This window comes from Amia ocellicauda, chromosome 23 (assembly GCF_036373705.1).
Source record: "Amia ocellicauda isolate fAmiCal2 chromosome 23, fAmiCal2.hap1, whole genome shotgun sequence".
Classification (NCBI taxonomy): Eukaryota; Metazoa; Chordata; class Actinopteri; order Amiiformes; family Amiidae; genus Amia; species Amia ocellicauda.
Window position 1 is genome coordinate 452,788 of NC_089872.1, and position 144,179 is coordinate 596,966.

Genomic DNA, 144,179 nt, shown 5'->3' on the forward strand with positions numbered 1-144,179 from the left:
AGTTCTGGGTAGCACATTTCCGGGTCTCTTCGGGTTCAGGCACACATTTTTGGACCCGTGAAGACCTCTAGGTCATACAATAGGTGATGACACTGGGTCTATCAGTTCACACAGAAAAGAGCTCTCTCGAACCCACGGAATCAGTGGTGTTCTTGGGAATGTGGCTTGCCTACCTGTCAGAAGACAAAATCCAGTCACTGGAGACTTGCATCATTCAATGCAGAAGAGGCGCAACTCTTCAACCCTCGGACATATGTGGATGCGTCCTCTACAATGCCTGGTAAATGCCCAAGCTCTACAAGGGGATGGGTCACGTCATAAGCTCTCTTTCATTATGCTTCTATGGAGGACCTGTGTAATACTCCAACCTGAGTAGTCAACAAACTTTCTCAAGGTTCTACCACCTGAATGTTGCAGACAGGATGTACCCTACACTGGGAACCCAGGTACTGCAGGTGGCTTGTGAGGTGGCCCTCAGGTGTTGTGAGGCTCTGCTGTACTTGCAATAGATGGGACTGGGCTTGAATCAGGTGTCTGGACATCATGGCAGTTCTGGCATAGCCTTCCCATTCGGTAATGTCTGTCTTTTGACTTGACAGGAAATGTTAGGTTATTATCATGAAGTGCCTAGAGAGAGATATATATTTCCAATCAAAATTTTTTATTACAAGCAGCTGCAAGGAAAAGGTTCAAGAGGCAATCTTGAGAACAGTCTTAGAGAAGTTACAAACTGCACTTTTATGCAGACCAGACAGGAGAGAAAGATAACAGGACCCACATGTCTGTCCCGTGATGAGTGTAAGTTCGGTTTCTGCCTGACAACTCGTTAGGAAAACCCATATATGGTTCAACCGGGGAAAATTAAAGCATATGTAATGTTTAATATAAGGGGGGTTTGTACGATGTATCAAGCCCAAATTGCTGGAGAAAACTGGTTCTTATCAGATTCTGTTCTTCTAGATATCATGGTTGCACTAAGGCTGACAGACAGTGACCTTGTTTACACAGAAACATTGGGAAAGAAATGCAGTTCATCAATCATAATCATGGTTCCCTGAAAATGAAAGACAGCCATTACCTTTTTGGGGTCACTCGGCCAGATGACCCTCTGGACCAGAGTTGTAACAAAGTCACTAAAACTGCAACTTGAGTCGAGTTGAGACATTTAGGACTAAATACTTGAGTCAAATCAAGTCTGTGCCATGCCAAGCTCAAATCGAGCTGAGTCACTGAATTTGTCGAATTGAGTCGAGTCACCTATCTAAATCACCTATGACATCTTGATTTAATCTGATTATTTTATTACAGGAAATCTATTAGAACATTTACAAACGAGAGGAGGTCATTCGACCCATTGTGCTCGTTTGGTGTCCATTAATAACTGAGTGATCAAAGGATCCTATCCAGTCTATTTGTAAATGTTCTCAAATTTTCAGCATCTACCACATTGCTGGGGAGTTTGTTCCAGATTGTGACGACTCGCTGTGTAAAGAAGCGTCTCCTGTTTTCTGTTTTGAATGCCTTGAAGCCCAATTTCCATTTGTGTCCCCGGGTCCGTGTGTCCCTGCAGATCTGGAAAAGCTTCTCCGGTTTGATGTGGTCAATGCCCTTCATGATTTTGAAGACTTGGATCAAGCCCCCTCGTAGTCTCCTCTGTTCCAGGGTGAAAAGGGTTAGGTCCCTCAGTCTCTCTGAGTAGGAAATTCCATTCAGACCTGGAATAAGTCTGGTTGCTCTCCTCTGAACTGCCTCTAGAGCAGCGATATCTTTCTTGAAGTGTGGAGCCCGGAACTGTACACAGTATCCAGATGAGGTCTAACTAGTGCTTTGTACAGTCTTAACATTACTGCCCTTGTTTAAATTCTACACTTTTGACAATATACTCTAACATCCTGTTTGCCCTTTTAATTGCTTCCCCACATTGTTTGGATGGAGAAAGTGAGGAGTCCACGTAGACTCCTAGGTCTTTCTCATTCGTTACTTCATCTAGTTCTATTCCTCCCATAGTGTAATTATAGTGGACATTTTTGTTACCTGCGTGAAATACCTTGCACTTGTCTACAATGAATTTCATCTTACAGGTGTCGGCTGCTCAATTGCGGTGATCAGTGCTCAATTGGGTTGGATTTACAGTAATAATAATAATAATAATAATAATAATAATAATAATAACAATAATACAAATATTTTCTGTGACACTACCCTATAATTGTTTCAGACACCACATTAAAGGAATTTTGGTGGGATTTAATTTCATATGGAGACTAAAAACTGAAGCCAAGAGAAAATGTATACGTACATGTAATTAACATAGAATGCATTTTTTCATTTTTCTCTCAGGCTTCGCCCCCATCATTAACTTTTATATGTACAAGACTGTCAGTATGTGTGTGTGTGTTTGTTACTGTGTGTGTGTACCAGTATGTGTGTGTAATTATTATTATTATTCCTTGGCCTTTCCTTCATTATCCAGGGTGACTTACAGTGTACAAGAGCAAAACAAAAGTGCAATAATACAGTACAAAACTATTTTTACTCCAGCTGAGTCATGTATTTTGAGCACTGACTCAAGTCGAATCTTTTCTTGCAGGAACTTGATATCAATGACTTGAGTTGAGTCTTTACAACTCTGCTCTGAGGGGTGTACTAGGAAGCGAGGTAACGGGTTTTCCAGGTAGCTTCAGGAGTAACTTTCCCGATTAACCCGTACTACGAAAGGTGGATAAGTTTTACCCGAGGTATGCTGTCATGCCATTTTGCAGTGTATCTAAACTGCTCCGAGGAGATTATCTTCATGGTTAACTCGATGTTACCCAATATAAACACCGCCCCTCCACCCACAATCTTGTCGGGAAAAATGCTGCCACATTTGGAAGACAAAATTGACATTGGCGCATGGATTGTGAGAGGCTCACTCCACAGGGCGAGGGTGTTTAGAGACCGTGCAACTCCTCTAGCTGACCCTGATGATGTTCTGTATGAAAGATATTGATTCTCATCTGAGGGAATTCAGTATCTTTGCCGGCTTCTAGGGCCAGATGTCTCCAATGCCACTTGCCGGAGTGATGCCCTCACTGTTGAACAGACAGTGTGCCTTGATTTGCGATATTTTGCCCGCGAACACTTCATGTATTGGTGATGCTGAACATGTGTACAAGAATACTGTATGCCGTCCAGTTTGCAAGGTGGGACTTGCTCTCACTAAACTGCTTGATGCATTTGTTGTGTTTCCTGGCCATTTTAGAGTTCTAAAGATCAAAGAGGCTTTTTGTGCGATCGCAGGTAATCCGCAATATAAAAATACTTGGTCTATTATTAATATGCATAGGCTGGGCCTATATACAGAACACATTTTTTTCATAGGAATCCCAAGGGTGATTGGTGCGATTGACTGTACGCATATCTCCATTAGAGCGCCCCTGGGAGAACATGAGGGGGATTATGTGAATAGGAAGTCATTTCACGGCATCAGTGTTCACATATTTGATCATATTGTATTTGATCTGACATGTAGGCTAGCCTGCATTATTTTGTCCTTAAAACTTCTACTTATATTCAAGACAATTAAAGATACATTAGGTGGTGAACCATGACCAAGAGTGGATTCCTGAAATATGAGTGAATCATGCCCTCCTCCAGTTTTCATTATCTCTGCTTTTTTTCTGCTTGCTGTGAACACATGAATAGGCTATTATAAGTGTAGGCTACACACCACAACAGTAATGTGTATTAATGATGAGTATTATTAATACACACCATTTGATAGAATATTTTTATATTTCATCCGGACTTGTTGCAGGTGCGCTTTCCACTGGGGCTGCAGCTGAAATGATTGTTTGAATGAAGTTATTCTAAATGCAATAGCATTACATTCATACAGACAGCCCTACAGCCTGGGTGCTTTAGGGAGTAGATCTTAATTCATTAACAGTGAGTAACGGATCAATTTCAGAGATGTAGCCCATGTGTAGGCTATAATTGAATTATCCTAATTGTTTTAACATATTTAGATAGATTATTTTACGTGTCCTTACATCTCAATCATATTACAAATAAAAGAAGAATCTGTAATACAAAATATAGAACATATGACAAGAACACTGTTCTTACTAATTTATTCTGTCGGCAACGCGCTGCCAACAAGCCTCCCTGGCTTTGTTGGCCTCCACGGTGTTAGATTAAGCCGTTAACCTTTCTTTAAACTCCTCATATCCTGACATTATCAACATGCATTCTTCCGGGGACAAATACGGAGCACAGGCATTATTCACAAGCTCTACCTGTGCTGCTGAACGTGCCCTTTTACGAACACAAACTCCAGTTAAGTTACACCGAATCAACTAACCGACATCTTAATCACCGTTGTAGTACCATTTAACACCAATTTAGGCAATCAGATTTTGTCAACCCTGACTTCCCTTGATAATCCCGAGTTAAATCTGAGTAGGTTAAACTCGCTTCATAGTACACCCCTCTGGATAAATAAATTGAAGGGTTGCTACTGGGAGGAGGTCCCTTTTCACAGACACTGGGGCAGGACTTCTTCCTCCCAGCAGGGCCCCTAAAGGGCAGCTGTGGTACAAGTTTTCACGTGATTGGCTGTCTTTCTTTTTCAGTGAACCATGGTTATGATAATAACATTAATAAGCTATACTTTTTCTTCTCCAGGTAGGAAGTAGATACGGCTCAGATGGCGAGACACCAGGGAACATAGAATACAGGGAATTAAATTCTGAAAACTATCAAGTAATTAATGATAATCAATGGGATACACCAATACACACTGATTAAAACAATAATGAACTTTTGTCAAAGTGATTTTGTATGTTGTAATTTCTTTATTAAAAAGGAATGGAATACAGTGGTACATATTAGTCACAGGAAATCTTCTCATCTTTCCACAAGGATTTAGTCTTTTAATGAGCTTTCAGTTGCTATTCAGCTTTATTTGTTGAGAGTAATCTGTAATAACAAAAGTTTTGTATGTAATACACATTTGTCTGTGTTTTCTTGGTGCATTTCCTTCAAAGACTAATTGTGATTAAATGAGGTGAGTAATGTAATCCTAATCTATAACATATTGTACCTGACACACATTCACAGTTAGCCTTGAGGGCCATAGTCCTGCAGGTTTTGTAATCAGTTTAATTATCAATGTGTCTGAAAAGGCTTCAGAAGGACTCTTTGATAATAGCTTTATTTCATTAAGAGCAGAATATAGCAAGTACCTACACCAGAACATACCTGAATCCCACTGGAAACCATAGCCTGAGACTGTGCTTGAAATGTATTTTACAAAATGGGGTTCGAGAAGTTCTGGATAGACTGTCTCTAAATACAAGGGATTGTGTTAAATATACATCTTTATTACCCTCTTAGGCACTGGGTCAGACCTGTGGAGTGTTATATCTCTAGTTTATCACCACACGGGCAATGTGTGATGTTTTTCTAGTGTCTCCTATATTCAGATTCTTTCACTGGTCATCTTTCACCACTATAGCCAGGATAAAAGAGTTTCCTGATGGAAATTAGCTTCAGGGTAACTCTCTGTTTCCATTTCAAGTGCTTTACTTTTTCTGTACTGCCATCATTCTGTCAATCTTTTCCAGGAGTTCCTTCGCCTGTCTGTGATTCTTGGTGTCTCTGTTGTTGAAGAGGTGGTACCTGCCCCCACACTGCTTTATCAGTGCCTGATACACCTGGGTTTTCTGAAGGAACTGCTGAATGCTCTGGTTAGTCAACTCGTCTCCATGGGTGAACAGGACTAGCATGTGCTCTGTGGCTTCCTGACCAAAAACCTCCTGTATATACCGTATTGTCGTATTCTTTCCCTGAGCGAAATAACCTAATTTAATCACCAGCAGGAAAGCATGGGGTTCATGGACAGACAGAGACATACAGTTTTTAATCTGAGTCTCTGGATCAGGACAGTCTTGATCAAAGAAATCTGGAGTGTCAATCACAGCAACATGTCTCCCATCAATCACTGCCTCCTTCCTCTCACATTTGGTTGTTACTGGTTGGGAGCTGAGAGCGGATTTAAACTCTGTTCTCCGCAGGATGGTGTTTCCAGCTGCACTCTTCCCTGTGCCAGTCTGACCCAGAAGCACTATGCTCAGACCTGAGTCATGACTAGAGGATTTACCTGAGAGGAGAGGAGGAATTACAGTGCATTGAAAGCTGGACATAATAGATAACATTCACAATCACAGCATGCACTGTTATGTTTTTTTTAATTTGATAAATATTCATATTTGTGTCAGTTTAATAGGGCTGATCATTTATTATTTTTCTTCCCACAAATATGTCATTCTATCTTTTGATATATAGCTTGTTTACCTTCCCTGATGTCTTTCAGGGCACTGTTCTCCAGGCTGGTCCAGTTGACATATTTCTCCAGACTCTCTGAGGGGCCCACAGTCAGAGAGTCAGAGATCAGTGGCACCACATGACTATAACATAAAAGTCTGATCAGTACACACAAAGGCAGATACATACATTTAATTCTTATTTAATTTAAGTCTTCAAATTACTTAAGAGAACTGCACAGTCAATTCTCAAATTCTACTGCACAGCCACCAGACCCACAGCCCAGGACAAGAGGAGAGGGGGTAATTAAGGGATGTATTTTTGGAGATTTAGAGGTCCTTCTTTACTTAAAGTCTCATCTATGTCTCTACCTTTCTACCTTATGTACAGTGCAGGCAGCTACTGGTGCAAAAGAGCTATAGTGCATCACCAAGGCAGCAGCTAAAGCTCTGTGGAATGTTATGAAATCTTTTGATGACAGACCCTATATAAATATTATTATTATTAATAATAATACATTATTTGAATCAACAATTATGAAAAAAAAGACTCCATAAACTACCTCTCATCTAGAATGTTTCTTATGCTAATATTATTTGATAGAATACTGAATTAATAATGATAACACACACACACAGAATGACAAGTACAGTGTTACCTCTTTAAAGGAAGTGAAATTTTCTTTTGCAGAGCAGTGAATCCTGTCTTAATCCACCACTGTGAAAACACACCATGTGACACAGTCAGAGGCCCCATTGGAACATTATCACTGACTTGAAGTGTTTTTGCATTGTGCACTTAATCTCTGAAACGCATTGGTGAAAGTATTGTATGTGAACAATTATCCTTGTGTAAAACAAATATGTGCTTTTTCATAATTGCATTACCTGTAGAAAGGCATCTGGCTCCGAGATCTTCAGTCCAATTTTCATCATGCTGGCCCTCTCACTGCCTTCTTTCATTTCTCTCTCTATCATTGCCAGGTTTCTCTCCATGGGGTTCAGATCACTTCTCTCTGCTCCCTGCACCTCTCTTTTGAGCGCCTCCTCTCCTTGCCTCAGGAGCTCCTGCAACTTCTGAAACTGAGCGCTGATCTGGGTCTCCAGCTGAACAGACTTCTCCTGCAGTTGGAAACATTCACAGGTTACAGATTTAGTCATCTTATCTGCATTCAGTAAAATGGCAAATTGAACTGAAAGTTGAAGTTCATGTAGAGGTTTGTTTGTTGTGTTTGGAAAAATTATATTTGAATTTTTGGAATTTGTGTGAAAACAAGCAACACATTAGTTTTGCTTACTATATCAAGGGTTTAGGTGTTACTGTTTTGAAAACATGGACCTTGGTTTGGAGAGTTTTGTGTGTAGTGTTTGAGGAAAATTGAATATGTAGTTTGTAATTAGTGTGAAATTAATGAAAATGTACAAAGAGTTTTGAAAAATTATCAAGGGTTCAGTTGGCTGTGTTAATAGTTTTGAGAGTTTGTGTCCTATAAAATAAGTAAATCTGTAATACGGTAGCCAGACCAGTAGTACTAGGCCCTTGGTTATAGTTAATTATTTTTAATTTTTAATTTTTAATTTTTTGAATTTTGCTCTGTGGTTATTTTGATTTGATAGAATTATTTATTTAGCTTTGCACTTCAACTAGTTTATTTTTCCATATATAATAATTGATTTGTGTTGCACATATGATTTTTATTTGCTTTGTTTGCAAAAGTGCTGGCACTTCTTTTAAACTACTGGTATTAACTATGTTGCTATATTGGAATATGTGTTGTACTTTATTGCTGTTTGCACTAAAACTTTTACATTTTATTTTAATTGGTCTTTGGTTGTGTACTTGGGGAAGGGTACTGGTCTAATAACAGTTTTCCTCATGTCCCCACAACATCTTTTTTGGTGTGGAGGTGTACTTCATAATAGGGTAAAGTACCTGTTACCACAGGCGTAGGTTTAGTTTCAGAAGTGGGGGGTACACTTTTAATATTGCAGGGGATGTGTCCCCTCTGTACCCCTCTTAACCTACGCCTATGCTTGTTACAATGTTTTAAGCAACATATTTTACTGTATTAAAAGCAGCCTAATTTGCTATTGAACCCCTTCCATGACAAGTTCATAACAATATAGGATATGAAAAGGAAAATAATGTAGTCTGAAACTGAGTACCTACTTTTCGAGAGATGATTTGCTCTTCCTGCATTGCCTTCAAACACTCTTTGTCCTTCAGTTCCGCCATCATATCTCTTTGATTTGCTCGCAAAGCATTCTGAAAATGGAAAGAGTTGTTAAAGCACCCCCCTACCTCGCATCGTGTATCATCTTTTTACTTTATACTCCAACTCTCTGCCCTTTGGGTTTCAGCCAAGACTGGGATCCTGATATGTTGCTGCTGTGCAATAATACAATGTTCATAAATAATTCTATTTTATATGACTATTGGTACTTCTATTTCAAATTCAGCATCACCTGATATTCCTGTGCTGCCTCCTCCACAAGTGTAAAAGAGTGTCCCTGGTGCTTTTTCCCTTCTCTGCAGACCCAGCACATCAGTTGTCTATCTGTCTTGCAGTACAGCTTAATTCTCTCATTGTGCTCAGGGCAATTTGAATACTCTCTCTCGCCAGTCCTGCTGCTTGCCTCTGACACCAAGGGCTTTTTCCTCTCCTGTTCTCTGGCCTTGCGGAGCATGTTTCTGAGCAGTTTGTTGGTGTGAAAGTTCATCTCCCCGACTGGGTTTCTGCACTCTGGGCAGACCTGCACAGCTTCATGTGGCTTCATATATCTCTCCAAGCAACCTTGACAGAAGGAGTGGGAGCAAGAGAGAGTCACCAGGTCTGTGAACAGTTCCAGACAGATCGGGCACTCAGCATTTCTCACATCTATGCTGGTGGCCATCTTCAAAGAGGCAGGGTTGCAATGCAGTATTTGCAGGGGTATTTTCAAATATGAATTCAGGCTGCTCTGACTGCTTCTGCACACAGTCAGCTTCAAGTGGTAAGCTAAGCTACCTCATCTTTCTGCTTTCACTGCATTCCTTGGGTGTGGCAAAAATACTATCACTCCCATCAAGTATGATAAGAATAATAAGAGGATAAGAGGATGATGACATAAATGCAAATCTTCACATGTCATTGAGATTAGTATTTGGAATTTGAAACCATCATTGTTTTGACTTTGTAAATATATTTGTTACAATAATATAAATCATGTTTGAACACTCAATTTTAATCACACCCTAACCAGTCAATCTTCTATTAAAATAATCAATTATTGCAGTTATTCAGAGTTATTCCATGGCAAATCAAATCATTACTTGGCAACATTTTTTAAACTTTGTTGTATAAACATAATCCCTTAATCAATGTTAGTTCTCTGACAATGATATGCAACATCCATTCAAGGTTTTTCAGAAAACAGTCAATATTTCAGAAAGATAATTGCTGCCCCCTTGTGTTGTTCTGCACCTTTTTTCCCCACTGTACACTTGATTGTGTGATATAGTGCAACATATTTACCCTATGAAAAGAATGACTGCAGTGCACTGACCTCTATTGGCACATCATGCACATTGCATACAGCCCAATTATACATGTTCAATTTGAGTTTTGCAAAAAGTTATGCTTACTAAAAATACACATTTTCTTACAAATTCAGGCATGAATAAAAGTAATTATCATTTTAATTTTGCCATCTCAATCTGGTATACTTATTATGACTTCATCACCCAGTCATTACAAATAGGGCCTTATGATGAATAGTCTATATAAGGGCAATGCCAACAGTGTGTCTCCAGTCTCTATCGGTAGACTATATTATTAAGAAAATGGGCTAACAGTCCATATACACATTTAATGCATTTAATCTGTAATGAATCTGTGTCCACTGAGCAGACTGGTGAACTGACATGTTAAACGAGAGCATCACAGATTCATTGGTGTATATATATATATATATATATATATATATATATATATATATATATATGCAGTTGCAACAAAAAAAGTATGCGAACACTTTGGAATTACCTGGATTTCTGCATAAATTTGTCATAAAGTTTGATCTGATCTTCAAATTAGCCACAACAATAGACAAACACAGTCTGCGTGAAGTAATAACACAAGTCATTGTATTTTTCTTGTCTATATTAAATACATAATTTAAACATTCACAGTGCAGGGTGGAATAAGTATGTGAACCCCTAGGCTAATGACTTCTTCAAAAACTAATTGGAGTCAGGAGTCCGCTAACCTGGAGTCCAATCAATGAGATGAGATTGAAGGTGTTGGTTAGAGCTGCCCTGCCCTATAAGAAAACTGTTGAGTTTGCTATTCTCAAGAAGCATTGCCTGATGTGAACCATGCCTCAAACAGAATATCTCAGAAGATTAAGATTTGTTGACTTGCATAAAGCTGGAAAAGGTTACAAAAGTATATCTAAAAGCCTTGATGTTCATCAGTCCACAGTAAGACAAATTGTCTATAAATGGAGAAAGTTCAGCACTATTGCTACTCTCCCTAGGAGTGGCCGTCCTGCAATGATGACTGCAAGAGCACAGTGCAGAATGCTCAATGAGGTTAAGAAGAATTGTAGTGTGTCAACTAAAAACTTCCAGAAATCTCTGAAACATGCTAACATCTCTGTTGACGAGTTTATGATACACCTAGACCCATAAGTCACAATCCAGGTCAAAGAGCCAGCAAACCGCAATGGAGATAAGGCAAGAGGCATAGTTGGGTTAACAAGCGAAGGGTCAATTGATTGGGCATACAAGAGTCGGAGCAGAAGAACAACTACCAATGGTCAGGAACACAGGCCACTAGACAGCAGGTATAACACTTAGAAATGCTGTTGGAAACAAACAAGACTGAGCATTGATTTGCAGTAACAGAGGGTTTAAATGCAGAGTAGAGGGAAGCAGGGGACATGGATGTGTAGTGTAAGTCCAATGGGAGCAGACTTTTGAAGGTGCAAGTGCACATAGTACTGAGGAATGTAAAGTGGATGATTGCTGGGGAATGTGAGGGTTTAGTATTTGGGTGATGATGACCTCTGCTGGTGAACAGGGGACATGTGGTGCACAAATGTAACAGAGGGCATTTAGAATTAGTAGTGACTGCTAGTGAGATAAATGTTTGACCTGATTCTGGGAGGGACCAATGAAAGGCAAGAGGCTTACTCTTTAATATTGTGCAGAACTCCAGCTGTTTTTATCTTGTCTATTGCACATAAAGGTATCAGGTGACAAGGGAGAGTATTTCCAGAGAGAAGTTCGATTTGTGGAGGGGACAGGGCAAAGCTACGTCAAGACAATAGAAACTCTGATGGAATACTACAAGCTTCTGTTGAGTGAACCTTACCTGTTCACACACACATGTGCACACACGCACACACACATGCACATACTTTACTATTCGGTCCACTAATGGCTAAGAATATCAGTACCAGCATCCTTCCATGTCCAGTTACAGAATGCATATGCCCTAAATTTCAGATGCATTTGTATTTCAATGCACAGTAAACAATGCCAAATGAAGTCTGAGAAGTGACTGGAGTGTTTAAAATTGTAAAACTGGGTATATATATATAAATACCTACTCAAAGAAGGAAAATGAAAAGCAATATAGACATTTTCTTCATGCTATCGTTTATTATTATTCTTTCAAACAGGTTGAAAGGGCAGAGGAGTCATTTTAGATCATTTCTGAGAAGGAAGAAAAGGTCTGACCAGTTTCTAGGGCAACTTCATTATAAAAATCTAATAATTTTCAGGTTTTTATCTCCACCCCTTTTTATAGTTTTAAGGAACATTACAGATTTGAGAAAACAGCTCCTCCTACAAGTAAGCAGAGTGTTTAGGAAACGCACCTTTTGAATAACAGGACAAAAACATTCTCCTTCATATATAAATAAGGTACTGTAGTAACTATTGTTAGCCTGTAATTCATTATATTTTTATTATAGATTAAAATGCTGTCATGGATCATGAAGTCTGCCATGGATCTCAATATCTGTCTTTGTTACAGGAGCTGGAGAAGAAGCAGTTGCTACTTAATTGCCTGGAGGACCACCGAATGAGTCATGAGGTGAGAACTGGAAATCTTGTCTCTACAGGGGACATACTGTTAACTGACACGGCCCTTTATGATGCCAATAATGGAGCTCTGCAGTTTGAAGGGTGTGGGTTTTTGCTCATGCTCTTTGGAGAAGGTGCTGTAGCTTACAATGCAGTCCCCCGAAAATAGTAGCGACAGTTCTAGGTGGTTAAAAAACGTTTTTTGGACTACAAACCAATGGTTGTTTCAGAAAAATAGTATGATGGGACACTGAAATGTGCATGCAATTTTATCCTTTAATGATTTGAATGACATTTCTGATGTCCCGTATTGACTTCCAGCAAAGCAGCTCCAGAGTTATAAATGTATGACAGGCCTGGCCTAAACAATCTGTGGGATAAAAACTCTTCAGGACTGATGGTGGAAACCTCAGGAATAAACTGTATACTTTAGTTTGTGTTCATAGTGTGCATACATTCTGCGTACATTAAATTCTCCAAAAATAAATGGCCCCAGTGTTGTTTAGTTGGGTCTAGTCTTGGAAGTCTTCAACTAGTTTTCGTATGTGATGCACCCACATATCTGGTGAAACTTTAAAGGTCAGCACAATAATGGTTTCGCTTCCTTATCTATGTGCAAAGTGGTTAAATTCAGCTGTGTCACAATGAACAAAATGCTCTGGGAGACAACTGGATTGACATTTCCTTTTAATAACTCCAAAACATCTTTAATGATATTATATTGACTCTTCTAAATGGCAGTAATATTGTTCTCATGAATGCCAGTCAAAACATGTTTACTTTAGATTTTTAGTGAAAGTATTGTAGACTGAAATGTACTGTTTAGAAATATTAACATTATTTTTATGCTATAATGTTTAATTTTACACTTTCTATTATTCTGAATAGTGCACCACCAGCCTCTGAGTCACCATTGGAGATACTACTGAATTTACTGTCTGGTAAGAAAGAATACTGTTGGGGGAAAATACCATTCTATACACCAAGACACAATAATAGATAATATTTGCTCATTTAACTGGTTTGAGTATATTTTGAGCTCTGATGGCATTGTTTGTTTGTTTGTATGCTTTCACACTTTCCCCATTATTACATTTTATTAAAACTTGCCTATTTGATAACATAAGCCATTAAGCTGCCTATGCTTTGCAAGAAGTGCACATAAGGTTTCTTAATTATGCAACATTCAAAGCAGATTACTATCCATCTTGAACATTAAACCTTTGTTAAATTGAAAGGATTGCACCTATGGCCAACCTAATAATTCATTAGATTTTAATGTAATTGTATTACTTTAAATTTAACTTTTTTTTAATTCAACATTTTAATATGCAATTCACACTTAAATTTACTAGCCTAATTTATCATATCCATCAATGCAGTGCAATTCCTCTTGCAGCCAATTTGATGACGTATTATTACTTTGAACAAGGACAGTTCCCAAATTGAGGCAATACATTAAAATTAAAAAAATGCAGTAATTGATCATCTTGATTCATAAAGGCTGTATCTCTAGTTTTTACTTTCATTACATGCAGTTAAAGTTTAGAGCCAATGCTAAAAGCCTGCCTTGTCTCACAGCAGACTGGTGACAATCGCTAAGGGCACAGGACACAATTCTGTATGCAGTGGGAGGCTGTGAATCCACAATGATGGATTCGCTTCCAGGATTTGCACGCCAGTTTACACAGCCCCACACACTTGCATTGCCTTCAGCGTAGAGGCGCTGTCTGTCCCAGAGAGAGGAAGGAGGCGGCGGGGTCGGATTACAGCTACTGACAGGACACTCCTTACAGGACAGCTCGACACATAACGGGACACAGCGCTGCGGGCTACATCTAATGTACAGATCGCCTCAATTGAGCGTCCAAACACTGTTCACGGTACAGGCGTTTTCAACGATATTGTTGGCACACTGCGTTCAGATGCTTTTTGCTTTGGGACAGATAAGTTGGTTTCTTTGCAGAGTGACGGAATGCATTCAGTGACAGAGTAATGGACAGTGGACAGAGCATCAAAGTTCAAGATGTGCAGGAGACAGTAATGCTGTGTGTGGCAGTGCACTGAGGCACCGCGGCTCCCGACACGGACAGGGGCGGCAGGCGCGTCTTGGGAGGCATTTTCTTGCAGGGGAAACACTTTCCCGAGCGGAAATGACTTCAGCGGTATTTGCCCAGCTCTGCCGTTTGTGAGTGAAAGGATTTCCAAAGATGTCCGTTTTCAACCCTTCGTCCCTTTAGCAGGCATAAAAAGGTTCCCCTCAAAATGTTCACCGGGATGGTGAAACTGGAAGGCCAGAGCCCATCCTCAGTCAACACTGACCGCATGCCCGCCGGGACCTGGGAAGGTAATCCGTTTCATTCTGTACGACGTGATACAGCCAGTACACGTACCGGAGAGTTGAGTTTGAAATGTTGTGTACATTTCTCTGATTTGAAAATCAAATCTCTGTTGATTTAACAATGATCATGTGCGGTAAAATCCATTGTTTTATTGATGCAAACGAAGCCAGGGATTAAAATGACACCTCGTTGACTGTAGCTGCAGTGGCATAAACTGTCGGGTACTGTTTCCAGAAATAATCAATAGTACATTACAGCCTGGGATAGTGTTGTGTATCTGAATAAAGCGGTTTCAGTGTTATTTTCAGTCTGGAAGTAAATCCGTTATGTAGACCTACATCTGTGCCAGATTAATTTATTGCAGCTGTGCTGTTGCCAAGTTTTAAACAGTCCCACTGATAACGTTTATCCCGCAGGATTTTAGACGTGAGTGATTTACGCCAAAGAACTGGTCAAAATTAATGTAACTTACTGATACTAGCGATTCATATATATATATATAAACTGGGCATACGTCAATGTTTGCTACCATATTGGGAGGTGGTGTGGTGGGGGAATACCCTTCATAAATGCATAAGTGACATTTCTGACAATATTTAATTAAAACTTGCTTCATAAAGTTCAGATGAAGACTTAATGGTGTCAAACAAATACCTATGTAATTTAATTGAATGCAGTGTAACTGTGTTGGTGTGCAGCCTCCTTAATTTGAGATGTTCCGGGACAACAGAGCTTCATAGCATTATATGATACGCTTTGTTCCGCATACAAAAGAAAGTCAATGCCATCAACTTTTTCCCAAGGCTACATTTCTATACATTTCACAAGGTCCTTCAGGGCTGTACGTTGATGTGGACAGACGTATAGAAGTTGTATGACAGCTCACATCCAGTTAAGGATTGATATGTTTTCAGTGGCTTCACAAGTGCATAATAGAAGGCTGTGCATCTGAATGGATACATTAATATGAATCAAAGCCTGTGTGGAAAGACAGCATCAAAAGTGAGTACATCTGGATTTAGTTTGTAACATCTAAGTGCCCTATCTGTTATCCCACATAGGCAGAAACGAGCAGCACTAGAAATCACGTACTTAAATAAGTTACTTAAATAACATGCTGTGAATAGTACCCTGTCATTTTCTGAAGTTATTAAGTTTGGATTGAATAATAACCACATTGAAAGACATTGTGGTTGGGGTGAAGATAAGTAGTATACCAAGTTTTTTTTAATGTTTGGATTTTTATTTGGTAGATTATTTTAAATTAGTTTATAAATTATATACATTTATCATTTTTGGGATGAAAAAAAAACATAAATCATATTCAGTATTTGAAGGTTGAAGGCTTTTCTCCAACTTGAATGGTGGATTTTAATAATCACTGAACATTAATGATATTTTCAAGTTGTGCTGTAAAAAGGATTTTTTTTTGTTTGAACATGGTTTTATGCAATTTGTGTAATGTATACATTTTTAAATGCTATATTATTTTGTGGGATGTCTTAAGTATGACTTCATAAATGACTTCCTACTTCCTTTGGACTGGAAGTGCCTGCTATGTGTTTCTTTAACATGTATTTATAACAACTAGCTTTCGTTCTCATCCACTTTGTTTCTGTGTGAGCTGACCGGAAATGAGGTTTGTTTTGGGAGGGGGATGGTTAGTTAATTTGAATAGGTGGAAATAAAAGACCGGGTTGAATCTGAAAGTGTAGTGTATGTAGGGTACATTTATTTTTAAACTTGCTTAACAACCAGAAAAGGAGATGGATTTGAGGAAAGGACATCTACACATCCAAAATGCATTGATAATAGTGACTGCTAACCATCTTCACCCAAATGTTGTCCTTCAACAACTAAGAGAATGGTGCTGCACAAAACGGTGACTGCATTGCATTTTCTATGAGGAGCATAGAACAACTCTGACTGAGATCGCCACTTCAAATTGAAGAGCAGCTGCAAGATGTTGAATTTATGTGGGAAGAAATGAGGGGAAACCGATCAGCTGACCAGAGAGGAGAGGAATCCCTCACTTTTAGGGTTAATACCCTTTGGATGTTTTTCAAACAAAATGAGCATTTTGTTAGGCTGCTAGGCCGACCTCTTGTTTAACTTGTTCTTCCTTGGAATTTATTCTCCATGTACTATTAATTGCAATTACCTTTTTATACCTCTCAATCAGTTTACAATGCCCAAGTAACCAATTGTTCAATTAATAATAAATATAGCAATTTGAGAAGCTTCTAATAAGATTTGAATATAAAAATAAATGAAAGGTAGAATTAAGAATGTCCATGAGGCATAAACCTGTTAAACCCTTTAACCTCAGAGGATCCCTTGGGTAGATTTGAGGCTAATGGAATTTACCTACATTTATCTTTTGCCAGGTGAGTCCTCCTCACTTCCGCCTACTTCTGATTATTCAGCACAAGCTCTTCAACTGTTCTTCAGTGTTAAGTGTCAGTCCATGTTCTATTCCCGTGCAAGAAGAAACTCTGGTGTTATCTTGTTCAATCATTTTGTACAGTGCCATAAGAGATGCTTTTAGGTAGCGTGGATATGTCTACACTAAGGTCTTTTTTTGGTTTCAGCTGTGTGTGAAACCACATGCTTGGGCCTTTAAATGGGTTGACCCAGGTTTACGGGGCTGAACATAAGCCAACCTTATCCCCGGCCCAATCCGATGAAAGGCATAATTGGCCCTTGGGTTGTTTCCAGTTTGAGTTATTAGTCCAAGTAGGTTAGATCGTTATAGCTGTGGCCAGGCTTAATAACATCGGGGCTGGAGATTCAGGATGAAGAATCCTAATGAAACCTTTTGCAAATGAATTTTTTTCCTGATCCTTTTCACATTGGAACAGAGGAGACTACATGGGGACTTGATTCAAGTCTTCATAATCATGAAAGGCATTGACCACATCAAACCAGAGGAGCTTTTCCAGATCAGCAGGGACACACGGACCCGGGGACACAAATGGAAATTGGGCTTCAAGGCATTCAAAACAGAAAACAGGAGACACTTCTTCACACAGAGAGTTGTCACAATCTTGAACAAACTCCCCAATGATGTGGCTGAAGCTGACAATTTGGGAACATTCAAAAACAGACTGGATAGGATCCTTGGATCACTTAGTTATTAATGGACACCAAATGAGCACGATGGGTTGAATTGGCTCCTCTCATTTGTAAACTTATGTATTTGTTTTGTAAAGAGCAAATGTTGATACATGAAAAAGTTCCTTCTTTCAGCGACCTCTTCAAAGAATTAAGTCTGCTTTATTTGAACATGGATTTCATTGAACCTACTCCATTTTTTTTTCCTGAAATAGAATATTAAAAATGCGAGTTCAGTGATTTAATAATTTAGCAAGCACTGAATGCAAGTGTTCTTATAATAGGAGTATTAACCATATTGTTCTCAGTTCTACAGATCTGTATTTGTTTAGCACTGAACAACCTCAGCATAATGTAACTGCAGAATATTCATTGTTGAATGGGAATGACCTTGGTGAAGGTTGTCATTGAATTTATCAGCAGGTGCAAGTGTGCTTGAGTGAGTATTGCTTCTTCATGTGTATTGCGTTTGTGTATTTGTAACTCATTTTTCTGATGCTGGCTGCAACCTGGTGGTTCAAGGAGCAGAGTGAAAACATGGACCTGACCTGCTTGACACCGGGCCCCAACATGAGTTAATTACAACCTGTTTGTCCAGAGGTTAGGCTAAATCTCCTCTCTACAGCCCAAACCCTGTGATTCACAGTTTCTCTTTTGACAGGACACAGAAGAGAGGAAGGCAGTTGCGCGTCTGTAGTTTCAGTTCTTTTAATTTGTGCCCTTTCTGCATTTGCCTATGTGGCAGCAGTCTAGTTGCTAGTTTTTAAGTGTGCACAGATGTGGGCAGTTTCTCATTTGTGAACAGGCGGTCCCTAAAGTCATCTGAATCCCAGCACACTCTTGTAAGGGGTGGTTGTGCAAATCTGTAGGGGTCCTGCCATTCTCTTTAATTAGTCAATTAAATATGAAGTTCTGTTTGACACAAAATATGCCACTTTATTTAATTGGAAACTGTTTTCAACTCAGGATGTTTTTGCCTTAGTAAGGTACAGTAGTTTTTAAGCAGTTATTATAAATAGACATTTAAACTTAATCAGCTTGAAGGGCTCATATCGAATTTTAAGTGTCGGTGTCATTGGATTTTATTTACTATGTATAACCTCTCAAACTGGAATGCCGATTAGAATGAGGTTTTGTGTGTGTTTTCTATTCTTTATCCCGGGAAATTTAATTTTGATACACCCCAGGTTGAAATGTAAATGCCATCTGAGTGATGTGTTTCATCTGCCTCACAATAGGCTCTTAACAGCTTCCTTCCTGTTCTGAAAGTAAAAAATGGCTCTTGTGTAACTCTGGTCAGACGCTGTGTCTGCAGAACAAAGCAGCATCTGACATATGGGAGATCTGCTACTGGATACTGTTTTGGGACCTTTATCTTCTGACGTTGGCCTTCTCTTGTCTTGCATGTCATTTCGGGTTAATGTATTCTAGACTGAGAGAGTTACTTTAATGGAGGGCTAGGAAACCTGAGCTTTGAGTACCCTCTCCAGAGAAAAGGCCTTCTGCCAGCATTGCATTGACAGGCTAGAATTACATCTGTACAGACACTATAGTGTTACACTAACGCCAGATTTGTTGTACCCAATCAAATTTAAACTAAAATAAAACCGATCTTTATTTTTCATATCTTAACTTTTTATCTTTGTAAAAAATTACAAAGAGATGGCAATGAAAGAATCTGAAGTAAAATGTTTTATTTAAGTTTATTGAGTTTCTCCCCCCCCCCATTGTTTAAGTCACAACATTCTGGTTAAAAATTCACACACATGGCTTATTGTAGAACAGTGGCCCTTGATATGGTCTTGGTTAGGGCTCTTAGCACTCTGAATACAATGATGACATCATTTTTTTTTTCTGTATTTGGTATGAACCAGAACAGTGTCTGCGTGACAGGAGTGGGGGCATCCCCTATGTCACGAGAGGAATTGGAGCATTTGGAAGGATGAGGGTATGTAGACAAAGAGGTCATTGATGGCTTTAGAACTAGCCCTAGGAAACCCATTCTGCAGCCTCACAATTAGACAGACATGTGACTTACAGTATTGTAAATCAGGGACAGTGTTGTGATTCTAATGTCAGCAAAGCCCCAATGGTCTGCCTGGGCCTTAATAAGAGTCTTCCTGTGCCCATACGCAAATGAACCTGACCTGAAACGGTCCTATAGAGATTCAGTGTGAAGAAAAGAACAGCCCTCCCTTGTAATAATGCCACAGCAGTGCATTTACATTTTGAATCTGTTAATCATGTTCTAAATCCTATGTATGTGGTTAAAGTTCTCCATGTTTTGTTGTTGATCACTTGATTTCCCTTAAACTGTTGTTTGAGCTGATTCACCAACTTAACTCTTAAACTCTTAAAAGCAGTAAACAAACCATCGTGTCTTGATCGAGCTCAACACATTCCAGTTAATCAATGACTTCAGTGTCTTCCTCCTCCATTCTCTATTCTCCTATTTTAAGTGTTAACTTGCACGCAGTCCAATTTGGCTTCCAAGGAATCAAATTTCTCGTTGCGAGTTGTCGACATTGAAGTAAACAGTTTCCTGTAACTGGGATGCAGATATGTTTTTATGATATTGTAACTTAGAGACAAGTATCAATGAGGGCCTGAAGTAAGCAACTATACTACACTGCCCACTGAAGCCATGCTCTTATGCTCTGTATGGTTCTGGAAAAGTAATGTGTAACAGCTGTATTCCCTCTTAGAGCGCTGGGAACCCAGAACATCCTGCAGAGTTTAATCAAATCTGGCACAGTTTGCTGTGTTCTATCCGTGTGCGGTATCGGGTATAAAACATTGTCAAATTTGGGTATGTTGCCATGGCTGAAATGTAAGATAAACAAAACAAGTGTGAGAATTGCAAAGTTATCATTCAAGTTTTTGTTGCGGTATGTTTAATTGTATATTTGGATACAATGTATACTGTATTAATAAACTGCAGGTTTGATATATAATTAAATACATCCCATCCAATCGTTAACTTATGATCTAGAGAATTTATGAAGGGAAATCCTTAATGCCTTTTCATTTCAGGTCTAGAGCTCAATAAATGACAATAAAACATGTTTTTCTGATGTTTCCTTCTCTTCCTTAAGCTTTTTCATTGCACCTTTCAGAGTTTAATTTCAATACAGTATAAATTATGGGCTTTACTAAGGCTTACATAGGCACACACAGAAAGATTTGACTACTTTAAGTATTTAAGCCAATTACTGAGCTATATATATAATATTGTATTTTCATTTTTTGTTTTATTCCTATTACTTTTAAAGTTTGCCTTATGACTGTACCTTCTTTTTCCAGTTGAATCGGTGCTGCCGCCAGCAGGAAGTCGTACTCGGCGAAAGAAGCTGCACAGGAGGCCGGGGTATATGAGAGGGGGGCTGCAGAAACAGCTGGAGTTCTCCCAGGGTGTCAGCAAAAGGCCTTGTCAGCGGCCTGCGCAAAATGGAGAGGTCTACGATGGGAAAGGTTGTCAGATGAACTCGATGAAGACCCCAGCTTCTGACTCCAACTCTGTCCCGCAGCACCTTTCCCTGTCGGGGGCAGACAGTGCCAGCAGCCTGGACTCCTATTTCAATGAATCACACAGTCGCCTGTCGGTGGGAAGCAGGGAGAAGCCAATGAGTCCGTGTGCACTTGTTCCCCAGGAGGATTGCTGGCCAAGTGAAGGTGCATCAACTCCCTGGAAGGATGCACAGAGACCTGAATGTGACTGCAGCAGCCTCAGTTTGGATCTTGAATTGCAAGCAGTACCCACTCCCCACAAAGGAGGGGAGCGACCTCTGGCCTCCCCTGGAGATCCCTTTAACTCTAGCTTCAGTTTCATCCAGATGTCCTTGAACTCGAGCTATGGGTCCACATGTGAGCTCTCCCAGCAGAGCCCATCTTTGCCTTGCACCCTGGCAGCAACGCAGGACCATACCAAGGCTGGGCTTGAGTCCCCCCAGCCAGGCAAAGGGCATCTCTTTGCCGTGCAGCTGTCCTGGGAAAGTGGAGAGGGTGAGGGGTATAGTCTGGAGTCGGGCCTGAAAGAGAGCCTGCCAGACTCGGACTCATTCTCCCTCGACGCGGAGGCCACCTTCTCCCTGTCCGTGGACTCCTCTGACGCCGCCTCTGCCGGCTCCTCTGTCACTTCCGGCTACGAGAGCAGCACCCCTTGCTCAGACCAAGGCTGGGAGGCCCTGATGAAGAAATACGAAGCCATCCTGCAAGACTGCCTGCAGAACAACCGGACCAACATAAAGGTTAGAAATTGCAGCTTTCCAGATTAGTTCGGGCTATTATGCCACTTACGTCCCCTGAAATTAAAAACCATTGTGTTCCTGGTGCTCAAGTCAAGTCTTAATTTTCACATTTTATTTTTCATTTTTCATTTTTTTCAAGCAGAATGTCTCCATTTATAGAAGTGTATTGATTGTCCCCATTTTAAATGATTTACAAAAGCTGTTATATCAGTAGATTGAAGTGTTCTCTTAGCAGTTTTGATCAGATAGGATGATGTAACCGTTCAGACAAATTGACTCGCAATTAGGTAAAAATCATTAAATACTGAAGAAACTGGTGTTGGGTAACATGCCAGAGCCTACAGCTTACAAAACCCGACTCAAGCTGTTGTGTCGTATTTCCATCCTGCTGTAGGAATAATTTTTATCACTTCCATCTGAATGAATGCAGCTTCAATGTGCTATAAGAGCAAAGTTCAGACGTTAGATATTATTCCGTCAGCTTTAAATACTCTCGTATTTGTGTAACAGTTCATTTATTTCATTTTCAGATTGAGTCTATGATGTTAAAGCTGCAGAGACTTCAACAAAAAGCAATACTAGAGGACGACTATGACAAAGGTAAAGTCACCACCTGACAGAGGATTTAAAGGCCAGTAAAAACTGGTTTGGATTTTGAATGAAAAACATTTCTCCCACCAGCCCAGTCTCCGCTATCCATTGGTGTTTTGCACGAGGTATACAGTGCATCCGGAAAGTATTCACAGCTCTTCACTTTTTCCACATTTTGTTATGTTACGGCCTTATTCCAAAATTGATTAAATTCATAATTTTCCTCAAAATTCTACAAACAATACCCCATAATGACAATGAAAGAAGTTTGTTTGAAATCTTTGCAAATGTATTAAAAATAAAAAACAAAAAAGCACATGTACATAAGTATTCACTACCTTCACTACCATCACACTCAAAATTGAGCTCATGCGCATCCTGTTTCCACTGGTCATCCTTGAGATATTTCTACAACTTGATTGGAGTCCACCTGGGGTAAATTCAGTTGATTGGACATGATTTGGAAAGGCACACACCTGTCTATATAAGGTCCCACAGTTAACAGTGCATGTCAGAGCACAAACCAGTCCAAGGAATTGTCTGTAGACCTCCGAGACAGGATTGTATCGAGGCACAGATCTAGGGAAGGGTACAGAAACATTTCTGCAGCATTGAAGGTCCCAATGAGCACAGTGGCCTCCATCATCCGTAAATGGAAGAAGTTTGGAACCACCAGGACTCTTCCTAGAAGCTGGCCGCCTGGCCAAACTGAGCGATCGGGGGAGAAGGGCCTTAGTCAGGGAGGTGACCAAGAACCCGATGGTCACTCTGACAGAGCTCCAGCGTGTCTCTGTGGAGAGAGGAGAACCTTCCAGAAGAACAACCATCTCTGCAGCACTCCACCAATCAGGCCTGTATGGTAGAGTGGCCAGATGGAAGCCACTCCTCAGTAAAAGGCACATGACAGCCCGCCTGGAGTTTGTCAAAAGGCACCTGAAGGACTCTCAGACCATGAAAAACTAAATTCTCTGGTCTGATGAAACAAAGATTGAACTCTTTGGCCTGAATGGCAAGCGTCATGTCTGGAGGAAACCAGGCACCACTCATCACCTGGCCAATAACATCCCTACACAGAAGCATGGTGGTGGCAGCATCATGCTGTGGGGATGTTTTTCAGCGGCAGGAACTGGGAGACTAGTCAGGATCGAGGGAAAGATGAATGCAGCAATGTACAGAGACATCCTTGATGAAAATCTGCTCCAGAGCGCTCTGGACCTCAGTCTGGGGCGAAGGTTCATCTTCTAACAGGACAACGACCCTAAGCACACAGCCAAGATAACAAAGGAGTGGCTATAGGACAACTCTGTGAATGTCCTTGAGTGGCTCAGCCAGAGCCCAGACTTGAACCCGATTGAACATCTATGGAGAGATCTGAAAATGGCTGTGCACCGACGCTCCCCATCCAACCTGATGGAACTTGAGAGGTCCTGCAAAGAAGAATGGGAGAAACTGCCCAAAATAGGTGTATCAAGCTTGTAGCATCATACTCAAAAAGACTTGAGGCTGTAATTGGTGCCAAAGGTGCTTCAACAAAGTATTGAGCAAAGGCTGTGAATACTTATGTACATGAGCTTTTTATATTTTTTATTTTTAATACATTTGCAAATATTTCAAATAAACTTTTCATGTTGTCATTATGGGTTATTGTTTGTAGAATTTTGAGGATAATAATAAAATTTAATCCATTTTGGAATAAGGCTGTAACACAACAAAATGTGGAAAAAGTGAAGAGCTGTGAATACTTTCTGGATGCACTGTATGTATATGTGTGTGTGTTTTAGGTTTACATTTTTGGGGAAATGCTCTGTTGCCAGGTGAATTGGTTTCCTTTCCCCCCCACCCATGATGCAGATAAATCAACGCAGACTCCTGCAGACGTTCTTCAGTTGCCAATGCCAATATCTTCAGTCAGTGTCGTTCTATACTCCTCCCAGAAAATATGTAAATAGTTTAACAGCACTAAACAATTAGTTTTAAGACATTCACTGATTACAGTATGCTTTAAGATCTCTTGCCTCTTGCTTATTTAAAACAGTTTGAGAATTATTTCTGGTTTGACAGAATGGATCAATACTCTATTTTGCTGGTTGTCAGTAGTTTAAGAATCCTGGAACTCTGTTTAAACTCTTGATTTAACATCCACCTAATGATGTGGCAGTTTGTTCCACATGCTTACAACTTTGTTTAAAGAAGCGCCCCTAGTTTTACAGCAGTTCCATTCATGTCCTCAGTGCCTGGGTCTCTTTGAGTCTGAGATTTGGGTAAAGTTTGTTTTGTTGAGAAGCTCAATTGCTTTAGAGTTTAAGGAAGCTGAGCTTAAGTTCAGTGGAAAATGTCTTGGAAAATGTCACAAAAATGTTGTTCTCCCAGTTTTTATGGGTCACTTGATTGCTTTCCATACGAAATATCTTAAGAGCAAGCTTTTGTCTTTTGGATGAGGATTTTTAGTCAGTTCGATAGTTGGATTTAGAATAGTGCTTCATACACTGGGAACTTTTTTTGAAACTTCCAATAGAATTTTGTAAATGTTACACTTGAATTTGTTATTTATTGTACATGACATAGATCATACAACACGTAGACATATATTAAATGTTACAGTGTATGGTGTGACATGTAACAACTTTAAATCCAACCACATGCGATTTAGCTGATTACCGAACTGCATGTTTACATCCCAGAGAAGACAACCTAAAATTATACTCTTTTAAGATCTTCTCACATTCTAAAGGCTGCTGTAAACTGCACTGATGTTTATTGCACACCACAACTATGACGGACAAGCCAATGTTTTTGAAAGCCATTAAGTATTCTGCTGATTTGTGTTTTGCCACCAGGGGTCACCGTTGTCCACAAGTGGAGGAGTTGTAGTGTACTGTAGTCGAATTGCAGTGGCTCTTGCACTGCATGCAGAGCTCTGAGATAAATAGGGCTGAAGTGATGCTTTTTACTCAGATAATCAGTGTGAAACATACATATTAATATAATAGTTTCAGAGGTGGATGAAATCTTGACCTGAAGGGAAAACTATCATGCTTTAACACCTTGCTTTCTAAAGGCCTGGGGAATTTGGAAATAAGGCCCTGTTATGTATATTTACAGTTGGTGGGCAACTGTGCATGATTACAACCCTTTTCTCTATGTAGCTGGATTAAAAAAAAGAATGTAATGAAATAAAACATACTAGGTGAAGTCCTATATATACTTTTTTAAAGAATATTTTAATTTTTAAAACAATTGTAGAGCAGAAATAGTCACGTTTACTTTTAACAGTTTTAAAACCTTTCTTTTGATCTGCATTTGTTGTTCAAAGTTGATTTACATTGAGACATTGTGGTTGTTGATATGCTACCAGACTATACTGAGCAACTGAAGTGTGCTTGTAGTTGATCAAGCTGTATGGGGAATCAGTGCAGTCTGTTTTCTGTAGCTGTTGATTGAAAACCTGCTGTGCAACAAAATCATTACAGAAAATATAAAAAGACAGATATATTACAATTGACTAAACTTGGGTAAAATTGTAGGCTACAGTAAAAAGTAGCTTCACAAAAGTGATCCTGCATTTTTGATGCTATGTGACTGCAGCTCAACTTGAAATTGCATCCTTTCTGTTTTGTTCATTTTTCCATGTGAGTTAACTGCATACCTGGAGGTCAAACAGATGGGTGGGTGGCATTCGTTACTTTAATATGAGTCACTTGTCTTTTTATAGCTGCCTAGTGATAAAGCTAATTCGGAAGGTTTAGGGTGGTTAAGAGTAGGGTGCCGCTGAAACTTTATAAAAGCTAGAAGTGAGTTCCCTCATACTTCGTTTTTTGTTGCCTCGTGGGCTCTGAAGAGTGGGAATCATGTGAATGGGGGCTATTGTCTCCCAGAAACAATACTGCCAGAGCTCCCACAAGCTGCTGTCATTAGGAAGATGTGCAGGCTCCTGTCTCTGAGCTCTGGGATTGATGAACACTGATTCAGCAGTTGATTTTTTAATACATAAACCAGGTAAACATGTAATGCAAAAAATGCTGCAGGAAATGTCTGTTACAGATATATGGAAGCAATACTTCAAACATTTTCCTAACAGTGTGTCCTGACTCATACAGTGCTGTACTGTTCTTTATGATTGTATTTGTTTACCAGTTACTGCCCTCCAAAGGCATTTTGTGGTAAGGCAGCCCTGACATGGCAGGGGATTATTTTAACTGCAACTGGATTTTTACAAGATTTAGAGAGTTAGTTACAGCAGTAACTAACTCTCTAAATCTTGTGTTGTATGTCCATTTTATATTAACAATTTAGCAAGCATGTCGTGACTTGAACCATGGTGGAAGGTGGGTAACAAATATAAATTAATTAATGTTTTTACTTACTTTTTTAAGAGGTAGAGTACACAGATTACTTGATCTGTTGTAGTCGGTGTCCTTGTGTAACCTGTTCCAGCTTTCCTGGCTGAACTATTGGGTGCTTACTGTTGTTTGCTTTGACCTTTTCATACAGTTGGAGTCTTTTTAGCCACTGGGCTTGTTCCTTAATGCTAGGACCTACAATAAACTGCTCTTCAGTGATACAGTGCCTTGAAAAAAGTATTTAGCCTCCAACACTTTTTCCACATTTAAGATTCTCACAGCCTGGGATTTTGATGCATTAGGTTGGACATTTTTATTTGTGATTCTCCACTGAAAAGAAAGAAAATAGTTAACAATAAAAAAATGTAACTGAAATGTCATCATTTTTTCAATATTCATCCCCCTGGGTCACTACTTGGTTGAACTACCTCTCGCAGCTATTACAGCCAGTAGTCTTCTCAGTTAAGTCTCTGTGATAGAGCAATATTTGCCCATTCCTCCTGGCAAAAATGCTCAAGCTGTGTGAAGTTAGTTGGGGGCCAGTGATGGACAGCAGTTTTGAGGTCTTGCCACAGATTTGTGATGGGATTAAGGTCAGGACTCTGACCTCACAGTAGCTTTCTTTAGAAGTGTTTTGTACCCTTCCCCAGACTTGTGCCTCTATAATCACATCCCTGACATGTTTAGAATGCTCTTTCATCTTCATTTTGTTTAAGTCTTTTGAAAGTCTCTACCATGAAGTGTAACCCTACAGAGAGACCTGTATTCATCCTCACAGATTAATTTAAAGCAGGTTTCTTGTATTTCTTCTACCGGTGGAGTCCAAAAAATTGTGTGACTTGTTGAGGTAATATATTGCACCTGAGCAAATTTAGGCATGCAGTTACAAAGGGTATGAATAGTTTTTTAATCTGATAATTTCAGTTTAAAATTTTTTAGTGTTGGGGCCTAGATCACTGTCAAATAATTAGAATTCAAACTTATTATTATTTTTTTTAAGATTAGTTTCGGTTTTTGTGTACTGCACTTGCAATGGGCAAGAATGCTTTTGGTTTCACATCACTTTTCCAAACACACTCAGTTCTCTGTTTACTTGAGTGGAAGTTCTGTCTAAAGAAAAGTTATAAAAAGTGAATATTTTACCTAGTATGGTCTGTTCTGACTTTCATTAATTCGGTGCTTTTATTGTATTACCGCAGAAGAAATGAAACAGAGTATGGCACATTTCAGCTGAAAACACTTTCTTTTTTGATGGTTAGTGAATATTAGTTTTCAATTATGGCTGTCAGCTACTACAGAGTAAAGGCATGTGCCTTTTACCTGTAGCATTATGTTGGGTGTATTTTGATAAGAGCATTTTAGCTCTGAGCTGAAGCACTGATCTAAAGAAGACATCTCCCCCCCAAAGTTATCAGATTTCCTTAACTCATCAGCTGGGAACTGGTTTGCATCAAAATGACAATCTGGGAGGATGGCACCGAGAATAGGCCAAATAGTTTGGAATCCTGCTGTGAAATGTCTGGGGAAGGGGGCCTGTAGGTAATAAAAACTCTTTGAAATGGACGAGAGCCGAAATCCAGACACAGAGCTACGAACCCGGGCCAACCGGCATTTCCAAAAGATGGCATGGATTGACATCAGTCATAAATCAAGCCCCCCTCCAATAGGACACTGGGGGCTGAAACTGAAATCCAATCTCAAAAACTCAAGAACCAATCACCTATTGATCTGACAGACGTATAAAGAACAGCGCACGACCTCTTTTTCTCTCTGTCTCACCTGAACCAGTAACTCGCTGCCACAGCTCAACCTGTAGCTCTGTTGCCCGAACCGGAACCAGAAACCAACCAAGTCTTTGCCGGCAAAAGAAGAGTTAAACTGGGAGAAGGAGATTGAGCCGTACGAAGAATTCTTTTAAAGGACTTTATTAAATAAAGAACTTTACAGACTGCGCATGCCCGCCTGTGCCCACCTGATCAGTGGAGTTTTACAGCTGGACAATTGACTAAGTCGACTGTATACGAAAGTGTCAGTCATTTAAATAGCTATTTGAGTCTTAAGAAACTTGACCCTTGGAACAAACAGGGCCCTGATTTCCTCAAAGACTTTGTCTTCAAGTAACTACGGTGGAACCCTGCTTACAAAGAAGATTTTGTGCACAACCTTGGAGCCTTCAAACCAGTGGAAAATCTGTTTGGAAAAGACTCTACATTCGCGAAACCCCAACTTCCAGGTGCATCGACTGAGTGGAAGTTCTTGGACAAAGCCGAACCGGACTGCCTTTGTTTCCAAAACACACGGACCTCGTGCCGTGTGCTGTTATCTGAGCCCGAAGCCAGAGAGGCCTCTCTGGGACGAAGTTCAGATAAGTTTAACAGTTTGGAGTTCATGATTCATGACATTTGAGAAATCAATTAGAAATGTTAATCTGTGATTCATAACTCTAGAATGTGTAATATCATTTAGTTTTCTTAAATATAAATGTGTGTTGCATTCAACTGTTTTGTTGATGATTTTAGAAATCAAAAACGGCGAGAAATATCTTCTCATTCCTGTTTAACTGTTTAGTCTGAAATTGACATAAGTTAATAGACACCAGATTATAGGTGGCCCTGCCTATCCTTAATCATTGAATAATAATCAGTTAAGGGAAATTGTGGTAACAAGTAATGATAGGATCTTTCTCAGCACCTAAACGTAAATGAGACTGATATACACTCACCTAAAGGATTATTAGGAACACCATACTAATACTGTGTTTGACCCCCTTTCGCCTTCAGAACTGCCTTAATTCTACGTGGCATTGATTCAACAAGGTGCTGAAAGCATTCTTTAGAAATGTTGGCCCATATTGATAGGATAGCATCTTGCAGTTGATGGAGATTTGTGGGATGCACATCCAGGGCACGAAGCTCCCGTTCCACCACATCCCAAAGATGCTCTATTGGGTTGAGATCTGGTGACTGTGGGGGCCAGTTTAGTACAGTGAACTCATTGTCATGTTCAAGAAACCAATTTGAAATGATTCGACCTTTGTGACATGGTGCATTATCCTGCTGGAAGTAGCCATCAGAGGATGGGTACATGGTGGTCATAAAGGGATGGACATGGTCAGAAACAATGCTCAGGTAGGCCGTGGCATTTAAACGGTGCCCAATTGGCACCAAGGGGCCTAAAGTGTGCCAAGAAAACATCCCCCACACCATTACACCACCACCACCAGCCTGCACAGTGGTAACAAGGCATGATGGATCCATGTTCTCATTCTGTTTATGCCAAATTCTGACTCTACCATCTGAATGTCTCAACAGAAATCGAGACTCATCAGACCAGGCAACATTTTTCCAGTCTTCAACTGTCCAATTTTGGTGAGCTTGTGCAAATTGTAGCCTCTTTTTCCTATTTGTAGTGGAGATGAGTGGTACCCGGTGGGGTCTTCTGCTGTTGTAGCCCATCCGCCTCAAGGTTGTACGTGTTGTGGCTTCACAAATGCTTTGCTGCATACCTCGGTTGTAACGAGTGGTTATTTCAGTCAAAGTTGCTCTTCTATCAGCTTGAATCAGTCGGCCCATTCTCCTCTGACCTCTAGCATCAACAAGGCATTTTCGCCCACAGGACTGCCGCAAACTGGATGTTTTTCCCTTTTCACACCATTCTTTGTAAACCCTAGAAATGGTTGTGCGTGAAAATCCCAGTAACTGAGCAGATTGTGAAATACTCAGACAGGCCCGTCTGGCACCAACAACCATGCCACGCTCAAAATTGCTTAAATCACCTTTCTTTCCCATTCAGACATTCAGTTTAGAGTTCAGGACATTGTCTTGACCAGGACCACACCCCTAAATGCATTGAAGCAACTGCCCTGTGATTGGTTGATTAGATAATTGCATTAATGAGAAATTGAACAGGTGTTCCTAATAATCCTTTAGGTGAGTGTATATATAACGAGAAGTTACCTGACATAAATACTAACCTGCGTAGTTATTTAATGTCTGACTAACAATACTAATGAGAGACTCACCTTCGTCTTACTAACCGGTATTGTAGTCAATGTGTTTATAACCTTTTTTGTTTAACGATTTGTGTGTTATCATATGCGATCCCATGGTCTTTGATTTGGTCACGGAAGTGATTTGTCTTTGATTTGTTGATCTAGAGTTGAATTTTAATTAGTTTTTCCCTTTTGTATAATTAGTGTAGTGCTACATTTAGTCTTTGTTTTTGAATACATTTCACAATTTATATCTTTGGAATTGGTATCTGCGTCCAATTATTTTGGTGTTTAGTTAGTTTGGTGTAATATACATTTAATTTTCACACTTTCAGTGATTTAATATCCAGAGTGATGATGGGTCTGTCTGTTTACAGAAAATTCAAACAACTAATATTTTTTCTTACTTATACTGTACTTCAATCAATTAACAATTGGTGCCAAATAAGGGTGAAAAGAAGATGTCAATTGTTATTTATTTATATATATATTTATATAATTGGCTTCTTCACCTTAATGCTCAAATGGATTTCCTTCAAAAAAGTTTTAGCCCTATAGCAATTGGCTTTGGTTGACATGCCAGTCAGGAGGTGCCAGGGTTGTTTAAGAGTGATTATGTGTATTCTTTTTGGCTTTAAAAAAATGCTTAAAGCTCCTGTCTTCTCAACCAACAAAATATACTGTTCCAACACAGCTTGGTGTACAAAAACAATGTCTTGATAAAACATCCAACTTTTTTTTTTTTTTCCATAGATGTTCGACTTCAAATTCATATATCATTTCCAATATCAATCAGCATTTTGTATGGGTATCTAATGTTATTTAATGAGTTACCATTATTTGTTACATCATGGCTTTGTTGCACCAATTTGTAAACAACTTTTTGTGTTGATAAGGAGCTCAATGAGGGGAGCAACTTTGCTTTGCTTTGAAAAGGGCATAATTTGATGTATACATTCAAACCCTGAGGATGACTTTGGAAACAAAATGTACCATTTTCTTTTTGTCTCTAACTTCTATTTGTCTAAATATTGAGGGTGTCTCTTAATATCTCTGTATGTAATATTATGAAAGTAAACAGACATAAGGCTGAGAGAATTACTTTAAGAACCTATTAAACCTTAAACCAAAGCAATTTGCTGACATCAGCATTCTCATCTTATGTTTTTGTTTTTTGAACTTTAGTTTCAAATTGACCTTTCGAAACTATGACAGTGATGTAGCGGAAAAGACATTTTTCCACTTGACCTTTTATGTAATCCATTGGGTGATGCTCTGTTGTGGAGTATTCTGGCTCTTGACAGATTTGATGGGACATTGATATGACAGAAGCTTATTGTTTTGGAAGGAGATCCGTGTTAAAATGCAGCCCTTTAAGCGCTGGTGTAGCGTGAGGATGCTGGCCTGTCCCAGATGGTGTCCCGGTTACACTCCATACGGTGCTGTTGATTGACTCATGCCATTGTCACTGATTTTCACCCTCCTCTTCCATGAGGTTGAGCAATGTGCTGTGCATTGTTTTCCATCTTTTAATGCATGTTGTATATTTTGTAGAGCTGAAGGTGTCTTTATTTCCTGGTGAAAGGGGTGAATGTATATTGTCCAATGTCCAAGACAATCAGACCTGAAAGAAACTACATTTGTATTCAAATTTAAAATCACTGAACTAGGGGTGAACTATCACCAGATTTTTAACCTTACAGATAAATACTAGCCTATTTTAAAAGTGTATGTCAAAGTTTTCTTTTAATTGCACCGACATGCCCCTCAAATGGACAGTGGGGCGATGAATGTTAGGTATTTTAAAGAAAAGATCACTGCTGTGAGTGAGTGAAGAGAAGAAACATGATCTGACATCGTGTGAATGCCTTGACTAACCTCTGAAGTTCAGAGCTGTCTTTAAATACCAGACTAGTGAACCTTCAAATCTTCACTGAAAGCCCAATGATTTTGGCTCATTTAGCTTATTTATCTTTCAGCAGCTTGTGTATTTGTATACTGGCAAAATAACAATAAAACAAACTATATAATCCAACTGCAAAATAATGTTATTGTAGGTACATTCAAGTGTGGCATAGTGATGTAACATGCCTTACTCTGAACAGTTAAAACAATGAGATGTAAAAATAATGTATTCAACAGCTTCTGATTCTGTGATATTTTTCTCCAGTGTGTTTAGGTATAGAAATATTTCAGCTATCTAGGTGCTGTACTCCTTTTTACTGTAATTTTAAAATGTTCTGGATTTATACCCATGAAACTAATAGTCCTCAGGGGATGCATGTTGAATTTGACCTTAGTCCTTCCTCCAATTTTGTCCTTCAAGTTAACAAGCAATAAACAAATGATTTATGAAATTGGTACACTGATGCATATTGGTACTGCATTTTGATTATACTTAATTGATTTGAGTAACTAATTGCATCTGGTTATAAATTATTCTCACCTGTCGCCCTGCATAAGGGTGTCTGCTAAGAAATGTTGTAATAGTAATGGTCAGTTCCTTGTCCCCAATGTGAATTTCATGCTGCATGTTGTGCTTTAAGTGACAAATTTGAATTGGTAAGGCTGAATCACAACAACAGTGCCAAGTCCAGATGGACTGTCTGTATTCTTCTGTCTATGTGACAACAGCAGAGCTTAGTTTAATAACTAAAATTAAACCATTACAAAACCACATAAAATTAAGCTGCACTACACACACATGTGGTCATTTATTGGCATCATTTTATTTCTTTCATTTTATCAAATATAAATTGTGGAAGTCTGCACTGTTCAAAGTTTCTCTTCTGCTTTTTTTATCTGATCAAAAATGGAGGCTTATTTTAAACACATCTTTTATCATTCATTAATTTACACATAAACATAATCTTAATCATTTTATCTTCAGCTTCACTGTTATGTAACCAAGAAAACATTAATTGCCTTAATTTATAACTTGTATTGGTTTCATCTTTTCGTTTGCAAAGTAGTGTTTCATTGATTTTCTCAAATGTATCTGTCTGTCCTTTTAGCGGAAAGGTTTCAAAACAAATTAGATGAACTGAGGAGAGAGAAGAGTTTCCTGAAAGTTGGACTCCCCTCGAAACACCCTGTGGTCAGTCGGTTTGTGGAGCGACTGAAGGACCAGGTTCATTGTGCCCTACATCAGGCCTCTGCTGACAGCGGGTGAGTCTGAGATTCTTCGTCGAGATATTTTCATTGCAAAATTAGCAATAACATCTTCAGATTCTTTCTATTGTGAATGAGATATTTAGAGAGAAGTGCAAGGGAAAACGAACCTTATTGTCCTATGTTTGATTTTTTTTTTTTTTTTTTTTTTACAATTACTTTAAAAAAATTCCAAGTTGCATCCTTAGAGCAATGTACACAATCACAAAGTTGCTGATCAGCGATGTAACATGGATTACTTGTCAGCACAAACTAGTGACCAAACTATCAAAACTTTTAAAAAGAATACGTTTGAGCAATTGTTTGGCATAAGTTATGCTTGTGACCAGAAAAAACATCCAAGGCTCAAATGAAATGTTATTTGCCCATCCTGTCACTTTGTACTGTATATTTAATCCCAAACAAACCAAAGTTAAAGAAAAATGTCAGTTTGGTCAGTACTGTGCGGTACTTGAGCCTCACTAATGAGGCCATATATATAGCTGAAAGCTATATATATGTTTAGCTCATGCCAACTGCAACTGCAAAATTCTACCAAATGTCTGCCACATATCCAGTCCATAGATAACCAAACATTTTTGCTTGATTCTTGTGGATCTCATTTGGAACCTAAAGTGTTTCACAATACTTGGAACACTGGTCTCTAAGGTTCATACAGCAATACTGATATTTTAGGATTATTTGCTGGTGCCCTTGCAACTTGCAGGTGACACAATATACATTTTTCAAAGAAGCATTTTGCACAAAGCAAATTAATATATAATATATTCCTAGTTGAATGTATTGAATCAATGTACAAAATACAGTGTAGAATCTTATACTGAGCTAGTTAAGGTGTAGTTTTAGCTGAAATATGGTAATAGTTGCATAAGGTTTGCAAGCAGTGGGGACAGGCAGTTTACCAAGATCAGGGAGGCATTAACAAATAAGGTAATTAAAAGTGCAAGAATACATATAAAATCAGAGCAATAGTAGGGAGCAACAAACTGGGCAGTGGGTAAGTATAAGTATACTAGTAAAATAGTTATTAGTGTAGCCTTGCTATACTTAACAATCACAGCAGCATCTTAAAACTTCCAATTTGCAGAACGACTGGCAAAACACGTTTATATTGTTATTGAAAGTAATATTTTGAATAAATCAATTTTAAGCCTAACTTATTACTACATTGTCATTTTCTATTTCACCCCTTATGTTGGTAATGACAAAGCTCTTTTTATGGGAAATCTTTGAATTCCCAAAATTCTTTATTTCTTCAAAGCAACTTTTGACCTCACACCAGCTGCACTAATTAACCCAAATGTCTCTAAAAGACTTGAAAAGCCTTCTCAAACTGGTGTCATGTCTTTGACAAAATGTCATGTACACATTGTGTCTGATTCATATGACAGCATCAGTGACTCATTTTTAATTGAAGGATGGGGAAAAAAAAAACTTTCCTGTTTCACGCTTTTGAATGAACCATTTTTTTAATTAATGTGATGTAATACAGCCCCAAGTCAAGGCAGTGAGGCAATATCTGACATTAAAGTCTGGCTGCAAAATTCAACTAGAATGTGAGCTACAGGTTTTAGATTTCCTACATATCAAGATGTGGAACAGTGAACTGAAACACTAATGGTAACTATAAATATAAATGTCTACAAATTAAAATCTGATAATTTTGGGTAGTCTTTAACAAATGCTTGGCTGGGTATGTATGAATTTGTAATAGCTCATGTAGCAAATCATACCAAATTCAAATGTAAATGTGCTCTCTGTTTTTAGGTTTTAGGTTTTGCCATACTGCTGAATTTATATCCTCTATGTTCTAAATAACCCTGTCCATTTTAGTTTTAGATTTGGAAATTCCGTGTTTTGTGAAAATTATTTTCAGCTGCATACTTGGAAATGAAAACGAGCAGAAAAACACTGACATTCGAAGGAGACCTTTAGGGATCACTGTGTCCTATTACTAGGCTATTAATGGAAGCACTACGCAGTTCAAATGCTTTAAAAACAAGAAACAAAACAAAAAATTGCATGCTTTCAACCTCGAGGTTCCTCTTTAGTCACAGTTTTTACCCACACTACCTCTCAGCGAAAAATAAAGTCTTCCGTAATACAGTTCTGAGTCAGAATCACTTAATGTGAAGATGTTAATCTGAATTTTACAGTGATTAATAATATACAAAGAACTACCACCTAACGAAGATGCAGGCGTTGGGGTCCGCAGTTCTGTACACAACTGAAAACAACATTTTGTTCTCGAGCACAAAGTTTGAAATATCAATACTTAAGTGATTTCGTGAAAATTTACATTTTAGAATAAGGCATATGCACATTACCAAATAATAGTTGGTAATTAAACTTACTACATTTATTAGCATCCTGAATTTTGTATGTGAAATGTCCCTTTAAACCTTTTGTAGTAAATGTATTTATTGTCCTCATTAGATTGAGAGTAAGATAAAGTATATTGAAATTGAGTTGTTTAATTAATGCAATTTAAACTGGGATGTTTGACTCACTTCCCAGGAGGGTCACTAGATGGTCAATCCTTAACCATCTCTCACAATATTTTCAGTTAGATGGACACTTGACAAAATAAAGTAAAGGGCACTTTGAAAGCAACCTGCCCTGCCTACCAAAAAATTGCCTTCAAAAAAGATCACAACAAAAAGTTAGAAATAGTTACTTCTCCCCACTCTCGTGCAGCATTTACAAAGCATATAATTGACTGGTTTGTGACAGTCTCTAAAGAACGGAGGCTTAGGAATCACAGAGGCAGGCGTTACGGTGTAAAGATGTTCTTTATTTATATTGTGCGGGTGTTAAATAAAATATAGACATACAAAAAAAGACAAACAAAACAGAAAAGAGGCTCCTCTCTACACATGGAACTAATGAATAACAAGACACCACAATCAATACAAACCCATAATCCTATAATCAAGTCAAGTCTCTGAAACAAACCAAAAATATCCAATACCATCAATACATTTTTTCTCCTATCACTCTCTCTGCTCCAACTCTCTGCCCCTCTGGCAATGATATATAGTTTCAAGCTTATGTATTTTTTATATCTACAGTATTTAGCTATTAATTGCTTTAGCACACCATTAATTAACAATGCTTTGCATATACTGATACTGTACTAACATCAATTTTGTGAATGATGGGTATCACAAACATTACAATGACTTAGTAATACATTTATATACATATTAAAGGGCACTATTTGATATTGATATTTAGTCCTTGGAATTTTGCTCACAGAGTCATCCTAACACAAAAGGTTGACTATTTGTGTTGACCCATGTCCAAGTATTTGCTTATGTATATATACAGTGAGGGAAAAAAGTATTTGATCCCCTGCTGATTTTGTACATTTGCCCACTGACAAAGAAATTATCAGTCTATATTTTTAATGGTAGGTGTATTTTAACAGTGAGAGACAGAATGACAACAAAAAAATCCAGAAAAACGCATTTCAAAAAAGTTATGCATTGATTTGCATGTTAATGAGGGAAATAAGTATTTGATCCCCTATCAATCAGCAAGATTTCTGGCTCCCAGGTGTCTTTTATACAGGTAATGAGCTGAGATTAGGAGCACTCTCTTAAAGGGAGTACTCCTAATCTCAGCTCGTTACCTGTATATAAGACACCTGGGAGCCAGAAATCTTGCTGATTGATAGGGAATCAAATACTTATTTCCCTCATTAACACGGGAGGATCTCAAGGCAGCTGGGACCATAGTCACTAAGAAAACAATTGGTATCACACTACGCCATGAAGGACTGAAATCCGGCAGCGCCCGCAAGGTCCCCCTCCTCAAGAAAGCACATGTACAGGCCCATCTGAACTTTGCCAATGAACATCTGAATGATTCAGAGGAGAACTGGGTGAAAGTGTTGTGGTCAGATGAGACCAAAATCGAGCTCTTTGGCATCAACTCAACTCGCCGTGTTTGGAGGAGGAGGAATGACCCCAAGAACACCATCCCCACCGTCAAACATGGAGGTGGAAACATTATGCTTTGGGGGTGTTTTTCTGCTAAGGGGACAGGACAACTGCACTGCATCAAAGGGACGATGGACGGGGCCATGTACCGTCAAATCTTGGGTGAGAACCTCCTTCCCTCAGCCAGGGCATTGAAAATGGGTCGTGAATGGGTATTCCAGCATGACAATGACCCAAAACACACCAACAACAAAGGAGTGGCTCAAGAAGAAGCACATTAAGGTCCTGGAGTGGCCTAGCCAGTCTCCAGACCTTAATCCCATAGAAAAGCTGTGGAGGGAGCTGAAGGTTCGAGTTGCCAAACTTCAGCCTCGAAACCTTAATGACTTGGAGAGGATCTGCAAAGAGGAGTGGGACAAAATCCCTCCTGAGATGTGTGCAAACCTGGTTGCCAACTACAAGAAACGTCTGACCTCTGTGATTGCCAACGAGGGTTTTGCCACCAAGTACTAAGTCGAAGGTGTCAAATACTTATTTCCCTCATTAACATGCAAATCAATGTATAACTTTTTTGAAATGCGTTTTTCTGGATTTTTTTTGTTGTTATTCTGTCTCTCACTGTTAAAATACACCTACCATTAAAAATATAGACTGATAATTTCTTTGTCAGTGGGCAAATGTACAAAATCAGCAGGGGATCAAATACTTTTTTCCCTCACTGTATATATACATAAGCAAATACTTGGACATGGGTCAACACAAATAGTCAACCTTTTGTGTTAGGATGACTCTGTGAGCAAAATTCCAAGGACTAAATATCAATATCAAATAGTGCCCTTTAATATGTATATAAATGTATTACTAAGTCATTGTAATGTTTGTGATACCCATCATTCACAAAATTGATGTTAGAACAGTATCAGTATATGCAAAGCATTGTTAATTAATGGTGTGCTAAAGCAATTAATAGCTAAATACTGTAGATATAAAAAATACATAAGCTTGAAACTATATATCATTGCCAGAGGGGCAGAGAGTTGGAGCAGAGAGAGTGATAGAAGAAAAAATGTATTGATGGTATTGGATATTTTTGGTTTGTTTCAGAGACTTGACTTGATTATAGGATTATGGGTTTGTATTGATTGTGGTGTCTTGTTATTCATTAGTTCTGTGTGTAGAGAAGAGCCTCTTTTCTGTTTTGTTTGTCTTTTTTTGTATGTCTATATTTTATTTAACACCCGCACAATATAAATAAAGAACATCTTTACACCGTATATATATATATATATATATATATATATATATATATATATGTGTGTGTGTGCGCATATAAACTTTGCAGGTGAATCTATAGGTGAAAGCTATTGATCTGAGTGGACACATCTTGGAGAGACCATCATCCAGCAGATGTCTGTCTGATAACCTCTCACTGTTCATTTAGTGTCATGTTTCCACACTACAGAAGTTCATTCACCTTTTGAATGGATGTAACCTGAATTTAAATATTTCCTTTTTAAATAATGATCATTTATTTCCTCCTCTTCTTTTCAAGATCTAGTAGTGGAGAGAGCCAGTCATCACAGAATCGAGCCCAGGAGTGCAGCCGATCTTCTGAGAGCCAGCAGTGCCCACCACTCAGGAAAGATCGTCTCCTTCAAGAACAGAGACAGATTCAGGTAGTTGCAGCACAGTCAAAGGTCTTCTGAAAAGTACTTAATGTTAATTAACTTATAATACTCTTATTTACATATTAGTATTACAATTTTGCATTAATTTGCTTTATCACTTGGAGCTCTGGTGTTCATTTTTAATTAATATACAAATGTTCACCCGCAGATGTATCATTGATGAAGAAATTGAGCCCACACACTTGGGCACTACCCTACTGTATTTGGGGAGAGATTGGTTTCAGGGAGCTGGGGTGAAACTGTGCTCTAATCCCTGTGCCCATCATTCTACCAGTGGACTTTTTTAATTCATAATTAATAGCTCTGGAACTTGAATGTAGACAAATCCTACATGATCTTAAATCTATGATGGCATTTGTTGTGTATTTAAATGAAAAAAACATTCAGTTGATTTTTAAAGGGCTGTGGGTCTAGCTTTGAGTCCTGTTGACTGGATTACTAAAAAGACAACTATTGTCAAGTCAATGCCGTTATGGTCTTCTTTTCTAGTTCCCCAGTGGGCACAGGCTTCAGTTCTCTCAAAACAACAAAAAAACCAACAAAAGGAAAACATCATGCTTTGTCTTGGACCAGGGGTCTCTAGCCATAACATTAGACAACCTCAATCCAGCAGGTCACCCTTAAATCCTAAATCTATAACAAGTCGACATGAAATTGATTAGAATTAAATGGCACAATGTTCCCACAATTCCCTACGGCCCTCAAGGACCAGGCATCCTATAATTGGAAAAAGTGTCTTGCTTAATTGATCAATAACGTATTCTTCCAGTGTTTGCAAATTTGGCGATTTTCAAGTCCAGTGTGGAGGGGGGTGGCAATGAGTTGGATGTAAATGAACACTCGTACACAGATGGTTCGATATTTGGCTCCTGCAGAGTAGGGACTTCGGGGGATAATTACGTGCTCTTTTCTGTGTCGGCATCAGAGCTGACCTTGCCTTTAGTTGTACTTGCCTTGCTCTCCCCCATAGAAGGAAATCCAGGATCTGCAGAGAAAGCTGGTGACCCTAGAGGCCCGGAGCAGCCAGCTGGAATGTGAGATTTTGGAAGAGGAGAGGCTTATGGAGAGTGATGAAGGACAGGTTCTACCCCTGCTAAGCTGCCCCACCACACAGCTACTGGACCTCGGCAAAACCCTGGACGACTTGGTGGACTCGGAGCACCGTGCCCGACTCTGTACCCATCTGCCACCCTATATACAAAGGTCAGCCCCCCTTCATTGTGCCCAAACTCACCTGGCTTTTCAATCATTATCAGAACTTTCTTTTTGACTAGAATATCTCTTGCTATTCAGTATGTCAGTCTTCATTTAATATTGTGCCACAGGAGTTCCCACCGTGTGCTTTTGCAGAGAATGTAAAAATGAAGTACAGTAGTCATTCAGTATATACATGAGGTATAGCAGCAGTAGTTAACCATTAGTTATGGAGAAGAATAAAATTGCTGAGGGTCGAAAGGCTTAATTTCCGTACGGTTGAGGATTTAAACGGGAAAAACATTGAAAAACAAAAACATTATAGGACAAAATCACTTTTCTTCTTTAAAAAAATTAAATGCAGCATGTCTCCCTTTAATTGGTGAATATTTACTCACTCTTTACATATTGGTTTTGTGTATTTCTCATAAGTTAAAGTGCTAGTTTCATTCAACTGTGGGAAAAGTTGGAACTTTTGGAACAGTGCTTAAACATTCACAATTCACCATTACATCCCAGTTCATGACGTACACATCAAACATAGATCCACCGCATCCACCACAGGTAGAATACACTGTAATGAGACCACCAGGTGTTAGTCTTACATAGGTTTCTCCTGAGTAGCTGACTCATATTGTCCCCCCCAAAATAGTGTGCATTTGGTGCCATTAAGTTTACTATGGAACAGCTGTACCCAGATTGAATGATGGAAAAGCTTTCATAAAAAAAGGAAAAACCTCATGATGACGATAATAATCAGAGTGCTTTTTACAATTGGTAGCACATGTGTAATTTGTCCTCATCAAGTTCTGCAATCGTGGAGAAAATGACATTAAAAGCATTTTTTGCTGGAAGGGATATGGTAGCACAGCAGGAAAAGGCTAGAAATGTCCCTTTCTCAGTGGGTGACTGTGCAGTGACCCTGCTGAGAGACTGAGATAGGGGGAAGAGTCCATCCAATCTTGTGTAACTCACGTTTACATAAAATGTTAGCCTTACATGGCACCTTGATTAGTAGTTACATGTTAAGGAAGATGCTAAGTCTTCAGATGCAGATGAACAGTCTTGGCTGTTGGTTATAGCCAGTGCTCGATTTGAGAGGGAATAACTTTGAGTATGGGGTATGGTATATGAAGCCTGCTACGCCTCTCACCGCATAAGAAGACAGTGGCCACTTTCCCACATGGTGAATGCAGCAGGGCAAGAGGAGGATCTGCAACAGAGACCAGCAGTGAGAAAGAGGAGTATTGTTTGTTAACTCTGCTTGACCACTGTTTGTTCTGAGAAACTGATTTGACACTGACCCCAGCTGCATAAGCACTACGATAACAGCAACGGCCCCCACTTCTGTATCATGACCATGGTTTGGATTTGGAATTTCCCTACAGCCTACCCCTGCAAGGTCTTCCCAGTTTTATTTCCTGGGAAACAGTTTATTGGCCCAGGGACAGATAGGAACGGACTTACCAAATATAGTGCCCTACCCAGGGGCTAGGATTCTTGTCTGTTTTAGTCTTTTTCAAGGCTACTCTTTTGTTTATGACTGCCCAAATGTATTTACTTAAGCACAAGACTGAGGAGGAGCAAGGATGAACGTAATCCAAATTGGTTACAAATGTGGTAACAAAAATAAAAACCTAATCCTTTTTACGTGATGTATAGAAGGATCAGGAAAACAAGAAAATCCATATGTACGGATGCATTGCAGTGACAGTTCATTTCCCTGACATGATGTGCCCATCTGTTATGTTTTGGTCATTTGTTGAATTTCATATTGCTATTGACATTGTCTAATGTGCTAAATTGGGTATCCAGGATGTAAATTTATAGATTTTTTAAAATATCCTTTTAAACAGTTAAAAGATTAGTTTGTGAAAATGTAGTTTTGTTTTGCCAGTATTTCCTGGCTGTAGTGTATCTGCTTGTTATATAATGGCTGCTGTGTTGAGTTCTATGGAAATGGAAACTGTTCTTCTCTCAGTTGAAGTGAACCCTCAATGATACATTTTCCAGTCCAAGGTCTTCTCTAAACTAAACACTCTTAAGCAATCAAATTCAATTGAATGGTTTTACATTCTAGTTGTTTTGCATAATCTTCAGCATAAACATATACTGAAACTAATTAAGGGATTGCTTTTCATTCTTACCAAGTCATTCTGGCTGTTTTTTGTCAGTCAGTTGGATGTCACAACAGTCATTTTACTTGACTTGTTCCTATGATTTTTTTCTGATAGGAGCTCAAATAGTTTTACTGGTACAAAGTAGCATCAAGGAACTGTGTGTGTCAGGCTTAGTATGTCTTTGAACTTATTTTTTTGTGTGTATTTAAAATCCAATTTGTGGATGTGTACTCTGTAATTTCTTGCCAGAGATAAATCATAAGGGGGTAATATGACTTATTGCAATAGTTTTTTTCCATTATATATTTGGAACTCACTCATTGTCAATTAATCATTGCAGATAAAAAATAATGAAAGCTCACTGGAGATTATTAATGCGTTTTTCTCCTGCTAAAAATAATTATACTCGCACCAGGGGCATTATTCTTGACTTAAATCTATATATTTTAATTATATATTTCCTAATTATTTCCAGTTAGATTTATTGCTGTTGAAGCTTAATCCCAGCATGTAGAGGGAGAGCTTGAGATGGCACTCCTTGGATGTGACCTCTGACCCCCTGCTATGCTAAATCTTACTGCACACACGTTCATTACCACTTACATTTTCTTCATTCCTAATGTGAGGAGATTATGAATAGAACAATGAAGACCAGCTCATGAGAGTCAAATAGGTTTCTAGGAACACATATGTATATCCATTATATAATACTTGCAGCATGATTTAAATGTTTTAAATTGCAAAACAAGATAATTTATGTACACCAGATTCTGCACAGTGAGAATCCACTTTTGAACAGGACTTCTGTCAGAACTTCCTTTGAATCCCAAAATTGTGCCAAAAGCACAAATTCTTGTGGGGGAGATACGCTGTCCCATTATTGACTGCTTTGTTGTTATTTTTTATCAGACTTGTTTTATAAAGGAAGTTGCATGTTATTATACATTTAAATATTAGACTTGCATTTTCTATTTTATAGATTTTACAGACATGCAGACATATATATTGAAAAAGAGTTTAGTATTGGTATTGTTTGTTTTTATATATACAGTGGGTTAAATTATGCAATCAAAATGTTTTGGTATTTAACTACACTGATATTCTATTTTGTTCCATTTTAATTTCAATATTACTCGGTAGTGGCCAAATTATGATTTATGTATTATGTGTATGTGTCCAAGTCTGTCAAAATCAAATGTCACCACATAGTAGAAAACCAATGTGACGCGCTGTTTGGTCCTCCTCGCTCGTACAACCCAGTGAGCTTCAGTGTAACAGTGGCAAGAGTGGGAATGGCTGAAAGAGACAGGATCCAAGAGACAAGTGCAGGCGAACAAAAACCCCTGAAGCATAACTTTTGAATTGCAGATTGATTAATGACAACTTCTGTGATCTGCATATATATATACACCAATCAGCCATAACATTATGACCACTGACAGGTGAAGTGAATAACACTGATAATCTCGTTATCATGGCACCTGTCAGTGGATGGGATATATTAGGCAGCAAGTGAACATTTTGTCCTCAAAGTTGATGTGTTAGAAGCAGGAGAAATGGGCAAGCGTAAGGATCTGAGCGACTTTGACAAGGGGCAAATTGTGATGGCTAGGCGACTGGGTCAGAGCATCTCCAAACTGCAGCTCTTGTGGGGTGTTCCCAGTCTGCAGTGGTCAGTACCTATCAAAAGTGGTCCAAGGAAGCAAAAGCAGTGAACTGGTGACAGGGTCATGGGCGGCCAAGGCCCGTTGATGCACGTGGGGAGCGAAGGCTGGCCCGTGTGGTCCGATCCAACAGACGAGCTACTGTAGCTCAAATTGCTGAAAATGTTAATGCTGGTTCTGATAGAAAGGTGTCAGAACACACAGTGCATCGCAGTTGGTTGCGTATGAGGCTGCGTAGCCACAGACCAGTCAGTGTGCCCATGCTGATCCCTGTCCACTGCCGAAAGCACCTACAATGGGCACGTGAGCATCAGAACTGGACCACGGAGCAATGGAAGAAGGTGGCCTGGTCTGATGAATCACGAGTTCAAGGTGTTGACTTGGCCTCCAAATTCCCCAGATCTCAATCCAATCAAGCATCTATGGGATGTGCTGGCCAAACAAGTCCGATCCATGGAGGCCCCACCTCGCAATTTACAGGACTTAAAGGATCTGCTGCTAATGTCTTGGTGCCAGATACCACAGCACACCTTCAGAGGTCTAGTGGAGTCCATGCCTCGACGGGTCAGGGCTGTTTTGGTGGCAAAGGGGGACCTACACAATATTAGGCAGGTGGTCATAATATTATGGCTGATCGGTGTATATAACAGGATGCAAACATGACAGTAAAATAAACTGGATCTCCCACTGTTATTCTGTGCTGACAGCACTTGCCATCTGCATTTAGATGCACGTGAGTTGAAAAATGACAATACCAAGGCATGGGGATTTTACAGTAATTTTAAACTGAGGCATTTTGTCCATTGCATTAAAAATGTTGGCACCTTATTGCAGCACATGAACCATGCTTCGGAGTTTCAGTATAAAATAACTGAATGTGTAGTTAGTGATTTTGCCATTTACTTTTAATTCTAACATCTTGTTTGAATACCTTTTAAGTTAATTTGAATAAGATTGTGTGAATAATTACTGGTTAGTCATGTGACTACAGTGTGCTTTTTAAGTAACATGAAGGCACAGCCATGTTAAAAACCTTAAAAAAAGAGATCAAAATGTTGATTTTCAAAATTAGTTTAAAACAAGTATGAAATGCAGGAAGTATTTACTTGTTTGGTTAATTTCCCAGCACCATGAAGATGAGGATGTTTGTCTCTACTGTTTTCACTGTTATATCTTGTCATCCCAGGAAAAAAGTATTTGGTCTCGGCTACTAACAGTCCTGTACGGGGATCCTGAGTTTTGAAAATACATTTTCTTGAGGTCCTACCAGCAGATTTCAGGAACATGCACACAGATGTATCACCTTTTGAGGACTTTGTACTTGTGAAATGGCAGCAATTAATTCAATCTAATTGTGCTAATAGAAGCGCTATTGATGCCGTAGAGCAAGTTGAAATGTCCTTATGGAAATATGCCTACATCCCAGTGCAATGTACACAACTTTCAGAGCATCTTGGTGTAATGCAAAATCTGCTCAAAAGTGCTCAAAAAGTGCAATTCCTGTTCCAAAAACTCTGAAAACAATACTCATTTCCATACCTATGTTGTTGCTTGCTACACTCACTTTAAGCTTGTAGACACTTCAAAACAATGCGGAGCAGGAACATTTGAAAATCAGTGTTCATTTTCTAATACATTTTTTTCCCCATTAAAGTTTTGTTAATTTACAGTACAGTAATCGGTCTATTCTTAGTGCATTTCAAGGGGTGTGCATATGCCGTAAACAACCCATAAATTGAAATACAAATAATTGAAAACACAGAATATAAAATACTTGTGGCAATACATATTCAAAGTATTTGCAAAATACATGCCAATACTTTAAAAAGGTATTTCAAATACATTCAACTTGTAATTGTGAAACAGGATAAATAAGATTTTGGAAAAGTATTTGAAGTAATTGGAAATACAGAAAATACATATTTGACCGATGTCTGATACGTATGTGTATATGTGTGTGTGTGTGTGTGTGTGTGTGTATGTACACTCACCTAAAGGATTATTAGGAACACCTGTTCAATTTCTCATTAATGCAATGATCTAACCAACCAATCACATGGCAGTTGCTTCAATGCATTTAGGGGTGTGGTCCTGGTCAAGACAATCTCCTGAACTCCAAACTGAATGTCTGAATGGGAAAGAAAGGTGATTTAAGCAATTTTGAGCGTGGCATGGTTGTTGGTGCCAGACGGGCCGGTCTGAGTATTTCACAATCTGCTCAGTTACTGGGATTTTCACACACAACCATTTCTAGGGTTTACAAAGAATGGTGCGAAAAGGGAAAAACATCCAGTATGCGGCAGTCCTGTGGGCGAAAATGCCTTGTTGATCCTAGAGGTCAGAGGAGAATGGGCCGATTGATTCAAGCTGATAGAAGAGCAACTTTGACTGAAATAACCACTCGTTACAACCGAGGTATGCAGCAAAGCATTTGTGAAGCCACAACACGTACAACCTTGAGGCGGATGGGCTACAACAGCAGAAGACCCCACCGGGTACCACTCATCTCCACTACAAATAGGAAAAAGAGGCTACAATTTGCACAAGCTCACCAAAATTGGACAGCTGAAGACTGGAAAAATGTTGCCTGGTCTGATGAGTCTCGAGTCAGAATTTGGCGTAAACAGAATGAGAACATGGATCCATCATGCCTTGTTACCACTGTGCAGGCTGGTGGTGGTGGTGTAATGGTGTGGGGGATGTTTTCTTGGCACACTTTAGGCCCCTTAGTGCCAATTGGGCATCGTTTAAATGCCACGGCCTACCTGAGCATTGTTTCTGACCATGTCCATCCCTTTATGACCACCATGTACCCATCCTCTGATGGCTACTTCCAGCAGGATAATGCACCATGTCACAAAGGTCGAATCATTTCAAATTGGTTTCTTGAACATGACAATGAGTTCACTGTACTAAACTGGCCCCCACAGTCACCAGATCTCAACCCAATAGAGCATCTTTGGGATGTGGTGGAACGGGAGCTTCGTGCCCTGGATGTGCATCCCACAAATCTCCATCAACTGCAAGATGCTATCCTATCAATGTGGGCCAACATTTCTAAAGAATGCTTTCAGCACCTTGTTGAATCAATGCACGTAGAATTAAGGCAGTTCTGAAGGCGAAAGGGGGTCAAACACAGTATTAGTATGGTGTTCCTAATAATCCTTTAGGTGAGTGTATATATATGTATATATAATCAACACCTTTAGCCTTTATCGATCCACTGCTAGACGAAGGCCTCCCCAAAATGTTTATATATATTTTCATATGGGGGTTCTGACACAATCCAAGTGTATAATTTAGCATTGTGTTCTCAGTTTAGTTCCCTGCTACCAAGCTTTTCAGAAACCATGAATATTAAAATGCAACACATCCCTGCAAGGGATCACTTTTTAAAGTGAAAAAACATGTACCAGGAGGCCGTTAAATTATATCTGCCTAGGGTTTAGTCCTGCTATTACAGGTCAGTTATAGAGAGGCAGAATCTAGAACAGGTAGCTGTTTACAGTTGACTTGGCTGGATACAGGATGCAGTGACAAGGAGCGGGTCTTGAACAGGTCTTGTTTGTTTTTCCCTACAGACTCCAGGAACAGGAACAAGCCCTGACTATGTCCATCAGAGAAGCTACAGCCAAAGTAAGGCTTTATCAGTAATTACCTTTTTTTTTTTTTTTTTTCTCTTCTGGTGAAGAAAGCCCCACCACGGCTGGTCTGACTTCATGTGCTTTATCTGAGAGAGTTTATCTGAAACCGGTTGGTAGTATAAAGGTGTTTTCTTCTGTACTATATCAAGAGGATTATTACAAATACATAAATTACTACAGCTGTCTTGAAATTGGCAGTTTATCAATGTATCATGTTGCAATCATGTTGTCTGGGTGAATAACAGTAATGATGAAAACCATATAAAAGCTTGTGAATGGGTAGCCATACAATCTGAACTGCCCCCGGAATATAACATACGAATGTTTAATAGGGTGAAGCTAAATGTACTGCAAATGGCACATATTTAGTGTTTTTTTCCAATATAAAACATTAACCTTCTAGAAAAACTGTCCAGAAGTGTGCAGAAAAAAGCAGAGAACTGATTTTTTTCCCTGTTCATTTTAAAATGGCTATAATAGAAAGCACTATAGAAAATAAGCTATATTACCCATTTGTACAGAGAAGCATCACAGTTGACAATATTGTTCATACAGTAATAATCATAAGTATTCAGACACTTAGTTTGAAAGCATATGATTATGTGATTAAGTTGAGTAAATCTTGTTAAATACAATACTTATTTATCAATGAAATATTTTAATTGTTTGTTGAACATTGATTCAGAAAACTAAAGATTCCCCTTTCAAATGGATAGTATGGGAATAGTTTTAACTCAAACTTTATATTTACATTGTTATAAACTCTATTTTGCAGTGAATACTTATATACTAAAACTTATCATTGTTGCAGATTTAGTACTGTAAGCTAGTATGTTTTTCCTGGGGTGCTTTTCTTTTTAGAAGGATGATAATCTAAGATTGAGGATAAGGATGAGGAGAACTTTTGAGCACTTTTTGTTCATGCCCACTTTAAGCCTTTGTTTGGTGCCAAGTCCTTGATCATGTCTGCCCCAATATTTCCTAGTTTTGTGAGTGGCGATGATCAGTGATGCCTGCTGTATGACGCTGGTTCTGCTGGGGAGTGATTTATTAAGCAACGTCTGTGACGGGCATGTGAAATTCAGTGGGCAGATATGCTGCAGCTCGAAGACCAAAGCTGTCCTAATGTGCATTCGGCTCAATTCCTGTATCATATCTCTTTCAAGAGCCAACAGCTGAACACTTGCAAAGAACCCTAAGCTGGGGTGTTCTGCTTCGTTTCATCCTGATTTACTGTGCGTTGGGCTTTCAAAAACGGAGAACTTTCCAACTTGACCGGTCATGGCCCAGTGGCTTCTGATTGAAAATCCATCCATTGCCTTCCTGTTTTTTTTTTTTTTCTCCCCTTGAAGGATACCCCTGTGTCTCATTCTCTACTAAAGTGTGATTTTACTGCTGCTTTCTATAGAGTTCTGCCTCCTATGTTTATCTGACACAAACAAACAAATGCATTTTAAATAATAATAGTACCTTGGTTAATCACTTTCTCTTGAGAAAGTGTATTGCAGTATATACAACTGCAATATAAAACTAAGTTGAAACTTGTTAAGGAAAAGACCCATTCAATAAAAAATAAAAATAAAAACTGCTGTGAGAAATTAATATTTTCTATTTTCTAGATTCTCTTTGTGAAGCACTTCTGTGGTGTCCTGGTGTTTTCACGCCATGCGTTTCTCATTCCTTTACTTTACAGAGTTTGAGTCTGGGAAGCACCTCATGCCATCCATCAAAACCCTTGCAGACAGGCTGTCGTCCAACATACAACTGCAGTCAGATTTTTACACTTGTGCTTGATGTTTGACATTTCACGGCTCAAGGGAAAGGGTTCTACTTTCTATACCGTATGCAGTGCCGTATTAGTCTTAGACTGGGCCAGCCTGTCCCAGGAGACGCTTCTGGGATATTAGCCTGCCTCGAGCTGTGCGAGCTTCTGAAAATTGCCACTTTACTGGTCACGGCCCCAGGGTGTATAGAGGGAGTTTGACAGAATAAGCAATATGGTCTGCAGGAGCAATGGGCCTCCTGCACAATTTACTAAAAACTAAAGCACCGTCACCAATGTGCATATTCATGTATAAATGAAAATAAAATGAAAAAAAACCACACCAAAAACTCTTAAAATCATTGTATGTGTTATTCCTACTTAAATGTCCTTTGCAGTTTGCAGAGGTACCATTGCTGTGAAGTAGATTTTCCCTAAAAGGTAGTCAGTTATTAAAAAAAAAAAAAAAAATCCCACTTTGTTTGACAGATTTTTGCTTTTGTTTAAATCTATTTCCTTAATAATACACTGGTTCAGTCTATAGCCGTTATCTGGATTTCCAGTTGGCAGGGAGCCAAATGGAAATCCAGATAATAGCTAAAGACTGAACCAGTAAAGTATCAAGGCAATGGATGTGTATATAATTATCCCTTATTATTAGGGGATGCTTTATGAAGTGCAAGAAGCTAATGTATTGATTACAGAAGTATTCCCTACATGAGTTTTACTGTTGCTGTTTAGTTTTGGGCTTGTATAGTTAGCACGCCAAATTTACTTTTTTCTACTGACTATGGGCCGGATTAAATCAAAACTTTGACCCACCCACTAATAGCGAACTACAAACCTGTACATCATAGTGGTTACATTTCTGATTAGAATAAAGTGGCATCTTACTAAAAAAACAGTACAGTTCTGCAGTTTGCTATTAGCGGGTGGGTCAAAGTTTTGATTTAATCCGGCCCTAAGTCATTCCTAAGTCTGAACGAAATAGATGAGCATCTTCACTCAAAGTTTTTGACCCATCCTGGCTTTTTAATGACATATCTTAAAGAGCCTGCATGCAGTTTCTGATAAATTTTCACTACCTGCTGTTAACAACCTTTATAATTGAAAACCTCCACAAATAAAACAAGCAGCCAATGAAGAAAATAATATAATCAGATGAAACTTTGCATTTTGCATTTAGGTGAGTTGCTTTAGACTGGGATTCCAATAATACCTGGCAGTATGGGGATGTTGTATAGTGTTTTGGAGGTTGACCAGTTCCCTGGACTCTCCCGGTTACAATAAATGGTCTACTGGGCGATCATCATTCACAACGTATGAAACGAAGAGCATGCAACAATGTTGCATTAGGTGCCCATCACATTCAAATTTATTCTGAAATGGATGCAGTTCAGACTCTCAATGGATTTGAAGTCTGCCCCTTCTCGGCAGTACATACCTGCTGTCAGAGCATGCTGACAAACCGGTGAGTTGTGCAGAGCTGATGGCAAGGTTTAACACTGGTCGCCCTTTCACAGCAGGTCTCTTGATAAATCTCTATTGATTTCATGGGTCAAAACTGACATTCAAGCTTATATTTGACATACTTGGAAGTGCTATAACTAGTAATTCTGTTGCAGGCACAGTACTCTTCATGTCTATAGAAACTATAAATACTATCAAGTACTATCAATGCTAATATTGGGTTGATTTGATAGTTGGTGTGTAGAAGATAAATGTGGAAATTCCGTCATTTTGCCACTATCCTGGACATTATACCACGACACATACGGATGAACTTGAGAGAGCTTAAATGCTGAAGTTTGATATTTGCTATTATTGGGTATGTTTTACATTTAGTTTTTCTTTTAAGTTGCTTATCGGAAAGACTCGATCTGATCTGTATCTTACTTATACAGTAGAATACCCATAAACCGCATGTAACCGTGATGGAAGTTTTCCTGACAGGAGTTTTTCTTAAACCCCCCATTTCATAGCTTAGACATTTATTTCTTGCTCATAGGTCTATTTTAACTTAAAACAACTTTCTCCAGAATGTGTTTTGGTTGTATAAACCACTCAAAAATATGTTCATTGTTTTTTAGTTATAATTATAATAAAATGATTTGTGATTAATTATACAAACTAAGCTTTTATGTACTAAAGATTTCTGCTTTTCTTATGGAGTGTTTGGTCAACATGCAAGAAAACATTATCCAAAAGTATTCTCTTGGTTTGTGGTAGTTTCCCTGATTATGAGGTTAGTTTAACATACATATTAGAAATTTGACCTTTGCAGAATTCTTGAGGGAATGAATGAATATATATATAAATATATATATTTTAAGGTAAAATCAAAAATGTTAATGGTTCAAGAGAAGTGGTAGAAGACATTTTCTGCTTCAATTAAAATGAACGTGACAACATTGAACTGACTCTTTGACTGTACTATGCCTAATTTGAGCTGAAGTGCATTAGGCTTTCTTAAATTGCAATGCAAATGGGATTTCATTTATGTTCTTGCTTATTGGTATCAGTTGACAAAAGAAGCTTACAACACACATTGGAGCAGTCTCATATGAGAAAGCATGAAAGTTAAACATTAAAAAACAATTCTTTTCGGATGGAACTTTTGAAAGTTGTAAAGTTTTCCTGGTAAAATGTAGTTCATCTAAGCTACAATACTCTTTGGTGGTTATGTCACATTTATAAATCAGGAGAGTTTTGAAGCATGCATTTTGAGAGGCCCTTTTTTTCATTTAAATAAATAATGTTGCATGGCTGTCTTCTTCCATCTAGGTTTTCATGAGTCAGAGACTGTGTAGCAGCCTAAGGAAGAAAGTTAGTGAAAGTGAGACCCAGCTACTGACCCTGCACGAAGCCAAACTGGCAGCCATATCAGGTAATGTGATTGTTGCTGGCGTTTCATTAAACCCTTTTTACACTTCCTGGGATCCCATTTTCCCAAGCTACACATAAACCGTTGAGTTCTGGTTGTCCATATCCAACCACTCCTGCCTACAGAAAAGTAACTTCGGCACAAAAAATGGGTGAGCTACCGGGAAGATGGTCTAAAATGTGTAAAATTTATAAAAAGAAAAAAACCTCATGTAACTGGAGACGCGTAATCCATCAGAGCATGAAATCTTGGTTTATGGGAGTTTGTGGCAGCTGAAAAGCACCTTCATTAAACTTTTACCATCGCACTAAGTTAACACATTTTCCCTAGTGTCCCACAAAACTTTCAGATGACTAATTGGACTTCCCAAAAGCAAATTAAATATTTTTTTATACATTTTGCACCATTGGGTGTTTGATTTTCATTTATTAAAAGACAGTTGTAAATTCTAACATCGTTTTATGAACAATTACTATAGATTAAAACTCTTGCTACCAACACCCAATTATGTTTTGGCCTTCCAAGGCTACTAGTGCCTAGATGTTGGTGTCTAATCCATTGTGCCAGGTCTTGGACAGCTGGTGTTTGTGTGTTATGATGTAACATTTTACACTGAGGCTGGGAGTTGGGGAGAAAACAATCTGCCCTTGGAGGAAGCTGGAAGCTGAGGAAACTGTACTGAAGTCATAGCCAGTTGCCCGGTCTCTCACTGTCATGTTTTTTTAAGGTCTCTAGCATCTTTGTTTTCATATAATTTTGAACAGACAGCTGTTGACAATACACCCTGTGTTTCATTGAGCTGATGGAAGCATGTCAATTTACATCTACAGCCTAGGTAGCTATTGCAGTCTATTTCCGTCTTTTTTTGCTTCTTCCAGTTTGCTTGTCACATGGAGGTCATTGTGCATTGGAATGCCGTGAACCAGACTAACTGCAGATTCCTTTCTTTCACAATGCTCAGGGAGCCATTTCACCACTGCCAAGGAGTTGAAGGTAGAGATAAAGTCACTGTACTCGGAGAGAGACCGGCTGGAGGGTCTGATTAAGAAGATGCAGGCTTTGAGTGTGGGCAACCAACGAGACCTTGAGAAGATAAAGGAGGACTACAGGATGCTGAAACAGGAGCTGGGGCAGAAAGAAGCAGAGTTTGGTAAGTGGGAAAATGCAATGAAAGGTCTTCAGTCACCTATGCCAAGTGGCTATGGATCCAGATAATAGCAGCTTGTGTATGTTGTGGTTAACTGCTCCTTGAGAAGTCATTCTTGAAAGGCTCTTAATTTCAGGGCCTACTTAAGGCTTGTACCTTTAGAGAATATGATGCTCTGTGTAGCCTGGAGCATTTAATGTTCTCCTGTTCACTAAAGCCTGTGCAGTAATGGGTTTCTCAACGTCGCTTACAGAAATCTTCACAGCTGTGTGTGATCCTCCTTACTATTTCATGAACTCTGCCAACCGCTGCAGAGCAAAAAGCCACTGACCTGACCTGATGTGATGTTTTACTGATTCCTCTGTGGCTGAATACATACAATTTATATATCCTTGGACTTGAATGCAATGGGTACTTTCTGTTGATGTGCACCTCATTTGGAAAATATTCTAACTATTTGAATACTTAAAAAATAATAATAATAATAATATTTTAGAATTTTACTCTTTGATTAGAGACTTTTATGATGGCGGGTGGTAAGCAAAATTGCGGGATTGATTTTTTTCCAAAACAACTATTAACAATGTGTGCTGCACTCTTTCTGATCTGATCGTGACATAAAAGTACAATATGACTGCACATTTGGCAGTCGTATCACCAAGGATGCGTCTTCATGGTATTTTTTAAATTCAAAACATGGTTTTAGAAGTCCTTATTGGCATGTTAAAAAAATCAAATCAATTTCACTCTACAGGGTTTCTCTTGCTGGGAAATGGCTGCTCAATTGGTGTTCTTCAATAACATTCTTCATTTTTTAAATTTTGCATACTTTTAGAAATGACTGCTCTGTGTTTTTATACACCCTGACCACCCAGTCATCAGGCCAGTACCGGAGTGGTGTGACTACTAATCACTCGATTCCTTGCCATTTCATTCATTTTCAGACTATGCTGTCTTGTCCGTGCCAATCACTGATAATGAGAAAAACTATTGTGTAGTGTAGAACTTCTTTGTGCATTCCAAGTAGGCTTATTTTTAATCAGTGCTACAAGTTATTAATGTTTTTTATTGAAAATATTTTAAAAAATATATATAATAATATATATATATATATAATTTAAATAAAAAGCATCAACAGCTTATAAATGTAGACTATACAATGCATCGCATATCCTAGAGCAGACTCCTCCTCATGGTGTTGAAAATGTGTTGATTTAGAAATCAGAACAGGTGATCTCACGTTCATTCACCTGCTCATGCCTATCTGAAGGCTTTTATTGTTTAAATGGGGAATTTTCAAAAATCCCTGTGGTGCCTCCCCTACCACAGGGTTACAAGGTCCTGCGGCTGCTGTAGCACGAAACTTTCTTCCTTCACAAAGCTGCCTTTTGGACCACGCATCAGATAAATTAGAGATGTACCTTTCTGCATGCAGATTCCTCCTGGGGAGGACTGTGTCAGTGTGTTAATTTGATCTCGCACCTTGAGGAGATAAATTTCTGCCTGCACTGTTTTAATGAGGTAGATGCTGAAGACTTCTCGCTGATACTCTCGTCACATGCCTGGATATTACTGTTCACCTTGCCAGCTGCCATGGAAACGCAAGTGAGTTAATGATGAATTCCTATCCGCTAACAAGGCTCTTGAGTAAAATTATAATGTCTGGGCTCCCGAGTGCATAGGCGTAGGTTTAGGGGGGGATTAGGGGGGGCGGGGGGCCTGTCCCCCCCAATATTGAGAGAACGTCGTCTTAAATCCTATGTGTAACTTATAGGGGGGGACGTGGACGTGGGGAACATGCCCCCCCCACACTTTGTAAAATGTCATATTAACACCCCCCCCCCACACACACACACACACACACACTTTATGAAAGACTTGATCATTCATAGACATCATTTATGAAGCTTAAACTCGACACTCTGCAGCACCCCCCCACCCCCACCCCCACCCCCACCCCCCCTTGCGCAACAACTCCCAATTCATCTACCCATAACTAAAGTTATGCCCCAGTAGCTCAACCAGTAAAAGGTTCTGTTTAGATCATTGCACTGGCTGGACGCTATAGTCAATACATCGCTTTTTCCAATACAGCTTTATCCATCCTCCCTTCAAAGCTCAGCTGATTGCTCCATGCACTTGAAGTGTAAGGAGAAGACGGAGGCACGTAGTTTGGGGCTGCAATTAAGCCTCATGGGGAACATTTTAGTTATTGATCTGTTAAACCGTTTACTTGATGAAAGTTGTTAAATTAATTAATAATTTGTAAATCTAAGTTATAAATTAATTGTTATAAAACATGCATTCACTTGAGTTCGAGAAAAGTGAGGAAGATCGATATAATAGAGCAAGCTTATCTATGTTTAGGTAATGTGTTTGGTTCATTAGTCAGTTTGAAGACAAACTGTGGTGTAAATTAATTCCTTTCTACCGAAGGGAATGGAAAGCGTCATTTTTTTCTTCTCCCCCACACCGTGAAAATAGCTGTGTGTGGATTATTGTTCTTGAACATGAGTTTTTGTTAGTTACTAATTTGGGATAGTGTTTGGTGATGTGCATTCTGGGAATAAAAACATAACAATTTTTTTTACTGGGGAATGAAATGTGACAAATGAAAGTCGCTTAATTACTGACAGGTTGAAAATGAATATTTGTCATAATGCATGAACTTCAAAAGGTGTTAAACCTGTTAACTTGCCACTAGCATTTATATTTTAGAACAATAGGTATCCAAATGTACAACTGGAAATAGGCAGAGTTCCTAAACCTAATGTGTCATCTGGCAATGAGAAATCATTATTTCTCTTTATGAAAAGTGGGTGCTGTTGAAACTAAATGGAAATCAAATAAAGTATTATTGCCTATGGTATGGTGTTTTAAGAATACATAAGATAAGTTTCTAAGAAAATGCTAAGCATCAATAACCGGTAGACCTACAGTGAGTATTTGATCCCCTGCTGATTTTGTACGTTTTCCCACTGACAAAGAAATGATCAGTCTATAATTTTAATGGTAGGTGTATTTTAACAGTGAGAGACAGAATAACAGCAAAAAAATCCAGAAAAATGCATTTCAAAAAAGTTATAAATTGATTTGCATGTTAATGAGGGAAATAAGTATTTGATCCCCTATCAATCAGCAAGATTTCTGGCTCCCAGGTGTCTTTTATACAGGTAATGAGCTGAGATTAGGAGCACTCTCTTAAAGGGAGTGCTCCTAATCTCAGCTCGTTACCTGTATAAAAGACACCTGTCCACAGAAGCAATCAATCAATCAGATTCCAAACTCTCCACCATGGCCAAGACCAAAGAGCTGTCCAAGGATGTCAGGGACAAGATTGTAGACCTACACAAGGCTGGAATGGGCTACAAGACCATCGCCAAGCAGCTTGGTGAGAAGGTGACAACAGTTGGTGCGATTATTCGCAAATGGAAGAATCACAAAATAACTGTCAGTCTCCCTTGGTCTGGGGCTCCATGCAAGATCTCACCTTATTGAGCTTCAATGATCATGAGAACGGTGAGGAATCAGCCCAGAACTACACGGGAGGATCTTGTTAATGATCTCAAGGCAGCTGGGACCATAGTCACCAAGAAAACAATTGGTAACACACTATGCCGTGAAGGACTGAAATCCTGCAGCGCCCGCAAGGTCTCCCTGCTCAAGAAAGCACATGTACAGGCCCGTCTGAAGTTTACCAACATCTGAATGATTCAGAGGAGAACTGGGTGAAAGTGTTGTGGTCAGATGAGACCAAAATCCAACTTTTTGGCATCAACTCAACTTGCCGTGTTTGGAGGAGGAGGAATGACCCCAAGAACACCATCCCCACCGTCAAACATGGAGGTGGAAACATTATGCTTTGCGGGTGTTTTTCTGCTAAGGGGACAGGACAACTGCACCGCATCAAAGGGACGATGGACGGGGCCATGTACCATCAAATCTTGGGTGAGAACCTCCTTCCCTCAGCCAGGGCATTGAAAATGGGTCGTGGATGGTATTCCAGCATGACAATGATCCAAAACACACAGTCAAGGCAACAAAGGAGTGGCTCGAGAAGAAGCACATTAAGGTCCTGGAGTGGCCTAGCCAGTCTCCAGACCTTAATACCATAGAAAATCTGTGGAGGGAGCTGAAGGTTCGAGTTGCCAAATGTCAGCCTCGAAACCTTAATGACTTGGAGAGGATCTGCAAAGAGGAGTGGGACAAAATCCCTCCTGAGATGTGTGCAAACCTGGTGGCCAACTACAAGAAACGTCTGACCTCTGTGATTGCCAACAAGGGTTTTGCCACCAAGTACTAAGTCGAAGGGGTTAAATACTTATTTCCCTCATTAACATGCAAATCAATTTATAACTTTTTTGAAATGCGTTTTTCTGGATTTTTTTGTTGTTATTCTGTCTCTCACTGTTAAAATACACCTACCATTAAAATTATAGACTGATCATTTATTTGTCAGTGGGCAAACGTACAAAATCAGCAGGGGATCAAATACTTTTTTCCCCCACTGTATATAAACTCCTAAAATATACAGTCATGTCAGACTTCTACAACTATAGTCTTTTCTCTTAGATTTGAAGGTTGTTGTTTTTTTCCTGTTTTTGAGTTGTGGGCTGAACTGTGCATTTAATTAAATCTGAACGGCTTCTGTCTTTTCAGTTGTGCAAGCTGTGTACATGATTACCTTGAAGAGATTCATTATTGACTTGAGCCCTGCAAAATGCACTAACTGTTATAAAATGAACTTCCCCCTGTTTAGGAAGCAGTACATTTGTGGCATTCAAAGCAAATCAGAAGCTTGATGCAAGGCACCAGTGAGGTAATAACTACCTACCGTTGTAGTTGCAATACAACAAGAGACCCCAGAGTGGTGGCACTGTATTAAATATATTCCATCACTCAATCTGTGAGCTACATATGTTAGATGTATAGTTGTAGTCCAAAGTATTCTCACAGTACATTTGAAATGGTTTCTGGGAATTGTGTGAATCTGTTAGAAATCAATTCAGTGGCAGTCAGAATTTCACACACAGTCTGGAGCTCAATCGACATTTAATTATCTCTGAAAAGATGTCTTTAATAAATTAAATCTAGTTTAATGCACAATATGTATTCAACTAAAGGAAACGCAGATGAGTAACATTGTTTCAAACGAAGGGTGTGAATGCATTTCAACCACAGCCGGTGTTGATTCATTTACCTATTGGACAATTGCTGCTGTAAAGAGGGTGAAAACCTAGAGAACAGATTTAAGGATGACCTGACTGGAGCACAGAATCTTGGCATGTTATGCTCTGCTTTGAACAAATAACGAGGAGAGGTGCTGAGATTACCTGCAGTCTGCCTATCCCACAGAGGGGCAAAAGCTGCAACGTGAGGCTTGAATTGAGTGTCAGATCTGGAAAAAATGGCTCTGGGGAGAGAGGCCAGAACACTGATGAATGTTAAGTTCTATTTCTTTGGTGAGGACGGTGGAAATGAATGATCTTTGATGTAACTGGGTGCAGTTTTGTGGTCTCTGACCCAACTTTCACAAAAAAAAAGATGCATTTGTAAATTAGCTACAGTCATTGGTTTCATACAACATGTTGCAACTACTTGCAATACAAGCAGCACATGCTTTTTAAATGGATGCACTGTGGCATCCCCAGTTCCCTGACCTTATTAACACTGAAATGCTGTGAAACAAGCTTGAGAGGAAAGTGCAACCAACTTAAATACGCTCGCTTGAAGTCATTTGAAGTGAACAGTCAGAAATAGACTGTAATATTCTGTTAATTTGTGTGACAATACCTAGAGTATACCCAGATTTGTAAATTTTAAATAGGGTCTGTTTGTAGTAAAATGCCAGAAAATCCCCGTCCTCTATTGTATTTACTTTTGGGACTAATACATTTTCATGCAAATTGGTAGTTTGTTCTAATTTATTTATTGGAAATATTTTAGTAAGATTACTATGTATTTGTAAGTTTGTTTTTGCTCATTAAATCATATTTGTATTGTAGTAGCTGTCCTCTGTCCTTTTTGTTTTTATTTTTTATAGAAATGTAATTCTACTACCACTAGGGGGAGACATTTCTATAGAATCGTAAACGTTTTCCTATTTAGTGGAACAAGATATTACCTAAGTACCCTGCCATAGCAAAATTAGCAACATCCAACTTCAGAGGGCGAATCTGTCCATGCCTGTGGTTCAGACGATACTGCTGTTTTAGGCAATGCTTCATGGGCCCTGGTGAGCTAAGTAGATTGGTCCATTTTGAGCTTGGTGGTGTGAATTCATGGTTTTGTACACTACTGCTGCATACACATTACTTATACCGTATGATGGGATATATTCAGTATGTATTTGTACTTTCAATAACAGTTTTACATGTTTTCTAAGGGAACTACATGATTGCACAGCATTTTCATATCATGTACTATAAAAAGCCTCAGCAGACATGTTGGAGGGCCACTGGCACCTTGTGACCCTCAGTCTATGTTTCGCTGATGTAGGAGAAATAAAATACAGATCTATACATCATTGATGATTGTTTTAAATCATTTGGTGATCCAGCAGGGATCTCAAAGAGGGCCATAGTCCCGTCTAGCTTTTGCTTTTGTTCCACTTCCTGTTTGTCTAGTATAAGGTGAATAACTGAATTAATTAAATCTCAACAGGCTGTATATTATTATGGGTATGGGTATCTTGAGTCATGAACTGTACATAAGTTTGTATAATGTTGAATTGGACAATTTAATTCAGTAATTAAGAGCTCCAGTTGAAACAAAAACCAGTAGAGAGTGTGGCCCTCCTGGAACTGGGTTTGAGACCTGGGTTTCCTCAGTGAGAGCTTGTTAAAGGGTTTAGTTGGGCTGGCTCTTGTAAACACTAGCCACAGATCTCTTTAAGAAAAAAAAGGAATTGTTAAAGTTGTTTAAATGAACAGGTTCTTCTCTTTAACAATGAAAGCTGCGCACTTTTGTGTGTAGAGCAGAGCGTGAGTAAATTATAGGGTTTCTACAGAGTTAAGTGTGCTTTGTGGGTGAACACAATACAGCACTCGTGACAACACAATGGCTCTTTGACAAGAAGGGGGCAGCCATGTTGATATGTCATTATATTGTCATCTGAGTTCTTAAAAGAAGAGACTGTGAATTCATTGTAAAAGGATAGCTTCAACATGGCCCAGTAAGTCCTTATGCTGACAATATAATTGCTTTCCCCCTTGGCAAATAGTAATATATTTTCTATGTGCTTATTTATTGGTTTATTGAATTACTTGAGATATAACTGTAAAATATATAACATTTTCTGAATAGACTACCATTTACATATTGTACCCAGATTAGTCCCTCTAAGTAATACAATTATATTCTTATTTACCAGTAATACAATTTTGAAGACAGTGGGTATTACATATTTATTGTTAACTATATGTATGTATGTCTGTGTATATATACACACGCATGTTTAATATCCTTTTTTGGACTCTGCATGGCTCCCATTTCAAATAGAAACAAATACATTCATGATTTATTTTTGCCGAAGGGGCCAATACCCCATTTGTTGTCCTACTCGCGGTCAACTGGAATTTTTAAAAACAAACAAATACTCTTTTCCTTATTGGTATTAAGGTTATGTAACTCTTTTCAGAAGCCATTTTTTAATTTAGAGATTTAACTTTTGACTTGATCATGCACTTTTGAACCTCTGTACTGTGCACTGTTGTTGTGAGAGAGAGAGTCGAATTAATTTGAAAATGCTCTGCTCTGCTCCACAAGTTAAATGTCGGGTAAAGGCTGAATTTCTAAGCTCAGATGCTACAAGGAGACGTGGAAAGAGCGCTTTGTGAAGGTTGTCACCAAACATGAATTGCTTCAGTTGCATTGCCTGTGTATTTAACACATTTGAAACTCCCCATCAATGTCTACCGAAGCAGTCTACTCACCTTTTGTGCAGTAGTCGATATAGCATTGACTTCCACATTCAGAGATGGGCGTACCATTTGCAAGGTGGGTGATGCTCAGCATGGCATGAATGGTGATGAATTCCTTTTATTTAATTTAGCATAATTTCCATTGATGCTGTAATATGTATTTGTAAAGAAACTCTAATGGAGAGAGAGGCCCAGTACCAATGCATTTTTAAACAGATTGAAAAGAGATAGAGAGAGAAAACTAATTCAGTAACTTTAAACTGAAACTAAACATGCAGGCCTCAAAACATACGTTTGTGAAAGATGGATAATTTTTTGTTTAGAATTCAAAATGGGACTTCAAATGCATTACAGAAGAACTGTGGGTTTGAGGCTGATTCTGTTTGATTGCTTTTGTCCCGCCCATGATTGAATGACTGCAAAGAGCAGATCTGAAGAATTCTGTCCGGCTGAAAGACCACATATATGGCTTGAAGTGTTTTTTTAAATGTATTTATTACATTTAACTGTGTGGACATGATGCAAATTGCATACATGCAGGGATGCAACATAAAGACTTGACTAAATTAATAAAAAGGTCTTTATTTTTATAACCTAATTTCTTTCAATCAAAATTCTGGAATCTTTCAGACCTATTCTTTCAGATCTGAAAACTCTAGGTTGAAACTCTGCATGGCTTTCTAAATCCTGTTATACCTGAAGGTCATATTTTCCTTGCAGTGTGTCTGGATACTGATTCCTCCTCCTCTTACTGATTGGTCACCGATTCCTCTGGTTTGGCAGTCATTATTTCTGTGCTTTTGTTTTCAGGAGCTTGTCCAGACATCTTGTTGAACAGTGCCAGTTTTAAAACACCCAAGACTTATTCTGAACACCTGAAATGAATTGCTCACAAAAGTATAGACTCCCTAACAAAGGGGTAGACTGTTTACTTACGAACACTAGCTCCTGGAGCACTGTTTATGGATGATTTAATTTGCCTTCAGCTGATTAACTCAAAATTAGACACCTGTTTGTTATTAAACTAATTGGAAAGGACAGGTTTCAGATTTATGAAGGTTTATCAAGGTGATCTATCATTCCTCCGGTCTTTATATGCCAGGCCTTTTTATTAGTCTGTTTATTATTTAGCTGCTGTTCATTCCTGCCTGCTAGAACAGTCTCTGACAAAGAAGTCCTAGGGATGAATTCAATAACAAATGAAGATTTGGGCAAAGTGTCCTGATCTAATTTGAATAGTCTTAATTACAGAAATGAACTGGAAGCAACAACTTTCTAGTGTCAACATACACTCCCCTGCCTTGGTGATCTTGATCAGGAAAGGAAGATGATTTTAAATGTGAAATTGAAATGAGAAGAACAATTTCTAATCTAAAACTGAGAAGCCTGGAGCCCCATGTACACATTACAGTTAAGAGGGAGTGGGGAAAACAAGTCTGCCTGCAAAACCTAAACCATTTAGACCTCTTCCGCCTTTAATACAAATCACAGTTTTGTAGGTACTAAATGCAGTGATGGAGACCTGTATATTTCTGGTGGGTTTCTGATGATTCCTACAGTTGCAGGTAATAGAATAATAATTCAGGAAATAATGTGAAACTCCTCATTTGAAAATATCACAGCAGCGTTTGAGATGCTTTTGTATAAACCTTTTAGTGTTTTACTTTCTTCAAAGACCTTTTCAGTGGAAGTATTAACTGGCCTGAATTGAAATTATGAAGCAGGCCTGTTTGATAGGAAATGCAGCTCACGCTCACACAGAAGACTTGCTTTCCTGCACATGACTCGGAGTGTAGAAGATCATGTCTCCCAGGATATAAAAGAAGCCCATCTTGAGTATCTTGATGGTGGGGGCAGTGGCAAGAAAAACAGCAGTTGACACGTTGAAGACAACCTCAAGGTTTTCTGACACCTTTTATGTATCCTCTTCACCAAAGTACTAAGTGGTTATGCATAATTAAAGCCAACCAATTTCCCAAGTGTTCATTTTATCATCCTAAAATCCCTACGGTACAGGCTGAAGGTTTTAGATTTGTTGGAGGTTCTTCTCTGTTCCTTGGATTACGAATAAATTTTGCATCATTCCCTTTTCCCAGGGAACTGTACAAATTTGGAGGGTTTTTATGTATATCTAAATCTATATTGCCTGATAAATGTATGTAATGTGATGGCACACCTTCCCCAATTATACAGCTTTCCCAGTAAAAATAGGATATACTGGACTGTCATTCTGCTTCTGAGAGTTTGTTCAGCACAATCAATAGTGTATTTATGAAGAGGAATTGGTTATCCGTTCAGGCACAGAAAGATATTGGGAAGAGAAAATAATTCTGTTCCAGTAATTCTGTATATTTGCTTCAAAGTGTTTCCCTAGGGTGTGTGTATACAATGTCACCTTTTAATGGGTTGCTAATAAGGTAATTGGCGAAAAATAGATGCTTCGGTTTTGTTATGTCAGTGTCCTTTTAGTGAATACAGGGTTACTTTCCAGAAGAGCCTCATTTTAATAATTGACACTGCTTTCTAAACTCGGGAGCAGAAGAGGGACAAGCTCAAGCCAGTATAAAAAGATATTTGCCTTTCTATTAATGGCAACTGGGCCTGAAGTAAAGGGACCCCTGTAACTTGTATATGGATGTGGAGTCCTAACATTTATTTCCATCATTACAGACGGTTAATACAATCGACCGTCATCCATAATCTAAAAATATATATAAATATAAACTTCCAGCTTTAGAAGCAGATCAATAAGATCCTTCTGGGCTCAGTTCTGGGTTCAGAGGAAGCTGTACTTAGAAACACCTTCTAAAATGTTCATAACCCGGGGCAAGATAGCCTGTTGGCAAGCTTTGTTGAATGTTTGTTTTGAAACAGCTGTTTAGTGACCCTCTATGTAATAAATGTGATCTTTTTGCCGCCCTGCATTATTGATTTTGACAGCAATGCCTTTCAGAACAGTTTCAATGGCCTGTGCAGACCTTATCAGCTGAAAGAACATTCTACAAAGTAGCCTGTTTTGTTTGGGTGAAAACCCTATTATGTTCTTCTCCCAAGACATTACCATGTTCAAGGACAGGGTATCCAAGTGGAAATCTACATGCGTGATGCTACATTGTTATTTTTTTTTTTATTCAACTTTATTCATTAAGAAGAGCACACTTAGTTGTCTGACCCACTCCTACAGCCTTAGAAATCTTCCTTCCAAAATATCAGTTGAATTAAATGTACATACACTTACATATGTTGTTTTTTGGGATGTTGATTTATAGCAATTGCTTAAATTGTACTGCTTAGTCAACCGCAGTTGCCCAGATGGAAAAAGGTATTTGACTTTGAGTTCCTGCCCACAGCTTTATGATGAATTGCAGAGCCTTTTGATGGCAATTTTATGTTCAAATATCAGTGTTCCTTCTCGGCTGTACATTTTTTGGAGTGCCGGGGTCAACTTGTAATGACTCACGTAACCATGACGGCAAATTGCGAGAGATCCATTTTCATTTCTGGAAGAGATGGAAAAAATAAATAAAAAAATAAAATTGTCAGTTCTCAAATTCAATTAAACAGTGCTGTTTCTCTAGCCTGTCTTTCTTATCCAAGCAAATACAGTTCTAATTTAGGTGGCCTGTTTCATTAGGCTTCAAGTGCTGTTTGCATACAGGGCCCTGCCATTCTTTAATTATTTTTATTTGTTTTAATTACAAGAGCACATGTGCTTCCAGTTGCTGTCAATTCAGTGTTACATAGTAATGAAAAAATCACTATTGTTCACTTTCAATTAGTGCCTTTTATAAATATTCTTCTGTGTGCTTTAAATGTGAAACATGCTATAAAGAAATTATTTGTACTTTAATATCCAATTATTATTTTTTATTGGTGGCACAGACATAAAGCAATACCTTTTTTTTTTTTTTTTAGCTGTTCATGTATTGCCAAATGTATCCACAAGTCTTTTAGTTTCAGGACATCAACTAATACATTCTGCTACAATGAATTTTAATGTCATATCAATTTCAATTATATTTAACATGTGAACAACATTAACGACAGCCACTTTTCAGATCATTATAGGATCAGTAGGCTCTCCCAATGAATACTGTGAGAAAATATAAGAGTATACCCTGGAAAAAATACAATGATTTGCATTTAATGCATTACATTTCGTCGTACATTTTGGCATACATTTGTGTTCAAACTCAATACAATCTGAAGACAATATATTGCAATGCATAGAGAGAGTGAGTTAAACAGTGTCTTTGCTGGTAGAAAGAAGCAGTCTATTTCTGAAATTTGTGGACTTGGTATCAGTAATGGCATTATTCTGACAGGTTAGGAGCATCCTCATAAAACTACTGGTGGCCATAGACAGAGGTTGTGCCTGCCTAATGATGGCTGCTGATGACCAATACATCATCTTTATAGGGATACAAAAGCATTCCTGCAAGCTATAGTGCAGCTGTTGGGACAGCCGCTTAGAGAATCAGGACTTGATTACATGAGCTTGGATTATCTGCCAGATGATTGATTGTTTGCGTTACTTTCCAGGCAGAAATCTGCCAACAGCCTTTGCACACAGTTTACTGACTTTTGCAGTGTATCATAAATAAGGCCACATCACGAGGTTAATGTATTACAAGAACATTGTGAATGAATTTCTAGAAAGTCTGGATCTGAACACTGTGTCTGTTTTGAAGCTGTGTTGCCAGGGCCTGCATGTCCAATCACATGGAGAGCTCAGCCTGGGACTTGTGAATGTATTTGTGTAGTAGATCTGTTCTTAATATCTACATTTAATGTAACTTTCTGGTAAAATGTCAATAGAGGTTTTCTGGGCATGTATCCCCATCTTTTAAATTTCCACCATTAAGTATAAAATGAACAATTACGCTGATCTCAATGACCAATCTCTTTCACAGATGCAGGGGTTTGAAATATTAAATTTAAAAATAAAAAGTGAATGGGTATTTATAGCATACACTATTGAAAGTATTTTGTTCCACAGCTTGGGAATGCAGTAAACAGTCACATCAATACTTCATGACTCACAAGTTTCTCATTTTTTATTTATAATTTCTCAGCCAAAATGGGAAGTTTCTAAGTCTCTTATAAACTTCAAGGTGATGCCATTGGCCATTGCTGGACTGGTTTACAGCTTCCTTGGACACAAAGTAACTTTTAATATGATCTCATCCCACTGATCATGACTTGAATATTCTAAAGATGTGCAGCATCCTGACAACACTGTTCTTGAGCCATCCCAGAGATTAATTGTTAGGCTTATGTTGCAGTATGGGAAGACACTGTTGTGTACTGAGGAGCTTTCCCCTGATTCTGATGGTTCAGGAATTAGAAATTCTTCTTGAACATTGGTATAGGTGTCACATCATTTTATGTTATACATGATATTCCATAATATTGTTCATTTGGACTTACTTCATACTTCATTCTTGTAAACAGATGGCAAATTAAGTGAAGAACTGATTGTAATGACTAACAATAGCAATTATTCTCAGATGGCATGTCTGTTGTAGAGTTTACTGTTTTTTTTCTGTCACATTTTCATTGTGAGCGTGTACAGATATTCAGAAGACAAAGTGGCTGGTGCACTTTCAAGACTTGACAAACTACAATCCGTTATCCTTTTTTCTCCTGATTTTCAGCAACTAGAATAGCACCTATATATGTCATGTTAATTCAATTATTACTGTAGATACTGGTTGACATCATTTTTTTTTACTCAACTTGCCTTTGAACTCTAGGGATCCCTGAGAGGGGGTGAGGTCAAGCAATTTGTAGGTTTGCTGTTGTTCTAGCCATGTTTACATCCACTGTTTTGCTTTGTAGATATGTGAGGGACATGAGCAAGCACCTTCCCATTTATGTGACTCATTTTATACTGTTGATCACGTGGTGTGCTCTTTTAGTCATCCACTTGTTCAAGTTGTGACGGAACTTTTAGATGGGAAACACTAAAAGGAGAAATAATGTGGTTGGAAAAAGTGGTATTCGCCACATGTTTTCATTTGTGAGAATCTCATCAATAAACCCACCATGGTAAAGAGACATGACATTGGAATCTCCTTGCTTATAGAGAAATGTTAAAGGATTTACTTTTAAGCTGCAATGCTTAATTTTCTTGTACCTAACTAAGTAGTGTTTGAAGTGGTGTTCCTCAACTGTCATCATGAGGGAACATGACATTGGAAGTAAATATTTGTTATTTCAGATCTTTAAAGCTGACTAGACGCAGAGTGTTTTGTGATCTCAACTAAATGATTCCAAGTTTCCACCAAGTGCTGGGAGCAGTGACCATTATGAATCTGCTTACACTGAATCTCTAACAATCCTGTATCACTGGGATCTAATGTTACAGGAGAAGATTGCATAAGAAAAGGACATTTTCACCTCAAATTGCCAATTACCAATTTGAATTGGCAAAAACTGCTAAGGAATGGTGTCTTACCAGTGTGTACTGATCCAAACTAGGATTTCTTAGACCTTGGAGCAGGCAGCAATGCACTGGGCTGATTGGAGAACAAGAGAAGCTCAATTAATTGAATGTATGTGCCACCAAATGAACATCACACTATACGAAGATATTGCCACTTTGTGTTACAGGTTCACATGTTATCTTTAACCTTGGGAGTCAATATATTGGACTCTTGAGATTTCTGCTGCTTCTCCAATTTCTTCTCATATTGCTTTGAACAGCTCTTTAAGTCATGGTGCTTAGTAACGGTCAGCAAGGAGTGTTAAAATGGTTTACATTAGCAATATGAGAGCTCCACTCTGACAGACCTCTTTCCTGATAGTTCTTCCGTTACAGATAACTGCACATGGACTTGTATCTCAGTGATTAGAAGCGAGTAGAAATGACCAGCTTGGTAAAGCGTGTCCTGCTTAAGACATCTGGCACAGCAAAGCACTTTCCTTATCAAAATGTTAAATAGTTCACCAAGTCCAAAACTGTTCTTGCAGGTCTGGAGCCAAATAAATCATTATCTGGTGGTTTCTGTTTGGGTCTAGAAACGTTAACATGTCACGGTTACTGATATCTGAAACCTGGGAGTGCACGGAGACTGTACCAAATGCTGAAAGGATTTTTATTTGAATGGTTTTGCTTTAACCTGCATATTGAATCTCCTTTTCTTTAGTGTAGATGCACTGTCAGTTTAAATGAAGGAGTCTCCTGGGAATTTTTGTGAAATCCAGCCATGAGACAAATTATATAGAAACTGTTTTACACAAGCATGCAATGCATTCAAAGGCATATATAACAGTTAACGAGAATTACTGAGCTAAGTGAGAGATCTACTATGCCTTGTAAGATTCTATGGTGAGTTACCTCAGAGATTAATATATAAAGATTGTATGTGTATTATGTTTCCCTTTAATAAAAATATACCTTGAGAATATATCATTTTTATAGTATTAGGCAATTCTCATGATGGATTGTTGACCACTTCTCTATGCAAAACCTCTCCAGCTCGAACAGCACAAATACTTTTTGGAGAGAGCTGTATGAAGCTTGTAGCCTTTTGTACAGATACATGGAAGCCTCTTACTTATCTTGCAACTAATTTACTTTGGCACTTGGGTAATTTACATTGTGATAAGATGTCAAATTCAGATTGTTACTAATTTGTTTTAGCATGACCTTTGTGAACTCAATTTGCTCATGGCGACAATGCTTTATAAAACAGCCAAAACAAGTTTTTGGAGTCTTCTGGCTTTCTTATACAGTCCCTAGGTGCTGTTTTTTTTGGGGGGTCTGTGTTGCTCAATTTTCATTTCAGGTCACAAGCTTAAACGTTTATTTTTTGTATATTTTAAAAATCTTTATTTTTAATTAAGAAGATGAGGTCTTTTCAGGAAAATGTTGATGATAATAGAACTTCTTCAGATGCTCAGTTTCAGTTAAAGGGGAATTCCACTGTGTACAGCAATAACATCAAGTAAAAGGTTGAGAGATGCATTTAAATAGCTCTGAAATAGTTACATTGAATAACATTATTAAACTGTAGTATTTCATTAAAAAGGCTGCCATCCCCCCTTCTCTTTCCTTCTTGTGAGCTGTGGCAATACAGGCCTACAGGACATTTGACTGACTTACAAAACAGTGCATATGCCTCCATTGTAGCCAGGATACTGGTGAGCAATTCTCACAAAACACTGGGCAAATTATTGGGCTTCCAAGCCAGAATACCTAGAAGCCTATAGTTAAGATTATTCTCCTTCCTCTTCATCCAAGATGAGTGTGACATGTTTTGTAGAAAAACTTTTCAAAATCTTTTCATGAACTAGAACTGCGCTTTGCAAGAATCTTAAGAACACAATTTTGTTCTGTCTTTGTAAATAAATGCACAACATGAGCATGCTGATATTAGCTAATAAACTCAGATGCGCCTTTTTACCACTTCACAAGTCTTCTGTCTTGTGATCTACAACTGAAAAATCCAAGGATTTAATACAGGAAGATACTTTTAAATGTTGTATGCCACTTTACTTCTTTATTATTATTATTATTTTTATTTCTTGGCAGACGCCCTTATCCAGGGCGACTTACAACATAAGTGCAAACAGTGCAAAAATACAGAGAAGTACAAGGCATCAATCATTACAAATTCAACTTGGCTAAAACATAGCAATTCAAAATAATACATTTTACAAATTCCAATTTACAATTTACACAACTACAGTAAGAGACTTCCTACATCCTGGACGGTGAAAGCTAAGTGCTGTCAAGATGTAGGATTACAGACGAGGGCTACGGGAAAGGGAGCAAGGAGGAAAACAATCAAGAACGCGAGGAGTATAATAAGCTGAAGTGCTATCTAGCAGGGATAGAGGACTAATATTACAAGTGTTGTCAGAAGAGATGCGTCTTGAGTAAGCGCCGGAATGAGGTCAAGGACTCTGCTGTTTTGAGTGGTGCCCTAAGTGGTGGGCAGGTCGTTCCACCACTTAGGGGCCAGGGATGAGAAGGAGTGGCTCTGGAGGAAGGAGAGCGGAAAGGAGGCAGAGTTAGCCTTCTGGCACTGGAGGAGCGCAGTGGTCTGGAGGGGATGTATGGAGAGACGAATGACTGAAGGTAGCTTGGTGCAGTGGGGTCAAGACAGCGGTAGGTGAGGGTTAAAGTCTTGAACTGAATGCATGCCTCTATCTTGGTTCAATGCGCATGTTGTCCATGTAATCTCACTGATGTTGCATTTAGGATTGATCCTTTCAAACTTCAATCATATAACTTAGAACTTTAAAACAGTATAGATTCTAGTTTCTAGTTCAATAGAAATAGAAATGATTTCAAACATAATTCTATTTGAAAAAATACTTAAAGGCAAATTTTGAATTTGGAAATCTTAATATGATGAATGCTTTTTATGCACTTCCCAGCACAATCTTTTAATGGATGTCATTTATTTTTAAAATCTTGAAATGAAATGGTTCAGTTTTGGAGATTTGTAGGTTTCTGTAAAAGGCTTCTTCTTTCTTTTGCTTGCTTTGCGTCTCCAGGGATGTGACTCATAGGAAACGAAGAACATCCTTATTTAGTTCATGAATATTAAATGGCCTCCTTTTGGAAATTCTTTCCTCTCTAAAATAATGTCCTAGTTAAAATGCTCCAAAGCAGTAGTCTAAAGCAGGTCTTATAAAATCCTTTTTCCTCAGTCACTTTTGAAGGTTTCCAGAAAATCTGTACCAACAAAATGGCTTTGAAAAATTTGTATTGGGTCAACTCCCTGAAAAGGCTTAGTTGTCATTGGGTTATCTCCCAAACACTGAAGAAGTGGGGCTAGTAAATTAATAAATAAAAAAATGTTTCAATGGATTCAAACTGAAATTGCATAATAAACAATCTGTCCTATCTTTGCAGAACTGCAGTAAGACTATAATTCTATAGTGAAGAGGAACAGAATTTACAACACACACACACACACACACACACACACACATTACACATTACTGACATCCATTCTGTGAGATTAAATGAATGCACCTGTTGCACAGCTGCTGTTTGCCTCTTGCACTGTCTGTGGTCTGGCATCAGTGCTGTCTTTTTGCACATCTGGCACCACATTTGCTCCAGCGTTTCTTAAGCTGGTGCCATGGAAAAAAGGAACCAGATTTCTGTAGTCTACTTCACAATTACCCGCTGCTTAATTTAATTTGTAATTCTTTCCCCTCCCTTCAGAGGCGCAGGATGCCTTCTGGTGTCAGATGGAGGCATGTGGAGTGACAACTCACTTCTAAATCACTTCTAACTTGCCTTGACATCTTTTGTACTTAGGAAAATTGACTACTTTTCGGGAATCAGCAGCTGACTAAGTTAACTTTTTCTTATTGCCTCATATATGTGCAAATGTTATACGATGTTTATGCATCCATCTCTTAAAGTGAACTCAGATCTCATCTTTGACACATACTTCAGCTTCTTGATGATGCCATTGCCCACTTTTTGGCCAGACCGTGGTCGGTTTCTTATTTCCTAACTGGAGTTTAATAGAGTCTGTAGGGGAACATTGTAGCTCTGTTAGTTATTTTTATACAGGCTAGCCTATTTTGTTTATTCAAATTGGATGTGTGTGTCTGGGAGTAAAGACTACATTTGAAATATGCAGCACACTGTATCCTAATACGAGTTTTGTAAATTAATTGAAGCTTTATATAATTAAGGTGTATTTACATTTTCCTTGTATTTTGAACAATATACATACAGCTTCTTCCTAAGGTTATCAGGCTGTGGGACTGAGTTTCCTGTACTTTTAAAATCTAACTTCTCCCTATAGCAGACTGTAACAGAATAACAGTGTGGCCACAATTTCTTTCTCTTTTGTGTGCAGAACAGTAACAGAGATGTCAGAAGAGGCCTAAAAACACACAAGCATATTATCATTCTGAAGTGATTTACAAAACAAAAGGTGGTATTTTCAGGATATACCTTGAGAAGAGAAGTTTGAATTTAAAAACCCTACAGATTTACATTCATATATACAGTGAGGGAAAAAAGTATTTGATCCCCTGCTGATTTTGTACGTTTGTCCACTGACAAAGAAATGATCAGTATATAATTTTAATGGTAGGTGTATTTTAACAGTGAGAGACAGAATAACAACAAAAAAATCCAGAAAAACACATTTAAAAAAAGTTATACATTGATTTGCATGTTAATGAGGGAAATAAGTATTTGATCCCCATCAATCAGCAAGATTTCTGGCTCCCAGGTGTCTCTTATACAGGTAACGAGCTGAGATTAGGAGCACTCTCTTAAAGGGAGTGCTCCTAATCTCAGCTCGTTACCTGTATGAAAGACACCTGTCCACAGAAGCAATCAATCAATCAGATTCCAAACTCTCCACCATGGCCAAGACCAAAGAGCTGTCCAAGGATGTCAGGGACAAGATTGTAGACCTACACAAGGCTGGAATGGGCTACAAGACCATCGCCAAGCAGCTTGGTGAGAAGGTGACAACAGTTGGTGCGATTATTCACAAATGGAAGAAACACAAAATAACTGTCAGTCTCCCTCGATCTGGGGCTCCATGCAAGATCTCACCTCGTGGAGTTTCAATGATCATGAGAACGGTGAGGAATCAGCCCAGAACTACACGGAGGATCTTGTTAATGACAGCTGGGACCATAGTCACCAAGAAAACAATTGGTAACACACTACGCCGTGAAGGACTGAAATCCTGCAGCACCCGCAAGGTCCCCCTGCTCAAGAAAGCACATGTACAGGCCCATCTGAAGTTTGCCAATGAACATCTGAATGATTCAGAGGAGAACTGGGTCAAAGTGTTGTGGTCAGATTAGACCAAAATCGAGCTCTTTGGCATCAACTCAGCTCGCCGTGTTTGGAGGAGGAGGAATGACCCCAAGAACACCATCCCCACCGTCAAACATGGAGGTGGAAACAATATGCTTTGGGGGTGTTTTTCTGCTAAGGGGACAGAACAACTGCACTGCATCAAAGGGACGATGGACGGGGCCATGTACCATCAAATCTTGGGTGAGAACCCCCTTCCCTCAGCCAGGGCATTGAAAATGGGTTGTGGATGGGTATTCCAGCATGACAATGACCCAAAACACACAGCCAAGGCAACAAAGGAGTGGCTCAAGAAGAAGCACATTAAGGTCCTGGAGTGGCTTAGCCAGTCTCCAGACCTTAATCCCATAGAAAAGCTGTGGAGGGAGCTGAAGGTTCGAGTTGCCAAACGTCAGCCTCGAAACCTTAATGACTTGGAGAGGATCTGCAAAGAGGAGAGGGACAAAATCCCTCCTGAGATGTGTGCAAACCTGGTTGCCAACTACAAGAAACGTCTGACCTCTGTGATTGCCAACAAGGGTTTTGCCACCAAGTACTAAGTCGAAGGGGTTAAATACTTATTTCCCTCATTAACATGCAAATCAATTTATAACTTTTTTGAAATGCGTTTTTCTGGATTTTTTTTGTTGTTATTCTGTCTCACTGTTAAAATAAACCTACCATTAAAATTATAGACTGATAATTTCTTTGTCAGTGGGCAAACGTACAAAATCAGCAGGGGAAGATTTATCTAAAAAGTAAGAACATTCTGCGTCAGACTCGTCAGGTTGGGCTTAGGCTTATTACACTTTGATGCTTCCTCTTGTGCTATAAAGGGATGTACCCTCAGGCCACCTCAAACACAGGGTCACGGCAAATGGAATTGAGGACCAGCCAAGGTTCCTAACCGCTGCTCATTCAGACGTCACATTAAATACCTTAACGTGATGTAACTCTTGTCGGGATGCTTTGGAAAATCAATTGGTTTATTTAACATCCCTTTCATTTGGTTGTATTATGCCTTGGGCTGTGTTCTGTGGACTCGGAGGGGGAATTACCTCTGGTGCCTGTCAGTCTGGGCCACCTGTTTGGTGTGGAGCTCATTAAGCGCTGCTCACAATATGTTCAGTTCAGATGCCCTCCGGGTATTTCTTTCCACTGTCTTCAACATACTCCAAGTATTGTGGTTCATGGGCCTTACACCCAGTGAAAGCTTGAAACAGGGGTACGATAGAACAGGTACACAATAAAATATGAATTTTCAAAAGTACATCTAAATGTTCCTGCTGAAAACAATTTGTAGTGTGGTTCCTCTTATGTTTTCTAACATAATAATATAATAATATTTCTAATATAAGAATATATACACTGAAATGAATCTAACAGGCAAAATATTTTCTCTACATACACTTTAGGTAGAATTATGCTCAGGTCTGCATGTAAATGGCTGGGAAAACATACTGAAGACCTTTGCTTCTCGACTAGGAATTCCCTAGGACAGAGCTACTTGTGAGTTCTTTGTTACAAATGTAAGATGATTTAAAAATAAATCCTTTTAATTGCTCCACACTTCATGCATAGAAAGAAAGGACTTTGATCACAGTTGGTGTTCCAGCTTCACACCATCTTAAAGCTCCTTTATTCCAGACAGCTGTGCTTCAATAGCTGGGAAAATGATGGACATTTGAGCCTTTTAGTCTGAGGGGAGAAATCTGGAAACGTCATACATTGGCAGAAATGATACATTAAGATGATACTCAGTGCATAGGTATGAGAAGCAATAAAAAGACACCTGTTACAAGTAGGGATGCAACGATTATAGATTTTGTTGGTACGATTATAGTCTGAGGAATAATCACGGTTTCATGATTATCACGATTATTATGCATTCATTTACACTTTTAATTAATAAAATCACATAAACACTCTAGATTTTAAAATGTTCTTTATTGCTGCCTTTTGAAACAGTAATAACACTGTAACCAAATACAGCACAACATAAAATAAAGACAAACAAAAGTTTTGACTTAAACATAAATAATACAGTACAGTGAAAATTAATAAAAGGAAACGAGGTCCACATCTTTGGATTTACATACGAGCTAGCTATGCATATCCTTTTGGAACAAAACAAGGAGTCAAAGGCTGCAGGACCCACCTACATCAGGGCCTTTTTACAAATTGCACACTTATTTCCGGTCCTTTCAGTTCATATTATAGTGCAGAAATGTGAGCATGTTCACATTCTCAGTGCTCAGTCTTGACCGCTGAGGAGACAGGATATGGCCACTTGTACTGAACACCCTTTCTGAGGGCACACTTGTTGCAGGGATACAGAGGTACTGTCTGGCCACTTTTGAAAGCATTGGCATTTCTTCCACGTGTGCCTTCCACCAAGCCAGTGGGTCAGCATCAGCACTGATTGCAGGAAGGGACAAGTACAGTTTCACCTCTTGAGTCGAGTTTTTCTTGGATTGATGGTATTGCATGTCCTGAAGCTAGTGACCTGTTCTTCTTTGCACTGGTGATTTGCTGTAACAACCCAGATAGGCTCTTCTCTTTCCTTTTGGTGGTGGTGGTGCTCTGTGTGGTTGCTGCTGGAGGATCTTCTGTGTCTGGATGTGATGCAAGTGCCATTGCTTCATCACTGCATGCCTTGACTGTGTCATCAAGATTCTCATCAAAACTTCCTTTGAACCTGGGATCCACAAAACTGGATATGTTCAGAACATTCTTCATTTCATCTGTATATCTCAGCTGCATCAACAGGTCTTCTCTTATTAAATGTTTCATTTGTTTTTGTGAGAGTGCAGTCTTCTTCTTGATATTGAAGTATCTCATTGTTAATGTGCTCCAAGACTACAGGGAGGAAAGTGTGACTTGTTTCTCTGAGGCCAGTACATCAGTGAAATCATGGAGAGGACAAAGGAGCTGACTTACTTTCTCCAGAACAGTGATGTCATTGTCTTTAGGCATAAGATGCCAGGTGCTTCTGTCTCCTGCTAGCACCCCACGGGTGGCCTGATGCTGCTCCAAGAACCTGGAAATAATTTCAAATGTGGATCCCCATCTGATGACCACATCGTGTATCAGTGAATGCTCAGGGATGTTCAATTCTGCCTGCTTCTTTTGAAGCTCACGTTTCCGTTTCCAGCTTCGAGAAAACCCTTGCACCAAATGTCGGCATGCTCTGGTAGTGGATTCCACCCTTGGTATTTTAAGGACTTTGGAAATGGCCAAATTTAAATTATGACCAAAACAAGGAAACCAAAAACAGGGAAATGATTAAAAGGCTTTCATCATGTTATTGGCATTGTCTGTTGTAATTCCAGACAGACTCTCTTTCTTAATCTTCCAGTCCAGGAGCATGTTTTCCATCATTTCTGTGATATGCTCTGCTGTGTGGTCTTTTGGAAAATAAAGAGTCTCAAGACCGTGAGACTTAAGTTTCCAATCAGTAGACGTAAAGACTTAAAGGTAGTGGACTGTAAAGCTCATAAAGGGTTCTCCTCCACCACCAGTGCTGGTCCACAGGTCTGTGGTTGCACCAAACCACACACCCTCTGCCAGCTGTTCCTCCACACTCGCTCATACCTCCTTGTACATGGCTTGGATTTTGTTTGTGGAGAAGTAGCTTCTTGTTGGAACTTTGTATTGTGGCACTGCCTTTTTCATCAGATGAAGAAATCCAGGTTTTTCCACAATCTGAAATGGCATCATATCTTTGGAGATGGAATAGGCCACTGCTTTATTTAAATCCTGGGCTTGTTTCGAAGTGGGAGCATAGGTCACACACTTTGCAAAGGATTCTGCAACAGTTGGTTGTTGAACTGCAGTCACAGCACTACCAGTCTTAAGCTAAATGTGAATTAGAAAAATGAAAATAAATAATCCATACCAAGATGAACTTTGACTGGACTTGCATTAGACTTAAGTTGATTTTCAATATTTAATTACATTAACAATTATATTTCTATAATATTTAAGTATTATTATTAATATCAGACTAATATTAACTTTATTTATCCCCCATGGGAAATTGTTACTAATAAGTGTAATAAATTTTTATTGTCATAAACTGTCATCCATACATATTCATATTAATAATCTTTTTAACAAAACGTACATATTTAGGGCCCTATGAAATGTTTTTTTTTTTTTCTCAAATTCCATTTTATTTTTTACCAAATTCAGTTTTCTGTTTTAAGTTTTCTGGATTCTATTTTAATGTTTTTTATTTTATTTTATTTTAATAATCAAAAATGTCTAACTGAATTCATTTATATATTTTTTTACTTTTTTCATTTGTATGATTTGTTTCTTCAGGAATTCTGTGTTATGTATTTTAATTTTTCTGAAAATAAAATGAAGGAATAAAACTAATTTATTTTATCTTTTAATCATGAAATTAAACAAACTTTTTTTATCAAAGTGCTGCACAACAGAACTTTACTGTTAAAATTAAAACATGAAAGAAAAACTGATTATTCCTTAATAAATAGTTTTAATAATACATTATTATTATTATTATTATTATTATTATTATTATTATTATTATTATTGTTAGTGTTAGTATTATTATTACATTGAGACGTAGCTAAATTCTACTGTAAAACAGTAATATATTTCTGTCAAGTTAACCCAAACTTTTATTTTGACGGGTTGCCGTGAAGTCCTTCAAGTTTCTGCGTGTTTATGACATGACGATATTTTTTCTGAAATGAAAGGGTAAAATGCTGATGAAGTTGACTCTCAGTGCGCCTGAGTCTGGAGATGAGGTTCATGCAGTCATGTCCTCATATAGTGAGGCGTTTTCTGCATCGCGGAAATCATAGTGCCCTACTAACGTTATATGCCGCTTTGTTCGTTTACGTTGCACTGAAAGCCCAACTCTCACCGCTACAGCATTGATTGTAAGTGACATGTTTATATTTAATTCCCTACCAACTCAACGTTTCATTAAGTAACTTGCCACGTAATTTATCTCAGTTATTATGTATTACCTTTACTTGGGCGTGCAAAGCTGGGTGGTGATCCCGCAGGTGCTGCATCAAATTTGATGTATTTGCTCCTTTAGCAGCAACTTTTTTTACGGCAAGTTTTGCAAACAGGAGATCCGTCATCTTCAATGACTCCCTGGTCATTCTTGGTGTACCCAAAATGCTCCCACACTGCCGACTTCAGGCGTTTCTTTGCTGTAAATAAAGCCTCGCTGTTTGGTCTCTGCCATAGTTAATCTAGTGTATCATATAAGCACGGTGACGGCACTTTAAGATGGTGCACCTCTGGTGTAACTTTGTTTTCGTTTTGTGCAAGTTGCAACGGTTCCGTTCCGTGCAAATGAAACACTCGGTTTAGCGGAGCCTATACGATTAATTAACCGTGATGTTTTAAATCGCAGTTAATAGTAAAATCGGTTAATCGCTGCATCCCTAGTTATAAGCGCATCTCCCGCTCACTGACTTGTAATGGGCACTTATTCAACCTTGCTAATAGATATGGATTGGTCTTTCTAAGCTTAATTGTAGAGAGCATTTAATTGACTGGCATTCGCACAATTTTGTCTTTTCAACTGTCTGTTCTGTGAAACTTAAATAGAATCACATTAGAACATGATGGCAATAATCAACTTCTGCATTTTTAGTACCAAAAACTGTTAGAGCAATACTGCTTTTGGAGTTTTTTTGGAGTATGCGAGTCAGATTCCTACAAGAGAAAAGTCAGAACTTGATACATTGAAATTGATAAAAACGAACTCAGATTTTTGTAATTGAATTCATATTGTATGTAAACTGGTAACACAGACTTCTAATATATTTTCTATAGCTCTGGACTCCTTAGTGGAAGGTTGTGGGTTCAATCCCAGGTACCCTTGCTTGTACCCTAAAATAGATACCTAGATTGCTCCAGTAAAAACCCAGCTCTATCAATGGGTCATTGTATGTATACAAACTAAAAATAAAAATAAGGGTGTCTGCTAAGAAATGTTATAATACAATATTTGTCATCTAGACTTAGAAACTGAATCTCTGAAATGATGATCTGCCTAAAATAGATTGGTATTGTGTTGAAAGCAATCTTCACTAACCCTCCCACCCCTCTATCCTCCCAAATGACATGACAGTTTTGTTTCACTTCCGTGTGCCTATTAAATTGCAATGACATCTACCTGAGAACTGCAATCTAGACCTGTTAGGGATTCTATTTTCAGAAAAAAAAATAGAAATGGTGATAGTATCAGTCTTTATTAACTGAGTAATACCGATTTTGTTATCCTTTTCATGTCAGTATTCCCATTTCCGTATTTTGACATCACCGAAATGAGTATGATGCATCACAGTCTGAAAGCTGGAACTAAATACAAAGCCATGGGAAGTACTGCAGGGAGAACTGACTCAGCTAGAGTTTCTCTAGAAATACATTTGTTCTTAAAACAGAGACACATATTAGATAAAAATCATTTTCAAATTCAAGCAGATAAAGAAACTGTATATAAAACTGTTATAAAAAAATCTGTTTAATGTATATGTATCACCTTACAGTGCTGCACAATAATTTTGGAAATAGAAAGTTATTTAAATGCTGTAAAACCTTGAAAATATTTGTCTGGCAACTGAAGAAAACATTGATTTACTACTATGCTGACTTTGAATTGAGTGTGACTGTGATCATATTAGCCGCTGATGGTGTTCAAGTCAGTGACTTGAAAATATAAAATATGCTGTGGTGTGATCCTTCATTTGCATCATTCGGGATTTTTTTTTTTTTTTTTTTTTTTTGTTCAGTAATGTATATTTCGAATGGTTTTGTACTTCATTTGTATAAGTTAATAAGTTTAAAAATACATTTTTAATCTTATTGCTATTATATGGGGAAGCCAAACCACCAAACAGAAACCACTGCGCTAATCTCCTGTCATCTTGGATTTACTAAACATACTGCACCTACATGTCATTCGTCTGTAGCTATGGCACTGGGATGGTTTTTGTTTAATAGATTTAAAATGAATGTTTTGGAATTATGCATAATAATTTGTGTGATTCAGATTCTTTAAAAGACCAGAAGATGACAGTACACAATATGACTAATATTAAGCCCTGCAATCAAAGTGCTTAATCCATTTTCCCTGCTTTCTTCACAGAAAAGACCCTGAAAGATAACGCTGTGAAATACATTGAATTACTAGAGGATAAGCTGAACAGGTAAGACTGAATTAATTCTCACCCCTATCTGCTTTCTGTAACCTCCCAGCAGATTATGCAAATTAGTTTAAATCATTAATGACGGCCGCCAATTCACAAAGATAACTTACATTTAGCATCTTTCGAAAGTATATTGAACCAACGTAATTTTTCCTTAAAATATTCAGTGTGATAAATAAATGAGGCCCAGAACTGAGGATCGTAATGTAATGTAGAACCGCACCACATTCATACTACAATTCTGGTTTATTTTCTTCTAAGGTGAGGGATCTCTTGATTTCCTTATAGATGGATAATTTCTGGCTGTTCCATACTACAAACATTGAATTATAAATGTCCTTCAAATTGTAAGAATTTAATTTATTATTGTTTTTGTTTTTTTTATTTTGTTTTTAAAGCTTGATTATATTTTGTTGTAATTAAAACCTAAGAATAGCCATCTGGAGAGCGTAAAGCATATGGTAATTTCTTGTGCTGGAGTTTGTTCTGCATAAATGTAATGTATTCTTATGGGAGTACAGGGTTTGTCAGTTGCCAAAATAACTCCACCAGTTTTGCCCGAGATCTGAAAAGAAAGCATCCACTTTTTCATCATGAAGTTTCTCATGATCTCTAAATGGGATGAATTAAAGTTTTTTCATTCTCATTATTTGTTTGTTGCTATTATAACCTTCAACAACTAGCAGCTTTTCTTTTATTCATATGGCTAATTGTTGGCAATTGTGTCTGGCACTGCCATGGGATTTATATGCATTTTCTGTATGCTGTTCTCCATGAGTTAAAGGATCAACAATGTATGCTAAAGTGGTTGCATTTAAAAAGGCAGTGAAGGAGTTGTATCCCCACTGGTCACCACAGAATCTTCTCGGGACAGGACAGGAAAGCTGAAGTAAAAACGTTCCCCTTTTTATTCTGGTTGTTTTCTTATATTCTGTTTGATACTGTTGGAGTAACAAAGGACCTCTAAAATTGCTGCTGTTACACACCATGTTTGTGATGATTAGTGTTAGGCTATTCTGAGTTGTGATTGGCTGTGCTATTATTGTAGGTGTGCGATTTTCAACAACTATGCTTCTTAACCTTACAATTCAAAAGCTTTTAACTAGATTGGTAGGCATGCCACTCTCTCAAACATTGAAATGATATGGCTCTTTTTAGGAAACAGCAATCATTGTAAAAATGACTATGAATCATTATTCTGAAGATAATGTGGTATACTAGGTATTTTAACCCATTGGATCAGGTGTAGTTCTCTCAGAATCACTAAAGGTCTATAAAATCAATAGGAATAGGTAGCATTGAAAGCCCCTTTGCAAAGAATTTTGCCTTTTTTTATTTTTCCTCCAATATCCTGATAGTGATTGTAATAGTCTGAGGAGGGGAATATAGAGTGTACATGGACATTTTAGCTCCAACATGTGTCGCATTGCAAAATTCAACATATTTGTTCTCACCAAAACTGCATTTGCATTTGCATCACAGTGTCAAAATTGAATCGCCTATAACATGAATTTTCTTAGGGACTCAAAATAGATTGTATTTTTCCTGTAATTGCAGTGTCTATTTATTAAATTATTTTTTGCATACACAATGTTTAACTCCTGTGTTTTTCTCTGATTTTCCTACATTTTAAAATGTAATTTGACTGTTTTTGATAAAGATCATTTAATTTTAAATGCATGCCCCCATAACAATTGTTTTGTATTGGAAGGATTGGAGGTAACAAAAGGGTTCCAGATTGTATTCAAATTGTTTGCCAATGCCAATATAATTCTAGATTTAGAGGAGTACCACACCATTGTTTAATTTTTAATTTTGAGGTATATACATTATATAAACATGTGGAGGGATTAAATAAAACAAACAAACAAAAAAAATAAAAATTGCAGTGTAAATTGAAAGAAAAACTCAACAGTATTAAACCATGTGTAATTATTTTGGCTTCTAATAGTTCAATATTAACTTTTATTTTAAATTACATTTAGCATTATTGAAAATCAGGAAACAGTATAGAACACATCAACACACAGTGCAGTTTAAGACATTAGCAAACTGTTCATCTCAGTTCTACACTGTATTTTCCCTAATGATTACTAAAATGGCAGATGAATTGAAAATAAAAACCGAAGTAAGAAGATCGTTGTATTATCTAAGAGCGAAAAAAGGTTGTGCTTTTGGCAACTGTGAAAAGCCTGGTCTCTGTGGAGAAGTGATGCTAAAAAGCAATCATCCCAACCTTTTTTTAGACACAAGGTTATCACTGAGAAATACCTACTATACTGTAAATTTGCTTGCCATTTTTGCGACATGGTTGGAAGTCTCAGATGGGCAGTGTGGGAGCCCTATGAATAATTACCAGGAAATCTCACTAACATCAAGTGCAAGAAACAAATACACAAAAGTTTTAGATTTCAAAAATAAAGAAATCAGGGTGCCCCAATTTATTTATTTTATGAAATCTTGAACTTGTGTTTTTATTTTTGTATTGTGTGTATGTAAAACGATCCTAATGACCTCTAAATGTGTAACTTTAAAAATAAGTAAAAGTTCCCCAGAGCATTATCATTGTTTTTTTTTTATCATTTATCATTGTTTTTGAGTATTAACCATTCTTCTAAGCAACTTGGGGTGGCTTACGACAAGAGAGAGACAATCATTTAAATTGACAAACAATGCAATTAATAATAGCTTTGTAATTGAATTACAACCCGTTTTAAAAATAATGGAAGCATTTGACAGACCTGAAAAAGATGCCATGGCTAGAGTTTGTGCATGATGTCCGGGGGGGTGGGGGGGGGGATCTAAACAAAACAGACAGTCTGAGTCATTCTTGTTACCCTCAGTGTACAACTCTGTGACCTCAGCTGTGAGGACAGTCATCACACTGCCTCCCAGAATCAGTTGTGACACTTGATGCATCCTTGGGTGACATAAGTACTAGTCAAGAGGCACCATCCTAAAGCTCAGACTTGCATCCTTCCCACAATAGAAGGACAGGGTCACAATGGAAACTTTGGAAGTTAGGAGAATTTATTTTGCAGCACAGTCCATTTAATCTAGTCATTTTATCTATAGCTATACAAACATGTACCCCTTTTAGATTCTTGACTGGCATTTGACTTTTTCCCATAATGCTAAAGAGTTCTGACACAGTGGCCGTATTCGAAATCGCATACTACCCATACTTCAGTTGGAATATTGGTATGTAGTACGTGTAGTATGGGTAGTATGCGGTTTCGAATACAGCCAGTGATTCAGTTACATGAAAGACTGACTGCTAAGCAAAGCCCTCAGAAATGTGCAGCCTGTGCAATTGTAATACACTTTCAGCTTCTGCAGCAATCTTCCATTCTGCTTTGCTATGTTGCAATTCATAATATCAGCTATTTATGTTAGAAAGCAGTCATTATTCCGTGTTTACAATAATGTGAAAACTTGTGCAAGTCTTGCAGTTAAATTGCAAGACAGGAGGGTGCAACGAGTCGTCACCTCTTCATATACAATTCTCCTACCCCTCCTACCATTAAAAACTTTTTTTTGTAATTAAATTGTTTTACTCAACACATAGGAGTCATGTATGTTTCTGTTATTCAAGTTTACAACCACTCACATAGCATACATTTGCACCTAAGGACTTGTGTTCTTGGAATATAACTACAGATTGTGTGTGTGTATGCGTGTGTGTATGTATGTGTATGCATGTTTGTGTTTGTGTGTGTGTGTGTGTGTGTGTGTGTGTGTGTGTGGAATACCATAAGGGATCAGAGATAAACTTGTACTTTCTCACTGTGACCTGCCTGATCACAGTGACTCACACCTGCCAGACAGCTCCTGGACCCAGTAGCAGAATGTTTGCCCCCTAGAGCTCCCTTCCCCAGAACCCACCTACTGTATTTCCAAGAAACCTTTTCCGATTGAACAAGACAGTGTTTCCCAGTGAAGCAAGAAGCAGTCTAGCCGACCCTGTAATTCCATTGTGCAGTCTTCCCAGTCTTGTCATTTATGTCATGTCTGCTGACTTTGGAGATCCACTCCCTTCAGGCTTGAAACAAGAAGAAGAAGAAGAGAATTCAAAATTAAGGTTCCTCAAGAGTTTATTGTATTTAGCAAACCCTTTTCCTTCATTACAAATTCCCCATCATATCAGTAGAACTCATTCATTTATGATGTGAGGGAGGCTCTGGAGAGCATTACACAGGCCAATGTCAGTTAAACCCAGGCCTTGGACCTCGCTTTAAAAAATACTTATTTATTCTACTGGCATCGAATCATGGCTACTGAATGTAGGTGCGCAGCTGAAAGCCTCAAATGCTGATTGCTCTGGCTTTCACAATATAAACTGTGATGGAAACTATAATGAGAATTGGTGCCTGTCCCCCACAGGCAATGAAGGGCAGATGCTTAGAGCGCTCTGGAATAGCAGGCCCTGTGAAGGGACTGGAGTGGAGAGGCTCAATTTAATGATGCTTCAGGGAACGGTGTGTTGGAGCGCATCAAATGGAAGAAAGTATTGCGATAACCAGTACACCTTGAGGAAGTGGCAGGATCTCAGTGTACCTCACCCTGCAATGTTTCTTAGTTAACTTCATTTTTAAAACATTCAATTGATGCAGCTTTTGTTTTTGAGTTTGCTAATATTCCATTAATTAACTGCTTCAGTTTACCTCTTGTTTTCAGAAGGATCTGCCTGTCTGTCTTCTATTTATAAGCACTTTAGTATCGTATTACACTGTCAGCAGGGATTAAGACGTGACCTCAGCAATGGATCTCTCGGCTCTATCCATCTTCATGCAAATAAATTCCCCATACATTGTTTTCTCCTCCACCCAGACTAACTTTCTAAGAGCCCCAGATGTGAGCAGCTGCAGTGTTGAGCTCTCACTGACAGCTCGGCAGGACCCCCAGCTATTAGAACCCTCTTCAGACGGCCCAGAAACATTCAAATGATGCTCAAACCCCATCTGGTTTCTGCCAGCATCGCCAGTCTAGCAGGGAGCCTCTTTCACTGCTTCTAGTACGTCTTGAAAACCTGAATATATTATGACCAGGACTAAGGATTTCCGCTACTAGAAATGGTGGTGTTTGTTCTATATATATTTGATATTTTCCGGATCTGTTAAATGTTGATTGATCCTAGAAAAAAACTGTAAAGCATACAGTTGATTGAGTTAAGATAGGGTGTCAACCATTTGACAGCTACTTAAACTCTGAAAAGATATATAACTGATGACCACAAGGTAAGTCGGTAAAATGTACTAAACTAAATTAATCGCAGAGTAAGATCTTCAAATGCAGGGTGTGAATACTTTTGACTACAATGGTATATTACCATATGTTTATTTTCATTATGGGGGAACAAAACGTATTTTCAAACATATCACAGTGAAGAGGGTGTTTGTTGTGTGTAAGACTAGGTTTTAAAAAAAAAAAAATAACTTTAATAAACATAATGCAGGGATGTAGTTAATTAATGACTTCACAACTTTTCAAACCACTCCTTTTTATTCATTGGTATCCTTGTTTTTTATGGTTATATTATTTTTACTGCACCTCTAAAAAGTAACCCATCATTGAAACAAGTGTGGTGTAGCTACATCAAGCAGTTCTTTCGCTTTTTCATCCAGACCAGGGCACGTCTATCCGAACTGCTGTTCCCTGAGATTCTACCTGTATCTGGAGCACTATCATAATTGAATCCATCTATTTTAATAAAGCTGGTATATGAAGTAGAATGCTTGGTGTGTAAAATACTTCCCACCAGTGCTAAATGAATCCATTACCAGAGTGAAGGGGAATGTAGTACGTGGGCTTGTTTGTAATGTGAAGAGTCCCCCTGGGTCCACGGTCTCTTGCCCTTGCAGCCATGGATTGAGAGTTCCCCCAGTGTAGGTGTTTGCTGCCTGGGCATAGTGTAGTGTTGTGTGCACCTCAGACAAGCCTTGAAGTTAATCAAAGCCGTCCAAAGCATTCAGCATTGCCTGGAATTGTCTTAATCAGCTATGAAAGCAGAGTTACGCGTTTAATTAACGGGGTTAATACGGACAACTTCTCATTATGGAATCTTTCTCTGTCTGGACTTGGTGGAGCACAGTCAACCGAATGTTATTTCAGGGGGTCAGAGGGAGGCCTCTTATCATATTAAAATGTGTTATTTTGAATAAGAAAAGAGCTACCCAGGGGGCTAAATGAACTTTGTTTTCATACAACTCTGTTACTAAAGAAATATAGTGTCTCCAAAACTGAGGGGACCCTTGCAGAGGCAGAGAGCTGCATTTTACAGTTACTGTTAAGCTACTTCTGCTTTCTGACCAGTGAATCATTTTACAATACGAGAAACTTCAGAAGAAATTTGGATATTTGCAGACACAAAAAGCATCTCTTCGGTTAGATCTCACCAGTACGAAAGGTTACACGTTTACTTTGGATTGGGCAGTGAGGTGCAATAGATGACCATGTACCGTATAATACTTTCAATGTATAATGCATTGCCTTCAGAACAGAATTTAGTTACACAGAGAAAAGGATTAAATTAATGACATTGTTCGACAACAGTGCAGTATTAGCATACAAAGAAGATAGTCACAGATTTTGAGGATTGGGACTTAATCTAATTACTCCTGTTGTCAAAAACAAGTGTATTCATATCCTGTTGTTCAATGCAGTTGGGAAAAGCTCGTTCCTAGCTAATTTCCAACAAGATCCCACAGAAGAGCAAACATCTGAGGGGTGTAACATTATTTTGCCTTAACATGCAACTTCTTTGTAAAGGTTGTATGTTACCAACCAACAATGCATGATCACCAACAGGAATTTAAACCAGTTACTTTTATATTATTCAAGAATCAGTAGATTTTAAATTCAAAGTCACCCCCCCCCAAAAAAAAATAAAATAAATAAATATATATATATATACACACTCACCTAAAGGATTATTAGGAACACCTGTTCAATTTTTCATTAATGCAATTATCTAACCAACCAATCACATGGCAGTTGCTTCAATGCATTTAGGGGTGTGGTCCTGGTCAAGACAATCTCCTGAACTCCAAACTGAATGTCTGAATGGGAAAGAAAGGTGATTTAAGCAATTTTGAGCGTGGCATGGTTGTTGGTGCCAGACGGGCCGGTCTGAGTATTTCACAATCTGCTCAGTTACTGGGATTTTCACGCACAACCATTTCTAGGGTTTACAAAGAATGGTGTGAAAAGGGAAAAACACCCAGTATGCGGCAGTCCTGTTGGCGAAAATGCCTTGTTTATGCTAGAGGTCAGAGGAGAATGGGCCGACTGATTCAAGCTGATAGAAGAGCAACTTTGACTGAAATAACCACTCGTTACAACCTAGGTATGCAGCAAAGCATTTGTGAAGCCACAACACGTACAACCTTGAGGCGGATGAGCTACAACAGCAGAAGACCCCACCGGGTACCACTAATCTCCACTACAAATAGGAAAAAGAGGCTACAATTTGCACAAGCTCACCAAAATTGGACAGTTGAAGACTGGAAAAATGTTGCCTGGTCTGATGAGTCTCGATTTCTGTTGAGACATTCAGATGGTAGAGTCAGAATTTGGCGTAAACAGAATGAGAACATGGATCCATCATGCCTTGTTACCACTGTGCAGGCTGGTGGTGGTGGTGTAATGGTGTGGGGGATGTTTTCTTGGCACACTTTAGGCCCCTTAGTGCCAATTGGGCATCGTTTAAATGCCACGGCCTACCTGAGCATTGTTTCTGACCATGTCCATCCCTTTATGACCACCATGTACCCATCCTCTGATGGCTACTTCCAGCAGGATAATGCACCATGTCACAAAGGTCGAATCATTTCAAATTGGTTTCTTGAACATGACAATGAGTTCACTGTACTAAACTGGCCCCCACAGTCACCAGATCTCAACCCAATAGAGCATCTTTGGGATGTGGTGGAACGGGAGCTTCGTGCCCTGGATGTGCATCCCACAAATCTCCATCAACTGCAAGATGCTATCCTATCAATATGGGCCAACATTTCTAAAGAATGCTTTCAGCACCTTGTTGAATCAATGCCACGTAGAATTAAGGCAGTTCTGAAGGCGAAAGGGGGTCAAACACAGTATTAGTATGGTGTTCCTAATAATCCTTTAGGTGAGTGTGTATATATATATATATATAAAACTGCATTTAGTTCTGTAAGAAATTTATAACATCAAACATGTAATGAAACATAAAGGTCAAATAAAACAAATTGCCAATTCAATTAAAAACACACCGACACACCGGTCATATTCTGATTTATAGTTTCTGTTATTCCTGTTTACAAACAGCAACCCTACTGATTTTGAAAAATAAAATCCTGATGTCAGCATTATTTGTTAACTGGCATTTATGGACTGGAACCAGCCATACAGGGGAAATAGAGCTGTCACAGCCTACCTCCTGCTCAACATTTCCTGAAATGTGCAGTAGGGGACAGCACTAGGAAAAAGCAATGGCAAACCAAATACGTATCTTATAGAAAGTGTGTGATATGTAGTTTATATACTTATATAATGATGGAGCAATATCCTAGACAAGTACACACTGCTTTACTGTGAACAAAGAAAAATAAACTCATGTCAGCGATCTACAAATTGCAAATTGCTGTCAACAGTGCACATTTGTAACAGTGCACAGTTAACAAATGTGGGTCTCAGAATATGCTTAATGTCTAAATCACTGTGACAATTCAAATTCAAGAACATACAAAGTGCTGGGCATCATGTTATGATTATTAAACATTATTATTGTTATTATGCCAACATTTTCAAAGCCAATCACCATTACTCCAAAAGTGTGAATATCTGTGAACCTTTGCTATGGTGAAAATACATGACATGGGTGAAATGCTTTCACATTAAACAATTTCTTTGACTGAATATCTGTCATTAGCACAATTTCCATAGAAAGATGGATTAATTTAATGGGCTTGAGAAAGGATGCCCTCAGTCTTTCATTTATTTTAATTTTTTTTTCATGATAATGTAAAGCATTAATATGAAAATATCTGATCTGACCTCTACACTGTGTGATTTGATGATGTCAGTAAACATTAAAATGTCTCTGGTTACAAATTTCAGTTAAAGATATAACTATTTGCAATAGAAGGAATAAGGTAGAGTACAGTATTTCCCTAAACTCTACAAGGTCAGAAAAGCCCAAATACAACATTCTATCCCTCCCTATCAGCAGGTCTTCTCTTTACACCGATTATCCATTTGTTTGTGCTTGAGAGTAATAATAATAATTAAAACATTTAACCTGTCTTTCTTCTGTGATTAAGATCTTAGTTTACCTTTTTCTTTGGGGATTTTGTCACTTTAAACATATTCCTTTTTTTCCTTACTTACTTACGTTAAGTCTTGCAGGGTGAGCTAATCAAAGTTTTCTCCAGGTGACCACAGTGGTCACAAATGTGTTTTAATGCAGGGATATGCCCTTGCCCCAAAGGCTTCCTCAGAGATGGAGGAATTACCAGTCTGTACTGTGAGGTGGTCTGATCATTACTCCCATCACAATTTCTTGTTGTTATAATAATAATTACTTTGCAAATACAGAGTGATTTAAATCTGCCACAAAATATGCACATTTCAATACAAATAATGCAGTCAATTACAATGCAATTTTAGTTCTAATTTGGAGTAAAATAAACTAAGATCAAGTTAAGATATAATACACCAATCCCTGATCTGTTCATGTTCATTGGGATTTTAGCGTTAGTGAAGAAGTGTAAGTCAAATTTTTGGTGTCCACAAAAAAGAGTTCCTAATTTCACCACATTAGTGGTGGTTTTGTTTGTATTTATTATTTCAAGGTCACTGCTCTACAGGGAAATCTGATATTCTTGATTTCTTTGAAAATTGTGTTTACCATTTTTCATTGCCAAATTAAAATATAATTTTATACTCTGCTCCCTCTCTCTCTCCATATGCAAATTTGTACACTGTATATTGCTAAATTGCGTGCATATAGAAATGTATTTAAAAATCTCCTGTCTTGTGGTTTAGATTATATATATATAATATATGTTAAATAGGAACTTGTCAGTAAGAAACAAAGCAAAACAAAGAATGTCAACACACAATAGACAATGGCTTGCAGGCTTTTTGCAATGTGGCACACAAATTAAGTCATGTAGCGAAGGTTCCTCATAGTTCTAAGTTGGGAGGGAGGATATCGGGTGGTAGATAAAATATGCTGAATGCTAGCAAAGCTGTCGTCTTCAGTTTAGCACAAAGGACACAAAATCTCTAGTGCTTATTTGTACTGTTGCATCTCTTGCCAAATTCTCACAGCTGAAGTGAAAAGAATAACATTTTCATGGCTCATTGCTTTCCTTTCAGTTTGTGGCCATTAAATATTAATGTAAGAACTGGTATTTAAATGGTAGTTCTGGTGCCAAACCGAACAACAAAATATGTTTTGTACAAGTCACCAGAAAGTGTTTAGGCTTTCAAGAGAAATTTTACATCTGGCTAGTTTTTCAAAGCTACGTTATGAGTTGTTTTTGTTTTTGTTTTAGTTTTTTTCCTTTTTGGGAGCATTCTTACCCAGAACAACTTACTTGTATGTTTAGATTTAACTCTGACTCATACAATTATTCTTACAAGGAGTATCATGCAGAGAACTGAGACACAGACCACAATTGGAGAAGGGTGACTGGAAGCCGTAACGATCACAGCTAGTGTAAACATGCAAAAGTAAGAAAATACAGGTTGAGGTTCATTATGGAAACAGAAAACTATTTACAATTTCACTAACGCAGCGTTCAGGCAGTTTTAACCATTACGTTATTCAAGCAGCTGCAATGTCATCTATTGGCATTTATATATGTTTCTGACCGTGGTTATGTACAACTGCAGAACTCTCTTTAGTGAAACAAAATTCAGGAATTTGAAAAATGTGGTAAAGTAAAATTTAAAATCAGGACTTATTGAAATTAGAAGAAAAGGAAAATAACTAATTGAGCTGAAGACTGGACATTTTATTTTATCATGCCACAAGTGGTTTTGGATTCATGATACACAGGTGACATAATTGAATTTGACAGTACTTCTAATAAAAGCAAAAATAGTAATGCAGCTAACAGATATCAACTCCAATTGTCAAGCCACTCTGAGGAGGACATTTTTATGAAGAATTAGAACTACATGAAAAAAGGAAGAGCACACTTTAAAATCATAATTGGAGACGTCAGTGCAGAATTGGAAAACAACATCATGTTGATTCCTTAGTAAGTAAATATGGATATGGAGACAGGAATGAAATCAATCAGCCAATCAATCAGTTTTTATTTGTATAGCGCCCTTTGCAGGGTAGCCACAGAGTGGTAAAGATACAACAAACGTACAGCAAAATAAAAGAATACATAAATAATATAATAAAATAAATAAAAATAGACCTTTACAAGTTTAAATGATCTAAAATAAAGTAAATTAACATTTAAATAAATAAACCATTAGGCATGGAGGAGAGAAAAACAAAAACTCCTATGGATGACATGTAGGAGAAAATAAATCTCTGGGGGTCCACAGCTAAGGGCCTAGGCATAATGGTTGCCTCCACTCCAGGCAGTATAGTTGTTACAGCAGCAAGGAGATCAGAAAGTTCTTAATCTGTCCTGCTGGCTGTGGTCTTCCCTCTGGTGGGGGCCTCTCCCCGGCCCTCGGGGGTGGAGGGGTTGGAACATCAACAGCCCTTGGGTGGCAATGGTTCGTCAGACCTTGGGGTGTGGGTGCCCTGTTAGCTCTCCATGGTGGGGTGCCTCATCAGCCCTCTGGGGTGGGTTGTGCCTCATCAGGTTTCCACGGTGGGGGATGAGGTGCCTCATCGGACCCTAAGGGGGCTATTGCTGGAAGACAAAAATAAAATTGTGCTCCGATACTGGTCATGCAGTGCAGGACATCTCCAAATACAATTGTGCACTGCATGTCCATGGCACACCGGCGGCACTATGGGCTAGAAAAACAGATACTATAAAGATGAGTCTTCAGACGTGATTTAAAGGCAAAGACCAAGGGGGCATCTCTTACATTAGCTGGAGGATCGCACGGTATTAAACAATACTGGTACTGACCACAGAATGGTTCAGTGCAGAATTTAGCTTCTTGCCAAAGTGGAAAGAAGAAAACTATTGAAGAACCCAAACAAGCCAATCAACATCATGAACCTCAGAAATCATCAAATATAGTGCAAATTAGAATTGAAGAACCGATTTAGAGCAAAAACAAGACCTAGATGCATCAGTTATGTGATAAAATTTTGAGTGATGCCATGGAAATTGCAAGAGAATTTGGACTAGTACATCACAAGAAGAAGAAAGATCTCTCAAGAAACAAGCAAACTGATGAAGAAAGAAGGTACATAAAATAGTCTAGACTAAATCAAATGTTAATTACATTGAGCTGTGTAAAATTATAAGGAAACGTATTACTGAAGATTTAAGAGTTTAACAACAACCTAATTAAAGATAATTAATGAAAAATAATGCAAAATTGCAAAACAATGCCTATGTATTGGAAAGAATCAAATCATAGCCCTAAAAATTAATGGCACAACAGTGAAAAAGATTTGAAAAAGTAGACAAATTCTAAAAAAAACCTATATAGTAGTGGTGACCGCAGTTAAGGACAAGAGGAAATCTCAGTAAACACAAGTGAAATACCAGATATGATTCCAGAAGAAGTAGGTTATGCATAAAGAACCTGGAAAAGCACCTGGAGATGATGGAATCTCAGTGGAGATCCTAAAAGAGCAATATGACCATCCACTCCTGCAAGAAATGTCACTTATTTGTATTGTTCTCAGATCCATTCATTTATATAATTTATCTCTTCTTGTTACTCCAAGCATACATCTTTCCATGCTTCTTTGTGTCATCTGCAGTTTCTGTAACATACCCCAATGATCTATATAATGTTTTTGTTTTATGTTTTAATCACGTTTGGATGTTTATTCTTCCTCTTGGGTCAGTGGGGTACAAGGCTGAATGATTTCAGGTTTAGGCTTCTCAACTCTAGCCAGTATCTACAAAACACACTTTTATGAATTGTGTGACATTGTTTCATTATTATCGTAACAGAAATCCTACCGGTTTATTGATTTTTGAGGGCTGAATTTCCTTGACTGAAAGAATACAAGCCCAAATACAAGGATGTATTTGCTGTAATGTCAATCATAAGTGTAGATTGTGTTTGCCAGACTGCAGAATAAAAAACTGCTTTTGTCCCAGCTCACCTTACCTAAATGCCTCTATCCACTTATGTGGTAGTCTGAGGGCTAGATATTCGCAGGGTTTGCACACCACGCAGAGTGGTTTGCGCAGCAGACATGGCTATCGCGCAAAAATGTGCATTATTTGCCATATTCAAAAACTCATTTTCCATTCTGCACTGTTCACCCTTTAATTGTATGCAATGCGCAAAATGGGGGAGTGGCTGAAATTATTCCTGCTATATTCATAGCTATGCGCCGCACAAAAAAATGGTTTGCAGTGCACAAAATAGCGCGTTGAAAAGGGTGGCGTTAACTCTGTGCACAGCACTATTTCAGGGGACAGTTCCTGGACAGCGACATTCCAGTGCACTGGGGCTGTATGGGTGTATGTGTGCTGCACCTAACAGTTTTTTTTTTTTGACAGTACATACATATACACTGATCAGCCATAACATTATGACCACTGACAGGTGAAGTGAATGACACTGATAATTTCGTTATTATGGCACCTGTCAGTGGGTGGGATGTATTAGGCAGCAAGGGAACAAGTTGATGTGTTAGAAGCAGGAAAAATGGGCAAGTGTAAGGATCTGAGTGACTTTGACAGGGGCCAAATTGTGATGGCTAGACAACTGGGTCAGAGCATCTCCAAAACTGCAGCTCTTGTGGGGTGTTCCCGGTCTGCAGTGGTCAGTACCTATCAAAAGTGGTCCAAGGAAGGAAAAGCGGTGAACTGGCGACAGGGTCATGTGCGGCCAAGGCTCATTGATGCACGTGGGGAACGAAGGCTGGCCCGTGTTGTCCGATCCAACAGACGAGCTACTGTAGCTCAAATTGCTGAAAAAGTTAATGCTGGTTCTGATAGAAGGGTGTCAGAACACACAGTGCATCGCAGTTTGTTGCGTAAGGGGCTGCGTAACCGCAGACCAGTCAGGGTGCCCATGCTGACCCCTGTCCACTGCCGAAAGCACCTACAATGGGCACGTGAGCATCAGAGGTGGCCTGGTCTGATGAATCACGAGTTCAAGGTGTTGACTTGGCCTCCAAATTCCCCAGATCTCAATCCAATCGAGCATCTGTGGGATGTGCTGGCCAAACAAGTCCGATCCATGGAGGCCCCACCTCGCAACCTACAGGACTTAAAGGATCTCCTGCTAATGTCTTGGTGCCAGATACCACAGCACACCTTCAGAGGTTAGTGGAGTCCATGCCTCGACAGGTCAGGGCTGTTTTGGGACCTACACAATATTAGGCAAGTGGTCATAATATTATGGCTGATCGATGTACACTCACCTAAAGGATTATTAGGAACACCATACTAATACTGTGTTTGACCCCCTTTCGCCTTCAGAACTGCCTTAATTCTACGTGGCATTGATTCAACAAGGTGCTGAAAGCATTCTTTAGAAATGTTGGCCCATATTGATAGGATAGCATCTTGCAGTTGATGGAGATTTGTGGGATGCACATCCAGGGCACGAAGCTCCCGTTCCACCACATCCCAAAGATGCTCTATTGGGTTGAGATCTGGTGACTGTGGGGGCCAGTTTAGTACAGTGAACTCATTGTCATGTTCAAGAAACCAATTTGAAATGATTCGACCTTTGTGACATGGTGCATTATCCTGCTGGAAGTAGCCATCAGAGGATGGGTACATGGTGGTCATAAAGGGATGGACATGGTCAGAAACAATGCTCAGGTAGGCCGTGGCATTTAAACGATGCCCAATTGGCACTAAGGGACCTAAAGTGTGCGAAGAAAACATCCCCCACACCATTACACCACCACCACCAGCCTGCACAGTGGTAACAAGGCATGATGGATCCATGTTCTCAACAGAAATCGAGACTCATCAGACCAGGCAACATTTTTCCAGTCTTCAACTGCCCAATTTTGGTGAGCTTGTGCAAATTGTAGCCTCTTTTTCCTATTTGTAGTGGAGATGAGTGGTACCCGGTGGGGTCTTCTGCTGTTTTAGCCCATCCGCCTCAAGGTTGTACGTGTTGTGGCTTCACAAATGCTTTGCTGCATACCTCGGTTGTAACGAGTGGTTATTTCAGTCAAAGTTGCTCTTCTATCAGCTTGAATCAATCGGCCCATTCTCCTCTGACCTCTAGCATCAACAAGGCATTTTCGCCAACAGGACTGCCGCATACTGGACGTTTTTCCCTTTTCACACCATTCTTTGTAAACCCTAGAAATGGTTGTGCGTGAAAATCCCAGTAACTGAGCAGATTGTGAAATACTCAGACCGGCCCGTCTGGCACCAACAACCATGCCACGCTCAAAATTGCTTAAATCACCTTTCTTTCCCATTCAGACATTCAGTTCGGAGTTCAGGAGATTGTCTTGACCAGGACCACACCCCTAAATGCATTGAAGCAACTGCCATGTGATTGGTTGGTTAGATAATTGCATTAATGAGAAATTGAACAGGTGTTCCTAATAATCCTTTAGGTGAGTGTATATGCATACATAAATACATATATAGGAAACATAGTTAGTAGCATGCAGCGTGTCCATGGTTGTTGTTACTCATGTTTTTTATATTGATTGCCCCTATGTCCCCCTTCCCTGAGCTATTAACTATGACTTCATATCTTGTCTGCAATTATTAGCTCACAAATCTAGGATGTAGGACTTGTATTAACTGTATATTTTCTTATGCACTTTTGAACTTGTACTTTGAACAGACCCAATTCGCCCCCATATATGTTCTCCACATGAGCTAATGTAACCATGAGTGAATTCACTTATCATAGAGCCATAGAACATACATATATACAGTGAGGGAAAAAAGTATTTGATCCCCTGCTGATTTTGTACGTTTGCCCACTGACAAAGAAATGATCAGTCTATAATTTTAATGGTAGGTGTATTTTTTTGTTGTTATTCTGTCTCTCACTGTTAAAATACACCTACCATTTACTTTTTTCCCTCACTGTACACACATACACACACACACACACACACACACACACACACACATTTAGAGCTCATCTGGAATACTGGCTCCACACTTCAGGAAAGATATCGCTGCTCTAGAGGCAGTTCAGAGGAGAGCAACCAGACTTATTCCAGGTCTGAAGGGAATGTCCTACTGAGAGACTGAGGGAACTGAACCTTTTCACCCCAGAACATAGGAGACTACGTGGGGACTTGATTCACGTCTTCAAAATCATGAAAGGCATCGACCACATCAAACCAGAGGAACTTTTCCAGATCAGCAGGGACACACGGACCCGGGGACATGAATGGAAATTGGGCTTCAAGGCATTCAAGATGGAAAACAGGAGACACTTCTTCACATAGAGAGTTGTCACAAACTGAACAAACTCCCCAGTGATGTGGTAGAAGCTGAACATTTGGGAACATTCAAAAATAGACTGGATAGGGTCCTTGCATCACTTTAATGGATATTAATGGACACCAAACAAGCATAATGGGTCAAACTTTCTTATGTTCCTATTTGTTCTCATTTATTATTATTTCCAAATTTATTTGTGACTAATTTCAGTAGTGGAGTCATATACACCAGTGGCTGTAGGCTACTTAAAATAGATTTCAAAGTACAGTACCAATCTCCTTTGGCACAATGGTTAAGGAATAGTGCTGTAAACCAGGCATTGTGGGTTCAAATCCTGAAGTGTGCTGTAATTTATTAGATTAATAAGGCTTTTACACAGCTTCTCTTAATTAGATTTGCATCCGGCATTGTTAAATCATATCAAATGTATGACAATGCAAGGAAAATGAAGTCATTGATATCCAGTTAGAGTGGATCATTAATCAAATTCAATAATAATAATATTAATAATAATAGGATATTATAAGCACTGAATTTAATAACGCATAAATAAATAAATAAATAAATAAATAAATAAATAAATCACCCCCTTTGTGCACTGTATTTTCAAAAGATGAAACAAGCTTACTTATGGAAATCAAAAAGGATATGGCAGCTACACACCTGTTTTGGACACAGCAGCAGTAATGTACATAATAAGATTATGTTTGAGTCTGTGGCAATATCTATACATACAGACAATTATGGATATTGGGTAATATTCATTACAACTACGTCCAACAATATTGTGTTTGTACTGCAATACTACGCGTATGAGCCTTGTTGTTTGCCAATGGCATAGAGGTGTGCACTACTATATTACCGAGGAGGTGTGCATTCATGTTTTTGTGCAATTTTTGCACGGCGCATTCATCCAATAACTGTTCAAACAGTGGGGATAGTAGCACACTGCGGAGTGGCACAGACCGGTTTGCGAGGCACAAACGGGTTTGCGGGTGACAGGAAAACAGTGCTATATTCCAGTGTTGTGCAAAGATTTGCGCCATGTTTGAATATCTCTCCTTTTTTTGCCAAGTGGCATATTTTTCCTGCAGCACACATTTTGCACGGAAATTGTGTGAAGTTGGAATATCGGGCATTATATGTACAGTATATGTGTCTGTATGTCTACTTGGCAGTTCATGCTTTTTATTCTGAATCTACAACACACTAATTTACAACACCTACTGGAAAAACATTAATAATTATTGTAAATGTACACCTTTACATGAGTAAAACATCTGATGTGAAAAACTGGATATTAAATGGATATCAGATACAGGATTATTTACTTAGTCTCTGTGATATAACTGGTATATAAATATTAAACCTGGACAGAATTTCCAAAATGTGATATAATTTAAAATGACTTGTTCAACTAATTTTGTCCAGGTAAATTATATTAAGCATTTTGATTAAATCAGCGAAGTAAGCCCATTGATGCAGCTTCACCTATCTACCGACCTTATTTCAGATACACATGCATCCCTTTATAAATAGGACCCTGCATGTCAAAATGAAATCTACAGTGTGAATATTGATAAACATCACCTTTAGCTTTACACATTAATCATGTCTGCACCAATTGCCTTTCTAGATGGCAATGTTTGTCAGTTTATGCAAAACACTGTCCTGAAAAACTGGGAATTGACATACCTTTCCACAGCAGGATACAAGCCAATTCATTATTCTTAAGGTTAGTATACCAATATACCAATCTGAAAAGTGTTAAATAACTTTTTTTCAAATGCCTTCAGTTAGTATTTTGTTATCCATATAATTTGAATTTATTTGGTTTGCTGCATTAACTATGATATGAACTATATGGATTACAGTCTGAAGTGAATGACTTCACTTCCCATTTGAAAAAGAAACAGAAGCATTTGTTGAGATAAACAAATGGTTCAATATGCTTCACCATTTCTAATACCCTTTCAGGTGTTACCTTGACAAATTTAACCAGAAACACGTTTTAATTACATTTTAATTTATTAATATCATTAAAATGCATTTCAGCAAGAAAAACAAACACAAATCATTTTCAGGAACAGACTAAACAAACTTTCATGTTTACTGTGAGTATTCAGGATCTGATTGCGGTTTTCTGTTGTATATGTCTTTAGTTGTTTTTTGTTTTTAATTCTCAAGTAATCTACCACTATTTTAGGACTATGTGATTTTTAGGAGTGTTGTGGGCTAGGGGAGCATACGTTGCTGAGTAGAGTGGAAGGCAGTAAAAGTGTAGCTTATCAATTTTTGCTGTGCATGGTTATACCGTGTACACAGCACAATGTTTTGTAGAAAGCAAGGTCAGGTTTACTTTAGATTATTTGCCATCTGTTTTTTAATGGTCAAATGCACCAATCACTTCAAATCACTTCTTGGAAAATATGATTATATGATAATGCTGAATGTACTAATTGGCATCATTAAAAATAGCAAGCTTTAGCCAATCAAATCAAATTTGTGCCTGAAATCGCAGAATTGAGGAAGTGAAGCTCAGCATGCAAGCAGTAAATCAGTATTCTAAAAAAACATTCATATGCAGACATACTCATTAAATTGTGCGCTTTGTGTTGAAAGTGGAAGGCTTGCTGGTTTTCAAGTAACTTATTTGATGAAGAGTTAAATACACTTCTCCTGCTCTGTTTTGCAAATCCATGACCTTGTAAGGTAGGTGTGTCACTAACTGTATGACCCTTTGCTCTTTGCCCTGGCTGTGTGTCCAGCTGTGGGAGCCAGGCAGTGGAGCGGGTGTGGGAAGCAGATCTGGAGGCCTGTCAGCTGTTGCTACGGGGGCTGAAGCTCCGAGCGGCTGGCAGCTGGGTCTCAGAGGTGGAGGATAGCCGGACCGGAGTGAGCGAGCCCCTGGATGACCTCTGCCACCCAACAGAAACCAAAAAGAATCCTCCCTACTCAAGCTCCATGGACTGGGGAGGTGGTTGGAGCTCTAAAGCAGATTTAAACCACTGTCAGGTGACCAAGGTAATTGGAAATGTATATATACACGTTTACCTAATATACATACCCTATATTGCATTCCTTTGGCTGAAGCCTTTTTTTTACATCAGTGTTTATAAAGAAAAATATATTTAAATATAGATATAGAAATAAAACAAACAAATTCAGTTACATAAACACATGCACTGTAGATCTGAGGAGAAACAGATGTCGCCCTTTGTCCTGCAGTAAAAACGTCAGTTGAATTTGTACTGCAAGTGTCTTTAAATAAGCTGTTTTACTGTGCAGCATTATAAATGCTGATTATGGTATGTTATATGAAAAATAGGGGTGGTTTGCCAGCTCTTTAAATGTTTCCCAAAAACTCCCACTCCCCTTGCTCCTTTGTACCAGGCCGCCCTCCTGGTACCACTCTTCGTCTTTGCTTCCCACTTATTTTCCCATGGTGAGTCAGAGCTCATGGTTAAAAAAATAAATGCAGCTGCACATCCACAATATATCCACCAAAAGAACAAGACGGGCCAAACCGAAAACAGGCAAGCGTCCAGTAGGATAAATAAAAACACAACAACGTTGTACACTCTTGAGTGAATTGTGGTGCAAAAGTGAACGAGCACTTACTGTTAAGTACACACTGATCATGAAATTATCTCCAATTTCTGGGTTAAGAGTTTGAGGGTCATTATGACTTGACTGTTTTTTGTCCCTTCCTGTGTGTTCCAGTTCATTAAAAGACAGGGGGATTAGATGAAATCTATGGTTTTCTGCAAATATATCTTGAGAAATAAGTATAGTTTAATGGATGATATTAATTAAACTAAATGAATTACCAAATAGCATTATTTCAAATGAGGACTGATTACTTTAAATTCTAACTCATATATTCACATTTTCCTAATAGTACAAATGGGTCATTACAGGTGCTAAGAGGCCTTTGATTTAGCTATCTTAATAAAATCTATAGCCTGTGACAATGACATTGGTCAGCGTCCTTCTAATATATTAAAATGTATTCACAACAGGGAAGAGTAGGTAAAATAGCTTTTCATGAATAAATTAGGCCATGCAGCTAAAAGGATCAATTAGGTACTTAAGGGCATCAGCATAATCAGTTAATTATGTTTCGTAATGAACAAAAAATTGGTAAAATAACTGAACCACAAACAACCTCTAATTGGTGTTCCTGCACCGTGAATAGCTTGAGCATACTTCAATCCCTAGATGAGAAAACCAAAAGGAGACGAACATCTTGCTGGCCCTCCCACCAAAACAAAATGTTTGCCGAGGCTTTGTGAAAATAATGAGCAGTGCAAAAGGGTTAACCCCAACCTCGTATGAGAACCAAACACTGGCAGACAACCAACTTTCCAGTGTTTGTCTCTGCTCTTTGCAGCAAAACATGCCATTTAGATTACACTGGAGCTCTGTAACGGTCTCTGGACAGCCTGCCCTCCCCCAGGCTTGTTATTTTCTGAGATCATAATTTCTTTTGGAATGCCCTCAGCCCCATGACCCCTATGGGAACTTGACCTTGATATCAAAACACGGCCATTAGTTAGGTTGCACTTTCATTTGGGTACATTTTAATTTCTTTATTTTTATTTTCTGTTGCTGTCACCTAAGTACGTCAATAATTATTTATATGGGATGAAACCTGATGAGCAGTGCCTTTGTTAAGAATGAAGCTAATACGATGCATGTGAGATAGGAGTTTCACTTGAGATTTGCTGGGTTATTCCTCAACAAGATGAAAATCCTGTTGGGAGTTGGAAAGGCCTCGTCTGATTGGTTGATAGAATACTCCAGTTGAGACCAGATCATGTCAATCTGCGGTCACATCAATATGATGCCTTTCATGCCTGGTCTGAAAGGTCCAGCCTGCAAACCTTTGTTTATTTGCTTGTAAATCAATGAACATGAAGTTCCCTGTGGTTAAATATATATATATACTGCTTCTTTTTGTTTGCTGTCTTTCTCAATTACTCATTATTTTCATAAGTCGCTATGTATAGAAACATATATCCATAGGTGCTATCACTGACTTGTACTGACTTGACATTAACAGCTGTCCTTTTGTGTTAGATATAGATTGTATTGCCACTGCAAAGCTTGCCTTCATAACCTGCCCTCCCTCTCTGTTGTACTCTGCCTGCCTCCTGGTCTTCTCTCTGTTCTCCTTGAAGAATGGAAACTCTTTCTAACCTTCTCAATTTCCATCCAGTGAAGCTGAGGTAAAGCAGCAGGAAGAATGTGGTTTCCCTTCCTTACACTGTTTCATTGCCAAAGGCTTAACTTGCATGTGCCACACACACAAATAATCTGCCACAGAAAATGTGGCATTTAACAAATGCAAGGTGCTAGATCTGTTAACAAACAAACAAAACAATCTTACATTTTTATTCCAAAAAGGTCCTAAATATTTTAATTGATGGAGAAATTTGTGCTGCCCTCTGAAACTGAAACACTAATTCACTCTTTCACTTCGATAGAATCAGGCAAAACAAACATTGGAAGCTCATTAGCATATTCCCAATGAAACTGCATTGAAATGGCATGGAAGATGTTGTGCAAAATCATATTTTAATTTCTGCTGTTGATATAATAAGCAATAATCTCTCAACAAACTAGAAGAAAAAAAAATCATAATTTTAATCACAAACTCATTAAAAATAAAACAACATTATTCCTTAGTTAACGTCTGTTATATTGTTGCCCCAGGCTGTAAAGAGTCTGTTAGCTACCAAACTGTAATTATTGTTTCAATTTGCATAAAATACCTCTTTCTGAAATAGGCTGACGTAAACCTTTTGCTAATTTTCTTCCATTTCTCCGATTACCAAAACTAATGGCTGTTTTAGTGTTGATTTATGACTGTTTACAAAGATATAGGGGAAATGCTACTTAAGAAAATGTATAATTTTGTAATATAAGATTTATATTTATAAGAATATGTTTACATATTTATTTGTTTTTTCTACAGAAACTAGATGAGTTTCTCTTCTGCATTGAAGACAATCAGCCTGAGGTGAGTTGCAATCTGAATCTGCATTTAGATCATATGGCATTTGTTTATTTCCAGTTTTTCATGTATTTGTTTTATAAACTGTTATGTGATCACACCTTAGAGGGGTGATACTCATTCCTGCTCTTTGAGAGTCATTTTACACACATTTTACACACATTTTACATTTGACTTTCTCTTAATTTAAATGAATTGATCGATGCATTGGTGTTATTTGGTTTGGTTGGTTGCTTGGTATTCATTATCAATTCATATTATCAAAGGTATAATGCATATAATCCACGCAAACTGACAGTGTATAGAGAAAAATAATGCAACACACAACAAAATTCACCCCCAAGTTGTGTGAAATGTACAACAAATGTAAACCACAACTGTGGGGGATTTTCTCTTATATGAAGAGATGTGCTTCTTAATTACCGTTTACAATAATAGCTGCTATGAAACAAAGGTAAGGGCCTCCAGCTATTTAATTTCAATTATATTCTCCTACCAAGATAACTTTCTAAAGATTTCTGAAAACTGAAAGTCTCCTCCTCAGTTCAGCCTCTGAGGTAGAGGCAGTACACCGCCCTGTATGTTCCATCCTTGTGCATTAGCTTTGGAAACCCACAGTTAAATATTTTCTGATCCAACCAAATCTATGGCTTCCATTGCACCTAACCCCAGTGTGTTTCACACTTATGAATCAAGTTATGCTACTATTCAGTCACATTTACCAAGTATTTTGTTGTTTTTGCTTACAAATGACCAATTCATAATAAAGACAATTTTCAAAGCTGTGTAGCCTAAGACACACTTAAGTTCACACTTGAATTCTTTCACTGTGATTTTTTTCCTTGCAAAAAGACATGTCCTGAGAAGAGAGGCCATAAGGACATGACCTCTAAGTGTTGTTGCCTCAGACCTTAACTTGGCTGTCTCTCTTAATAAAGCAGTCTAATTGAATGATTTCCACTGTGGTGCTATCTGTGTAACTTGTGGAAAGTTATGTGAGTTGTTGTGCTTTTGTTTTTCAAAATGCCCTGCTATTACTCTCTATCTGGAAACGGGTGGAATCCCATTATCTGTCCCTGAGTGCAGCTCTTAGCTACAGTGAGGGAAAAAAGTATTTGATCCCCTGCTGATTTTGTACGTTTGTCCACTGACAAAGAAATTATCAGTCTATAATTTTAATGGTAGGTGTATTTTAAAAGTGAGAGACAGAATAACAACTATAAAATCCAGAAAAACACATTTCAAAAAAATTATAAATTGATTTGCATGTTAATGAGGGAAATAAGTATTTGATCCCCTATCAATCAGCAAGATTTCTGGCTCCCAGGTGTCTTTTATACAGGTAACGAGCTGAGATTAGGAGCACTCTCTTAAAGGGAGTGCGCCTAATCTCAGCTCGTTACCTGTATACAAGACACCTGTCCACAGAAACAATCAATCAATCAGATTCCAAACTCTCCACCATGGCCAAGACCAAAGAGCTGTCCAAGGATGTCAGGGACAAGATTGTAGACCTACACAAGGCTGGAATGAGCTACAAGACCATCGCCAAGCAGCTTGGTGAGAAGGTGACAACAGTTGGTGCGAGTATTTGCAAATGGAAGAAACACAAAATAACTGTCAGTCTCCCTCGGTCTGGGGCTTCATGCAAGATCTCACCTTGTGGACGTGGAGATCGGTGAGGAATCAGCCCAGAACTACACGGGAGGATCTTGTTAATGATCTCAAGGCAGCTGGGACCATAGTCACCAAGAAAACCATTGGTAACACACTACGCCGTGAAGGACTGAAATCCTGCAGCGCCCGCAAGGTCCCCCTGCTCAAGAAAGCACATGTACAGGCCCGTCTGAAGTTTACCAATGAACATCTGAATGATTCAGAGGAGAACTGGGTGAAAGTGTTGTGGTCAGATGAGACCAAAATCGAGCTCTTTGGCATCAACTCAACTTGCCGTGTTTGGAGGAGGAGGAATGCTGCCTATGACCCCAAGAACACCATCCCCACCGTCAAACATGGAGATGGAAACATTATGCTTTGGGGGTGTTTTTCTGCTAAGGGGACAGGACAACTGCACCGCATCAAAGGGACGATGGACGGGGCCATGTACCGTCAAATCTTGGGTGAGAACCTCCTTCCCTCAGCCAGGGCATTGAAAATGGGTCGTGGATGGGTATTCCAGCATGACAATGACCCAAAACACACAGCCAAGGCAACAAAGGAGTGGCTCAAGAAGAAGCACATTAAGGTCCTGGAGTGGCCTAGCCAGTCTCCAGACCTTAATCCCATAGAAAATCTGTGGAGGGAGCTGAAGGTTCGAGTTGCTAAACGTCAGCCTCGAAACCTTAATGACTTGGAGAGGATCTGCAAAGAGGAGTTGGACAAAATCCCTCCTGAGATGTGTGCAAACCTGGTTGCCAACTACAAGAAATGTCTGACCTCTGTGATTGCCAACAAGGGTTTTGCCACCAAGTACTAAGTCGAAGGGGTCAAATACTTATTTCCCTCATTAACATGCAAATCAATGTATAACTTTTTTGAAATGCGTTTTTCTGGATTTTTTTGTTGTTATTCTGTCTCTCACTGTTAAAATACAACTACCATTAAAATTATAGACTGATCATTTCTTTGTCAGTGGGCAAATGTACAAAATCAGCAGGGCATCAAATACTTTTTTCCCTCACTGTATTTTCCCAAACACCCCCACCCCCTCTCACAGTAACTGTGTCCGACGTCTTTCTTAGTGATAGGAGTGAACACTAGAGTCCCTCTCTCTTTAATTAGCTCGTCTCCCCAGAGAGAGAGAAATTAATCTGCTAACATCATATGGGACCCACTATAATTAGCACTGCAGTTTTCCTTCTCATTTTTTAAGCTGCATAGCTTTGTTGATGGCACATCAGAACTATATACATTGGGGATTAGATTTCTTATCTTTTTAAAGTGTTCTTTTGAAACACTGTACCTTGGAGTGTTGCATGCCCATTAATTAATAGGAAATTAACCATGCAGTACATGATGCAACTAACTAGGATGAAGATCATATATTGAAGATATATTTGCTACAGAAATATTAATATTATTGTATATTGTAATTATAATTTACATTAAACAATTATTTAATGATGCTTATATATAATGCATATTTTGCATAGTGTAGGATTAGTAAAGACTGCTTCATAATAATTTTAAATGGGATAACATTTACTGTTTAAATAAAAAATGAATGTAACTTGGTCATACAGTATATATTCCATGCATTGCTTCATTTTATTACTTAATATGCTCACTGTTAGCTACATATCAGTGCATCAGTTTATTATAAGAAAAAGGAATAAACAGTATTAATAAATACTAACTAATACAATTATTAATAATAGCAGGACCTCCAAATAAAACCCTTTATTATTATTATTATTATTATTATTATTATTATTATTATTATTATTATTGTTATTATTGTTATTATTATTTATTTCTTAGCAGACGCTCCAATCCAGGGCAACTTACAAAATATAAGTGCCATACAAAGTGCATATTACAAACATATTACAAATTCCAATTTAGACAAGTGTATACAATATATGGAGTCTTGCATCCTGGATTGTAAAAGCTGAGTGCAGACAAGATGTTAGGTCACAGTCGAGGGCAAAGGGAAAGGCAGCATAGGGGAAATTAAAATAACAATACGAGTATTAGTAACGCAATGCTAGTAGTATGATAAAACATTTTAAAGTGCTATCCTACAGGAGAGTAAATGACTAAATTACAAGTACTGTCTGAAAAGATGTGTTTTGAGTAAGCGCCAGAAGGAGGTCAAGGACTCTGCTGTTTTGACTTCGGTGGGAAGGTCGTTCCACCACTTAGGGGCCAGGGATGAGAAGGAGTGGCTCTGGAGGAAGGGGAGTGGAGAGGAGGCAGAGTTAGTCTTCTGGCACTGGAGGAGCACAGTGGTCTGGAGGGGATGTATGGAGAGACGAGTGTCTGAAGGTAACTTGGTGCAGTGTGGTCGAGACAGCAGTAGGTGAGGGTCAATGTCTTGAACTGAATGCGTGATGGTATCGGGAGCCAGTGGAGGGAGCTGAGCAGTGGAGTAGCGTGTGTGAGTTGGGAGAGAATACTAGACGAGTTCTGGATGAGCTGGAGCGGACGGGTAGTAGTTGCAGGCCAGGAGGGAGTTTATATTCTCTATAAGAGTTGGCAGTTCACCTTGTTTTATTTGTATTTATTAAATACCTTAATAGAAAAATGTAGACACCACAGATTGAATAATTTCATATACAGGACAGGACCTTGACATGATCTGTATGCATGGGTTCCTCTCCCTGGAACAGCTCTGATTGTGTCAGTTTGTCATTTTATCATGACATTTACAGGACATTTACTCTAGTCTACATTGAATAACTGGATTTTAGGAACAGATAAAACATGCATTGAAGTACATTTACAGAAATGAACAGGGCACATATATGCCCCTCTTTGGGGAGTGTGTGGTTGGAAAAGGCAGTACAATAATGAGCATGGCTTGTCTCTATAGAAACCCAACAATACTGCTAAAACTACATGAAGTGCCAAAATAACTTTTTTGGGTGCAAAAACTGTTCACTACACATGGATATCGACTAGCTACATGACAAATCTACAAGATGAACATGTTCCATTAAACTATATACTGTTTGCATCCTGAAAACATAACTAGACCACAAGAAGGTCGGAATGGCTGCATTTTCTTTTCATACTCTGCTGTCTGAAAACCAACATAAATCATTACTGGTCATGAATGTGCATCATTTGGTGTGCTTAAAACATGTTCATTGACATCAAAATTAAATTAGATTAATTTGTTTTCATCTTTGCAATATTGATGAGTGAGGGTAAATGGAGTGGTGTGTTTTAAGGATCACTCACAGAACGTTATTACACAGACTAAATTAAAATAAATGTGCCTTTCTGTACTGAATGGTGTCTTCCAGAGGATTAATTTGTAGTCTTTCGTGTCTCAGTATTTTTGGATGAGATAGCAGGTTTTAAGACGGGTTTGCAGACACCCTTTGAATTAGGTGATGGAGCCTTTTTACTTGATAATTACGCAGATCAATACCCCATTCAGTATATTGACATTCCAGTTTAAGAGCAGAGAAATATGATTTATTTGAGTTAAGGAAGACCTTTTCAAGGACATTTGTATGAGAGCTCTCATGGGTATACCTTACACTGTTCTGAGAACTTTGTTTCTTCTGAAAATAACATTCGTAAACATACACGCTCTGTTCAAAATAAAAGTAAGCAGCATATCATATTTAAATGATTAGTTTAATTTCTAGTAAGCCATTGGTTTATGTAGACAGTGGTATAAATGTGAAGAAAAACAATTCAATAAAATATATACAGAAATATCTAAAAACACAAATTATCTTCATGCCGTGGATTTTTTCATGCCGTAATTTTGGAATCTGAACTAATGAGTCGCATTACTGTGCCACTGTTTTTCTCCTCAGCAACTGAGTTTAACAATCCATAAATGCTTTAAATCATTCAACGAAATATGATGGAACTGGGGCAGCAATAGGGGCTGTTTCCCATCAGGGACTGATCTAGATGTGTAAGGAAGACAACAGGGTGAGAGTGTGCATTCTGAAACAGGCAGATTTCGTATTGGATGTGCCAAAAAAAAGTTAAAATTGGGAATTAAAACTAAAACAAAAAACTAGACATTCATAATTTAGATCCTACAGGGATATGCTTATTTTATCATTACCAGAAGGTAAATGTATACTAAAGATATTTGGAAGCTTTCATTAAACATATAGATGTATAGATAATATGCATCAAATCCTAAACTTTTCCAAACACCTGATTTATGCTCTCAGATTCAACTGTAAGTAGCGTTTACATTTACAAGTACATACAGAGGTGGGGGGGGACTGTCCATCAGTGGCAGTCTAAGAAAGGAAGAAATTCTGCCAAGCTCTAATCTGCATTCATGGTTTATGGTTAAATCACAAAAACGTGATGTGAACAGAATCATTCCATCAAGCAAGAAAAGCAGGGGCCTTTTTAATGAATCAAAGTAGAAAACAAATCTTGTCAAATTCCTTTGTACAAATTGGCACACATCTTACAAGGAACTGTAAAATATAATGTTGTAGACTGATATAAGGAACAATACAAAACCAATACCACATTCAGCGTTGTAGAGGACAAAATAATGAGGTGCAAAAATCTAACATGCTCCAATATTGAGCATGTAGAACTACTTTTTTTTTGTCTTGCTCTCTCTTTAAGCTTGTTTGAGAGTCTGATTTCCCCCTCCACGCACATTATTTAATTACTTGCAATTTCCTTTCCTTGGTTTCCTGGGCTTTATGTTTTCGCAACTCATTTCCTACATGCCTATTATAATAACCTGCTGTTTGAGTGGGGACTACCTTTGGAGATTTAATTTGAACAAGATAGAAAATACTTCTCTCAATGGGGTCTTGGCAATAAGGGACTTAATTGTACATTTAAGAATTCCGCATACAATCTTTGGAAGTACCTAGCAAATCATGACAGATTGTCTTATCCAAAAACAGCTCTGTGTTATTTTGGTTTTATATACAGCACAGCTTTTGTATAAGTGAATGGCAGAAGCCAGCATCAATCTATCGGAGAATGTAAAAAGGTTTTCACTTTTGATGTACAGTATTTCAGCTATATAATGTGATTTAGACACTCACAGTATTCTAAATATTGTCTCCACATGTGTAATGTGATCATTGTAAGTTGTCTCTGATAAATTAATCAACCAAATAACAATATTAAATGTTTAAGTTTATGATAATGTACAGTGTTATAAATACTACTAGGTGGGATGCAAACATACAAATGTTATTTATGAGGTGTACACTCCCAACTGATCCCCGCGATTCTACATGCTTCGAAGCGCCTAGTAGAAGAAAATGTTATGCGATCGAGGCGAGTGGGGGCTGCCATTGTAGCTCCCAGTGACAAAGGCATGTGCATTGAGCCTTCACGATATAGCAACCCATTGTAGTCTATGGAACAACTACCGCAGGTCCCCGCTAGAGGCTTAAAAACGCTACAGCCCCCACAATGCCCCCCCCTCATTTGAGTCTCTGCACGGCCATGTTATTGCGTTGTCTTGGTTATTAAAATAAATATATACACATATAGGCTACATAAAGGCCAGGAAAGCATACAATAACGCAGCTTTTTTTATGCAACTAGCAGGGATTTGCGGTAGTTGTTCCATACACTACAATGAGGGGCTATATCGTGAAGGCTGAATGCATATGCCTTTGTTTCCAGGAGCTACAAGGGCGGCCCCCAATCACCTCGATTGCATAACATTTTCTTCTACTAGACGCTTCGATGCATGTAGAATCGCAAGGATCAGGTGGCACTCCCACCCCCACCAGACTCGCAATGAATGCCCACCCAACTCCGGAAATGAAAGTCACACCACTAGTTCTACTATAAAGGCTAACTTTAATGGGCTGTGGAGAAAATGAGAATGGCTAAACCTCCATTAATTGATGAGTCACTCTGGAAAAGGGGCATCATTGCTGTGGAGTTGTCTTTAATCCAGGGAAGTTTATGAGCGTATTGCCAAGTCTGCTGTGTCATAGCGGTGGTGATTATAAAGAAAGAGACCAGAAATCGGAAGCATACAATGAAAAGCTAATCGGAATCTGAAAACTCTTAATCTTGATCAATGACTTATACACCTGTGTAGGTTGATAGAGAGATGTATGTATGTAGCACAAACTCAAATGTGTTATGGAAACAATAGCACCATCATTGATGGTTTATTGTATATATTCTTTTATAGCTCGAGATAAGTCACTGTTGTAAGGTAGTGCTTAGGGAATTCATCTTTTCAGTTGGAAGGTGGATATTATTTTAGTACTTTTTTCTATGCGTTAATGGCTTTTGCTTTCTCTATTTACAGACTTTTTGCACCAGCACCATCATCATAACAGAGCAGTGTGAATCCATCAGTGACAAATTGCTTTCCTTGGAGGATCAGCTGCAAACTGCTATTCTCCATCGCGATGAAGACCTTACTCATATCCTTTCCCTTCTGATATCGGATACACTGAGACATGGATCAGCACTCATGTGGTCTGACATATTACCTATGTGTATGGCCTTCAAACATAACTATTTAGGCATACAGTCTGTATATCTTTCTTCTCGGTCTATATTTGTATATATAGATGGAAATGGAGACAGATATACAGAGAGATGCTACATATAGAGATGCCAGCAATCATTTCACTTATTTAGGCTTGGCCTGCATTGTTTATTTAATACATTGTGCTTTACTGGGTCTCCAGTTTATGCACGAGCAAAACAGCCCAAAGCTTTTCCAGTTTGTATTCAAAATGTTCTAGAAAAATAATTAAAACCATGTGTCCATTTCACTTTAATACAGTGGTCCTTATTGCAGTTTGTCTGCTTTGATGACAATTCCAGGCATTTTATGATGGATTCTTTGTTTGAACAAAGGTTTTTAAGCTGCGGTTCTCCTGTATCGCTCCCTTTAATACAGAGAGTTTTGATGTGGAATTGAGATCAGCAGCAAGGCAAGTGCTATGAAATGATTATTAATGCAGTTTGGAATAGTCCTCTGTCCACTCTTTTATATGGTTTCATTCTTTGCCTCAGCTATGTTTTGTTTAAAGAGCACCCAAATGACTGATTGACTCCCACAACCCCCTGTGCCTCCTGCTGCAGTTCCTTTGACCTGTCTGTGTAGGGCAATACTTTAAGATCAGGAATGAACATGGTTGTCCATCTTTGAAGTGATTCCTGAGCAGCAATGTAGTTTTTGGGATTGTGGTGACCAAACCATGTTCTAAATGGACTTTGACTAGCACATTGTACATTGTTTTTTGCTTTCATGCATTATCTTCAGAAACATAACTCTTTTTTATTTTTTAACACAATATTGATCTTAAATTCACTACAAGACTTCACCGAAATAACAGAAATCATAAACAAGATTTTATAACCGAGCTGCTCTCATCTGTTTTCTGAATTTAGAATTTAACCCCACTGAGATGTTACAGGATGAACTTGACAAGATGAATTAAGTGGAAACAGCGTACAACTGCTCTAGGAAGATACATAGGTTTGAAATGACTGAAGTAGTGATTCCCTGCTACAATAGGGTCAAAATCTATTTCCTTATTGTTTGGAGAAAATAAATAAGTTTCATATGAATACTTTTATGTATTTCAGTGAGGTAATGTCCATTTGAGTGTGTCAAGAACTGCAGTGCTGTTCCTGCTAGCCATCTGATTTTGGATGTTGTTTTCAGCAGGATAATGCTCCAGGCCTAAAACTGGGCTAAAACTGTCAAGGAATGCTTACACAAACATGACCGTGAATTCAGCTCACTGCAGTGGCCTCCCTTGGCACCAGATCTCAATCTAATTGAGCATCTGTGGGATGAGGTGGGACAAGCTATTCAGAGTAGAGACCCACCACCAACTTGACACAAGCATTGGAGTCAACATGGGTCACCATCCCTGTGGAATGCTTTCGACACCTTGTAGAGTCCATGTCCCGATTAATTGAGGCTGTTCTGAGGACAGGTTCAGGTGTTCCTTTTGATAGTGCAGACGGACAGTTTTTGTCTGATATGATCTTGCCATCACAGGGAAATGTGTAGTTTCAAACATTAGCATCAATGACACTATCTATGATCTATGATACTAACTTTAACAATTAGATACAATTTACACATGTTGGCTTTACATAATTTAAGCTATTGCTTACACACATGCATGTACATATCAATGTTATTTTAAGAAATAAACTGGCAGCATCTACCTTTTTTATAGGGAATAGAAAAAAATGAATATTCTTACCTTAAAACATAACAAGCAGCTTGGCTTCTCCGAAATGATCAATTTTGATTAACAAGAGACAAGGTAGATATGGTAATGTGACTGCAGTGTTTTAATGTTTTTTAATAAAATGCTATTAGCATTGATAACTACAGAGTCTTAAATTATGTTACAACATAGCAGTGTTCTTCCCTTTTTGTATTGCATCTAAGAATAATTAAGCTACGTACTTCTTACGAAAGTAAGAAAAACCTACTCTTTTCTTTTTAAAGCAAGGTTTCACATTTTGACTGCTTTAGTTCACCCCCAGATTAATTTTGCAGTGGCTATATTACACAAAACAAAATAGGATAGAGAAATATTCATAGCCTTGACAGATGATGAACAATTTATTTTCCCCCACTGTGGTAAGTGACAGATTGCTCAGACAGACAGAGTAGTGGCACACTCTCTTGCTGATTTCATTACCTCTCCTGGGAACTTGGGGTGATGGAGGGAGAATCTGAATTCTGTTTTTGTTTGCTGCCTGTCAGTAAACTGCCACAACTGTCGCCTCACATTTTGAAGCTGCCTTTCTTTCCAAGCAGTCTGATCAAGTAACACCTTTTTTGGAAGTAGCTTCAAATGTGAAAATCTGATTTGAAAAGCCATGGATTTTCCCCCAAATTTGTATTTGATAGAAAGGTAACAAGAATAATGCATATTAGCAAATTATTCATTATCAGTCTGGGGAAACCTGTAACTAAATAGTTGGTGAGTATCCTAACTGCTCTTGATTAATAATTCATGTAGTGATAATAATTAAAACGAACAATCTGGATCTATATGACAGCTCTTCACTTCATAATGTATACTACATTCTCAGTTAAAAAAAAAAAATGTTTTGTGATTCTGGTAGGTAGGTGTGTGTATAAAACTTTGACTACTGGTATTTTTGTATGACCCAGAGCATGTGGATGCAATAAAAATGCTCTTATTCTTGCATTTCAAACTTTGAGTATAGTTTTCGGAGTTGCACCAATATCTTCCTTGACTAATACTTCACAGTCCTTACAAAGAGAGATCCAGACGGTAAAAGGGACACTGCAGACGATGCTGTTGCAACTGACCTCTTCTGACGCAGAGGAGCGAGACACTGAGGACTTCTACAGTGACAGCTGGTGACCACGGCTGAGGGGTTTAATGCGATGCACCTGATATGTTAGCAATGCCCTAGAGTCGGATTTTAAGTAACTGAGCTCTAACCTTAACATTTAGGGGATCGGGTTTTAAGAGGGTGGCCCCACTTTGTTTGGAGCAGCTGGATCAATTTTGTGCAGAATCAGCCGTGACTCCTGAAAGCACGGGTCCCTCACTCTACTGTGCACAGGTAGAGCAGTGTCTTTTAGGACCTGAGGCAGGGGTCAATTCGGCGGCATAACAATACCTTTTCCTGTGCTGTTACAGTGCTTGTCTGCTCAGTACGATACTCAGTCAAAGGACACTACTGTTTGTAAAATACAAAAGATAAAGTAGTCCCACAGGAAGGAGTTTAAAACCGCTTAGACACAAGAAACTGGCCGAAAATAAAATCGGTTGCTACTAATTTGAATTCTGTAACAAAACCGATTCGAGCCATGATCACAAAAAAAGTCAGACTAGTTTGCTATCAGTATTGCTTGTTTTGCATTTCGTTAAGTACTGCAATGAAGAACTAAAACAACTTTTGAACATTTGTGGTAAGCTTCCTGAGCGCACACAACCGAAGTAGGTGAATAGCTGTATAATCTCAATGTTATTAATTGCATCTTTAATGGACAATGGATACAAATAATGTATTTAAAAAAAAATCCTGCACAGAATGTAAACACCAGTTCTACTACATTCCACATTTTAATATGCTTTCCAGTATGAAGACTTTCAGGTTGTAGCCTGTTTATGGCACATTTACAATTAGATGATCATTTTTTGGGTGAGGAGTTGCTTCTTGTTTCTTGTATAAAGAACCTGTGAACCACCTGCTGCAATTTGTGCAAGAATTGTATGATATATTAAGCATGTAAAATATAAATTATAGTTAACTTTAAGAAGTATTTTATATACATTCTCAAATCAAATGGTATAATATTTTCCTATAGTGTTTTGCATACAAATCTAATGCTTTACTATAATTTATATATTAAAAATGAATTTAAATTTGTATGATGACACTTTCTTTCCTTGGACACTTTTTTCATTCACATTTATAATGTCACTGTTGACCACTAGATTGAAATAAAGGGGAGTTTTAATCAGTCAACTTGAATTGCTGTTTAATGAAGTTTATTTTCATATTTTTATAAAAGGACACTAACACTTCAGTTGTATACCTTGTTAAATGCAACAAATGACTAAACTGGGCTGCTAGTCTGTGGCTGCCATTTATTAATTTAATGAGACAGATGAGTCTGCTATCCTATGTGTTAGGGTTGGGTATACACAGGTCAAACATGGGATGCAAACTGTTTGTTTCTCACATCTGACTAAAGTTAAGAACTTGATCCATATAATTAATTTATTGAGATAAGAAAAGTTACATTAAGTTACATTATGAATTATCATTGTATTAGGGCAATGGGATCCCAGTCCACAGTGCAGTCAAAAGCAGGACATGGAATTTATAGGAATAGCAGATTCTCTGTAGTTGTGGGTGACTTCAGAAGAGAGATCCCTTCAGTGATATAAGTTAAGCAGTTCTTGCTCACTCATACTTCATATGAGTATAGATGTGTATCCTAGTGAGTTAGTGCTAGATGGAATACATAGGACAAACATTCTTCAAATAACACAAACTGCTGCAATTTTTTTTTCAGCATGAAAAGAATTTGGTGTATAGAATTTGGTTCCCCTTTAAGGATAATTAACCAAATACCTCTACCTCAACACCAAGCCACTATTTTTCACCTGTAATAATGGATGTGTGTAGCAGTTTTCCAATTTAGATATTACAAAAATGAGTACATTTGTTTATTTCCATAGTTGCACGGTTACACAACGTCACAGAGTGAACAGATTTACTTTCATGGTCTACGGGGAATTACTTCAAACTAATTCAAAGCACATTTTCAGACAACTCACTACTTTCTGAAGGCAGAAAGGACATTCCACCCACAACCAGCACTTCATCTAGACCTGGAAGCATTGCTGCATTACTCCATGTAAATGATTTAATGTAAGTAAATGTATTTTGAAAATAATAACAACAATATACACTACCGGTCACAAGTCACAAAACATAAAGTCAAAAAACACCCCTATTTTTCCAGTTTTTATTGAAATTTAAGCAGTTCAAGTCCAGTGAATAACCTGAAAAGGTACAAAAGTAAGTGGTAAACTGCCAGAGGTTAAAAAAAAAAAAATCGAATTCGTCCCTTCCTCACCGACTACTCGACTCAGCTGCACGTCCAGTCACTGGTCCTCTCCCGCCAGGACTCCTGCTACTCCCTCCTGGCTGACCTGCCTGCAACTACTACCCGCCACTCCAGCTCATCCAGAACTCTGCGGCTCGTCTGGTATTCTCTCTGCCCCGATTCACACACGCTACTCCACTGCTCCGCTCCCTCCACTGGCTCCCGATAGCGGCACACATTCAGTTCAAGACACTGACCCTCACCTACTGCTGTCTCGACCCCACTGCACCAAGCTACCTTCAGACACTCGTCTCTCCATACATCCCCTCCAGACCACTGCACACCTCCAGTACCAGAAGACTAACTCTGCCTCCTCTCCACTCTCCTTCCTCCAGAGCCGCTCCTTCTCATCCCTGGCCCCTAAATGGTGGAACGACCTGCCCACCGAAGTCAAAACAGTCCTTGAGTCCTTACTCAAGACGCATCTTTTCAGACAGTACTTGTAATATTAGTACTTTTAATCCCCATTAGATACCACTTCACAGAGTTTTATTATGTTTCTTAAGTTTTTGATTGTTTTCCTCCTTGCTGCCTTTCCCGTAGCCCTTGACTGTGACCCTACATCTTGACAGGACTTAGCTTTTACCGTCCAGGATGTAGGACCTAACTTATTGTACTTGCCTGTGTAAATTGGAAGTTGTAAAATGAATTATATTTTGAATTACTATGTTTTATGTAAATTGAATTTGTAATGATTGATGCCTTTACCAAATTGTATTTTTGCACTTTGTTTTGCACTTATGTGCCCTGGATAAGGGCGTCTGCCAAGAAATAAAAATAATAATAATTATTATTATTATTATTTGGCAGTGTTACATGCAGCTCCTGTGCATAGACGTTACACTGTATTCCTACAATGCACACATCATTTGAAAGCTTATTCTCTTGCATACCAGCCCGTTTCATTCTCAAACACATCCGATTTACAGTTTCCATAGTACGGGTGTGTGTTGCTTCTACCAAAACGTGGATGGTCTTGTTTTGATCAGTAGACTGTCTGGTTCCAGAATATGTCAAAATTTGTCAATATTTCTTGAGATTTTGTATTCCTACTCAGACCAAGTATCCCCCCACCCCCCCATTTCAGAATGAAAACAAAAAAATTAATATCAGTGAATGCTATCAAAAGAGTCTCAGCTTTCATGGGATACCAAACACTTGGCAAACAACACAACAGTGAAGAGTACACATGGGATTAAAGAGAAGCACATGGATTTGGTGCCCTTTCAAGGGTACCAGAGGGGTTTGTCATCTTAAGGGGTTACACTTTGTTAAACAAAACAATTCCATGATTTCTTTATCATCTCCAATTGTTTACTTGTTCTATGCTTTAATTTCTGAGTACATTGAGACATTAAACTGCATACATGGAGGTGTTCTAAAACATTTGAACAGTAGTATAAATTACCCAATAACATGAAGAGATAATGTTTGGTCAACTAGGAAGATAAATTGGCCATTTCCACCAAACCTATTTCTAAGAACCACCTGCAGCATGGGTTGAACCATAACATCCATTAATTGTCTGCTCATTGAGATCCCCAAGAGGGTTTATCATAAGGATCAGGATGAAATCCTTGCATGAAGCAAAAGGTTTGAATTAATGTTTTTAGCTTAAAGAAACAGTTTTCCATTTGTGCATTTCTTAACGTACAGGCATTAAGTGATATCACAGAAAGAGTATGTTTAAAGTTTAAAACAGGACTAGAATAATGTCTATTGTCATCATGGTCATTTTGGTTTTGTGGGATCCTTTTCTTTGCCCACCATAAATAACTGTTTAGTATTTTTTGCGCTTAACAGTTTGTCTTCTCCTTCTTATTCTTTGTACAATTGGATAGAAGGACCCACGGAGGTCCCATGGTCCTGGATGTTTAGAAAAGCAAAGCTGTTTCCATCTCCTAACAGCTGTTTCCAGCAGTTTTTTTTACTTATTTGTATGTCCCCAACTGCTTACAGCCTACAGACAATGCTTATATTGTTCAAACTAGCCAGAAATGGGTTGTGCCACCATGTGGGGGTGACCACTGTGCAGGGTTTGATAAATAGGCAATGTCCAGGCAAACACTTCCACACAGGCGGGGGTATAGGGTGCAAAGAAGGTGAATGTATTATTTACAATGCTCAGTGGGGAAAGCAACAAAACCTAGGTCTTCTGTGAGCTCTATAAACTCTGCTCAGGTCCACCTCTATTAATAAACAATACTACACACACACACACACAGCAACCAGTCCAAAGCACAAACCAAATGCAATCCCAGGGCATAAGCATACGGTCAGTCAAGGCTCAATTAAGTACTTGAGAGTTAAAGTGAAATAAGAAACCTGAAGATATGGTGGTCCTTCAGGACCAGGATGAGACTACTTAAGGGGGTAGATATGGCTTCCAGATGAGAAGGCAATTGGACATCCTTCTAATCCCTGTGCAGGATCCCATTTGCACATAATTAAAACGAGAGCCAAAGCCAAAGAGCAGTGGAAATGACTTCCCCACTCTTCCCCTATTCTCTGAGGTCCAGATTCCTGTACCTTTTACTAACTGACTGAGTATGTGATTAGAGAATGTTTTATTGTATCTCATTGCAATAATAAGGGGACTTCTGGGTCTGAAAAGTCTTCCCTGACACTCCTCTAATGGGGTTCTCTAATTGTAAGTAATGAGAGTTAAATAACTGCTTCTAGTCTTGTGTTTACTGTAGTGGATGCTTAGATTTCATCCTTGTGCTTACCATCGTTTTTGTGTTTTTGTAAATGCAGTAACAAAACTCAAGGCCATTATTTTAATTATACGACAAGAAACCATTTCTTATTTTTAGAATTAGGGTCCTTTTCAGAAGGAAACTTGTAAAACTTGCAATTGCTATGGCTACGTTACAGCCTTTTGAACACAATTACGTTTCCCATGGTAACAACACTGTGGTTACAGCGTTGTGATGTAAGAACTGTTCTCAAGGGGAGTGTAAAACCACATCTAATTGGGTCCTAATTATTTTCCTAACACTTGCCTCTTTGTTAATGAATTGACACTTGTATAATCCATATTTCAGAAGAGTATATTCAAGAAATGGCCTGGACCAAGTCAAAACTACTAACCTCAACATCACTAATTGGAAGAATCTGTTTCTACAACTTATAAACAAGAACATGATAGAGAACAGGTTTACCATGAATGATTCATGAGGTCAACATTTGACTTGGTCAAGGCCAAAGTCTCATTTCAATTTCAGAAAGCGAGAAGCAAGAATGGTCGTAGTCATTAGGTATATAGGGTACAGGTTATCTATTACTTACTCGCAGTTGTGTAGTCTAGTATGAAGTAGTGGGCATACTTTCAATTTACCAAGCTGCCTCTTCCCCGTGTCAGCCCCCTTTCATTCAGCTTGCTTAGTTATTGAAAGGTCACACATGATTTTCTTATTTCTTGAACACAGAAAAAAGAAACTGAAGGCTAAATGTTATGTCCCTAACTTAAAATACAAATGTATTTAATATTGTAAAAATATATTTTTGTAAAATAAATTTATTTATTGTGAATTTTAAAAAGGAACGTTACGTCTCACTGCTCATTTTATAGTGGGCATATGAGAAATCCTCGTGGGCATACGGCATATGCCTGCATATCACATAGACTACACCACTGCTTACTCGGTTAATTGTTTTGCATTTGCAGCTGAATAACACTAACACTTAACCCAGAGCATTCAGCTGATGTGAGGCTCCCTAAAAATGCATTTTAATTATGAAAAATAACTTTTCAGTCATTGGTTGTTGTGCACTGATATAGAGGATATTTGGGACAAAATACAATTATTTCAGTTTAACAAAAAGTAACTCTATCTGTTTTCCTTAGGATTTATCCCCATTTTAGCTAAATAAATGAAATTAATGTTAAAATGAAATGAGACACACAGCAATGTGATTTGTAGACTGCAGTGCCCCGGAGCAATGATTATAAGAGAACTAAACAGGTTTCTAGGCTTCTGGTACTCACTAAAACTGTGAAGTGACAAACTCTCTGCACTCACATTGACTGAAGAGAAATGACAAATCCACAGTACAGACAGGATAAATGCTTTCAGTCTATTACATATATTGCATTAGTCTAAGCGGTGCCATCCCTGTCCTCACATGACCTGGTGTGGGTTAATAAAGGGTATGCCCTCCCTGTGACATTAATACTTTCCCATTAGAGACAGAGAGAGTCAAGAGAGTACAGGTGAGAGGTAGCCATCTTGTTGTTTGACTAGTTTCAGACCAGTCTTAGCATTGCTCATTTTGTTTTCAGTTTGCCTTAATTGACGTTAGCATTGTCTGTAGTTTGCCTAAATTGAAATCAATTCAGTTCAGCTGCTGAGTAGGTGAAAGTAAACAGGTTGGAGAAGGGAGATTGTGTCTAGGACTAGCAGGAATTCTGTTGCAGGAGGAGTCAGGTGGGGCCAGTTACAGTGAGGGAAAAAAGTATTTGATCCCTGCTGATTTTGTACGTTTGCCCACTGACAAAGAAATGATCAGTCTATAATTTTAATGGTAGGTGTATTTTAACAGTGAGAGACAGAATAACAGCAAAAAAATCCAGAAAAACGCATTTCAAAAAAGTTATAAATTGATTTGCATGTTAATGAGTGAAATAAGTATTTGATCCCCTATCAATCAGCAAGATTTCTGGCTCCCAGGTGTCTTTTATACAGGTAACGAGCTGAGATTAGGAGCATTCTCTTAAAGGGAGTGCTCCTAATCTCAGCTCGTTACCTGTATAAAAGACACCTGTCCACAGAAGCAATCAATCACTCAGATTCCAAACTCTCCACCATGGCCACGACCAAAGAGCTGTCCAAGGATGTCAGGGACAAGATTGTAGACCTACACAAGGCTGGAATGGGCTACAAGACCATTGCCAATCAGCTTGGTGAGAAGGTGACAACAGTTGGTGCGATTATTCGCAAATGGAAGAAACGCAAAATAACTGTCAGTCTCCCTCGGTCTGGGGCTCCATGCAAGATCTCACCTCGTGGAGTTTCAATGATCGTGAGAACGGTGAGGAATCAGCCCAGAACTATACAGGAGGATCTTGTTAATGATCTCAAGGCAGCTGGGACCATAGTCACCAAGAAAACAATTGGTAACACACTATGCCGTGAAGGAATCCTGCAGCACCCGCAAGGCCCCCCTGCTCAAGAAAGCACATGTACAGGCCTGTCTGAAGTTCGCCAATGAACATCTGAATGATTCAGAGGAGAACTGGATGAAAGTGGTCTCAGATGAGACCAAAATCAAGCTCTTTGGCATCAACTCAACTCGCCGTGTTTGGAGGAGGAGGAATGACCCCAAGAACACCATCCCCACCGTCAAACATGGAGGTGGAAACATTGTGCTTTGGGGGTGTTTTTCTGCTAAGGGGACAGGACAACTGCACCGCATCAAAGGGACGATGGATGGGGCCATGTACCGTCAAATCTTGGGTGAGAACCTCCTTCCCTCAGCCAGGGCATTGAAAATGGGTCGTGGATGGGTATTCCAGCATGACAATGACCCAAAACACACAGCCAAGACAACAAAGGAGTGGCTCAAGAAGAAGCACATTAAGGTCCTGGAGTGGCCTAGCCAGTCTCCAGACCTTAATCCCATAGAAAATCTGTGGAGGGAGCAGAAGGTTCGAGTTGCCAAACGTCAGCCTCGAAACCTTAATGACTAGGAGAGGATCTGCAAAGAGGAGTGGGACAAAATCCCTCCTGAGATGTGTGCAAACCTGGTGGCCAACTCCAAGAAACGTCTGACCTCTGTGATTGCCAACAAGGGTTTTGCCACCAAGTACTAAGTCGAAGGGGTCAAATACTTATTTCCCTCATTAACATGCAAATCAATTTATAACTTTTTTGAAATGCGTTTTTCTGGATTTTTTTGTTGTTATTCTGTCTCTCACTGCTAAAATACACCTACCATTAAAATTATAGACTGATCATTTCTTTGTCTGTGGGCAAACGTACAAAATCAGCAGGGGATCAAATACTTTTTTCCCCCACTGTAGGTGTGAATTGGGGGTAGGTAGACAAAAGCTACTTAAAGCAGCTGTTGAGAAAGAGCTGTGCTGTTTCTCGCTGACAAAAGTTAGGCAGTTGACTAGCAGCAGGAACCAAGAGACGAGTAAAAAAAAAAAAAAAAAAACCAAGTAACATTTAAAAGAATGTGGCCACTACAGTGTCAGGTTTGCAGAATGATTGCCTTCCTGGATGAACTCATCCAAGAAGGCTTCATTTGTGAACATTGTCGGCAGGCTGAAATCCTAGAGATCAAGGTTCGTGATCTTGAGGCTCAGCTTGTCGATCTGCGCTGTATTAGGGATATAGAAGAATTGGTCAATCAGCCCATGAGAGAGATGGTGTGCACGCCAAAACCTAGGAGAGTTGAGACCTTAGAGCAGGACAGCATAGAGAACTGCTGGGTTACAGTAGGTCGTAACCGCAGAAAAGGGCGTGCACAACCCCTAGAGACACCCCAAGAGCTTGAATTGTCCAACAGGTTCCAACTGCTGGACACCGAGTTGGATTGTGACAGCTCAGAGGGTGATGGGGGGGCAGTTGAACACCAGAGCACCATGGTGCCCACTCCCCCCCAGAAGAAGGAGGTAGTTATAGTAGGAGACTCAATTCTTAGAGGTGTAGATCACACAGTGTGTTCTAGTCACAAGGAGACCCGCATGGTATCTTGCCTGCCTGGTGCTCAGGTTGCAGATCTCCCTAAACTAGTAGACGGGCTACTGGCCAGTGGGGGGAATCCACTGGTCATGGTCCACATTGGAACCAATGACATAGGAAAAGGTAGGACAGAGGTTCTTCAAGATAAATTTAAAGAGTTAGGAACAAAACTTAAGAGCAGAACCTCCACGGTAGTTTTCTCTGAAATACTTCCAGTACCACATGCCAGGCCAGGGAGACAGGCAGAGATTTGAAAGTTTAACATGTGGTTGAAAGCTTGGTGTAGGGAAGAGGGGTTTAGGTTTATGGAGCATTGGTCTTTCTTCTGGGATAGATGGTACCTGTACAAACAGGACGGTCTACATCTAAACAGGAGGGGGGCTAATGCATTGGGAGAGCGTATGTGCAGTGAAATTGAGAATCATTTAAACTAGGAACCGGGGGGGCAGGGAGCTCTGACAATGGGAGATGTTCCACTAAGGAAAGAAAACCAAGGGAAACTGCTAGTAGGAAAGTCCTTAAATGTTTGTACCTCAATGCCAGGAGTATAAGGAGTATAAGGAGTGACAGAAACATGGCTTACAGAAAATGATGGGGATGAATACAAGTTGGAAGGATAGACACAGTTTAGGAGAGACAGGAAAAATCGAAGAGGGGGTGGGGTAGCATTATATGTGAAAAATGACATTGAGGCAGAAGAACTTGTATTAGATCCCAGTAACGGAACATAATCTTTGTGGGTGAAACTTTTGAATAAGAGATCTGGAGGATTAGCGGTAGGAGTGTGTTACAGGCCACCAAACTCAGATATTCAGAAAGATGCTGCATTGTACAGTGTAATCAGGACTGCATGTAGCAAGGATGTGGGGGATTTCAATTTCCCAAACTTAGACTTAGTGGGGACTACAGAAGCAGAAATAGAAATGGTTGAGATGGTAAATGACTGCTTTCTAACTCAATTTGTCAGGGAACCAACCAGAGAGAGCGCATGTATTGACTTGATCTTTTCAAATGACCAAGATAGAGTCAGGGGGACAGTAGTTAGAGAACCAATGGCAAATTGTGATCACAATATAGTTAGCTTTGAGGCATTCTTTAAAAAAACAAGGTCCAAGTCTAAAACAATGGTCTACAATTTTAGAAAAGGTATGAGACGGCACTTAGAAGAGGTAGACTGGAGCACATTGGATACAGAGTCAGTTGAAAATGGATGGGTATATTTTAAGAATATACTACTTGAGGCTCAGGAGCAATTTGTACCAAAACTTAGCAAATTGAGAACCAAAAAACACTGGCCAAAAGGTTTAATAGAGGTATGCAAAAAAATATCAAGAGAAAGAAAATGTTGTATAGCGCATACAAAAGGGATGGTGACGAAACAAAATACATAGAAAATGTTGAGCTGCAAAGAGATCTTAAGAAAGGGATCAGGAAAGCAAAGAGGGAAATAGAAAGAAACATAGCTCTTGGAGCTAAAACCAATGCAAAGAGCTTTTTTCAATATTACAACAGCAAGCGATCAATAAAGGAGGAAGTGAAACAGATAAAGGGCAAAAATGGAAGTATCTTGGAAAACGAACAAGATGTGGCAAATATTCTAAATGAGTATTTCACAGAGGTTTTTACAAAAGAAAAAACAGATGACAGGTTGACAATCAGTCCAGTCAAACCCTAAGAGAGATCAGGATAAATGAGGAGGAGGTACTAAAGGGACTAGCAGAATTAAAAACAAACTAATCACCTGGGCCAGATGGGATATTTCCAAAAGTACTTAAAGAAATGAGGGAAATTATTTATAGGCCGCTAACTCAATTATTCCAAATGACACTTAGAACAGGGGATGTGCCAACTGACTGGAAGACAGCAAATGTCATACCAATCCACAAGAAAGGGGACAAAACTGAGCCAGGAAATTACAGACCAATCAGTCTCACCTGCATCACCTGTAAAATGTTGGAAAAAATGATTAGACAGAAAATAGAGGAGCATCTTAATGAAAACCATATTCTTGGAGATAGTCAACATGGGTTTAGACGAGGCAGATCATGTCTTACTAATTTATTAGAATTTTTTGAACATGCAACTGCAGCTGTAGATCATGTGAAAGCATATGATATGATATACTTAGATTTCCAAAAAGCTTTTGATAAGGTTCCACACCAAAGACTGATCCTCAAATTGGAAGCTGTAGGCATTCAGGGTAATGTAAGTAGATGGATTATGAACTGGTTGATGTATAGGAAACAAAGGGTGTCAATTAGAGGAGTTGCTTCTAACTGGAGTGAGGTTGTTAGTGGAGTTCCACAGGGATCAGTACTAGGGCCTTTGCTTTTTCTAATCTATATTAATGATCTGGACTCTGGGATAGTTAGCAAAATTGTCAAATTTGCAGATGATACTAAAATAGATGGCTCAGCAGATACAATCTTGGCAGCACAGGCTATTCAGAGGGACTTAGATAATATTCAGTTGTGGGCCGACACCTGGCAAATGAAATTCAATGTGGACAAGTGCAAGGTAATACATGCAGGTAACAAAAATGTCCACAATAATGACACTATGGGAAGTACAGATCTAGATGAAGTAACGCATGAGAAAGACTTAGGAGTCTATGTGGACTCCTCACTTTATCCATCCAAGCAATGTGGGGAAGCAATAAAAAAGGCAAACAGAATGCTAGGGTATATTGTCAAAAGTGTAGAATTTAAAACAAGGGAAGTAATGTTAAGACTGTACAATGCGCTAGTTAGACCTCATCTTGAATACTGTGTACAGTTCTGGGCACCACACTTCAAGAAGGATATTGCTGCTTTAGAGGCAGTTCAGAGGAGAGCAACCAGACTTATTCCAGGTCTGAAGGGAAAGTCCTACTGAGAGACTGAGGGAACTGAACCTTTTCACCCTGGAACAGAGGAGACTACGTGGGGACTTGATCCAAGTCTTCAAAATCATGAAAGGCATCGACCACATCAAACCAGAGGAGCTTTTCCAGATCAGCAGGGACACATGCACCCGGGGACAAAAAATGGAAATTGGGCTTCAAGGCATTCAAAACGGAAAACAGGAGACACTTCTTTACACAGAGAGTAGTCACTATCTGGAATAAACTACCCAGCGATGTGGTAGAACTGAAAGTTTGGGAACATTTAAAAATAGAATGGATAGGATCCTTGGATCACTCAGATATTAATGAACACCAAATGAGCACGATGGGTCGAATGGCCTCCTCTCGTTTGTAAACTTTCTTATGTTCTTAAGTTCTTATGCTATAATAGTCCTATACACAATCATTAAAAACCACAATAACACTTTACAAAAAGGTTACATCTATAGCATGTTTATAAACAGTCGATATCATATGAATAGATGAATGACATCCTATAGTCACTATTAATATAAATATAAATTACAATTTGTGTAACCTTATGATAACATGGTTATTGTAATATATAATTACTGTATATATGTTTTAAGGAAGATGTGCTTGAACATCAATACCTCAGCTATGTTGTCAGATGACTGTAACTAGTGCCCTGTGTTTCGCACTACTGTTCCTCTTGCTCTGTTACAATACAAAACACACTACACAATAGACTATAATATAGCACACTCACATAACACTAAATATCAGCAAATATATTAGATTCTGGGTCTTTGAATATCAGCGTGTGATTCAAGTACCAAGGACTTTTGAAATGTGCTATATATGCAGCCTAGGGGGGATGCCACTCTGCTCAGACACGCAAACAAGGAAAAGGGTGTATATTTCCAGCGATAGAGTGATCTTTGCAGATTTTTTTTAAAAGGGGTATTTTAATCTGTTGATAGCCTGTGTAGATATGGGGTTAAAATACAATAATACCTCCTGTAACTTCTGGGAACAAAGCTCCTTTGTAATGAAGTAGTTTTTGTTGCAGACGTTTTTTATATATGTGTGATTGTGGAAACAGGACATGAACTGTTAATTTTAAGGATGAGTCAAGTTTATTAACAAAAGCAGGGGTAGATCTTAACTTTTTTTCCCACTAGCCAGCAGGACTAGTGGCTCTGAAGTTGCACTAGCCTGCACAAAGTTTTACTAGCTCACCAATTCAGTCATTATTTTAAATTATTGTCAGAAAAAGAAAATTGATGAATTATTGACAAATTGTGTTATTTAAAACTGTAACAAACTTTGTTCCCTTGAAAGGAATAAAAATGAATCAAGAATTGTTAGACATTTTGTTGGACATGGACAGTTTGCTGTTTTGCAGCCGCTGCTGCTCCAGCGCAGTACCTCTTGACAAGCTGCACGGCTGTGCAGACTTGTAAGCCTGTGGATGCGTGACCTGGTGACATCTTTTCCGGCTGAGTTCACACAGATGGCTCACTAGGACAGGTTTGTCACAGAGACTGTGCAGATCTGCAACGATCTGCACTAGCCATTGGCTAGCAGGTTAGCGTTAAGATCATTCCCTGAAAAGTGCAGGATAACAGGATGATTGCAGTGGATCACTAATTGCTGGGTGTCCAATGTGGTCTGTCTATTGTTTTCTCCCCATTCGCTTCTTCTCGTCCCCTGTTCTACTTCCTTTTCAACTACCAACAATATCAATATACATAAGATTGTTTCCAAACACATCAACATAGGATGTAGTATATAACATATGTAAACTATTAGGAATCCAGCATTCATTGAATCTATTGATTAAATTCTAATGAACTAAGATAATTATTTATATGTATTTAGTTATTCTCTGCATACCTCCCTGGGGTATTTTATTAAACATCCTTGTTTCAAAAATATCAATAGTATGCTTATTGCTAGAACTTATGTAAGTCTCTATTAAGGGAACACAAATATAGTTAACTGGAATTAGTGTAAACATACAATGAGGAATGAAAACAAAAAAATAAAGTCTCTCTGCGAGTCTCTCTGGTCTACGGACGAGGCATCGACTACGGGTTGTCCGTTATGCAGTGTCATTTGAAAGCGGAGCGGTTCACTGTGTAGAGTTAAGGCATGCTATGTCCTGGTTTTCCTGTTGACTAAGAGGAGGAATGACTGAACTATCTACAGGCTGAGATGTCCCACATGGTGCTGAAATGCGATTACGTTGCTCCTGGGGAGGACCTGCAGCAGAGTCTTCCAGGGGTGCTTCACAAAGTCCTCTCTTGGTCTGCCATCTGGGCTAGTCTGGCAGGGCTCCAGATAAAGCTGTAAGCTTGTAGGCTGTCGACTTACTGTACATTGGTGGAAAGGACTCCACATTTCCATGGCTCATAGCAAAAGAGTCCACTTTCTGACAATGGGTGAACACTGTACTCCAATTTCGCAGGTTGGTGGTGTCACCAGAACTTAAAGTGTTTTAAACGAGTCAAGGTTGTCAGATGGAGGGCTGAATGGTGACTGAACACTGTTCCCTTGCCGTGAACAGGGGATATCAGGAGAAATGGATTCTCTCACATAGAGCATCTACATTTGTGTGTTTGCTCCCTTCTCTGTGTTCCACGATAAAGTCGTAGACATCAAGTTCCAGAGCCCACCTTGCTCTTCATCCTGTAGGGTCATTGTCCAATGGAAGCTTGCACAGGCCAACCAGTGGTTTGTGGTCTGTCACGACGTTGAAAGGGCTGCCGCTGAGGGCTACAATCACAAAAAGTTCCTTATGGTACGTTGAACACCGTTTTTCAGCATTGGTAAAGACATGGCTGGCATAAGCAATCACTTTCTGTCTGCTGTCCTGAATTTGACCTAGGACAGTACCAACTGCCTGTTGTGAGGCATCACAATGCAGAAAGAATGGTTTGCTGAAAGCAGGGAATGTTACAACAGGTGGTTCGTATAGGGCCTCCTTGAGGTATTGAAAGGCTTCTTCAGCTTCATCATCCCAGTGGAAGGGCACACCTTTCTGAGTAAGTATGTGAAGTGGGGCTGCTGTTCACGCAAAGTCTTTGAGGAATCTCCTATAATAGGAACAAAGGCCAACAACGGCTCTGACATCAGTTGGTGATGATGGTGGTGCCCAGTGCCAAACACGATCCACATTCCTAGGATCTGGCTGCAGTCCCTGTGACATGGTCTTGAGCAAAGGTACACTGAGATGGTTTAAGTTTCAAGCCTGCTGCTCTGAAGCACTGGAAGACTTGTTTCAGATGATGGAGGTGTTCTTCAAAGTCCCTGCTGAAAACAATGTAATCATCCAGATACACCAGACAATGTTTACAATGACAGCCATGGAGGACCATCTCCATGAGGCATTGAAATGTTGGCAGAGCAGTTGTTAGGCCCATGGGCATCACTTTAAAGTGATATAGTCCAGTGCCAGTGTTAAAGGCAGTCTTCTCCGTGTCCTCTGATGCCATACAAACCTGCCAATAACCGCTGGGAGGTAGGGGATGGGGATCCCGTATGGTTTCTGTGTTCAATATTCTGTAGTCAATACCCATCTTTATTTCTTACCATTACTACTGGGGAGGACCACGGGCTGAGGCTGGGTTAATTAGACCATCCTCCAGAAGCTGACAGACCTCCTGCTCAATAGGATAGGTGATGTCCTATAGGCTGGTTGACATATAGGAGGAGCGTTCCCAGTCAGAATGTGCAAACAGATGTTGAATCTGTGCTTTCTGCTCCAGAGAAATGTTGCATTTGCCAAGATTCACATCTGGTTGTGAATTTTGTTGTTTGGCCGTAGTGTGTAGTATTTCCATAATAGAAACACCACTGTCGGGAGTTGACACTGTATACAGTTCACCAACCTGTGTTCCACCAGACAGGCATATATTCTCAGAGGTAGGGTTCATGACTCTGAAAGTTGTTAGACCAGCATCAATGGTGCTGAGAGTCCTGGCACTAATAATACCTGAGGATAGGTCAATAGATGGTTCACAAAGTCCAATTTAACCTATCTGGAATAGGAGGAAAGACATTGGAGGGTCGAAGTGCGACTGCAACATTTCTTTCAGAAAGCGCATTAACTGGAACATGTGAGAAGCATTGTGCAGAGCAACACTGAGGGGTAAGTTCATGGGATTTTTGAAGAGGTACTGTACTATTGAAAATCTGGAGTTCTCCTCTATCAGCATCAATGACAGCATGGTAAGTTCACATAATATCCCATCCCAGCAGTAGATGCTGATGTGAGTTGTGAACAACATGAACTTTGTGTTGTATGGTGTCCCTGCCAAGCCATAGAAAGATTTTTAAGGTGCCCAGAGTGTCCAAGTAGTCCCCTGTCACTGACTAGGTTCATCACATAATGTTTAGTTGGTGGCCTGTCCTTCAATGCCAAAATAGACATACGCAGCTCTTCACTGATAAGTGAAATTTCAGATCCAGTATCCAGAAATGTAGACGTTTCTGAGTTTTCAAGGATGACATGCACATACAGTATGCTGTTGCTATCCCTGGATCTGTGACAGCAGATTGCGATGTTGATGGCAGTGAAATGCTGGGGGCCTTGAAATCGTTGTTAGTTGGCACATGGCCACAGTACCAACTAATGGTCGTTTCCCTGAAAATCAGATTGTGGAGGGTCAAAGCACACACCTGCACGATATGGAAGTCTGCGGTTGGGGTCTCTTTCAAGTTGGTATGGACTGGCATCCCTCTGTGAGTGTTGCACATGGGTGGGCCTCCCCGCACTGTAGGATCGAGAATCTCGTGGAATAGAGATTGAATGGCTAGGACTCTACTATAAACCATATCACGTCATGGCGAAAATCTATTAGTCTGTCCTGGAGAGGATGAGCGATAATTATAGTGGTCTTCTGGATGGTAGTAGTGATGCTCAGAACTATAGTCAGAGGAGTAATGGGCTGGTGGAGCAGGGGGTGAGTATCTCTGCTCAGTGCAGACTTTGTGCCAAGATGATCCTGGAGAACGATGTCGGGTTTAGGGAAAATGGAGTTCTGGAGTTGGTGTACAGTGTCGTAGTCTTCTGTAGTAATCTGATAGTGAGGAGGCTCGAGGTCATCCCCTATGTACCTTATGTACATAGCTGTCTTCCGTGGAGTATGATCTAGAAGGACTAGTAAAAGTATTTTTCTATTATTTCCTGCTCATCCTGCAAGTCATTTACATCAGTTCTCAATGCTTTTACATCAGCTGTTAGCCCTTCAATCATCTTAATGAGGCGATCCTCACTTGAAACAGTGGGTGCAGGCACTGAGGATGTGGATTGCACATGACTCACAGATGAAGCTGGTATTGCAGCATGAGACTGGGTTATGATGGCACTGGGAGAACTAAGTTAAATAGCTTCTTGTGCTCTTTCCCAGTGACTAGCAATAACAAGTGCTTCCTCCAAGGTGACTGCACCATGCTCATGACATTTTGCTTGTAAAAGGGGGTCAAGACCAGCCACAAAATGGCAAAATCTCTCCATTTTCATTGCAGCTTCACCATATTCAGGAAAAGCTTCCTGTACTAGATGATTAATTTCAGCCACATATACCTCCAAAGCTTCTTTGAGGAGTTTAGGCCTGGCATTCACAAAGCTGTGAAAAGAGGGTCAGGTATTGCTTTTGGCCAAACAAAACATAAGATTAACTCGAAACACATCAGCATAGGATTAACTCCCCCTGGTGGTCAGGATGTAGTATATAACATATGTAAACTATTAGGAATCCAGCATTAATTCACTATTGATTCAGTTATAATGAACTAAGTTATTTATTTCTATTTATTTATTTATTTATTTATTTATCCTCTCCATATGTTTTAAGTAAGTCATGCAATGTAACTTTCTTTCTATGACAGGATTTTTTGGAGTGAGATCCACCTTACTGTAAAAGCCACTAGTCCATAAGTGTTAGATGATGAATCTAAATATATATAGTTTTACTTCTAAAATTCAAGAACATCATGTTAGATAGAGGGCATTGATGTATAATTTAGTAATGGCTATTAAAGTTTAGAATTTTGTTCCCAAATCTTTCTATAAAATTGTTATTTAAAAACATATTTTCCACCATTATTCAGCATAGATTTAGTAACATACTTATACAACAGTAGTACTTGGTTCTAGTGTATAAACAAGGTTATTATTATTTATTTATTTTAATGTATTGATATTTCTTGAAATGTCTTCAAATTTGAAGAACCGATATGCTATAGCAGGGGTGTTTTTGGTCTTGGAGGGTCACAGTGCCTTCCAGCCCAACTCTGAGCCTTCTAAATTGGTTTAATTAAATAATTAATTGGATGAATTGAACACATCTCTCCAGACCATATCTCAAAGCCTTTGTGTAATCTCATTTCAGCCAAATGGTTTTAAGCAATGAGAAAAACATATTTTATCTCTTTATTTTACTTCACATTTGAAGTGCACTTCATTAATGATACACTGATTTCAACACTCATATGTTAACATTACAGATGTGAGAAAGTTCATACAATCTTTTTTTTTTCTCTGTGTCACAGCCTATATGCCCAGCAGATTTGTATTTGTAGGAGCTTGATCTGGTGCCAAGGGAGAAGTTTTCAAATTATGACTATGGCTATTATGACTATTATGATTATGGCTTTTGCATAACTATCAATTAATAAACCCTTAACCTTTAAAATATAATATTGATTTTAGGATTTAGATTTCTGGATAGGATTAGATTTGTTTCTTGCCAACAATCTTAAAATGCAGATTTAAACCTTACAAATGTCTCCCAATGAACCACACATTTTTATAGGAGTGTGTGTCCATAGGTTGTTAACACAATGGGTACAAACCTGTACTGGTATTTCACATGTCAATATAAATCCAATTTTTAAATACTTAATTTCATAATAGTAATTGGGGCAATGGAAAATCACATCAATCTCTCTGATCTGTAGCAAATTCTGTTGTGCATTATGAATGCACTAATGGCCCACAGTCCTCGATATTGCTACATTACAGTAATTATATACACACAGCAACCATATTTTTACCACCTCAGGACACTTGGCAACAACCTGACTAAACATAAAATATGGCCTTAATCATGGAAGTGACTTTATTTAATAAAGAAAATCTCCTGTGCTGTCTAATGATAAACAGAAACACTCCACAACCACAGAACACATTTGTCTAGGTCTGATGTCATTCGGGAATTTGATGACGTTCTTGTTTTAAAATTCCACTGTATGTAATCTTAGTTAACACAAAGCCAAAATACAAACAGTGAGATACTAATATCAACATTTTTGCAGGTCTAATTTCTGAGGTATTGTTTATGTAGCTACAGATTATGATCAAATAGAATTGAAACACAACACTGGGGAAACGTAGTGATTATAATCATTAAGACTTAAATACCTGGGCTTTTCAAAGTGAAGATACTTTGTGTAAGAAATCTATGCAACTGCTTCATTGTTTGTTTGATCAACACCTCCTCCCAAGGCATCGATGTAAACAGTGTGGGCAGATCTCCCTGGGATTTAAACTGCTCTCTCAAGCCAAATTACAAATGCTGATATAGATTACTTTATAGGAATTCTGTCTTTCAAACACACAGAGGACACCGCAGACTAGAGACACAATCTGCCTTTTCTCTCCTTCATGTGCAGGTCTATTTTTACTGTCATTATCAGAATATTTCTGTTGTCAGCCGACACTCTGTTAAATGATCCCAGCAGTATCTGAGCAATTTGGCAGCCGCCCAGTACAGATGTTGTCTTGCATAAGCTGAGAATTTAGGTGACGGTTCTGGGAAACAGAAACTGGTGAAGTCTGGAATTCAATCCCTCCCCAGTGCAGACCACAGAGACTAATTCACCAGAAACACAGGAATGAGCTGGACTGGTTTATTTTATTATTTTTTAGGTGATCTAACATACAAACCATCACTTGGGTAATTCTTGTGTGACTTATTCAGAAGTGAGTCTATGTCATAGCCATATTATACATTATTATTAATAGATTTATTTGCAGACACCTTTATCCCATATATTTTTAATTACATACAATTACCCATTTATCTAGCTGGGTTACTACTGGGCAATCAAGTACTTTGCTCAAGGGTACAACAGCAGCATCCCCCACCTGGGATTGAACCCATGACCCTCCACAGTCCAGAGCTCTAACCACTACTCCACATTGCATAGTTTATACTGCAAAAATCACACTAATCACACTTTCACTAATTCATTTTTTTTCAAGAGTATGGTTTCACATGGCAGCTGGCCGATATCCTGGTTTTAGACAGAAAACATGTAGTAGGTATGTGATTATGCCATGAGTATTTGTAATAAATATAATCTAGATACATATTAAATGCTATAGAAAACCTTAATTTCATAAGAGGATAGACAGACCAACATAGAGACTGATAGTGATAGATAGTAAATAGGAATTATACAGACCTTTGATTGCTCTCGGCAGCAGCACAGTATTCACATGTCTTACAGATGACTGAACTCCATTTTGTCTCAAAATGTGGATATGTCATTTGCACATATTTTTTCCAATATTCCAGTTTAGTTTATCTGATGGAAATGGAAACAACCTTGTAAAACTAAAATTCAAAACTATAATCAGAAATGAATGTAATTGTGATTTACAGTACTATTCCTATACATAGTAAGGACTCACAGTGTCTGCTGTAAATGGAAATTTACCAAGACCCCTGTGACCTGACCACTGTATGTGTTACACACAGTAAAATCCCAAAATACAAGCAGAACGCATTACTTATTTACTCCAAAACAGATACCTGCAGGCTTAAATATATAAAACCACAGCAGCATCTGCAAAGCCGGCATCTGTCCTGGATACAGAACAACTCCTTTACTCAATAAGAGACTCAGGGTGATCAAAAGCAAAAGTATGTGTTCATTTTTTTCTGTTAAAATCTGCTGCACTATATGGTGTTATTTACTAAACCTGCTGCACCTGTGTATAAATGTCTAATGTTGGTCCTAATTCAGAGTTAGGGAGAAATACTAGGGGACTACCCCCTGTGTGTGCCCTGACTCTCCGAAGGCCTAGAAAATAGTTCTACAGTTATTGGTGACGGCACTGGGATATAATGTTTTTTTCAGTTTGGCAATCTAGCTGCTGCTGTAGGCGTTCTCCAAAACTTTTTATCACTTAGCTAAAGCTACCTATACTACCCTGTACTATGTAGGGAGAATGGTAGCAGTAACAGTAGCAGGGATATCAAAATAACATGTCGGACACGTGTGTAGTCAGAGTTTCTGATTCTGGTATTGGCAGATCTAGGTTTAATAATAGTTATAAGACCCCTGTGGGTGCCCTTAATGATAGTTATAAAGGCACTGGACACCGGTTCAACCAGAGTTGTTTAACAGGCCAAATAGGGGGAGTTTGAGAAACTACAGGGTGAACAAAACACGACAAATATCTGGTATCTGAATTTATTTTGGATATCAATTTTAATGTATTTTCTTTGTGTGTCTATACATACGTATAGTCTGTAGGTTGGAAAAAGTAATGTTATTAAATGCCCTGCCATCTGAAATTAAATACAATTTGAAAAATGCAATAGAATTTATAAAATACAGTTAGAGAAATGGTTAAGACACTGACAAACCATTTCTGTATCTGGAATAATATCTCTTTTTTACAATTAAATTTTGTGTTATACACAGTCTTAGATACATGGTGCATGGTACCTTAGATATCAGGATATAGAGCATTGCCCTGTATTTTATTATGTGGATATTTCTGTTTTTCAGAGGATTTCAGAGCATGAAATGGTTGCGCATGTTCAAACATAATGGAAATAAAATCACTTTTATTTCCAAAAAAGCGATAAAGTCTACTCTTTGGATGTGCAATTCGAAGAATTAGTGACATATCATGCTTCAACGCTTTTTGTTGCTATCAGTTTTCATGTGTTAAGTGGTCAGGTGCAGTACATGCAATGTGTGCATCACAGGAATTATCTGGATAATATGTGTTTGTTTCTTAATTCCCTGTATGTCATGCAGTTTCTTTTTGTGGCAAAAGCTCTCCTGCAGACAAACAGAATCAGCAGTGTAAGATTTGTTTGCTTGTGAGTGTGATTATTTGTGTTAACAAATAATATAAAAGCACATTTTGTACTGAAAATATAGACCGGTATTTTTGTAATACCAACATGTGAATACTGTTATATGTCAATTAAGATTCACCACTTTAAATAGGAAAATAATCATTTCCCCTAAGGCATTAGCTTAAAAGATCAAAATATGGGCTATTTACTGTGCTGATAACCCCGTTCTCCTTTTGAATATCTAATTACAGATCCGCTGACCTCTTAACCGTGTAACTTTAACACTCTCCGCAAATCCTTAATTAAATCCTTAATTATGCCAAATGGAAAGGAAGGCAACAGATGTTGGAAAATAATTCAGAAGATGATATTAAAAGCTCACAGGTTTAGAGAGTAGCCCTCCCTCAATCATTCCTTGTAGGACAGAAGACAAGGCACTAAAGAAAGAGCAGACATACTCATTGACTGGACTGGGAAAGAACTGATCATTTAGTTTTCAACCATAATGGGAAAGTAGGTTAGAACATAAAGAACATAAGAACATAAGAAAGTTTACAAAGGAGAGGAGGCCATTCGACCCATCGTGCTTGTTTGCTGTTCATTAATATCTAAGTGATCCAAGCATCCTATCCAGTTTATTTTTAAATGTTCTCAAACTTTCAGCTTCTACCACATCGCTGGGTAGTTTATTCCAGATTGTGACTACTCTCTGTGTAAAGAAGTGTCTCCTGTTTTCTGTTTTGAATGCCTTGAAGCCCAATTTCCATTTGTATCCCCGGTGCGTGTGTCCCTGCTTACATAAGGTAAGCAGAGTGCTCTTTAATAACAGTGTATTCAAAGCATTGCAATTCTGAAAGTGCATTCCTCAATATTTATTTTTATCATAATCTATAGAGGAGGGAAAAATACTAACATTTTGCATTTAATTCTTCTTTTAACCCTTTTTTCTTCTTCTTAAAATTATTTGTATTAAAGTAACAATGCATAATAAGCATCTTTTCACATTTTAGAACAATCTTGAATCTTTTGTGATAATTAGATGCTTCCCTCTTGGCTTGTAGTCTCAGATACTGCTCAGATTCTCTAGATTGTGTGTAAAGACTGTATTCTGAAGGAAAGCTGGATTCCAAAGACTGCCCTTTCTTGCATTCTCTGTAGCCCCATACAACTTTACAGGAAGGAAGCTGATTTGAAATGCATACTTTAATTTATGTAGAGTATACAAACTGATAAAATAGCAAACATTCAAGGTAGACTATATTCTTATATTGTATTGCAGGCACATAAGCTTACTTACTAAACTAAATAGGGTTAGTCTATCCTTTAGTTAGTTATCCTTTAGAGCTCCTTTAGGTATATTGTATTTCCATTTCACATGCTAATCTGTGCAGTGCAAATTGGCAAGCGTTTGATAAATTATAGTATTTCCAAGGTGATTATCAACTGACTGAGTGATACTGGGGAAGGGTCGGTTTGGCTTACAACATACCAGCAACCCCTAGAGGCTTATTATTGCAATCATTTATCCTGCCTAATTTACACATTTTTTCAAATGCTAACATACAAGTGTACAGCATTAAAAGGGCAACAATATCAGTGTAAAACAATGAATAACCTTAATGCAGAAGAGAAGATTTTAAATTGTTTACAGATGTATCGATGGGTTTAATTGAGAGGTGTATGAGTAGGAGAAAAACTATAATTAAAACTATAAAACTATAATAAGGATATTTAACAGAACAGAGGCTTTGCATGGGTGAAGGAGGTTGTTTTTAGCAGTGCACATATATGTAACATTTCAGCACACAGCTGTTTAGTTTCATAGTTCGGAGTTGGTTTCATTGCGTTATGATGTACGAGATGCCCTTGCGAGTCAATACACAGCAGCACCTGATTGAACTGATTGAGCATCAAGTATGGATGCTTGAAAAGTTGCACTAGAGTGGAAAAAATGAATGCTTTGAAAGTCACCCTGATTTGATTTTAAATCTGAAACAATACTCTAGAATATATAGGGGGGAAAAATAAGAAAATGTAATGTATAATTCTTTGGGGCCAAAAACAAGATACACTGCTGCTGTTGTGCCAATTTGGTTAACAGGGTCATAGACACATGCTTTAAGCTTCACAACTCCAAGCAGATGTTCCTAATTTTTATGGCTATAAATAGAACCATTCTGGCCCAAACCCATTTAGCTCCAAAGTGCTAATATTACACAAAACATGTAAAAAAGAGATTGGATGCTGCTAGTCTCTGCTGAAATACATGTTTGTTTGTTGTAGTCTTTGAATATCTGACAGCCAGGAGCACTGCCGAGTTGATCTGACACTCGACTGGCTAGGGAGAGAGAATTGCCAGCGTGTGCCAGCTGCAGCTCGGAGAGGAGGCCAGGGCATGGCAACTCTTCCTTATCATTCCCTTCCCTATGCCTGTGACCTCTGCCTATTCCCTGAATGAGAAGTGGAAAGCTATGCCTCTTTTCATCTCTCCTTTATCCTGAACCGAGCAAAACGAAATCTAATGATTTATCCAACTTGCTCTTAGAATGTTCACGAGCATTTACCACGCCATCGAAGGCAGCCTGCTGCGGCCAGATCCGAGCTGCAGCGAAGGCTATCAAGAAGGTAACTGGATAAAATACTCTTTATTATTATGTACTTTATTAAATGATGCTTCATTATGCCTCTGCTTACTTATGGATTACACTTTGATAACGTTCTACTGCAAATTCTCCTATGCCTACCCCTCCCTTTATCATATTCGTCTGCCAAGTCATTTGCTTCTTTTCACATGGTGAGTCTCCAGAGCAAACATAAAGCATCACAGGGAGGACCAATGTGTCTCTTGCTGATAATATTGCAGGCTGACAAGTACCCGTTGCTGTTTAGTGGCAAACTGAGGAAACCCTGGCAGACACTGTGCACATGAACCACTAGCACCATTCAACAAATTCTGTATCCCCTTTGGGGAATTCTGGTCACGGGCATTTATAACATCCCCCCGATTTAACCAACAATTCCTAAAATACAGGCTGCAGACTGGACTCCCAGCACTGGGTTTTTACCAGTTGAACCAATCAAGCAAAGATTAAAAGTTAAACAATTTTATATCAGATCAAATCTTTAATTCACTGTTGTGTAGGTTTGTTGCTAATCATAGCTTTGAATGGACTTTACTGAGTGATTCAGAAAATATATTTTAAAAAATTACCTGTTTCACCATAAACCAGCAAGAGGATTTTAAATTGCTGTCTTACCTGTACAACGTGTTATACGATTTTTACTTTGCACCTAACTGAAAAGATGACTGGTAAAATACAATGTCAAGCTGACATTCAGAAATACAGGGCACAGCATATTAATGAACAAAATGTTTCAGCTTATTTTCTCGAATGCAATTTTATGGTTAAAGATGAAGGAAAAACTTTGTTTCCTTGGAAACCAAATTAAGCAACTCACCTACTTATCCTTTCTGCAATTACAGAGCTGTATTCTTTCTTGTTACTTGCAGATTGGACTGTATTGTGAGCAGTGACAAAATATCATTGGATCCCAATCTTGTGTGTTTAAAAGAAAATTCATACATGAAGACTAGGAATGGTGCTTTATTTAGTAAACAGCAATGATTTTACGTAATTTTCCATGAGATAATTATTTGATTATTTACAGATCATCTGTGAAAAGTCTAAAAGCATGAACATATTTTTAAAGCTGAAACATACTGATACTACATTACCTCGAGAAAGGCAACAGACGAGGATCATATCTGGGCTTATGCAAGACTGGAGATTATTGGCTTAAAAAGCATGAAATGGAAGGCAGTATCCATGCTGTGGAGTACAGATGCTTTTATATGTTATTGAATAACTTAATCCAGAGTATATGCATATGCACGAAGAGGTTTCTACCTTGTGAAGCTGATGAGAAGGATGAGGAAGATGACGAGAAGGAAGAGTAGAAGACACATGCTTTGTAAAGGAACTATGATTTGTTTAAAATAACCAATAAGGGGTTAAATGAAAGCTAATGCTATAATGATATTCCCCTTTCTTTGAGTACATTATTGGTTGTTTATGTTGATACATATTAATATGTTCTCTGCAATACACAGGAAAACAAAGAGTCTAGAAATTTGGCAGAATGGTGAAAGATGTGAGACAGATAAGATTCAAAGAAAAGCCTTTCTTTTTTAATGTAAATTGTGTCTTTCTTTTTTTTTGTTATTTACCATCTCATAATACACAAGGAAAATAAGAAGGATTTAGATTGACAGGTATTTAAAATGGTGGTCAAGTGATTTTGCTTGTTTTTGTATCAAATCGCAAAGGCTTCTGAAATGCATCATCCCCCGGGTTTTGGAAACCCTGAAGGTACACATGTCAGACAGTCTGGTATTCTAGAAGATGAAACCCAGCCAAGCTACCTGGAATGAATAATGTGATTAAACATTCATTTTCAAGAAATCACTTTCCTAAGACTTTTTTGTAATGCAATTAACTTTGAAGGGGTACATTTCACCCAGGAGTAATTTCTTATACCCACTTACTGGAGTTTGCTTTGTACACAGCACAACATTTCCATGCAATCTGTAATGTTTTCATTGCAGACAAGTCTTATTTTCCACTAATGCATTGGTACTCAGTCATGTGTAAGAATCATGCACTAATTGAGTTAAACCATTGGTAGCTCTTGCATACTTCTCCACCATTAGAAATGTATATTCAACTTAAAATAGTCTATTGTGGATTTTCCTTTTTAAGTAAACAACCCCCCACCCCTCCTAATATAAATTAACTGTTTTGTATATATATATTAATAATGAACTCTTTGGTCAGGATTCATCATTTCTCATTATTCTAATTTACACTACTAAATAACTGCAGCAATTCAAACAGAATGTAATTGGGAGCTGCACCATTATTCTCCCATAGATCGTAAGGGAATACTGTAAAAGGTTAATTAGCTTCTTCCAGCCAAATTGCAAGCAAAAATGACATTATATCAGTTATGGGCTAGTTAGCAGAGCACTCGAATTTCCATGACAGCCTGTTGTTGTTGTTGTTTAAAATCTGCTATTGTTTTATGAGCTGAACTTGACTTGAAGTCGCAATAATTGAATTACTGCAGCTCTATGGCAAACTAGCATGTTAGCTCTCTCTAGAAAGAAACACAGCAAAATCCATTGCAGAAAAGCCTCTTCAAGTGGAACATGTACTGCCCAAAAACTGACTTTAAGACAGAGAGATCAGGCCACATTCCTCAATCCTAGAGTGCAGGTTAGGTAACTTAGACACATTTGCTTTTTCGTCTGTCTCTCATTGCCCTGTAGTGTACTGTTGAATAATCTGAGAGAGATTGCTCTGCACTGTTCAAAAGATGTTTTTATTTTACAGTGTAGAGCCAGGTTTCTACTAATTAGATGACAGATTTGTGCACATCCTTTGGTTTGGCTTCAATGTTGCATGATATAAACTAGTGTTGAGGGAGACAGACATTTCCAGGGAAGATGACATTGCAAAGTCACATTAAAGACTTAAATTAAACCTCAAAGGAGCCATTTCATTTCTGAGAATATGTTCCAAAAAATGGCAGTAAAAGAAAAAAAATCAGATATGAAAGCTTCTCAATAATCCTATGTTTCACAGATGTTGCTAGCCCCATTAGTAGTTACGATATCGTGCCAGTAGGCTTTTATTCATGTCATGCTTGCCTAGTTTAATAAAATGAAAACAGAAATGTGCACATAAAGGAGGGATGGAACTTTAGGAATCTAAGGGATGTAGAAAAAATATATATTTCTAAGTGAAGATCAAGAGAAAGCATGTCAAATAATGAATTATCATTCAGTTACTAGGAAAGCAGAGATAGACATACACACCTAGCCTAAGATGAGTTTTGTCAGCGTTGGCTAATTAGATATTATGCTGCTCCTCTCTTGAGGGCCAGTGTGTGCTTTTATGTGGAGTCTAGCCACACACACACACACACACACACACACACACACACAAACTGAGCTTCTGAAATGAGGTCTTAGGTCTTCGTTTAAACCCAAAAAACCATACCAAAACAATCTGTCCAGTTTTTACAAAATGTCATTTGGATTGGGCAGGGGTGTCTTCAGTAATGCTTCAGCGTGTGAGAAGCATGGTATTTAAAAAAAAGTATTTATTTTTCGCAGGCATGCAAACATGTTGAAAGTTATATTTCATATTCAATTATTACTAATGTCAAACTAACAAAAGTAAGGTCATGTCATATCCCACCTTCTAAAGGCAAGTAGCCAATCAGATGCATTGTATAGGCACCATTCTGCCTGCCAGAGCAGTTCTGTCCTATCAGAGTTGGTTTCCAAAACGTTGCCTCACTGATTGGGTCACTAACTTCCAACTTCCAATTGGTAACTAACTTGAAGGCGGGACAAAGTAGAGTGGCAGTTCAGCGAGCCTTTCACAGGCTAGAAGTGTTTTAAAGAAAAAGCCGGGAGAAAGTAGTACTGAAGCTTGGAAACGCGGTTAAAGATGCCATCAGCTGTATGATCTTCATGGGGAAACCTTGAAATAAACCGTCTCAGTTCAAGGAATATATCAACAATGGCCTTGCTTCATTTATGGCTTAAAATAAACTTGCAATCTGTGTTCCCAAATGTGGACATTGCTGGTCACATATCTAACTTTACCAGTTAGGATCGCCTCAGGAGATGCTATTTCTCTAAACCTGGACTATGAGGAGCAGGACGCCTCTGTGGGGCAGACAGACTGATCACCTCTCTCTGATAGCCTTCAAAGTCACATTGTGCGGACCTTGGATTCTGGTGACATCAAAGATCTTGCAAACAGAAAATCAAGACAAAAATGCTCCTAAGCTAGAGGCCCTCTCTGACAGACTTAAAGCCTTTTTATTGTGACAGTTTGTGTTGCTCAGTGTTTGCTGTGTTGGTTGTGCTGTGATAAGCCATGCAGATCAAATGTCGATGAAGCATTGAAAATAGGGGCAGATTTTCTGTTGCGATGCCTTTTCTTATATTGAATGATTTGATCCTGCAATAAATATGTTTGATCACAAGAAAAGTTGTTGAGTATGCGGTGAGAGAGAGACTCGGCAGCAGTGAAAGTCGGTGCATTGCTGGATCTCCAGCTTCATTTCCAGAGGGGCACGACATTTTCCAGTGGCTGTAAAAAACCGTGCCCCCTTGCTAAATGCAATGCACACCCAAGTGATGAAACTGGTTGTGTATGCATTCAATGTGGCAAATAAATAACTATTATAATCTGCTTTAAAGTTCATGTCTCTGTTATTGCTTCACCTGTGTGTGTGTGTGTGTGTGTGTGTGACAGTTGTGAAGCTGACAGGAATTATATTACTTAGAAATAAGTCATTGGACATTTAGAAGATTGTACTGCATTGATGTAGATTAATTACAAAATGTCTGCATTCATTTACATGTGGTATTGTGTAGTGATAATACATTACTATAAAGGAGCTTGTCTCCATTTGTTTGCTGTGGTCTGAAAAATACACGCACATCATACAAGATTGA

General features: G+C 38.6%; 2 protein-coding genes across 3 annotated transcripts; one reads left to right on the top strand and one right to left on the bottom strand.

The window, feature by feature from the left end:
* Positions 1-4,830: 4,830 nt before the first annotated feature.
* Positions 4,831-9,290, bottom strand: LOC136719216 (nuclear factor 7, brain). Its single transcript, XM_066697062.1, has 6 exons — positions 8,775-9,290; positions 8,479-8,574; positions 7,197-7,430; positions 6,968-7,026; positions 6,340-6,452; positions 4,831-6,145 (listed from the first exon to the last, which is right to left on the bottom strand). The coding sequence occupies exons 1-6, from the start codon at positions 9,201-9,203 to the stop codon at positions 5,568-5,570; spliced, it is 1,509 nt and encodes a 502-aa protein (XP_066553159.1). The 5' UTR covers positions 9,204-9,290; the 3' UTR covers positions 4,831-5,567.
* Positions 9,291-14,083: 4,793 nt separating this feature from the next.
* disc1 (DISC1 scaffold protein) lies at positions 14,084-115,849 on the top strand. 2 transcript variants are annotated; one of them, XR_010805327.1, is made up of 14 exons: positions 14,084-14,728; positions 21,141-22,084; positions 22,615-22,684; positions 34,021-34,174; positions 39,674-39,797; positions 40,780-41,012; positions 48,369-48,423; positions 52,978-53,080; positions 54,039-54,227; positions 81,088-81,148; positions 100,458-100,713; positions 102,873-102,920; positions 103,670-103,714; positions 111,660-111,703. XR_010805327.1 is itself a non-coding variant. In XM_066696555.1 (14 exons), the coding sequence occupies exons 1-14, from the start codon at positions 14,647-14,649 to the stop codon at positions 114,727-114,729; spliced, it is 2,553 nt and encodes an 850-aa protein (XP_066552652.1). In that variant the 5' UTR covers positions 14,087-14,646; the 3' UTR covers positions 114,730-115,849. The 2 variants fall into 2 exon arrangements, 1 of the variants encoding a protein (XP_066552652.1); XM_066696555.1 differs by lacking the exon at positions 102,873-102,920 and adding an exon at positions 114,610-115,849 and having other exon boundaries at positions 14,087-14,728; positions 111,660-111,776.
* Positions 115,850-144,179: the final 28,330 nt, after the last annotated feature.

Bases quoted from the DNA above. Each gene is read 5' to 3' on its own strand.
- LOC136719216 (XM_066697062.1), bottom strand. From the start codon at position 9,203: ATGGCCACCAGCATAGATGTGAGAAATGCTGAGTGCCCGATCTGTCTG. The intron at 7,027-7,196 runs GTAATGCAATTA...GTGTTTTCACAG, and splicing joins AGCCAGATGCCTTTCTACAG to TGGTGGATTAAGACAGGATT. The intron at 6,453-6,967 runs GTAACACTGTAC...TTTATGTTATAG, and splicing joins ATTTCACTTCCTTTAAAGAG to TCATGTGGTGCCACTGATCT.
- disc1 (XM_066696555.1), top strand. From the start codon at position 14,647: ATGTTCACCGGGATGGTGAAACTGGAAGGCCAGAGCCCATCCTCAGTC. The intron at 14,729-21,140 runs GTAATCCGTTTC...TTCTTTTTCCAG, and splicing joins GCCCGCCGGGACCTGGGAAG to TTGAATCGGTGCTGCCGCCA. The intron at 100,714-103,669 runs GTAATTGGAAAT...TTTTTTCTACAG, and splicing joins ACCACTGTCAGGTGACCAAG to AAACTAGATGAGTTTCTCTT.